The sequence below is a fragment of the Mytilus edulis genome, chromosome 8 (genome assembly GCF_963676685.1).
Source record: "Mytilus edulis chromosome 8, xbMytEdul2.2, whole genome shotgun sequence".
Classification (NCBI taxonomy): domain Eukaryota; kingdom Metazoa; phylum Mollusca; class Bivalvia; order Mytilida; family Mytilidae; genus Mytilus; species Mytilus edulis.
Window position 1 is genome coordinate 79,053,277 of NC_092351.1, and position 122,439 is coordinate 79,175,715.

The 122,439-nt window shown below is 32.6% G+C and overlaps 4 protein-coding genes, 1 long non-coding RNA gene and 1 pseudogene across 5 annotated transcripts; 3 read left to right on the forward strand and 3 right to left on the reverse strand.

The window, feature by feature from the left end:
* Positions 1-19,044: 19,044 nt before the first annotated feature.
* Positions 19,045-22,131, reverse strand: LOC139484393 (sporozoite surface protein 2-like). Its single transcript, XM_071268129.1, has 3 exons — positions 21,469-22,131; positions 19,985-20,430; positions 19,045-19,486 (listed from the first exon to the last, which is right to left on the reverse strand). Exons 1-3 carry the CDS (start codon positions 22,129-22,131, stop codon positions 19,045-19,047), a joined length of 1,551 nt encoding a protein of 516 aa, XP_071124230.1.
* Positions 22,132-28,500: 6,369 nt separating this feature from the next.
* LOC139486347 (uncharacterized) lies at positions 28,501-83,667 on the reverse strand. Its single transcript, XM_071271218.1, has 11 exons — positions 82,998-83,667; positions 67,768-68,112; positions 66,159-66,286; positions 65,722-65,930; positions 36,568-36,667; positions 35,969-36,184; positions 35,307-35,422; positions 34,441-34,528; positions 32,327-32,434; positions 31,442-31,560; positions 28,501-30,291 (listed from the first exon to the last, which is right to left on the reverse strand). The coding sequence occupies exons 6-11, from the start codon at positions 36,036-36,038 to the stop codon at positions 30,277-30,279; spliced, it is 516 nt and encodes a 171-aa protein (XP_071127319.1). The 5' UTR covers positions 36,039-36,184; positions 36,568-36,667; positions 65,722-65,930; positions 66,159-66,286; positions 67,768-68,112; positions 82,998-83,667; the 3' UTR covers positions 28,501-30,276.
* On the forward strand, positions 51,752-56,285 carry LOC139486355 (uncharacterized). The gene is made up of 2 exons (XR_011655560.1): positions 51,752-51,925; positions 55,398-56,285. It is a non-coding gene; the product is annotated as an uncharacterized lncRNA (long non-coding RNA).
* LOC139486350 (putative nuclease HARBI1) lies at positions 70,865-77,004 on the reverse strand (annotated as a pseudogene).
* Positions 75,085-81,900, forward strand: LOC139484395 (zinc finger protein 862-like). Its single transcript, XM_071268130.1, has 3 exons — positions 75,085-75,144; positions 79,228-79,331; positions 79,875-81,900. Exons 1-3 carry the CDS (start codon positions 75,085-75,087, stop codon positions 81,898-81,900), a joined length of 2,190 nt encoding a protein of 729 aa, XP_071124231.1.
* A 29,951-nt stretch (positions 83,668-113,618) lies between the features above and the next one.
* On the forward strand, positions 113,619-114,257 carry LOC139484396 (uncharacterized). The gene has a single exon (XM_071268131.1). The coding sequence runs from the start codon at positions 113,619-113,621 to the stop codon at positions 114,255-114,257; it is 639 nt and encodes a 212-aa protein (XP_071124232.1).
* The last annotated feature ends 8,182 nt before the right edge of the window (positions 114,258-122,439 follow it).

Below are 122,439 nucleotides of genomic sequence, written 5' to 3' on the forward strand. Positions count from 1 at the left end.
TTTGTTTTATTAGAAGGCGGATAGAAAGGTTATCCAACGCATTGGAACAATATTCTTATATCACGGGATATCGGCAACATTGTCTACGTTACTTCATTCCCCGTTGTTTACCTGTCCCTTCCTAAATTTTACTTTATGCATAAATTTATACTTGCATGGATATTTCATTGATATTCAACTTGTTTGCATTGGATTTACTATTCTATTTCCCGCAAAATATTCTAACAGAAATTGTACAGTGTCCGTAAGCATACGGTGTGGTAAAACTATCAACAATCTCGTCAAATTTGTCAGATTTATCGAGAGATTTGTCATTGCCGATATTTATATGGGACATCCTAAAATTATACTCAATGCGCACTCTAATGAAATAGTTGCCACTTGACGTTTAACTATAAACAAAATCAATCAACCGACATAATAGATTCCAAGAAGAGAACCTCGTATACTTTTTTTTATTAAATCATTGTAAATAGTAAAAATGAATTCAGAGATGTCAGTGTTGGTACTTTGATGATGTGGCATAATAGTTTTGTTTTTCACGTACACCATCATGAACTCCTATATATGATCTGACTGTTATAATGAATAAATAGATGAAATTCTGACATTCTCAATTTAATCAGAATATTTTTTGCATTAATAGTTTTCCAATATTATTGATTACGTGTACATTTACGGTCCTACTAAAATGTGAACAGGAGCGCCAGAAGACATGAAGGCGCTCGGTACAATGGTATGCGGGTATATAGATTTGTAAATAAAAGTGCACATATGATCAGTTTTGGTCAACTAGTTTTGTTTTCCAAGTCAGCATGAGGTATTAAAACTACTGAAATTTTGTTACGTATCAATATTTTGAATAAAAGGAGGACACGCTGGTATCCTAAATTTATGCGAACAAAAATTTGTTGTTATTAAATTGCAATATTGCTGTCCATTGTCATGATTATATTATACATTGATTCCTGACATAAAAAATATGGCTGATTAATACTATGGGCGTACGTCATGGTGTATATAGATTTACAAATTAAATACACATATGGTCAGTTTTGGTAATGCGGTCAAATAATTTTGTTGTACAAGTCAGCTGGAGGTATCAAAACTACTGAAATTTTGTTACGTATCAATATTTTGAATAAAATGAGGACATGCTGGTATCCTAAATTTATGCAAACAAAAATTTGTTGTTATTATATTGCAATATTGCTGTCCATTGTCATGATTGTATTATACATTGAATCCTGACATAAAAAATAAGGCTGATTTACTATGCGGGTATATAGATTTACAATTTAAAGAGCACATATGGTCAGTTTTGGTGGATGCGGTCAAATAATTTTGTTGTGCAAGTCAGCTGGAGGTACCCGTACGAAATTATAAGGCGTATTACGCCTGGAAATAAGGCGTAAACCAGGCGTAAGTGGTAGTTACGTGTCTAGATCCAAGCGTAAGGGAGCAGGAAACGTAAATTTGTAGTCCTTACGGGCGTAGAAAAAAGCAGTAAACCTGGCGTAAATTGAAATAAGCAAGGCGTAAATTTTCTTACAGGAGTAAATTGAAATAAGCAAGGCGTAAATTTTCTTACGGGCGTAAAACTGTTGGTATGGCGTAAATAGAAATACCCATAATGCTTTGTTTAAAGGATCATGGGATTTTTTTTCAAAATTTGGCTCTTTGGTTTTAGTTTGCAAGAGTTGGACACATGGCAGCTTAATATATTCAGGGATAATTTGCTTGTTTTGTGCTTTTTGGAAGAATCTGAAATTGGAAATACTGAATCAAATAAATAAAATTGTGAAATAAAAGGAAAGTAGTAATACATGGTAAATAATAATAATGTGAGTATAACTAAGTTATTTATTTAGTATATAATGTTCTATCAGAATTTTTGAAATCCCAAAACCATTATCCTTGGATAATAACATTAAAATATTTTACTTTAAGTTAAATTGCAGTATTATCATTTATATTTTAGTTCAAAAGACAACAATTTTCAAAAACAACTTAGTTTAAATGCTACTTTTATTTCAAGAAAAAATAATTGTCATAACTCATATTTAAACTTAAACTGATTTGAGCCATTGTGTGCATAAAATGTATTTATTTCTATATTAGCTTCTTCAATGGTTAATATTTCAAGTTTTTTGTCAAACAATAAGAAAGAAAAGCAACATTACAGAAGTTTGTATCAAATACACAAAAGTACACAGCTAGGTTAATACACTGAACTAAAATAAGTGTAGTATTATGTAAGGATATTACGCCTGGTTTATTTATTGACCAGGCGTACTCATTTGCATATTACGCCTATTTTTTTGTGAACCAGGCGTACTCATTTAAATATTACGCCTAATTTTACGCCTGGTTTACGCCTTAATTACGCCTAATTTACGCCTGGTTGACGCCTGGTTGACGCCTGGACATGCATTTTGTAAACACTGCCTTGCCGCCAGGATAAAGTATGATTTTTACGCCTGGTTTCTGTGTCATATACGGGCGTCACAGTTCGTACAGGTATCAAAGCTACTGAAATTTTGTTACATATCAATATTTTGAATAAAATGAGGACATGCTGGTATTCTAAATTGATGCGAACCAAAATTTTTTGTTATTATATTGCAATATTGCTGTCCCTTGTCATGATTGTATTATACATTAAATCCTGACATAAAAAAAATGGCTGATTTACTATGCAGGTATATAGATTTTCAAATTAAAGTGAACATATGGTCATTTTTGGTGGATGCAGTCAAATAATTATGTTGTACAAGTCAGCAGGAGGTATCAAAACTTCTGAAATTTTGTTACGTATCAATATTTTGAATAAAATGAGGACATGCTGGAATTCTAAATTGATGTGAACAAAAATTTGTTGTTATTATATTGCAATATTGCTGTCCATTGTCATGATTGTATTATACATTGAATCCTGACATAAAAAATAAGGCTGATTTACTATGCGGGTATATAGATTTACAATTTAAAGAGCACATATGGTCAGTTTTGGTGGATGCGGTCAAATAATTTTGTTGTGCAAGTCAGCTGGAGGTATCAAAGCTACTGAAATTTTGTTACATATCAATATTTTGAATAAAATGAGGACATGCTGGTATTCTAAATTGATGCGAACCAAAATTTTTTGTTATTATATTGCAATATTGCTGTCCCTTGTCATGATTGTATTATACATTAAATCCTGACATAAAAAAAATGGCTGATTTACTATGCAGGTATATAGATTTTCAAATTAAAGTGAACATATGGTCATTTTTGGTGGATGCAGTCAAATAATTATGTTGTACAAGTCAGCAGGAGGTATCAAAACTTCTGAAATTTTGTTACGTATCAATATTTTGAATAAAATGAGGACATGCTGGAATTCTAAATTGATGTGAACAAAAATTTGTTGTTATTATATTGCAATATTGCTGTCCATTGTCATGATTGTATTAAACATTGATTCTGGCATTAAAAAATATGGCTGATTAACTATGTGGGTATATAGATTTACAAATTAAAGTGCATATATGGTCAGTTTTGGTGGATGCGGTCAAATAATTTTGTTGTACAAGTCAACTGGAGGTATCAAAACTACTGAAATTTTGTTACGTATCAATATTTTGAATAAAATGAGGACATGCTGGTATCTTAAATTTATGCGAACCAAAATTTTTTGTTATTATATTGCAATTTTGCTGTCCATTGTCATGATTGTATTATACATTGAATCCTGACATAAAAAATATGGCTGATTTACTATGCGGGTATATAGATTTACAAATTAAAGTGCATATATGGTCAGTTTTGGTAATGCGGTCAAATAGTTTTGTTGTACAAGTCAGCTGGAGGTATCAAAACTACTGAAATTTTGATACGTATCAATATTTTGAATAAAATGAGGACATGCTGGTATCTTAAATTTATGCGAACCAAAATTTTTTGTTATTATATTGCAATTTTGCTGTCCATTGTCATGATTGTATTATACATTGAATCCTGACATAAAAAATATGGCTGATTTACTATGCGGGTATATAGATTTACAAATTAAAGTGCATATATGGTCAGTTTTGGTAATGCGGTCAAATAATTTTGTTGTACAAGTCAGCTGGAGGTATCAAAACTACTGAAATTTTGTTACGTATCAATATTTTGAATAAAATGAGGACATGCTGGTATCTTAAATTTATGCGAACCAAAATTTTTTGTTATTATATTGCAATTTTGCTGTCTATTGTCATGATTGTATTATACATTGAATCCTGACATAAAAAATATGGCTGATTTACTATGCGGGTACATGTATATAGATTTACAAATTAAAGTGCATATATGGTCAGTTTTGGTAATGCGGTCAAATGATTTTGTTGTACAAGTCAGCTGGAGGTATCAAAACTATTGAAATTTTGTTACGTATCAATATTTTGAATAAAATGAGGACATGCTGGTATCTTAAATTTATGCGAACCAAAATTTTTTGTTATTATATTGCAATTTTGCTGTCCATTGTCATGATTGTATTATACATTGAATCCTGACATAAAAAATATGGCTGATTTACTATGCGGGTATATAGATTTACAAATTAAAGTGCATATATGGTCAGTTTTGGTAATGCGGTCAAATAATTTTGTTGTACAAGTCAGCTGGAGGTATCAAAATTACTGAAATTTTGTTACGTATCAATATTTTGAATAAAATGAGGACATGCTGGTATCCTAAATTTATGCAAACAAAAATTTGTTGTTATTATATTGCAATATTGCTGTCCATTGTCATGATTGTATTATACATTGAATCCTGACATAAAAAATAAGGCTGATTTACTATGCGGGTATATAGATTTACAATTTAAAGAGCACATATGGTCAGTTTTGGTGGATGCGGTCAAATAATTTTGTTGTGCAAGTCAGCTGGAGGTATCAAAGCTACTGAAATTTTGTTACATATCAATATTTTGAATAAAATGAGGACATGCTGGTATTCTAAATTGATGCGAACCAAAATTTTTTGTTATTATATTGCAATATTGCTGTCCCTTGTCATGATTGTATTATACATTAAATCCTGACATAAAAAAAATGGCTGATTTACTATGCAGGTATATAGATTTTCAAATTAAAGTGAACATATGGTCATTTTTGGTAGATGCAGTCAAATAATTATGTTGAACAAGTCAGCAGGAGGTATCAAAACTTCTGAAATTTTGTTACGTATCAATATTTTGAATAAAATGAGGACATGCTGGAATTCTAAATTGATGTGAACAAAAATTTGTTGTTATTATATTGCAATATTGCTGTCCATTGTCATGATTGTATTATACATTGAATCCTGACATAAAAAATAAGGCTGATTTACTATGCGGGTATATAGATTTACAATTTAAAGAGCACATATGGTCAGTTTTGGTGGATGCGGTCAAATAATTTTGTTGTGCAAGTCAGCTGGAGGTATCAAAGCTACTGAAATTTTGTTACATATCAATATTTTGAATAAAATGAGGACATGCTGGTATTCTAAATTGATGCGAACCAAAATTTTTTGTTATTATATTGCAATATTGCTGTCCCTTGTCATGATTGTATTATACATTGAATCCTGACATAAAAAAAATGGCTGATTTACTATGCAGGTATATAGATTTTCAAATTAAAGTGAACATATGGTCATTTTTGGTAGATGCAGTCAAATAATTATGTTGTACAAGTCAGCAGGAGGTATCAAAACTTCTGAAATTTTGTTACGTATCAATATTTTGAATAAAATGAGGACATGCTGGAATTCTAAATTGATGTGAACAAAAATTTGTTGTTATTATATTGCAATATTGCTGTCCATTGTCATGATTGTATTATACATTGAATCCTGACATAAAAAATAAGGCTGATTTACTATGCGGGTATATAGATTTACAATTTAAAGAGCACATATGGTCAGTTTTGGTGGATGCGGTCAAATAATTTTGTTGTGCAAGTCAGCTGGAGGTATCAAAGCTACTGAAATTTTGTTACATATCAATATTTTGAATAAAATGAGGACATGCTGGTATTCTAAATTGATGCGAACCAAAATTTTTTGTTATTATATTGCAATATTGCTGTCCCTTGTCATGATTGTATTATACATTAAATCCTGACATAAAAAAAATGGCTGATTTACTATGCAGGTATATAGATTTTCAAATTAAATTGAACATATGGTCATTTTTGGTGGATGCAGTCAAATAATTATGTTGTACAAGTCAGCAGGAGGTATCAAAACTTCTGAAATTTTGTTACGTATCAATATTTTGAATAAAATGAGGACATGCTGGAATTCTAAATTGATGTGAACAAAAATTTGTTGTTATTATATTGCAATATTGCTGTCCATTGTCATGATTGTATTATACATTGATTCTGGCATAAAAAAATATGGCTGATTAACTATGTGGGTATATAGATTTACAAATTAAAGTGCATATATGGTCAGTTTTGGTGGATGCGGTCAAATAATTTTGTTGTACAAGTCAACTGGAGGTATCAAAACTACTGAAATTTTGTTACGTATCAATATTTTGAATAAAATGAGGACATGCTGGTATCTTAAATTTATGCGAACCAAAATTTTTTGTTATTATATTGCAATTTTGCTGTCCATTGTCATGATTGTATTATACATTGAATCCTGACATAAAAAATATGGCTGATTTACTATGCGGGTATATAGATTTACAAATTAAAGTGCATATATGGTCAGTTTTGGTAATGCGGTCAAATAGTTTTGTTGTACAAGTCAGCTGGATGTATCAAAACTACTGAAATTTTGATACGTATCAATATTTTGAATAAAATGAGGACATGCTGGTATCTAAAATTTATGCGAACCAAAATTTTTTGTTATTATATTGCAATTTTGCTGTCCATTGTCATGATTGTATTATACATTGAATCCTGACATAAAAAATATGGCTGATTTACTATGCGGGTATATAGATTTACAAATTAAAGTGCATATATGGTCAGTTTTGGTAATGCGGTCAAATAATTTTGTTGTACAAGTCAGCTGGAGGTATCAAAACTACTGAAATTTTGTTACGTATCAATATTTTGAATAAAATGAGGACATGCTGGTATCTTAAATTTATGCGAACCAAAATTTTTTGTTATTATATTGCAATTTTGCTGTCTATTGTCATGATTGTATTATACATTGAATCCTGACATAAAAAATATGGCTGATTTACTATGCGGGTATATAGATTTACAAATTAAAGTGCATATATGGTCAGTTTTGGTAATGCGGTCAAATAATTTTGTTGTACAAGTCAGCTGGAGGTATCAAAACTATTGAAATTTTGTTACGTATCAATATTTTGAATAAAATGAGGACATGCTGGTATCTTAAATTTATGCGAACCAAAATTTTTTGTTATTATATTGCAATTTTGCTGTCCATTGTCATGATTGTATTATACATTGAATCCTGACATAAAAAATATGGCTGATTTACTATGCGGGTATATAGATTTACAAATTAAAGTGCATATATGGTCAGTTTTGGTAATGCGGTCAAATAATTTTGTTGTACAAGTCAGCTGGAGGTATCAAAATTACTGAAATTTTGTTACGTATCAATATTTTGAATAAAATGAGGACATGCTGGTATCCTAAATTTATGCAAACAAAAATTTGTTGTTATTATATTGCAATATTGCTGTCCATTGTCATGATTGTATTATACATTGAATCCTGACATAAAAAATAAGGCTGATTTACTATGCGGGTATATAGATTTACAATTTAAAGAGCACATATGGTCAGTTTTGGTGGATGCGGTCAAATAATTTTGTTGTGCAAGTCAGCTGGAGGTATCAAAGCTACTGAAATTTTGTTACATATCAATATTTTGAATAAAATGAGGACATGCTGGTATTCTAAATTGATGCGAACCAAAATTTTTTGTTATTATATTGCAATATTGCTGTCCCTTGTCATGATTGTATTATACATTAAATCCTGACATAAAAAAAATGGCTGATTTACTATGCAGGTATATAGATTTTCAAATTAAAGTGAACATATGGTCATTTTTGGTAGATGCAGTCAAATAATTATGTTGAACAAGTCAGCAGGAGGTATCAAAACTTCTGAAATTTTGTTACGTATCAATATTTTGAATAAAATGAGGACATGCTGGAATTCTAAATTGATGTGAACAAAAATTTGTTGTTATTATATTGCAATATTGCTGTCCATTGTCATGATTGTATTATACATTGAATCCTGACATAAAAAATAAGGCTGATTTACTATGCGGGTATATAGATTTACAATTTAAAGAGCACATATGGTCAGTTTTGGTGGATGCGGTCAAATAATTTTGTTGTGCAAGTCAGCTGGAGGTATCAAAGCTACTGAAATTTTGTTACATATCAATATTTTGAATAAAATGAGGACATGCTGGTATTCTAAATTGATGCGAACCAAAATTTTTTGTTATTATATTGCAATATTGCTGTCCCTTGTCATGATTGTATTATACATTAAATCCTGACATAAAAAAAATGGCTGATTTACTATGCAGGTATATAGATTTTCAAATTAAAGTGAACATATGGTCATTTTTGGTAGATGCAGTCAAATAATTATGTTGAACAAGTCAGCAGGAGGTATCAAAACTTCTGAAATTTTGTTACGTATCAATATTTTGAATAAAATGAGGACATGCTGGAATTCTAAATTGATGTGAACAAAAATTTGTTGTTATTATATTGCAATATTGCTGTCCATTGTCATGATTGTATTATACATTGAATCCTGACATAAAAAATAAGGCTGATTTACTATGCGGGTATATAGATTTACAATTTAAAGAGCACATATGGTCAGTTTTGGTGGATGCGGTCAAATAATTTTGTTGTGCAAGTCAGCTGGAGGTATCAAAGCTACTGAAATTTTGTTACATATCAATATTTTGAATAAAATGAGGACATGCTGGTATTCTAAATTGATGCGAACCAAAATTTTTTGTTATTATATTGCAATATTGCTGTCCCTTGTCATGATTGTATTATACATTGAATCCTGACATAAAAAAAATGGCTGATTTACTATGCAGGTATATAGATTTTCAAATTAAAGTGAACATATGGTCATTTTTGGTAGATGCAGTCAAATAATTATGTTGTACAAGTCAGCAGGAGGTATCAAAACTTCTGAAATTTTGTTACGTATCAATATTTTGAATAAAATGAGGACATGCTGGAATTCTAAATTGATGTGAACAAAAATTTGTTGTTATTATATTGCAATATTGCTGTCCATTGTCATGATTGTATTATACATTGAATCCTGACATAAAAAATAAGGCTGATTTACTATGCGGGTATATAGATTTACAATTTAAAGAGCACATATGGTCAGTTTTGGTGGATGCGGTCAAATAATTTTGTTGTGCAAGTCAGCTGGAGGTATCAAAGCTACTGAAATTTTGTTACATATCAATATTTTGAATAAAATGAGGACATGCTGGTATTCTAAATTGATGCGAACCAAAATTTTTTGTTATTATATTGCAATATTGCTGTCCCTTGTCATGATTGTATTATACATTAAATCCTGACATAAAAAAAATGGCTGATTTACTATGCAGGTATATAGATTTTCAAATTAAATTGAACATATGGTCATTTTTGGTGGATGCAGTCAAATAATTATGTTGTACAAGTCAGCAGGAGGTATCAAAACTTCTGAAATTTTGTTACGTATCAATATTTTGAATAAAATGAGGACATGCTGGAATTCTAAATTGATGTGAACAAAAATTTGTTGTTATTATATTGCAATATTGCTGTCCATTGTCATGATTGTATTATACATTGATTCTGGCATAAAAAAATATGGCTGATTAACTATGTGGGTATATAGATTTACAAATTAAAGTGCATATATGGTCAGTTTTGGTGGATGCGGTCAAATAATTTTGTTGTACAAGTCAACTGGAGGTATCAAAACTACTGAAATTTTGTTACGTATCAATATTTTGAATAAAATGAGGACATGCTGGTATCTTAAATTTATGCGAACCAAAATTTTTTGTTATTATATTGCAATTTTGCTGTCCATTGTCATGATTGTATTATACATTGAATCCTGACATAAAAAATATGGCTGATTTACTATGCGGGTATATAGATTTACAAATTAAAGTGCATATATGGTCAGTTTTGGTAATGCGGTCAAATAGTTTTGTTGTACAAGTCAGCTGGATGTATCAAAACTACTGAAATTTTGATACGTATCAATATTTTGAATAAAATGAGGACATGCTGGTATCTAAAATTTATGCGAACCAAAATTTTTTGTTATTATATTGCAATTTTGCTGTCCATTGTCATGATTGTATTATACATTGAATCCTGACATAAAAAATATGGCTGATTTACTATGCGGGTATATAGATTTACAAATTAAAGTGCATATATGGTCAGTTTTGGTAATGCGGTCAAATAATTTTGTTGTACAAGTCAGCTGGAGGTATCAAAACTACTGAAATTTTGTTACGTATCAATATTTTGAATAAAATGAGGACATGCTGGTATCTTAAATTTATGCGAACCAAAATTTTTTGTTATTATATTGCAATTTTGCTGTCTATTGTCATGATTGTATTATACATTGAATCCTGACATAAAAAATATGGCTGATTTACTATGCGGGTATATAGATTTACAAATTAAAGTGCATATATGGTCAGTTTTGGTAATGCGGTCAAATAATTTTGTTGTACAAGTCAGCTGGAGGTATCAAAACTATTGAAATTTTGTTACGTATCAATATTTTGAATAAAATGAGGACATGCTGGTATCTTAAATTTATGCGAACCAAAATTTTTTGTTATTATATTGCAATTTTGCTGTCCATTGTCATGATTGTATTATACATTGAATCCTGACATAAAAAATATGGCTGATTTACTATGCGGGTATATAGATTTACAAATTAAAGTGCATATATGGTCAGTTTTGGTAATGCGGTCAAATAATTTTGTTGTACAAGTCAGCTGGAGGTATCAAAATTACTGAAATTTTGTTACGTATCAATATTTTGAATAAAATGAGGACATGCTGGTATCCTAAATTTATGCAAACAAAAATTTGTTGTTATTATATTGCAATATTGCTGTCCATTGTCATGATTGTATTATACATTGAATCCTGACATAAAAAATAAGGCTGATTTACTATGCGGGTATATAGATTTACAATTTAAAGAGCACATATGGTCAGTTTTGGTGGATGCGGTCAAATAATTTTGTTGTGCAAGTCAGCTGGAGGTATCAAAGCTACTGAAATTTTGTTACATATCAATATTTTGAATAAAATGAGGACATGCTGGTATTCTAAATTGATGCGAACCAAAATTTTTTGTTATTATATTGCAATATTGCTGTCCCTTGTCATGATTGTATTATACATTAAATCCTGACATAAAAAAAATGGCTGATTTACTATGCAGGTATATAGATTTTCAAATTAAAGTGAACATATGGTCATTTTTGGTAGATGCAGTCAAATAATTATGTTGAACAAGTCAGCAGGAGGTATCAAAACTTCTGAAATTTTGTTACGTATCAATATTTTGAATAAAATGAGGACATGCTGGAATTCTAAATTGATGTGAACAAAAATTTGTTGTTATTATATTGCAATATTGCTGTCCATTGTCATGATTGTATTATACATTGAATCCTGACATAAAAAATAAGGCTGATTTACTATGCGGGTATATAGATTTACAATTTAAAGAGCACATATGGTCAGTTTTGGTGGATGCGGTCAAATAATTTTGTTGTGCAAGTCAGCTGGAGGTATCAAAGCTACTGAAATTTTGTTACATATCAATATTTTGAATAAAATGAGGACATGCTGGTATTCTAAATTGATGCGAACCAAAATTTTTTGTTATTATATTGCAATATTGCTGTCCCTTGTCATGATTGTATTATACATTGAATCCTGACATAAAAAAAATGGCTGATTTACTATGCAGGTATATAGATTTTCAAATTAAAGTGAACATATGGTCATTTTTGGTAGATGCAGTCAAATAATTATGTTGTACAAGTCAGCAGGAGGTATCAAAACTTCTGAAATTTTGTTACGTATCAATATTTTGAATAAAATGAGGACATGCTGGAATTCTAAATTGATGTGAACAAAAATTTGTTGTTATTATATTGCAATATTGCTGTCCATTGTCATGATTGTATTATACATTGAATCCTGACATAAAAAATAAGGCTGATTTACTATGCGGGTATATAGATTTACAATTTAAAGAGCACATATGGTCAGTTTTGGTGGATGCGGTCAAATAATTTTGTTGTGCAAGTCAGCTGGAGGTATCAAAGCTACTGAAATTTTGTTACATATCAATATTTTGAATAAAATGAGGACATGCTGGTATTCTAAATTGATGCGAACCAAAATTTTTTGTTATTATATTGCAATATTGCTGTCCCTTGTCATGATTGTATTATACATTAAATCCTGACATAAAAAAAATGGCTGATTTACTATGCAGGTATATAAATTTTCAAATTAAATTGAACATATGGTCATTTTTGGTGGATGCAGTCAAATAATTATGTTGTACAAGTCAGCAGGAGGTATCAAAACTTCTGAAATTTTGTTACGTATCAATATTTTGAATAAAATGAGGACATGCTGGAATTCTAAATTGATGTGAACAAAAATTTGTTGTTATTATATTGCAATATTGCTGTCCATTGTCATGATTGTATTATACATTGATTCTGGCATAAAAAAATATGGCTGATTAACTATGTGGGTATATAGATTTACAAATTAAAGTGCATATATGGTCAGTTTTGGTGGATGCGGTCAAATAATTTTGTTGTACAAGTCAACTGGAGGTATCAAAACTACTGAAATTTTGTTACGTATCAATATTTTGAATAAAATGAGGACATGCTGGTATCTTAAATTTATGCGAACCAAAATTTTTTGTTATTATATTGCAATTTTGCTGTCCATTGTCATGATTGTATTATACATTGAATCCTGACATAAAAAATATGGCTGATTTACTATGCGGGTATATAGATTTACAAATTAAAGTGCATATATGGTCAGTTTTGGTAATGCGGTCAAATAGTTTTGTTGTACAAGTCAGCTGGATGTATCAAAACTACTGAAATTTTGATACGTATCAATATTTTGAATAAAATGAGGACATGCTGGTATCTAAAATTTATGCGAACCAAAATTTTTTGTTATTATATTGCAATTTTGCTGTCCATTGTCATGATTGTATTATACATTGAATCCTGACATAAAAAATATGGCTGATTTACTATGCGGGTATATAGATTTACAAATTAAAGTGCATATATGGTCAGTTTTGGTAATGCGGTCAAATAATTTTGTTGTACAAGTCAGCTGGAGGTATCAAAACTACTGAAATTTTGTTACGTATCAATATTTTGAATAAAATGAGGACATGCTGGTATCTTAAATTTATGCGAACCAAAATTTTTTGTTATTATATTGCAATTTTGCTGTCTATTGTCATGATTGTATTATACATTGAATCCTGACATAAAAAATATGGCTGATTTACTATGCGGGTATATAGATTTACAAATTAAAGTGCATATATGGTCAGTTTTGGTAATGCGGTCAAATAATTTTGTTGTACAAGTCAGCTGGAGGTATCAAAACTATTGAAATTTTGTTACGTATCAATATTTTGAATAAAATGAGGACATGCTGGTATCTTAAATTTATGCGAACCAAAATTTTTTGTTATTATATTGCAATTTTGCTGTCCATTGTCATGATTGTATTATACATTGAATCCTGACATAAAAAATATGGCTGATTTACTATGCAGGTATATAGATTTACAAATTAAAGTGCATATATGGTCAGTTTTGGTAATGCGGTCAAATAATTTTGTTGTACAAGTCAGCTGGAGGTATCAAAATTACTGAAATTTTGTTACGTATCAATATTTTGAATAAAATGAGGACATGCTGGTATCTTAAATTTATGCGAACCAAAATTTTTTGTTATTATATTGCAATTTTGCTGTCCATTGTCATGATTGTATTATACATTGAATCCTGACATAAAAAATATGGCTGATTTACTATGCGGGTATATAGATTTACAAATTAAAGTGCATATATGGTCAGTTTTGGTAATGCGGTCAAATAATTTTGTTGTACAAGTCAGCTGGAGGTATCAAAATTACTGAAATTTTGTTACGTATCAATATTTTGAATAAAATGAGGACATGCTGGTATCTTAAATTTATGCGAACCAAAATTTTTTGTTATTATATTGCAATTTTGCTGTCCATTGTCATGATTGTATTATACATTGAATCCTGACATAAAAGATATGGCTGATTTACTATGCGGGTATATAGATTTACAAATTAAAGTGCATATATGGTCAGTTTTGGTAATGCTGTCAAATAATTTTGTTGTACAAGTCAGCTGGAGGTATCAAAACTACTGAAATTTTGTTACGTATCAATATTTTGAATAAAATGAGGACATGCTGGTATCTTAAATTTATGCGAACCAAAATTTTTTGTTATTATTTTGCAATTTTGCTGTCCATTGTCATGATTGTATTATACATTGAATCCTGACATAAAAAATATGGCTGATTTACTATGCGGGTATATAGATTTACAAATTAAAGTGCATATATGGTCAGTTTTGGTAATGCGGTCAAATAATTTTGTTGTACAAGTCAGCTGGAGGTATCAAAACTACTGAAATTTTGTTACGTATCAATATTTTGAATAAAATGAGGACATGCTGGTATCTTAAATTTATGCGAACCAAAATTTTTTGTTATTATATTGCAATTTTGCTGTCCATTGTCATGATTGTATTATACATTGAATCCTGACATAAAAAATATGGCTGATTTACTATGCGGGTATATAGATTTACAAATTAAAGTGCATATATGGTCAGTTTTGGTAATGCGGTCAAATAATTTTGTTGTACAAGTCAGCTGGAGGTATCAAAATTACTGAAATTTTGTTACGTATCAATATTTTGAATAAAATGAGGACATGCTGGTATCTTAAATTTATGCGAACCAAAATTTTTTGTTATTATATTGCAATTTTGCTGTCCATTGTCATGATTGTATTATACATTGAATCCTGACATAAAAAATATGGCTGATTTACTATGCGGGTATATAGATTTACAAATTAAAGTGCATATATGGTCAGTTTTGGTAATGCGGTCAAATAGTTTTGTTGTACAAGTCAGCTGGAGGTATCAAAACTACTGAAATTTTGATACGTATCAATATTTTGAATAAAATGAGGACATGCTGGTATCTTAAATTTATGCGAACCAAAATTTTTTGTTATTATATTGCAATTTTGCTGTCCATTGTCATGATTGTATTATACATTGAATCCTGACATAAAAAATATGGCTGATTTACTATGCGGGTATATAGATTTACAAATTAAAGTGCATATATGGTCAGTTTTGGTAATGTGGTCAAATAATTTTGTTGTACAAGTCAGCTGGAGGTATCAAAACTACTGAAATTTTGTTACGTATCAATATTTTGAATAAAATGAGGACATGCTGGTATCTTAAATTTATGCGAACCAAATTTTTTTGTTATTATATTGCAATTTTGCTGTCTATTGTCATTATTGTATTATACATTGAATCCTGACATAAAAAAATATGGCTGATTTACTATGCGGGTATATAGATTTACAAATTAAAGTGCATATATGGTCAGTTTTGGTAATGCGGTCAAATAATTTTGTTGTACAAGTCAGCTGGAGGTATCAAAACTATTGAAATTTTGTTACGTATCAATATTTTGAATAAAATGAGGACATGCTGGTATCTTAAATTTATGCGAACCAAAATTTTTTGTTATTATATTGCAATTTTGCTGTCCATTGTCATGATTGTATTATACATTGAATCCTGACATAAAAAATATGGCTGATTTACTATGCGGGTATATAGATTTACAAATTAAAGTGCATATATGGTCAGTTTTGGTAATGCGGTCAAATAGTTTTGTTGTACAAGTCAGCTGGAGGTATCAAAACTACTGAAATTTTGATACGTATCAATATTTTGAATAAAATGAGGACATGCTGGTATCTTAAATTTATGCGAACCAAAATTTTTTGTTATTATATTGCAATTTTGCTGTCCATTGTCATGATTGTATTATACATTGAATCCTGACATAAAAAATATGGCTGATTTACTATGCGGGTATATAGATTTACAAATTAAAGTGCATATATGGTCAGTTTTGGTAATGCGGTCAAATAGTTTTGTTGTACAAGTCAGCTGGAGGTATCAAAACTACTGAAATTTTGATACGTATCAATATTTTGAATAAAATGAGGACATGCTGGTATCTTAAATTTATGCGAACCAAAATTTTTTGTTATTATATTGCAATTTTGCTGTCCATTGTCATGATTGTATTATACATTGAATCCTGACATAAAAAATATGGCTGATTTACTATGCGGGTATATAGATTTACAAATTAAAGTGCATATATGGTCAGTTTTGGTAATGTGGTCAAATAATTTTGTTGTACAAGTCAGCTGGAGGTATCAAAACTACTGAAATTTTGTTACGTATCAATATTTTGAATAAAATGAGGACATGCTGGTATCTTAAATTTATGCGAACCAAAATTTTTTGTTATTATATTGCAATTTTGCTGTCTATTGTCATGATTGTATTATACATTGAATCCTGACATAAAAAAATATGGCTGATTTACTATGCGGGTATATAGATTTACAAATTAAAGTGCATATATGGTCAGTTTTGGTAATGCGGTCAAATAATTTTGTTGTACAAGTCAGCTGGAGGTATCAAAACTACTGAAATTTTGTTACGTATCAATATTTTGAATAAAATGAGGACATGCTGGTATCTTAAATTTATGCGAACCAAAATTTTTTGTTATTATATTGCAATTTTGCTGTCCATTGTCATGATTGTATTATACATTGAATCCTGACATAAAAAATATGGCTGATTTACTATGCGGGTATATAGATTTACAAATTAAAGTGTATATATGGTCAGTTTTGGTAATGCGGTCAAATAATTTTGTTGTACAAGTCAGCTGGAGGTATCAAAATTACTGAAATTTTGTTACGTATCAATATTTTGAATAAAATGAGGACATGCTGGTATCTTAAATTTATGCGAACCAAAATTTTTTGTTATTATATTGCAATTTTGCTGTCCATTGTCATGATTGTATTATACATTGAATCCTGACATAAAAAATATGGCTGATTTACTATGCGGGTATATAGATTTACAAATTAAAGTGCATATATGGTCAGTTTTGGTGGATGCGGTCAAATAATTTTGTTATACAAGTCAACTGGAGGCATCAAAACTACTGAAATTTTGTAACCTATCAGTATTTTGAGTAAAAAGAAGACATGCTTGCACCCTTAATTTAGGCGAACAAAAATTTGTAGTCATTATTTAAATGAATTAAACTATTGCTGATTGTGGCTGCATAGTTCAAGGATGTATAACTAACAAGGACGTATACACCTAACATCAAATATACTTCTTTTCAAAAATATACATAATATGATTGAATTTGATCTCGGAATATATATATATATTCAGTGCCTGTTATCATTGTAACCGAGATCGTTTTTATAATAGATAGATTGTCAGATCACAGATAAATTTGTGTTACGTTCTGTGCGTACTTATTTTCAAAAAAATGTATTTAATCCTGTTCATAAAACGGAAGTATTAATTTTCAAATTACTTTATTTTCGATGTTTATACTACGAAACAAAGATATTAAAAATATTTTTTGTTAAATCAACGAAGAGCGGTCCTGGTTACAAGTTAACTTAGTGTTGAGCAGACCAGTCAAAAGTTAACTTGGGAACAGGTCTGGTTTTGATCGGATTTGTCCAAGCAGAAGTTAACTTTGTGGCAGGACCGGTTTACAAGTTAACTTATGTTAACTTTATGACAGGACTGGTTCCGAAGTTAACTTATGTTAACTTTATGACAGGACTGGTTCGAAGTTAACTTATATCAATAGCGGACCTGTTTCCAAGTTAACTTTTTGGCAGACAAAAAAACAGTCCTAGGACCAAGTCCACTTTTCAAGTTAACTAGATTTTGGTCCTAGGACTGGTCAGAGCAGTCCTATATTCGGTCACAGGTTAACTTTGACCAGTCCAAATGACTGGTTATCAAGTTAACTTGCTGTACAGGTTAGGAGTGCACCCATCTGTACATCATTAGGGTTAGGGATACAGACATCATTAGGGTTTGGGTTACAGACATCACTAGGGTTAGGGTTACAGACATCATTAGGGTTAGGGTTACAGACATCATTAGGGTTGGGTTACATACATCATTAGGGTTAGGGTTACAGACATCATTAGGGTTTGGGTTACATACATCACTAGGGCTAGGGTTACAGACATCATTAGGATTAGGGTTACAGACATCATTAGGGTTGGGTTACAAACATCATTAGGGTTAGAATTACAGACATCATTAGGGTTAGGGTTACAGACATCATTAGGGTTTGGTTACATACATCATTAGGGTTAGGGTTACAGAAATCACTAGGGTTCGGGTTATAGACATAATTAGGGTAAGGCTTACAGACATCATAAGGGTTAGGGTTACATACATCATTAGGGTTAGTGAGACAGACATCATTAGAGTTAGGATTACAGACATCATTAGGGTTAGGGTAACATACATCATTAGGGTTAGTATTACAGACATCATTAGGTTTAGGGTTATAGACATCATAATGGTTAGGGTTACATACATTTTTAGGGTTAGGGTTACAGACATCATTAGGGATAGGGTTACAGACATCATTAGGGTTAGGGTTACAGAAATCATAAGGGTTCGGATTGCATTCATCATTAGGTTAGCGTAACAGACATTATTAGGGTTCGTGTTACAGATATCATTAGAGTTAGGGTTTCATACATCATTAGGGTTAGGATTACGGACATCACTTAGGTTAGGGTTAAATACATCATTATGGTTAGTATTACAGACATCATTAGGGTAAGGATTACAGACATCATTAGGGTTAGGGCTACATACATCATTAGGGTTAGGGTTATATACATCAGTAGGGTGCGGGCAACAGCCTTCATTTGGATTAGGATTGCTGAGATCATTAGGGTTCAGGTTATATACATCAGTAGGGTTAAGGTGATATACCTCATTCGGGTTAGAGTTACAGACATCATTAGGATAAGAGTTACATCCACCATACGGGTTAGGGTTACAGACATCATTACGGTTATGGTGACAGACATTATTAGGGTTTGGGTAACAGAGATTATTACGATTAGGGTGACATATCTCAAAAGGGTTAGTGTGACAGACATCATTAGGGCTAGGATTACTGGCATCACTAAGGGTAGGGTTACTTACATCATTAGGGTTAGTTTTACAGACATTATTATGGTTAGATTACAGACATCATTAAGGTGAGGGTTACATACATCAGTAGGGTTAGGGTTATACACATCATAAGGGTAAGGGTTACATACATCATTAGGGTTAGGGTTACAGACATCATTAGGGTTCTGGTTCCAGACATCATAAGGGTTAGGGTTACATACATCATTAAGGTTAGGGTTACAGACATCATTAGGGTTCGGGTTACAGACATCAGTAGGGTTAAGGTTTTATACTTCATTAGGGTTAGGATTACAGACATCACTAGGGTTAGAGTTAAATACATCTTTGGGTTAGTATTACAGACATCATTAATGTTAGGATTACAGACATCATTAGGGTTAGGGTTACAAACATCATTAGGGTTAGGATTACTGACCTCAATGGGGTTAGAGTTACATACATCATTAGGGTTAGTATTACAGACATCATTAAGGTTAGGGCTACATACAGCATTAGGGTATTGTTACATACATCAGTAGGGTCAGTGCGACATGCTTCGTTAGGGTTAGGATTACAAAAATCATTAGGGTTAAGGTTATATACATCAGTGGGGTTAGGGTAACATACATCATTAGGGTTAGGATTACTGACATCATTAGGGTTAGGGTTACATACATTAGCAGGGTTAAGGTGACAGACATCATAAGAGTTAGTATTACAGCCATTATTAGGGTAAGGATTACAGACATCAGTAGGGTTAGTATTACAGCCATCATCAAGGTCAGGATTACAGACATCATTAGGGTTAGTATTACATACATCATTAGAGCTAGTATTACAGACATCATAAGGGTTGGTATTACATCCATCATTAGGGTTAGGATTACTGACATCATTAAAGTTAGTATTACAGCCATCATTATGGTTAGGGTTACAGACATTATTAGGGTTAGGCTTACAGACATCATTAGGGTTAGGATTACATACATCGTTAGGGTTAGGGTTACAGACATCATTAGGGTAAGGGTTACATACATCATTAGGGTTAGGGTTACAGACAACATTAGGGTTATAGTTACAGACATCATTAGGGTTAGGGTTACAGAGATCATTAGGGTTCCGGTTACAAACATCATTAGGGTTAGGGTTTTATACATCATTAGGGCTAGTATTATAGACGTCATTAGGGTAAGGACTCCATACATCATTACGGTCAGGGTAACAGACATCATTAGGGTATGGGTTTCATACATCATTAGGGCTAGGTTTACATGCATCATTAGGCTAAGGGTTACAGACAACATTAGGGTTAGAGTTACATTTATTATTCACCTTTTTCATTTACTAATTATTCCCACAATGTTAAATGGACTTTAGTCTTTATACACTAAAAAAATCTAATCTGCCCTTCAACGAAATTTTGAATTATAATTTTTTTAAATGTTTATCAATTTTCGAAAAAAACACCTGACAACCGATCAGACAATAGTTTTAAGTTGAATCAATGCAGACAAGATCATTAACTGATGCTCATTAGCAAGATGATACATTTGTCTTTTAAAATCAGTGGCGTAGCTAGAAAGAAACGATGTGGAAGCAACTACCGCCGATCGTAGCGAGGCGAAAACAATTTGGGACCCTATTATGCAGATTTTTTTTTTTCGGTTTTCGGTCATAGGACGGTTAAAAGAGGAGCTATAGGTATGTAGATAAAAATTTATGAATGTAAAACTATTAATAAATCTTCTGAATATAGTAATACCAGAGACATATAATACAATGTCTCTGGGGATACAAACATCATTAGGGTTAGGGTTACAGACATCATAAGGGTTATGGTTACAGACATCATTAGGGTTAGGGTTACATACATCATTAGGGGTTATGGTTAAATACATCATAAGGGTTAGGGTGACAGACTTTATTAGGGTTAGTGTGACAGACGTCATTAGGGTTAGGGTTACAGACATCATTAGGGTTTGGGTTACATACATCATTAGTGTTAGTGTGACAGACATCATTAGAGTTAGCATTACAGACATCATTAGGGTTAGGATTACATAGATCATAAGGGTAAGGTTTACATACATCAGAAGGTTTAGTATTATAGACATAATAAGTGTTAGGGTTACATACATCATTAGGGTTACATACATCATTAGGGTAAGGGTTACAGACATCTCTAGGGTTCGGGTTACAGACATACTTAGGGTTAGGGTTACAGACATCATAAGGGTCAGCATTACATACATCATTAGGGTTAGGGTTACATACATCATTAGGGTTCGGGTTACAGACTTCATTAGGGTTTGGGTTTTGTACATCATTAGGGTTATGATTACAGACATCACTAGGGTTAGGGTTAGATATATCATTAGGGTTAGTATTACAGACATCATTAGCGTTAGGGTTATATACATTATTAGGGTTAGGATTACATACATATTTAGGGCTAGGATTACTGACATCATTAGGGTAAGGGTTACATAGATCATAAGGGTTAGTATTACATACATCATTGGGGTTATGGTTATAGACATCATAAGGGTTAGTATTATAGACATCAGTACGCTTAGGGTTACAAACATCATTAGGATTAGTATTACATACATCATTAGGGTTAGTATTACAGACATCATTAGGGTTGGGATACATACATCATTAAGGTTAGGGTTACAGACAACATTAGGGTTAGAGTTAGTTACAGATATCATTAAGGTTAGGGTTACAGACATCATAAGGGTTAGGGTTACAGATATCATTAGGGTTAGGGTTACAGACATCATTAGGGTTAAGATTACAGACATCATTAGGGTTAGGGTTACATTCATCATTAGGGTTAGGATAACTGACTTCATTGGGGTTAGATTTACTTACATCATTAGGGTTAGGATTACTGACATCATTATGGTTAGGGTTATATACATCAGTTGGGTAAGGGTAACAGACATCATTAGGGTTAGGATTACTGACATCATTAGGGTTAAGGTTACATACATTAGTAGGGTTAGGGTGACAGACATCATAAGAGTTAGTACTACAGACTAATCATTAGGATTAGGGTTACAAACATCATTAGCGTAAGGGTTTCATACATCATTAGGGTAAGGGTTACATACATCATTAAGGTTAGGGTTACAGACAACATTAGGGTTCGGGTTACAGACATCATTAGGGTTCGGGTTACAGACATCATTAGGGTTAGGGTTTCATACATCATTAGGGTTAGTATTATAGACGCAATTAGGGTTAAGATTGCAGACATCATTAGGGTTAGGGTAACAGACATAATTAGGGTAAGGGATTCATACATCATTAGGGTTAGGGATACATGCATCATTAAGGTTAGGGTTACAGACAACATTAGGTTAGAGTTACAGACATCATTAGGGTTAGGGTTACAGACATCATTAGGGTTAGGGTTACAGACATCATTAGGGTTAGGGTTACAGACATCATTAGGGTTAGGGTTAAATACATCATAAGGGTTAGGGCTACATATATCATTAGGGTTAGGGTGACAGACGTCATTAGGGTTAGGGTTACATACATCGTTAGGGTTTGGGTAACAGAGATCATAAGCATTAGGGCTTCATACATCATTAGGGTTAGTGTGACAGATATCATTAGAGTTAGGATTACAGACATCATTAGGGTTAGGGTAACATACATCACTATAGCGGCGCCGAGAGCGATGAGTATAAACAATAGTGTGATTTCCCTATAATGTGGAAAATCGGATCTCCCGTAGACTGCCTTGTGTGCATGTGGTGGTGATCGTGAATAAACATGTATTTTTGGCCGAATAGTAGTAGTAGTTTTTAAAATGTTTTAGTGCTTTAGTGATTGTATCTAATTTAATCAATCTATCCATAACTCTACATCCAAGATATTGATTGAGGACTCATCTTTGAAAATTACGCCAAATTGTTTTTTTTTTACCGGAAGTGTTAACTTTGTATTTAAACATTTACAACAGAATAGAATAAGTGGTTTAACTTAAAGCCAAAAATGTAATGACCAGCACAAAAAACAACATTTTCTTTACATTTTGAAAAAAGTTGAATATATAAATAAGAAATTGATATTTCTATGTCCGCCAGTTTGGATATTACCGGAAGTAAGGGTTTTTAAAGAAATATGTCTTATCCATGAGAAGCACCAAAGAAAGGTTCCTGCACAATGTAATGAAAGTCGCAATATGTTTAAAAATATCTCAATTACCCTCCCTAAAAAATAAGCTTATTTTAGTACAATGTCCGCCATATTAAATTTTACCTCAAGTAGGGTTTTTGAAGACATCTTATCTATATAACAAGAAGTAATTGTAACAGGATGCTGTTACGAAGTCTACCAAACAAAGCTCCCATAACTTGCCATTCATTTGGTCCAATGTTCATTTGATTTGATTTTTTGTCCCATACAAGAATATATATGGCTTACGAGTGGGGATCTCAACCATTTACAAGTATTCAAACAGGAGGGGGTGGTGATGACCCCAGGGACTTTACCTACATTTCATTTGATTTGTTTTATTGTCCCATACAAGAATATATATGGTTTAGGGGTGGGGATGTTGACCGTTTACAAGTTTTCAAACAAGAGGGGATGGGTGACCCCCTCGGGACTTCCCTTTTATATCATTTCATTTGTTTTATTGTCCCCTACAAGAATATATATGGTTTAGGGGTGGGGATCATGACCGTTTACAAGATAATAGCACATTCTCAAATTGAACCGGGTGGGGGCGACCCCCAGGAACTTCCCTTTAATTTCATTTGATTAGCCTTGTTGTCCCATACAAGAATATATATGGTTTAGGGGTGGGGATGTTGACCGTTTACAAGTTTTCAAACAAGAGGGGGTAGGGTGACCCCCTCGGGACTTCCCTTTTATATCATTTCATTTGTTTTATTGTCCCCTACAAGAATATATATGGTTTAGGGGTGGGGATCTGGACCATATACAAGATAATAGTACATTCTCAAATTGAACGGGGTGGGGATGACCCCAAGGAATTTCCATTTAATTTCATTTAATTAGTTTTATTGTCCCATTCAAGAATATGAGGTTTAGGGGTGGGGATCTGGACCGTTTACAAAATAAAAGCATATTCTCAAATTGAAGGGGGTGGGGATGACCCCCCAAGGACTTCTCTTTTATTTCATTTTATTTGTTTTATTGTCTCCTACAAGAATACATATGGTTTAGGGGTGGGGATCTGGACCATTTACAAGATAATAGCACATTTTCAAATTGAACAGGGTGGGGAGGACCCCCGGGGACTTCCCTTTAATTTCATTTGATTTGTTTTATCGTCCCATTCAAGAATATATGAGGTTTAGGGGTGGGGATCTGGACCGTTTACAAGATAAAAGCATATTCTCAAATTGAAGAGGGTGGGGATGACCCCCCAGGGACTCCCCCTATATTTCATGTGATTTGTTTTATTGTCCTTTAATCATTTCTGAAGACTACATGTATCTATCACTTACAGTTTTCAAGTTATATTCATTTGAAAATTTTAGAAAATAAAATCCCTTAGGGTTCTATAGTAAACCCCTCCCTTCTTTCTGCCCCCCAAAATACCCCTTAATAGACCCCAATGCACAAACGAAAGATCGATGGCTCACCTAGACATATTAGTCTAACGTTCTATGAAATCCTAAGTTAATCTGACCAGGGGTTTTGGAGAAACGCTGCGGACAAGTTCATTTTTAATGTGGCGGAAGAAAAAGAAAAAGAAAAAGAAGAAGAACTAGATTTGTAATTGCTAGCAATAACGGATGGCACCCTCGTCCCCCCATTGCCAGGCGAGCGGCAGCCATTTTTAAAATTTCAAAGTGAAAGAGTGCATCTACACATGCAAGTAATCATTTTTGTAAGATTTCATTAAGTTTGGAGCATTTTGAAATTTTTGACAATTTTGCTGTTTCCATGGTTACGGCGGCCATTTTGGAAATTCCAACTTCAAAATGCAACTCCGCACATGTCAGCCACTATTTCTGTAAAGTTTCATCCAGTTAGCAGCACTTCATTTTTTTTGGAAATTTTGAACATTTGTTCTGCAACCATGGTTACAGTAGATAATTCCAAAATTCTAAAAGCAGACAACTCATTGCCACATGTCATGTTATATATCAATACAGTTTCATTTACTTTGCTGCACAAGTCTCTGAGAAAATGCTGATTTTATGCATTTTTCCATAGGGTCAATGCAAAACTTGGCCCCAGTTTCCATGACAACGGCGGCCATTTTGAACTATCCAAATATTGTCTTGACATCTTGGCATACTGGAGAACATTTTCATAAAGTTTCATCCAGTTGGATCTTATAACGAAAGAGTTAGAATTTTTGATATATTAACTGTTTCCATGGTAACGGCAGTCATTTTGAAAATTCCAAAGTCAAACTGGAAATCAGCACATGCCAGTCAACATTCCTGTGGAGTTTCTTCCAGTTTGGAACACTTTGATTTTTTCGCATTTGTGCTGTTTCCATGGAAACGGCGGCCATCTTTTACCATTCCATAGCAAGGTGCACAACTTCAAGTGGGGTTCCTCATTATAGTTGAGTTCCATAAACATTGGTCCATTCAATTCTGAGAACTCGCGCGGACAAAATGTGTGGAAGAAAAATAAGAAAAAAAAGAAACGTAGAATAACAATATGTCACCCCAACTCCGTTGAGGGTGCCATAATAATAAAAATAATAAGAACTGAGCAAAAACAATAAGTCTCCAAACTTTGTTTGGGAGACTTAAATATCCAAAAGTAGTAAAAAACAAAGGTGTGTACCAAATATAATGATAGTAGCATGATTATAACATCCTTTCACATAGTAGCCTTCGATATTGGGCTGATTTAAGTACGAAGTCCGTCATTTTAGATTTTACCGGAAGTGCGACATTTTTTTCAAATGTCTCCCTATCTGAAATAAAAGAGTAATACTTGAGGAAGGTCTATGACAAATTTCATGCTTGTAGCAGGATGCGCGCACAATTTTTCACAAAGCCGCCGTACTAATAGTTTTAAGTTGAATCAATGCAGACAAGATCATTAACTGATGCTCATTAGCTAGTAGATACATTTGTCTTTTAAAATACAACTGACATATAAGGATCGTAATGGTGCTATGTGGATAAATTTATCGGTTTTCAAGAGCAAAATTGGCAGCGCGTCATCCCTACAATGGCTTCCATTCTTACGATTGTGAAAATGAACTGGCGTAATGGGGAGAAAATTTGACGAAGTATAATCCTGACTGTAACTAACCGTTCTACGACTTTTAATTGTTTATGATATTGCCACTTCATTTGGATTTTCAATAATTTGCCAAAATGCATCTGCCAGTTATTCCATACGGACCATTTGTCCCAATCTGATATCTTATTCTTTCAATAAAAAGTCGATACTGTGTGTCATAACCGGTGAATTTTGTTTACTTCATATTAAAATAAACTTATTGTAGACTTCTGAGTTCAACTAGTTACAAACCCTTTCCACAATTGTTCTATCTGCAGTCTGTTGAAACAAGACACAGGCGATACAACATCTGTATCAAGTGTTCTGATCAATATTTTGTTGTGATTTTGTCTGTGGAGTATCTTAGGCAAATACAACACTCTGGTATCTGCCCTCTCATGTGAACATAAGATCAATAATGCATATATTGTAGCTATGCATTGCAGTATTTGCAATGGGGTTGTTCTTTTCAGTTACTACACCAGCTTGTATTATTTTGTCAGGGAAAAAACTAACTTATTTTCTAGACGCAAAAATCTCGCCAGTTCCCAGAAACATTTGATTCATCTTGAACTCGGGGTTAAGCTATTATCGATGTTCAACAAATTGTTATTATATGTCCATAGTGTCCAATATTCAGAATGTGCAGAGTCACCAAAATAAAAGAATACCCTACAGATTGAGCATATGTTCGAGACGACAAATTATCTAGACAGTTTGATAGAATTTTCTAAGACAGATTGTACCAAATTCACTTAGCGATATTTCCATCTCTTGAATGACTCGCAAAATATAGTGATTTTTAGTATTTTTTTCTTTGGTTGTTTCTCCTTATTCAGTCATAGACTGACGTTGTTTGATCGACGAGGCGTTAGTCTCACTTATATAACTTACACATATCAATACTGTCAATTAAAATAGCAGGATAACAAAACAAGGAGATTGTTTGGCCTTTCTAAGCAGCACATTTTAAATTCTAGATTTTCCTCTTTATTATAAAATAATAGGGTTTGACAATAAATTGTTAAGTTTACATGCTGTAAATAAAATAACTTTATGTGCTCTGGTTGTATTTGTAAAATGAGACGCCTTATCTGCTGTACTATGTAATTTAACCTGATCATTTACTTAAACACTGGCAATCAACTATCGTCTTTAAACTACAAAGGGCTTTGAACGTAGCCATTTCTATGCATAGGCCGCCGAACATCATGACAAAGTTTTTCTCACACTTATAGATCCGGTTCTAGTTTTATACTGTGGGAAAGGGTTGCTTAAAACCATCATCAAGAGTTTGACCAGGATTTAGCTTTCTAACAGCTCCACGAAACTCCGTTATATGAGTGTTATACTTCAAGGAACTTGTGTCCTATGTACATATGGACGTTATTGAAATTACTATAAACAATAAAGTGAAAGGAGAGGCGATGATACCAAAGGGACAGTCAAACTCATTGATTGAAAATAAACTGACAACGCCATTTCTAAAAAACAAAAGACTAACAGACACATTATATTGTACAAGACACAATATAGAAAACTAAAGACTAGGCAACACGAACCTCATAAAAAATGGGTGTGATACTAGGTGCTCCGAAGGGTAAGCAGATCCTGCTCAAAATGTGGCACCCGTCGTGTTGCCTATGTTTTTAAAAATCCGGTAAATAGTCTTATTCGGCAGTTCATATTCGTGACAAGGGAAGGGGATTTTCTATAGAATTATATTTTATACATAATTTACGGTAGTTAAATAAGTTGGTGTGGGGCATTTGAATTTTAGAATTCAATAAATATCGTAGCATTGATAGTTTAACCTCTTCGTAAAATAGAGGGTGGAGTGCAGATTGCTGAAAGTTTATTCACATCTAGCGGCAACGATGAAGCATGATAGTAGGTCCAGGTTTGTTCCAACTTCAGCCTTTCCACTGGAATTTTCGGTAACATCTTTAAGCTATTTGACTTCCACTTTTAATGCAAAGTCAAATGCAGAGTTATTTGTGGTGAGATCGCCTTCCACTTATGATATATCCGGTTCGATTATTCACATTTCTGCTGACGGGTGATTTGCTCAACTCTCCGGTTTAAAAGTATTACAAATTAGTTTCAGATTGTTCAAATGTTTGACAAGAAAACCCTCGAACATCCTATGAAAAATGTTGGATAAACAATATGCAGGTTCCATAAAATGAATCTTTTGATCTACTGAATTATCTACAGCAGACAAAGTGTCTACAGCAGACACAGTGAAAACATTATGCGATAGATTGGTAGTGCACACAATGCCTTCTTGGATATAACGACAACAGGCACTATTGGCCATCGAAGTAGACATGAATAACACTCTGTCATAGAAAACAAGTACTAGTAGTCAATGTTTGGAGAAAGTGTCTACTACATCTTGTTTTATAGTCTTACAGTGGATCATCATTTCCAAATAAGAACAAACTATGGGTTTCTGGTCTTCTTCTTTGTACAACTACACATCAGCAGCTGTTCTATTGTTAATTTCGACTGAAAATATGAACAATCCCGAATGTTGGATCCAGACTGAATCAAGCTGACAAAAGACAACAATGAATGGGGTACAGATGCTTTTTATGGATTAAATAAGATGCCTTTATTTTAGAAAATGTTCATTATCAATATAACTAACACTATGCAAAGTTTCATGCTTTTACTATAGAGTGGTCAATCGACAAATATATTGAACTTAGCCTCTTGACTATTGGTGGCCATTTTGAATTTGGTGACCATATTGGAATTGTTCTTGTTCAAAAGTGTTTAAAAAACTCATTACTAACACTGTATAATGTTTCTGGTTGTTACATTAAAGAGATTAATTACACCAACATTGGGTTTACCTTCTTTTAAAATTATTTGTGGCCATTTTGAATTTGGTGGCCTCACGGAATTTTTTTTGTAATGGCTCCATAACCATACCCCTTTGTTAGCGTCATAACTATCACTTTGCAAAATTCATGCTGTTACTATAAAAATATTAAGTTCACCATTATATTGGACCTGACATATTGCCTATTGGGGGCTATTTTCAATTTGGCGGCAAGTTTGGGACTATTTTCGAGAAAAGAGGGGCAAAAGAAACCAGATAGTCAAATGCATAGATAAAAAAAAACCTGACAACTCCATGGCTTACAAAGACAAACAAACACTAGTACACATTACAATGAAAGCTCTATATCCAAAAATGTGTGTTAGCGTCGTCACAATTAGCACTGTGACAAGTTTGTTTTTATGTTGGCCTTTTTGAGTGGTTAGGGTTCGGAAAGGTCGGGTTTTCTCGTTGCTCGAACTTTTCTGCGTCTAAAAGTGTATGATAACACCTTTATAAATATTTTGATATACGCGTCACTGGTGAGTCTTATGTAGACGAAACGCGCGTCTGGCGTACTAAATTATAATCCTGGTTACTTTGATAACTTGATATATTCTTTCTGGTTTTATTTAAAAAAAAAACTAAAATCCGCTTCAATGTTTGTATTACTCCAGGCAGCAACAATAAAGTTTCCAGGACGTACTACGATTACAGCAAACTCTCTATGGACAAACTCTCTGAAAAATACAACACTATAAAGTAAGAGACACATACAAATAACTAAAATTTAAGTCAAAAATTAAGATCACAAGGTATATATAAAAAAGAAGATGTGGTATGATTGCCAATGAGACAACTCTCCACAAGAGACCAAAATGACACAGCAATTAACAACTATATGTCACCGTACGGTCTTCAACAATGAGCAAAGCCCATACCCCGAAATGACAACGCAAAACAATTCAAACGAAAAAACTAACGGCCTCATTTATGTAAATATGTATAGATTAGAAAATATTTGTTAACTATGAAGAACATATACTAGTTTTTTTCTCTGGCACCCTTGTCGGCTGAATTTGTGACCACATAAAACTGGTATTTTTCTTACTTTCTGCTCATTAAGTTTTCGTTTTTAAATTTGCCCAAGGTAAAGTGTTAAATTGAACAGTTTTACTGCTTCACAATTCTCTCAAATTAGAAAAGACAATTGCTGGTCCATTGTTAGTTTAAGAGAGTCCACACTGACGAGTTGCCTAAATTGCATAATTTTATAATTCATATTTATCAAAATGTTAATTTGTTAAAATGTTATGATACTAATTATTCTATTTCATCTAATGCACATTGTGGATAAAATAATCAGTTATATTATCATATATCTGTAAATCTAACCTTACCACGAACTTTTGTGACTTGACGTTAACAATTTACATTATATTGGAGAGAAGTCCAGAGCTTAGATTTAAATACAAATACTTCTTTATCAATAATCTTTTTTATGAAAATGATATCCTAGAGCAACACAAGATAAGATAGACATTCTTCAAATTGACACACAATCCACAATGAGTGACCTAAAGGAGCAATGACATTTTCGTAGACAGCTGTAAATAATCTACAAAACTCGACATTGACTATTTTAAATGTAATCGGATTATTTAAAACAGAGTTATCACAATAAGTGTTAAAATACTATTCCCCATAAGAACACAGTGTTATTGTTTAGACATGTATCTTTCATTGCATGTTTTGTCTTGTGATTGTCCTACCGTAGACTTGTACTAAAATCTTCATAATGTGTTAATTGTAGTTATACATGTATATTAATGTTTTTTTTACGGAAATAGATTATTTCCACACATGAGCTAAATGAAGGATCATACTTACTCGTGGATACTCGCCTATGTAGCGATAGGTTCTGGTACATAACTGGTCAGACCATACCCATGACGTGCGGCCGAAAAATAATGTCACACAGTCACTACCTGCTGCACTATTAATTGTATCTGAAATCATTTACCGTCTATTTAATTCGCATTATGTCTTTTAAATTACCATAAAAGGAACCAAACCAATATAAAAATTAGTCTTGTTCAACCATCCTACTAAAGTAATGAACCAACTTCAAAGTAAACGTTGCCTCGTATTGTTGAAGATATCACAAATAACTTGTTCTTAACTATTATCCCAGAGGCGCTGTTGTATTCGATTATTTTTCAAAATAGATGGAATAATATTCCTCTAGGCTAGTAAATATACTAAAAGTTTACAATATATATATATATTTGGAAAATAAAATTAAACAAAATGCTCTGCCGCTATCCAATTAAGCATCTTGATCCAGGCAGAAAAATACTTATACTATATATAGCTAGTCAAACAAAATAATGCTATGGATATCCTAAACTGAAATTGCAATGTTTCCATAAAAGAAAACCCCACTCCTGTTCACAGTTTCAGTGCTGTTTTAACGTTTATGTATAATAGATAACGGTTCTGTCCCCAATAGTCATCGATATGTGTTCAAGTGTCATAAACCCTAAATGAATGACACTTGCGTGTGTTTGTCGTTTGTTTGTTGTTTCATGCCAGTCATATCTATTTATGTCAATTTTCCCGATAGTAAGATTTTGCTCCTCTTGAAGAATAAATTGTGTCAAAATAAAATCGAAGGTTTATAACACCAACAAAAATTGACGTAAAAACTAAATTGCTTATCTGTATGATGTGTATATATGCTTTCCCTGAATTATCATCAAAAGTAAAATTTACTTATTCCAAATGGGGGACCAAAAAAATTTAATTGACTATTTTCTATGGCAAATGTGAAGGTCATATCCTTGTCTACATCATTTGCACCGGTCCATATATTTGCAAGTGCTGAAAAAACAAAGGAAATTTGAATGAGTTTCATCGAAAATCAGAAGATTTATTATGCATGTTATAAATATGTTCCGGAAATCGTCTTCGTAGTTCATAAATAATAGACAACACTAGATTCACTCGTGAAATAAAGATTAAAGTAACAAGATTTCTGACTAAATGTCAATATAATCAGAGATTATCTTTACATTATGGAATTAATTGGAACTTATTTCTTTCTTGAGTGAGAATTTATCAGAGCTACATGTAGAAAGTGGAAAATGCTGTTTTGTTCGCTACTGTCTATTTGTCAATATTTCTTTACTGAATGGCTCTGTGCAATATTGGTATTGATTTTCTTTATATATCAATGTGTCATTCAAAACGGGAAATATCCTTTATTCTGACCCGTTGTAAGTGTTACAAATGTTTAATATTTAATGTATACTGTTCCATTCAACAAGATATATCAATTAATTGGTAGATAATGTAGAGATAATTTCATTTGAGGATGTTCGCTACTCTGTTTCAAAATAACAAGCTTTTATAACAATTGTTATAAATAAAGGAACTAAAAAAGCAGAAAAAAAATCAGTGTCCGTGTGCTTGATTTTTGAGACACCTTTTTTTCTTTCAATAACAATGAAAAAATAACAAGGATTTTATAAAAAAAAAATCAAATATGACCTTTAAAACTATAAGTGATAAAATTATGAAAAAAAAGTAGGTGTAAATGGACATTTTTTTTAAATGCACTACATGGATAAAACTAGAGGATTCTGAATATCTGGCAAAAATTCAAAAACGCATCATAGCGTTAGCAAAATTTCTAAAGATCTGTGATAAATTGAACGTGTATAGTTGTTAACAGCTGTTTTGTAGTGAAATACAAAAAAAATTAATATTATTCCAAGAAAAAAGCAATGAATGAAAAATGTGTGCAAAGGAATATGCATTTTATGTAACCAATTAAAGAACTTACTAAGGTTGTTTTTTTCAATATGAGAAATTTTGTACGAAATAACACACATATAAATCTTCCGTCAGGTGCGACAGGACATACATATAAATAATCCATGAGGAACGATATGTTCATCGTCGGAAATGTTTAGGGCAAGATGTGGTTTGTGTAAGCGTGCAAACCGGGAAACACTATGATTCGGGTACTTTAATTCCAAGACTTACACTGATACACAGATACATACATTTAACAATATTAAACTCAATTTAAATTAATTTAGTTGGCTTATCTTTTGCAAGTTCTATTATAATGTCAGTTCTTGTTGAAAAGAAGACTGTTTGTACTGTACACCACGTTTTGAGGAACATGTGATACAATGATTTGAAATACTATATTACTGCAAAAATAATAAAAACTGTTGAAATGATGTTAAAATAGATGTTCCTGTATTATATGGTTGCGACAATAACAATCTACTGCCTTATGAAATGACTGCCTAATGGTTGAGAAATGTAAGTCAGCTGTAGTGGAACTATCCCCCTTATTTGTCTATGTAATTAGATGACACAAATTCAGCATTAAGAAAATGATCACTTTAGACAAATGCTTTGAACGCATTACATGACCTTATACAATGATTGCGTTAGGGTTTAGATAAGGGACAGTTAAGGTAGATCGAGTCGCTGTCGAGGGACTATGTTCACCTTTTTGTGTTACACAATTTGCATTGCGCTAATTGAACAATTAAATACAGAACTAATTTTGATCTTAAATTGTCTGTCTTACACATTTGTTCTTTTATTTAGAATTTTTCTTTAATGCATCCATCTTCCCCCAGCAGCTACATAACCTGTGAACTGTCTTTAGAGTTCGAACGTATTTGGGAAAAGTTAATTGTATCGTAATACAGATTAATGTATTAGTTCAAACATCTTGCTAACGGATTAGATTTGCTATCGCATGTTTTGTTATCTTTGTTATCACATTTATTTCGTAATTCGAGATGACTGAATACATGAATAACTTTATTTTAATAGAAAATACAATAACATTCTCAACTTACGAATGTTATATTTATTTCTAACAGCAGCGGCTTCTTGTTCAGTGTTTGGTCTCCACAGGTAGGCACCCGGTGTCCTGGTACAATCCACCTGAAATTTAATAAGATGATATTCGCACATTGATGTCACAAAATATGTATGTGAATACATAGATAGTTGTTATTTGATAAAAAAAAGTGTTCTTAAATTGTCAAAACTAGTCATCGTTTATCATATTTATTCCCATCCAGTTCTTTTCAAGTTTCAGCAGTTTTTGTTTTTCATTATAAACTCCTTATTTATCTTCATATGTCTCCCATATAATGCATCTCGTGACTCCAATTACGTCCCAGTATTACGTCAAAGACCATTCAGGTATTTGTTTCAACTATCATACTCTATTATCAAACTATAATGGTGTTGAACAGATTAAATTATGTCCAATTGATCTCGACTGCGTTCAACATCACAAAAAGCGACAAATGCTCTTCAAACATAAAACAAATTATCTCTTTCGATTACCGTAATTTAACCAGATTTTCAACAAATGAACTTTATAGGTCAAATATAGGAACAACTTCAGTGACATGATCAAGAACATTGCACATACATTTTACAAAAGGGTTTGAAAGTTGTCATTCGTCGTATATACAAGCAGATAATACAGTCATTCATAACACTTCTTATGTAATGATGACGTAGGAAATTACTTAAGTCAGGTATTAAGAATTTTATAATGTCACTTGTTTAATAAAAACTTCAAATATATCTGTATTGTAATCTTATATTCTGCCTACAGAATAAATAATATATTAAACGGTTTATGGTTCTTGATTGTGTTCAAAGTAACAACCTCGTCTTCCAAATAGTGAATAATTATCACACTCACCAGAGCTGCATCCCACGTTTGAGTAGTTGCACCACTATCAGAATAACAGCTTGTACTACTTGCTTGGTTTGGTAAGACCATGCATCCAGCTGGGCAAGTTTCCGGAACACATTGCGCTATTTAAATGGAAAAAAAACCATATGAGTTAAAAAAATTTCAACAAATATAATTTATAAAAAAAAAATATAAAGCAATACCGTAATTTCAGAAACGTTACAAATTGATGACAATGATTAAATGAATCGGAAATACAGAAGCTACATGCATTGTTTTTGACAACGAAATGTAGTTTGATTGTCATTGATACAAGTTTCCACAACAGACCAAATTGGTGTGAAATAAACGCATTGACATTTTTATTATACACATCAGTTGATGTTTCTACATTTAAATGTATTTGTTGACCAGCTATTGATTAAATCTTATATTTTGTGCAGTTGATCGGATGGATGGAACTTTAAAGGTAAATAAAACCATAAGCTTACAGATGATTTTATAAAACTTTATCCTTATCAGCAAACAAAAAATACTGTGAACTCATGTCATGGCTTCTATTAGAAAAATGCTGTATTTTTCAGATTTGGATTACGAGCTGTTTTTCCATTGAACATATTTGTTATGCTGTTGGCCGATGTATAATAGGATTGTCAAACTATACTTACTAGTCGCAGCAGGGACTAAAACTGTTATGGTTTGTGGTGTTGCTGGCGCTACAGGTACAGGTGCAACCATAACCGGTACTTGCACAGCCTGAGCTGCTGTAGCAGTGGGTGTTGTTGCCGCCAATAGTAAGGGTCCAAGAAGTAACAGTGGTAAAAGAGCCGAAGCTAGGGAAAAATCAGTCCCTGTACCACCTAGTATATCCTTCCAAGCACCAGCTCCAAAAATATATTTAGTAAAAATCAATTAAAATCGTCATTTGGTGTTTTATCATGAGTGAGAGTAATATTTTAAATAAACTTAACAACAATAAATCCAATCAGAAATAGCTAATGTAGATGAATGAAGTCATGTGTGTTTGTTTGAAGAAAAATACACACATAACCAATGTATTAGATTACAATTAAAATCTTCTTATCACAAACAATATATTTATTCCGACAATAAAACAGGTGAGGAAGTCTTTGATCGGACGTCCATCTGTTATCATCATCAAAGGTGTGTATAAAACATCATACTATTACAACTTTGATATGTAATGGATATGCAAATCTGTAATATTCGATGTTCATAACCATGTAAACATTTATCATTTAATTACCTCCATCCTCGAAAAATGCTTGTGTGTCGCCCTCTAATATGAACTGTGCATAGCACGTATTACTTGATAGAAATATGACAATCAACAAAACAAAATATATCTGTAAATAATAAAATTACGTTAAACATATTATGTGAATTCAATTATTTTCCAGTCGTTCGCATAATTATTACTGACATATCTATTGTTATGATAAGCAAGAATCAGATGATCATGTCAACTCAACACTTAACTTTTGATATTTTGTCTGTTTATTTTATTCACATATAGTTGTCAATGTAATCGAATTTTATGTTACTGTCAAACATTTGAGAGGTTTATCTAGCTTGAACCAGATTCATTCAACTATTTCCTACAGAAGAAAAATGTCTGTACCAAGTCAGGAATATGACAATCGATGTCCATTCGTTTGCCGTGTTTTAGCTTTTGATTTTGCCATTTGATTAGGGACTTTCCGCTTTGAATTTTCCATAGAATTCTGTATGATTGTAATTTTATGTAACACTTTATGTTAAAACAGGTTTGTGTCGTAGAATTAAATTAATGTTCAAAAATTGTAAAAATATACTGTTATCAATTCCAATGCATTATACTTTTCATACAATTATTTGAATTATCATCATACCACTTTCATTTGATTTTTATTTCAAAACACAACCTTCACGAATTTGTTATTAATTTGCTATTATTGTTAAGCCAAACATTAATATGTTTGTGAATAAGCATGCGCTTGAAATCATTATAGATTTACGTTTTTTAATTAAATTTGGATCTATTGTTGTTCCAATAGTGTCAATCTCATATTTTTTTTCTTGTACAATGATTGAATCTACATTTACACCCGTTATATGGAAAGGAAAACTAAATGCATATTCAAACTAATTTAAACATGTTAAATTTTCTCAAACACTTAATGTATAATCAAACATCCACATATTATTTCGTATATATTTAGATGGGAGGACTGTTTTCGAAACCATATAACATGGAGATTTTAAACATTTTCAAATGATTTAAGATTTCAAGTTTTCAGACTGTATGCACAAGCATATGATTAGTTACTAGTAAGTTATTGTGGTGTAGATGTATGATTCTATCAAAATTCGTTTTAAGTATCACTATTGGACGAAAAAACAACTGTCCATACCAGTACCAGTCGTTGTACGACTGTCTTATTGTACGACTGTCTTAGTCTATAAAAGACAAGTAATGACTGTCAAAATCTGTCATATTTCGTTGCAACAGTTCATTTATGTCTGTCCCAACTTTTATACGGGTTGTGAAAGTCAAGAAATGCTACCATCAGTCATTTCAGAACTGTTGCAGTGGTTTACGGTGTTGTCACAGTCAAAATCTATTAATTACAGTCTTTCTAATAGTTGTGGCAGTTGCATAATGTCCGTCCCAACCTTTTAATAGTTGGGACAGTTAAAATTTGTTTGTGTCAACTTTTCAGACGTTGATGCAGTCAAAAAATGTTTGTCACAACATTTTTAGAGTTGGGACAGTCGTTAAATGTTTGTTACAACTTTCTAAAGGTTGGCACAGTCATTAAATGTTTATTACAACTTATAAAAGGTTGACACAGTCGTTAAATGTTTAAAACAAACACTTCATAAGTTGATACAGTCGGTAAATGTTTTAATACAAATATTTTAGCGTAACGGTAGTCCATCAGTGTAAAAAAAAAATCACGTCTCACCCGGCTCTCAAGATTTGATTTTGTTGTAAAATAGTCCATTACTTATACTATTATCGTTTATCGTGCGATTGTAAACTTGTTGTGCTGTTTATTCATTTATTTTGCGATCGTCGTTTGTCTTTTGTCGTTTTCCATTTATTGCCGTAGCATTGTCCGTTCATTTTTGACAGTCATGTGCGTTTGACTTTAAATAATCCTTTTGATATCCTTACTTTTTATTTTAAAATATCTGTTTTATAACATTTTCGTTCATAACTGGTTTTAAAAACCAGAAGCTTTCGTTTTAAATAGAGTTTTAATATTATTGCAGAAGAATGAGAAGATGATAATGGATTCATTCAAATTCATATTTGATAAATTCTGCGCAATAGAAAAATGTATAAGGGTGTACCATGTGTACCTGAAATAAATTTAAAGATTATGACTAAGTTACCAATATTGTACAGCATAATAAAACAGTTTTAATTCGAATTACACCAAGAGGGACATTTCCGATGATTAAAAAATTAATTAGTAAAATTCTGTATTCTGTATCAGTAAAATCTGTCAAGTTTCATTAAAAACGGAAAACAATTCTTCACCGTAAACGATTTATCCTCTTTAATTTTTTGTCGGCAAAAAAACAAAAAAACCTGGACCTCAGGTCGGCAAGCTATATTTTTACACAGGTAACTACAGATGTTAGACCACATGTTCAATAATCTGAGCTGGAAAATACAATCGGTGAGTAGAAATTATCAATATTTTAAAGCATGTCTATCGAATAATCATGGATTCATAATTTTGAAGGGAAAATGTGCACATTTGTCGGCTTACAGACCTTACAATGTGTTCTCATTGGCGGATCCAAAAGGGAAGGGTTCCGAGGGTTCGAACCTCCTTTGTTTTGGCCGCTCAATGCATTTAAATGGGGACATATAGTTGGACCCCCCTTTTTAGAATGGCTGGATCCGCCACTGATCCTACGGAATCTATATTAAGATACTCCGATAGGCTATATATAGCTATGAATCGACGTTCTATATTACCACACTCATGCATAGTTGCATGTTCCAGGGAAAATATAAGCTTTGAGCCACCTCATAGCTTCAATATTAAAGTTGTGCATCATAATAAATCATTGAAAGTCATAAAGGACACCGTTCCCCTCCCCCTATTATCATGTGTATGTCATTTATTCCCTTAATTATTTTGCATACATCACCCTGAGTGGAATACATAAAAGGTTACTCTATATCTTCCCCCATTTTTTGTGGGAATAATTTGGTCGATTATATAGGGAATCACTCAAACATGACTGGCTCCGTGCCCCTAAGGGCAGTCCCCTGTCCCTTATGAAAAGTTCTGGATCTGCCACTGACCTATACATCATGTAGTGTACATATTATATGTTAATATATTGCTAACTCGGGTCATAAATTTGCATGAAATACTTGTCACTGGACATTTTATAACCAACAACCAACCGATCTTTACATGTACGTATCCATATAAATGTGTTTCTTATCGTGCTTATGCTGGATTACTAGTATTTCCCTGGTTTTGCTTTATCAGCTGATAGTTTTTGTTCTATTAAAAATGCATTGTGACGTCACGATTTCCATAAAAAAACATGCATAGTACAAACACATATGATTTGATCATAAAATGTTAAGTAAATTATAAACTTTAAGATTAAATAGTGACTTATTTATCAAGTGTCCACTTTCATTTAGATTTTAAATAATTCTCAAATCATGGACAACAAAACATTAATATATTTGATAATAGCAGGCATTGGAAGTGAATAGATATTTTAAAAATGGTTAAAAAAGCATTAATCATCAAAATAAAACAATATTATTAAATTAATGTTCCTGAAACAAGGCACAGAGTCATAAACAGTTGCCATTTAAACACAGTTGATTAAACAAATTGTGCTTATTCAATTAGTAATTGTTTTATCATGTACTACACTGTTTAAAAAACACATATTAAAAGAGCAAAGCTAGCATCATAGTTTTATTCTTTTTAGATTTAACATAGAATTTATATTAAATCACTATAAATTGTTAATACTTTGAACCCAAACTATATATATTTTCATGTGAAATTTTAATATAAATTGTGCCCTGTTAGCATAGTTTTTCAAAATTCATTTGTGTCATACATACATGTTATCTAACTTACAAGTAGTAACATTCAATGGTCATTATATTTATTCCGCAATGATTAAGGACCTTCTAATCATAAGTCATATATATTTTTCGACACGCATTCAATTGTGTTTTAGTTACTTTATTGTTGCCTAACTGTTGGGTTGATGCATCATTGATATATCCCACATCTCATTTGATCATGTGCATTCACATACGACTGCAGATTTTTTGCATTTTTTACATAATCATGATAATTATTTTATGTTAACATTCAATATGTCAGGAAAACATAACAAAAAAATCTATCTGTATGCATATTTTATTATGTTAACATGGTATAAACTTTTTTAAAGTATTTTATGAAGCTCAAAATATTTTTTATAGATATAGTATTATCCAGTAAGTTCTCATAAAATTTACTGTGTTAACTGCATTGTATGTGTTTTATCTACTAATTTAGTCTAAAACAAATGTTTATGCCCCACCTACGATAGTAGAGGGGCATTATGTTTTCTGGTCTGTGGCTCCGTTCGTTCGTTCGTTCGTCCGTTCGTTCGTTCGTTCGTCCCGCTTCAGGTTAAAGTTTTTGGTCAAGGTAGTTTTTAATGAAATTGAAGTCCAATCAACTTGAAACTTAGTACACATGTTCCCTATAGTATAATCTTTCTAATGTTAATGCCAAATTAGATATTTACCCAATTTCAAAGTCCATATAACATGGAAAACGATAGTGCGAGTGGGGCATCCATGTACTTTGGACACATTCTTGTTTTAATTCAAATCAAAATGAACAATTAAAATATTTGTATTTACTGAATATGACCATGCAAATGTGACATTAAAATAGATAATAATCAGGATGTTAACACTGGATATGCGATAGGTAATAATCAGAAATTCTTATATATATGATGTAGCTTATATACAAATTAAAACACAATAGTTTATTGCCCTGGGGGATGATATTTAATCTGTCATTGGTATAATGATACGATTTTATAATAATGTTCACAAATTATCATGATAAAAATTGTCCTCCTCAAAATTTTGATAACTTTTTCAAAACAAATTATAATTTAAGAAAAATATGAAACAGCAGGATATACTATTATTTTGGATATTAAAATGCAAATTTTAAAAGTAATCTGAATATTGATTTATTAAAATAAAATTGGGTAAATAACTAAATTAAATAAAACAAGAGGCTGTCACAACGACAGCAAACCGGATTTATTTACATTTATTTGTGTCCTGGCAATATCACAAGAACCATTACTGATGAATGGTGAAAGTGAAAATCATCAATATCAAATTTGACCTCTATTTTGTCATCAGTATCAACATTTTGAAATAATAATATTTGAAAAGCTTAGATTGAATGGTTCATGAGTAAATGCAACAACGTGAATGGAAACGCCATTTTACGATCTTTTAAGAACCATAACTCCTGAACAGTAAAAGTCAAAATCATCATTATGGAACTTGACCTCTATTTTGTCATCAGTAACAACATATTAAAATTTCAAAAGCTTTGGTTGAATGGTTCATGAGAAAATGCAAGGACACGACGGGAAACACCATTTTTCAATCTTTCAAGAACCATAACTCCTGAACGGTAAAAGTCAAAATCGTCATTATTGAACTTGACCTCCATTTTGTCATCAGTAACAGCATATTAAAATTTCGCAAGCTTTGGTAGAACAGTTCATGCATAAATGCACGGACACGACTGGAAACTCCATTTTTCAATCTTTCAAGAACCATAACTCCTGAACGGTAAAAGTCAAAATCGTCATTATTGAACTTGACCTCCATTCTGTCATCAGTAACAACATATTAAAATTTGGGAAGCTTTGGTAGAACAGTTCATGAGTAAATGCACGGACACGACTGAAAACTCCATTTTTCAATCTTTCAAGAACCATAACTCCTGAACGGTAAAAGTCAAAATCGCCATTATTGAACTTGACCTCTGTATAGTTGTCAGTAATAACATATTAAAATTTTAAAAGCTTTGGTTGAACAGTTCATGAGTTAATGCACGGACAACATTTGATTGCTGCCTTTCAAGAACCATAACTCCTGAACGGTAAAAGTCAAAATCGCCATTATTGAACTTGACCTTCGTATAGTTGTCAGTAATAACATATTAAAATTTTAAAAGCTTTGGTTGAACGGTTCATGAGTTAATGCACGGACAACATTTGATTGCCGCCCACCCGCCCGCCCGCCCGCCCGACCGCCCGGCCGCCCGCCGTACATCCCCAAATCAATAACCGACATTTTTGTCACAAAAATCCGGTTAAAAAGTGAGCTGTTATAACAAATGAATAAGTAAAAAGTATTCAGGGTAACACAAAAGATGTAACAATTATTAAACTCAAGGATTTAAAACATGAACTGGGATGGTTAAGTCTTGGAACAATATTTTTACATCACAAAGGTTTATTCATTATATGCACTGGACAAAGGTAAAGTCAATATCATCTACATGTATATAGTAACAGTGCATTTATTTATTTTATTTTTTCATTCCTTAAACTTTTCTTTGTCATGTTTGTAGTATCAATATATTTCATATTAAATGATAAACATAAATAAAATGAACAAAAGAAATAACCTGTTGTGTTTTAGAGAGGAATAACTATGTCCATGATGTCTGACTTTAAAGAATTGATGAAATAAAGTATGGTGTGAGCCTCAATAAGACAGTAACCCTTCAATGAAACTTAAAAAATCATTAATGCAGGAAAAACGACAACACTTTATAAAATTTAGACCCCCTTAAAAGATTTATTTTTCTTGTTAATAGGGACTTGAAAATAGACTTGTATTAGTGCTAGAATTTTTTGGTCAATCAAATGAGAAGTGCTAGTTTTATCTAGGTAAATACAGTTATTGTAATTAACTTTCTTATTATTGCACAATGTATATACATGTAGTATTATATATTTATTATTAGTTAAACATTTACTGTACTTGAGTCTAAATGTATATTTTATTTTGTAGAATCATACTGAATATGTATTGGTTTGACCATGATTCCTACTTAGAATATGACACCTGATAGTACATGTGCACTTTGATGCATAGGAAATATAGATGTCACTGAGTCGCTGGTATAGCTGCAAATTGTGAAACAATGGATTAATTCATTATTTAATGCTAGTTATCTATTGTTTTTGGAAATTATGAATATGGCGTGCAGCATTATTCCATGATGATCATGTGATGTTCTGATTAAATTGGACAAGAAGAAAATTGTGCCTTGTACAAATAGGAAAATTACAAATTGTATTAAAGGAGGACCACATTACTGGAGGACTAATTACCTTGGATTATCATGATCAATTGTGAATTTGGAATAACAAAATTTCGTAGTTGGAGTGAATATTAATAGTGCAATCATACATGTACATTATTTCTGAATTCCATGAATACCCAGGATAATTATTCATTTGAAATAGCAATTTGGAATAATGAAAATGCATAGTTTCAGTGAATACTACTAATAATAGTGCATCATATATGAATTCATGAATACTTAATTAGTGGATACTCAGTCATTTTAATATAATAACAATATGGATAATGTGAATTTCTAGTTCAGTGAAATTTACGAAACAGTACATGTATATCACATCTGAAGTTTATGTTGGCATTGCAATTGTTAACTACCGCCAGCATGTCCAGGGTGTGTAAAAAGATCTTAACTAACTATGAGGGTCTCGTGCAGTCCGTGTCAATTGTTTAGAGTCAAATGACTGCTTGCTGTACTTAAATTATTAAAGTCTGAATTAGAATTAAATAAAAATCTTAATTAGCATGATTAGTCATGTTAGTGGCCAAGTATTCATGGTATTTGAAACAAATAAACCATGCATGTACATTAAAGTATAATTTTATTATCCCTCCTGCAACTAAAGTTGAAGTACATGCATGCAAGCCAAGAAATATGTATTACAATCTGGCAGTGGCTACAGCGTACCGTTTTGTATTTAAGCTTCACCAGATACATTTTAGAAGCTGAAATGACTGGATACTTCCTTATGTTATGAAGTTTCTGTTTGTCCATTGCACTTCACCTAGTTTTCATGATACACTACATGTATATGTAAATGTTTACAAAAAATTACTGTTTGAACAGTCACAGTGAAATACACTCGAAGTCTTAAATGTATAACATATGTATATTAACTGAGTTACTGGATTAATTGTTATGGTATCTTGAAAGGTGTACATGTCTCAGTGTCTGTCAGGCAGGGTTGGGTGATCCTGACTTCATTTCATGGATCAGTGATTAAGATTACTTCAGTTACAGTAATTTGTCAAGTTTGTTTCTCACACATGTTTAAAAATACTACAAGCAGTAGGAAAAGTAGGTCAACTATATTTGGTTTATGAAATGAGTGTGAGGTGAATATGTCTAATTGCATGACTTACATCAGACTTTGACCCCAATGAAAATGTCATGGTTCATTGAACAATACTTAGTTTTTGTGGTTTGATCTATTTCCAAATTTTTCTCAGATGCTACAGTATAAACTACATGTACATGCATGACATGTATAGGATCACTATGTTTGACATATTATTGGATATTCATAAGTTAGTTTTCATGGTTTGGATGTTAAGTCTATTTCACAGACAGTATAAATCAATAAATTTTGGGTATCATGGGTATGGAATGTCAGTTTGTAGGGTGTACATCATCTGTCTGGCATGGTTAATTTGACTGCAACTTCATTTTCAAAGGTTAATGAAAATTGAAAGTTTGTGTGATACTTGTACATGTAGTAAAACCTTCATACATGTAGGCAAAGCAGACATGATATTTCAGCATTTGCACAGTCACTCTTGTTTACATCTGATACCACATGCACCAGTGATCATGTCTACATCTTGATTATACACATGTAGCTGCTTTTTGATAACAAAAGTCTGACAACTATTAACAATTGTTATAATTCATTTGATAATACTAGGTATTTTAGTCTTGTATAACATATAAAAAGGAAGATGTGGTATGATTGCCAATGAGACAACTATCCACAAAAGACCAAAATGACACAAACATTAACAATTATAGGTAACCGTACGGCCTTCAACAATGAGCAAAGCTCATACAACATTGTCAGCTATAAAAGGCCCTGATAAGACAATGTAAAACAATTCAAACGAGAAAACTAACGGCCTTATTTATGTAAAAAAATGAACGAAAAACAAATATGTAACACATAAACAAACGACAACCACTGAATTACAGGCTCCTGACTTGGGACAGGCACATACATAAATAATGTGGCGGGGTTAAACATGTTAGCGAGATCCCCTAACCTGGGACATTGGTATAACATGTATACTGTATGATAACCAGAATAAGGAGATGTGGTATGAATTTCAATAAGACAACCATCAACCGTAAACCAAGTGATGTAATTGTTAGTAACTGTACATCCTTCAACAATGAGCAAAATCATTTCCCCCATAAGTGTGATAATGAAAAACCTATAACAGGCCTAGCTATATTGGATAATGTAACACGATGTAAACAAGTTCAGATGAAAAACCCAAGTTGGATTTTTATACCATGTGACAAATATATTGTGGTTAATCCAAGACTTGTACTATAATAGTTGATCATCTGCCCTTATTCATGTTTTTTTACAAATCAATTCTATGTGCTATTGAATAAATGCCTTCTAAATATATATCCCAAGATGTTAAGCAACATTTTCCCATTGTTTTCCATAAACACAATAAGCATTACAAAGTCATACATGTATAACGCACTAAACCATTATAGGTCAATGTATGGCCTCAGGCGCGGATACAGGGGGGGGGGGGGGGGGGTTCCGGGGGTTTGAACCCCCCTTTTTTGGACGATCAAGGCATTTGAATGGGTACATGTAATTGGAACCCCCCTTTGTCCTGGGTAAGTAACAACCCCTTTTTAAAATGGCTGGATCCACTCCTTGGCCTTCAACATAGAGCCTCGGCTCACACCGAACAAAAAAATATAAAAGGACCCAAAATATTGTCTGTACATCTAGTAACATTGTTAGTTTTCTTTACTGATTGAATAATATGTCATTATTGTACAAGCATTCATGGGATTAAATAATTTGAATTTGAACAATTGAAATGGGAAAATATTTTGGATAAACGTTAGTAAATCTGATCAACTGAAACCACATAGGAGAATCAGATGTCAGTCTTTAGAATTTAATAAGACCGGAGTCTAAAGTATACATCAAGTTCGAAAAAGTGATGTGAAAAAAATAAAAGAATTAAGATTTGATTTCCCTGTCTGAAACAATGCGAGTTTTCATGTTTTGAACATTTGAACTTTCACTGGCGGTAGTTATTTTGTCGGGTCTTGAACAGTACGTCCATCTACTAGTATTTACATATGTATGGTAAATTCTTTGCGAAAAATCCGGTGAAAATATGAATTGTTCTCGCGAGTGATAATATTTGTTTACCTCAATCATGAATGCTGACGTGCTATTTACCTGTATCATGTGTATCAATTACAATTGAACTTCAAACAGACCATTCCGTACAATGTACAATACAAAGTCGAGTTAATATTGAACTATTCAAAAATAAAATAAGGTAAAATAAAATAAATTAAATTCAGATAGATTTAAGATTTGTTTTCCATAGCTGCAAAAGATGTGTTAAATGTCTGATTTTTTTTTACATGTATAGAAATCAAAATGATTATACGGCAATATTTATAGTTTACATTATTTTTTTAATGTAGCCCCCAAAATTTTTTTTAATGTAGCCCCCAAAAAATTAGTGTGTGAAATAAGCCCTCAAGAAAATATAAAGCAGTTTTATATGGGGATAAGTTTGACAAATGTGTGTATTTGGAGTTCCCCGCTAGGTTTAGAGTATAGCATGTATATTCAGCGTTATTATGAAGTGATGTGATTCGTAAAACTACGGGTATTGAAAACAACCGTGTATGCATGAATGATTTTACACCTACATGAACTAATTTAATAAAAAAATAATTAAATTGTTATTTAGATGATATAAAAATTGTCAACTTTTAATTCAGTTATAAAGATACATTTGGTAACATCTATATTGGGTAACGTTTTTCGATTTTTCTGTTAGTAGTTATCTTTTATCTAGTGAAATTGCAGGTATCTAGTGCTGGTTCCGATTCTATTGGTTCGAAGAGATAAGGGCGAGGAAGTGTTAAAAAAATATAAATTCAGCACATTCACTAAATAACCGAGGAATACAAAAATGTTTTCAAAATACTTTTTTTTTAAATCAATATCTATCTAAAATTAATTACATTGGAGTGATAGTTGTTTCTCTTTGTCACAACCTTATATTTCATACAGTAAATTTTATTTTACAAATAATTGAACCTATATCCCTGACTGTTAGACATTTTGTATCCGTGACTTTTAAGTGTACATGAAGATCAATGTTTGGAAGTTGCTACGCTTATAAATTAGCTATACCTATACAATGGTTGTAGCTATCATATTTTAACTGTTACAACTTTTTCTGCGTTTAAACAGTTTATTTATGACTGTTTCAACGTTTTCCGTGTTGGTACAGTAATTAAATGACTGTTACAACTTTCAAATGGTTGCATCAGTTTTATTACGACTGTGACAACCCTTTAGGCGTTTAATCAGTTTATTTATGACTGTTGCAACGTTTTTCGACTTTGAAATAGTTGTATCAGTCCTTTAATGACTGTGACAGTTATTTTTTGCGTTGTTACAGTCGATTTATGTTGTAGACAAACACTTTTAAAGTTGGGACAGTTACAAAAAAACTGCAGCAGTGAAATTTAACAACTGTTACAACTTTAACAAACATTATCAGTCTTAGAACGACTGTTACTGGTATGGACAGACGTTTTTTCGTCCAGTAGTGTATGCAATATTTATTCCATTCAAAGTTTCTAACATTATAAGTTTGGAAATAATTACAATAATCAAATCAATAATGTATTCAAGAAATCAAAATCATTTGAAAATGTAGGGTTTGCATTAATATACGTATTTTAGCAAGCCATATTTTGTTTTCTTAAAATCGAATTAGTTTAACATGTAAATAAATTTGCATAAGGATTAAAGCTAAAATGGTTTGAATAAATTAAAAGGACATATTAAACAGAAGTTCCTAACAATGGTTAGGTACTATCATCATTATTCAAAGACATGTAAAACATGCACAAAGGAAAAAACTACATACTACTGAATACTTTGAAATCTTACCTGGTAATGCTGAGTCATCATGCAGACTATGCCACGGTCTTAGAGAACTTTGATATTTTTAAGTAGTATTTGAATGGTTGCACGAATATTCAAATAAGCGCCATAGGCTGTATTAACCAATCGCATGTTGTTACAAGTCTACACAAATACATCCTGTTATTGATTGATGCATTTCATTTTTTGGCAGAAATGTATCAAGGCCATTTTGGTTAGGCAAAGCGCGTGTATTAGCTATTCCGGTTTTAAGGCGAAACTTGTACATGTTGTAAATGCTATGCATGCTCGTATTTTAAGAAATTCTGCTGGATTTCTATTACTGTCACATAAAATCATTATGTTTGATTAAGTTGCTCATGTCAATATATCAGAATTGTTTACAACTGTCAATCAAGAAGGCGGTTAAGCTAGCTGTGAAACAGGGTTAATTTATCATTTATTGGGTGATACTTGCACCGAATAAAAAAAATTATACAGTTGTATTAGTTCTGTTGATTGATGAAATGTAATCTGGGAACTTACTTAGACGTACCGTATTTTTTGTAATACTTTTTTTTTCAAATTTCGTGTCTGTAATTGAAAACTTATCTATCTGGTTTTGAAACTTTTGTAAAATCTATTCTTACAACACAGTATAGGGTCCGCAGGTGGCCTGTTGCAAGGCAAAATTTCTGTCCATATCCATTATACCCTCATTTTCTATTGCAAATTTCCCCGACCCCAGATGGCCTCTCTTGTGACAAGACCTACCTATTGTATTTATTGTGAACTTGTTCTAGTCCTGAATATGCATGAAATATTAACACTGGACGTTAAGCAACCAACAATCAATCAATCAATACAACACAGCATATACGAAAAAGGACAAAAAGGATACTCTCACGGCTCGGGGCTCTATTTATAAATGTTTGCATATATACTTTTTTTTTATAGCAAGAATGGAACTAATAGGAATGCTCGTCAAAAACTAATTTTGAAATTTCATGAACTAAAAAAGCAATGCCCAATTTTTTGTTTAATACAAATAAAACGGTAGTTATAATTTGGAGAGGAGTAGAGGTTATTTCAGTTGAACAAGACATTTTAAGAGACTTAAACGTTTTTGGAAAGGACTGATCAACTGCTTAACCACAATGTCTATTTTATAAATAAAAAGATTCATCAATACCAATTAATATGTTATACTGCTTTCTTCATGTAATAATAATAAATCGAAATTGTTAATCAAAGTTTACCGAAAGTTTAAGTCGAATGACATATGTAAGCTGTACAGAATTATAAAAGTATGTTTAGTAACAAAAACAAAAAATACTCAAAATATCAAAAAGATAATAACTAAAAATATATAAGAATATGAGAAAAAAATATGAATAACCAAACAAAACAACAATAAAGATATCATTTTAACAAAATTCGTTATTGCAAATAAACGAAATTATATTATGATATATATTCTTATATACTATATCTGAGAGTTGATTATAATTTGCCAAAAGTAAATGATCACTGTCACATTGTGTCATATTTGATGACTGTATCTTTACTTAGAGGACAGAACTGTTCAAACTTCCTTGAGTTCAATGTTTTAACAAATCGTGATCAGACGAAGGCTGACGATATCTCGCGGGTAGACATAGAAAGAAAATAGATTATAAATATTACAAGTGTTTACCAGACGAACTGTCTGAGATTTAATATAGGTTAGTTCATAAGCAAGACAAATTAATACTCCACGATATTTATAAAATAGGGGCGAACGATACCAGAGGAAGATTCAAACTCATTTTGTTAAATGTTAAGTTACAGTAACAGATTTTTACTTCAGTGAACATTTGCTGTCGAATTAAAAATGTAAAATTGTGTGTAAATTTCTGTGGTTTATTTAGCTACCAGGAGCTTTAGAATTATTCAAAAAATACCAGAGGGACATTCAAACTCATGCATCAAAAATAAACTGAAAACGCTGTGGTTAAATAAGAAAAAAAACACAACCAGACAGATAACAGTACATAAAACACAACATAGAACACTGAAGACTAACACTACTGTACGAAAAAACAACTGTCCATACCAGTAACAGTCATTGTACGCCTATTTTAGTCTGTGGAAGACTGAAGAAGACTGTCAAATCAACCTTATTTCGTTGTTACAGTTAAATTATGTATGTCTCAACACTTTTATGGGTTGTGAAAAACATTAAATGCTATCAACAGTAATTTTAGGACTGTTGCAGTGGCTTACGGCGTTGTCACAGCCAAATACTATTTATAACAGTCTTTCTAAAAGTTGTGGCAGTTGTATAATGTTTGTCCCAACCTTTTTATAGTTGGGACAGTTGAAATTTGTTTGTGTCAACTTTTCAGACGTTTAAGCAGTCAAAAAATGTTTGTTACAATGTTTTTAGAGTTGTAACAGTCGTAAAATGTTTGTTACAACTTTTTTAAGGTTGTTACAGTCATTAAATGTTCATTACAACTTTTAAAAGGTTGCCACAGTCGTAAAATGTTTAAAACAAACATTTCATGGGTTGTTACAGTCGGTAAATATGTAATACAAATATTTTAGTGTGACGGTTGCGAATGTTAAAACAATGTGTACACGTCTAAGGTACACCTTCTCAAAGTTTGATACAGGATAAATGGATAAATGTATTTTATTTAAGTGTCACGTATTGGTGATACAGTTGTGAAATTACCCATAAATTATATGATCCCTCATCTTATGTTGTTGTTGGTTTTTTTTTTTTTTAAATTGCGATCGTTTTATGTCTTTTGTCGTATTCCGTTTATGGCATTATAATTATGTCTGTTCATTTGTGGCGGACTTGTGCGTTTGACGGTTTATCTTTATTTTTTATTCAGTCTATTCAAGAGTCTTTTATAACGCCTTCGTTTAAAAATAAAATTAAAATATTATTGCAGAAGATTGATTTAATTGTCTTAATTTCAAATTGCTACGTCGGGGTACCTGAAGTAAATTTAAAAGAATATGACTTAGTTACATATATCATACAGAATAATAAAGCTGATTAATTTTAATTACTATCCATTAGGGACATTTCCCGACGACAATAAATCAAATCTGTCAAGTTTTATTAAAAACGGAAATCATATTCTTCACCCGTAAACGATTTGACGTTGTTGTACCCTTGTCGGCAGAAATAGCGGGTCTGCAAACTTTACAAAAAATCGTAGACATGCCATTGTAGATATGTAGAAGGGAAACTACATACAATATAACGGATGACCTGGAAATTTCAATCGGTGAGTATAAATGAACAATATTTTAAAGCATGTCTATAAGAATAATCATGGATCCACGATTTTGAAGCGAAAATGTGCACATTTCGTGCCTACCCTCATGCTTTAGGTATGAATCGACGTTCTATATCGGTTTCTCTATATCACCTCACTCGTGCATATTACACATCTTTCTATATATATATATATATATAGTAGCATGTTCAAAAGCAAAGTAAGAATTTGGGCTTGTAAAAATTGTTCCCGGGATTGTAACCCCCCTTTTTTTTGGAAGATCAATAGTCCAAATAATTATGACGTCTTGAAAGGCTATTATATTTTTTTTTCTTTGACGCCTTACTTCGACACAAGACATCATAATTATTTGGACTAGAAGATCAATTGCATTTGAAAGGGTACATTTAGTTTGACCCCCACCCCTATTTATCCTGGGTTGGGACCCCCTTTTTTTAAATGGCTGGATCCACCCGTGTTCATCGTCTTACTGTGTTAAACCCTACATGATGATGTGAGGCATTCACAATGGTTTTAATTTTGCCGGATGGCCTTATACTACAAAACCTATATTTATATTGTATATAAAAAAGAAGATGTGGCATGATTGCCAATGAGACAACTGTCCACAAGAGACCAAGATGACACAGCCATTAACAACTATAGGTCACCATATGGCCTTCAACAATGAGCAAAGTCCATACCGCATAGTCAGCTATAAAAGGCCCCGATAACACAATGAAAAACAATTCAAACGAGAAAACTAACAGCCTTATTTATATAAAAAAAATGAAGGAAAAACAAATATGTAACACATTAACGAACGACAACCACTGAATTACAGGCTCCTGTCCTGACTTGTATGTTAATGTATTGAAAACTGCATGACTCATCCTAAATTTGCTTGAAATATTTCTAACTGGATTTTTTTTAAATTGAGAAAATTCAAGTTGAATATTATGACAAAGTAAATATTTATGTGTAAAATGTGAAACTAGCATGTATGAGTATATTTTTTAAATAATTTCTGAGTCATGATTAACAAAACATGGATATATTTAATAATTCTAAAGCATGTCTGATATTATCAATCAAAAGAACTATTAATCAAATCAGTGTGGCCTTAACTTTTTATTTTCATGTGAACTCTGTCAGTTTAACTTTTTATATAACATTTGCCCGGTTAGCATGGTTACTCAAAATTCAATTATACCTTTTAACTTGTTTTGGTCTTGGGGCTGCTGTCTCTTTTGCATATATATATATATATATATATATATATATATATATATATATATATATATACCAATCATCTCCTTTTAAACATATTTCAAGTGTCTTTTAATTTATTCCACTGTTAAAGGACTTTCCATTCAACAGTCATATTTTTCTACATGTGTTAAATTGTGCTTTGAGTTTGATTAATAAAGTTTGTGTTTGTTTGACTACTTCATTGTTTGGTTGCTGTATCATTGATATATACATGTATATTCCACATCTCCTTTCATCATGTATAATCACATCTGATTTCAGATACATGTATTTTGCCTTTTCCAAATTACTAAAATATTTTATTTATATTTAATTTCATATGTTGAAACATTCAGTACATCATGTATGTGGAAGGATACAAAAAATCTATCTGTAAGCATATTATGTTATGTAAACATGACCTAAACTTAAGCATTTTATGAATTTTATAGATATTGAATTACAAAAATTAACTTAATTAACTACATGGTATGTCTCACATGGAAGTAATATTTAAATATTACTTCCATGCTCAGATCAATTTGGTTTAAAACATACTAAACATGTTTTACATGTTTAATTTAACTTCAAAATGAATAATTTTAAAAATATATTTACTGAGCCTGAATTCATGACCATGTAAATGTGATATTAGAAAAGGTAATAATCAGGATGTTAACACTGAAAAGTTAATTATCAGGACTTCTTATATACATGTATGTTATATGTAATAAACAGTAATTAAGACAACAGTTTCATGAGTTTATTGGCCCAAGACCACAATTAATGACCCTACTTTTCGTTGTTTACGAATATAGTTCCCTTTAATTAAGGTGTATTTTTTTTTATTTTTTTTTTTGCCTTTTTCATTGATTATTTAGTTTTTATGGGTTGGAAATGAAAGAAGATAGGTGAAATAAACTTTTGGATGTTGTATTTTAACTTATTTTGATATGGAAAGAGTGATTAGGCTAAGTGCAAAAAGGTGATATTTACAGTTTTCTCTTGACTTGTCAATAGGGGTAGGGATGTGTATTGGCTAATTTTGTAAAAGTGATTGCTTCAATCTTTCTGAATTTTGGATATACTTTTGGACAGGTACTATACATTACACACACAAAAGATTGGACAAAAGTGCATGGTGCAAATTTTTTAATGTGATAAAAAGTTATAAAGAACTAATAGAGGAATTAATTGTGGTCTGTGGCCTATTATGCCTTGAGGGATGAAAATTAAAATGTCATAGGTATTGAAGATGATTTTATATAATGATATTAATAAATTTTAAATGTTCTTTTCAAATTGTGGATAAATTTATAATTGAAAGTAATTTAAAATTATGAAAAATATGAAACAACAGGATATAATCTTTTATTTTGGATATTATGTTAAAAATTTTAAAAGTGTATCTAACATGTCTAAGTCATGCAGCCAAGTATTGATTTATCAACATGAAAATGGGTAAATAACTAATATAAAATAAAGAAAATATGTTGTATGGTTAAATAAACTACAAAGCATTATTTAATACAAGCTGTAATTAGTAAAAAGTATACTGGGTAACATTTAAGATGTCAAATTAAACTCAAAGTTTACTGCTAATCATAAGAAGGAAATACTACATGTAGTTTTTTAGGTTGCTAAAAATGTTTAAATTAAAGAAAGGGTTAACCTTTGAACAAAGATTCTACATTTCATGATTTACATAAAAAAAAAAGGTTTATTCAAATACAAAATGACAGTCAACAGTGCATTTTTTTTTTTGGTCATCTTTGTAATATTTATTTCTTATTAAAATGATCCAAAGAAATCACCTGTTATGTTTTACAGTGAAATAACTTTGTCTGGCTTTAAATAATTGATTAAAAAAATCTTGTATAGTGCTAACCTCAATTAAACAGTAACCCTTCAATGAAGTGACACACTTAAGAAAACATTAATGTAGAAAGAGAGAAAATATTTTTTTGAAATGGAACCCCCAAAAAAGGGTTTTATTCTTCTTCTCATACAGGACATATAAATTCAATTGTATAAGTCTCATAAATTCATTTGTGTACATCATAGAACTTTGTTGTCAAGAAAATTATGATCTCTAGTATTTATACATAGAGTATTATCTTCTATATAAATTTAAAGAATTATTACGTAATAATAATCATGATACATGTAATTATACAATATTAGATAAGTTTCAATACTTTATTCTTAATTTATGTTTTTTCGTTTGTAGAATTCACATTGGTTTGAGCATGATTCCCAGCCAGATTATGAAGCCAGCAAAAAAAGGAAATACATATAGCATGTATAGGTGACACTAAGTATCTCGCATACCTGTAGCTGTAAATTGTGAAACAGTGGACTAATGGACTTATTGTTGTTGGAAATAACAAATAGGGCTTACAGCAATATGCCATGATGTTGTTTATTAGGATTTCATATCAAATTGGACAAGAAGAAAATTGTGCATTGTACAAATAGCAAACTTACAATTTGAAAGAAAGACTACATTATTTGATGACAGTGAATACCTTCGATAATTAATTTAGTTGAAATTGAAATAATAATTTGGAATTAAGAGAATTCAAAGTTTTCTGGGAATATTAATATCATAGTGCATCATATTTGAATTCTATGAAATACCTTGGATAGTTATTCAAAAATAGCAAATTGGATTAATAAAAAAATCAGTTTCAGTGAATATCAATAGTGCATCATATCTGAATTCATGAATACCTTGGATAATAAATTTATATGAATTTGGATATTGAGAATATCTGGTTTGTGTGAAATTTATAGAAGTTAATGCTTGCATTCCTATTGTTAGCTATATGTACCACCAGGGGGTGTTACACAACCTTGATTACCCATGAGGGTCTGTCGTGGTCGGTCACTATTGGTAAGTGTCATGATGACGGAAGTTTTTAATGACCTTGACTGCATTTACAGCCCTTGCATGGACGTTGGTTGATGTCAAATGACTGCTTGCTGTACTTATATAAGAGTCGCGATCTGAATGTACATACAGTATATAAATATAATCTATCATCTAAATTAATGTTCATTCTGAAACTGGCATTTTATACTAGTCAAAAATATTAAACAATACATGAACTTCAAAGTATCATTTTATTGTCTTGCCTTCCACAAAAGTCATTTAAAGTTGATTGTATGCAGGACATAGGTATTACAATCTTGGGCTGATGACGTAAACTTTTTTTATAAAGCTTTACATTTTAAAAGCTAAAAGAGCTAGATGCTTCTTATCTTGTCGGTATTCAGATAGCTAATATGTTATGAAGTTTCAGCCTGTCATTATATGTCCATTGCACCTGACCTCATTTCATTGTTTAGTGACTACTTGTAAAAAAATACTGTTTTTATAACAGTGAGATGCTCTCTTATACAAGTACATGTACATTTTGTAATTGGATAAATTTTTTGTACATGTATATACATTTATGATATAGAAAAAGAAGATGTGGTTACACTGGTATGATTGCCAATAAGCAAGATGAGACGACTCTCCACAAGAGACCAAAATGACACACAAATTAACAACTATACATGTAGGTCACTGTACTGTGTACAGCCTTTAACAATGAACAAAGCCCATGCTGCATAGTCGGCAATAAAAGGCCCCGAAATGACAATGTAAAACAATTCATACGAGAATTATGAGTATCTTGCAAGGTCTACTGGTCTATCAGGTTGAGCTGACCTGACCCTGACATTTCATGGATAAGTGATTAAGGATAATTTCAGTTTAGGCCAAAATAAATAATTGTGTGTCTCCTATTTTACTCTCCAAAAAATTAAGAACATTTTATTCTATTAAAAAATTTTGTTTTTAAAGTTCTAAACTTTTTTCTGTTAATGTACATGTGTACTGTGATAACATTTCCCACATTTGACAGATAATACACTGTGCAGTCTTAGTCGTTTCAAAGTTTGGTTTCTGATATGTTTTACTGATGAGTATTATTTGTAATTATCATTCACACAAGTTATCTGATGTGGAAAGACATCAAATGATGAATATGACATGTACATGTATGATGAATACATTGTTTCGGGTAGGCTCGAAACGGAGCTACATGTATGGTCGAGAAACCAGAAACATGCAATAAATTTATTTTGGCCTATATATTATACAGTACTCCAGTAGATCAACTTCATGTATATTTAATGTACATGTATAGACAGAATGGAACAATTGAGTCTATGTCATGTATGTCTGACTGGCAGGGTTCATCAGACATTGAGCTAAATGTTATGGGTTCATTGGTCAATGTTGAATTTTTGTGGTTTTGTCTATTTTTTAATGTTTCTCAGATGTGATATAAAAAACAAGATGTGGTATGATTGCCAATGAGACAACTATCTACAAAAGACCAAAATGACACAGACATTAACAACTATAGGTCACCGTACGGCCTTCAACAATGAGCAAAGCCCATACCGCATAGTCAGCTATAAAAGGCCCCGATAAGACAATGTAAAACAATTCAAACGAGAAAACTAACGGCCTTATTAATGGGGAAAAAAATGAACGAAAAACAAATATGTGACACATAAACAAACGACAACCACTGAATATACAGGTTCCTGACTTGGGACAGGCACATACATAAATAATGTGGCAGGGTTAAACATGTTAGCGGGATCCCAACCCTTCTCCTAACCTGGGACAGTGGTGTAACAGTATAACATAAGAACGAACTATAAAAAAGTGATAAGCTACATCATGTACATTGTACATGTATAGGATCACTATTTTTTTTGGCATATGACATGAATGTTAGGTGTACATGTTTGATTGGCCGGCTTTATTTAACAATGAGCACATTTTCATGGTTTTCATTAATTTGAATAAGGAGATGTGGTATGAATTTTGATGAGACAACCATCAACCATAGACCATGTAGACCAAGTGATGTGCTTGTTAGCTATATAATAGGTTATTCCACACCCTTCAACAATGATCAAAACTAATACTTCATAATGAGCACCCTATATAAAGGGTTCTGCCTTGCACGCAACACCGTCAATGTAAAAAAAAACAGACGAGAAGCCCTACAGTGATGATAGTTTGATTTATATACAAAAGCTACATACAAACAAATATGATAAACAGCAAGCAACAAAACACACTACATACATTGAAAAATAAACCTGTGTCAGGGTGGTGCAACTTTCATGTACAATTCTAGCATAAAAGAAAAAATATTAAAAAAAAAACTGATATACACATGATACAGTGTATCCAAAAAAAAAAATCATATGGAACCAAAATACCATAGATGTATATATGACTACCAACATAATAATCAATATTTAATAGATCAGTGTTAAAATATGTTAACACATGCAGAAGAATATCTCAAGAATGTTTTGAAGAACTTTACGAATGCCTACTTGAATCCAATCTATTAGAAAAATCAGTTATTACAGAAGAGTGTCTACCATGCACTTGCACTGCACTTTATACTAGAATTTCTTTTGACAACCCTGCATACATCCTTATCCATTTAAGGATTCTCTACCTTCACGAAACTTTAGAGGCGTTGGTTCAGCAGTCCTTCATTTATATTAGAATAGTATGATAGCAGAATATATCGACATGAACATATCATATGTATATATATCATGTATATACATTTGTAGAATGATATATTCAAATGGATGAAAATCATATACATTTAGCATGCATGTAACTGTATAAACAAATATACAAATATGTATATAACAACAAACCAGAGTATATACTGATTTGTATCACTACAATGTAAAATAGTTATTACGGTGACGTAATTCCCTGTCATCTAATTTATTCATCGTCCATCGACGAACTTGTCTCAGAAAAAAATATATCTCTGTCATGTCTGTCCACATGGTACATTTACCTAACTTATACATGTAGGTTTATATATGTGATAAAACCCGGAGAAATATGAACTCGATGGTTAATATTTTTACGTCCATGTGGAGAGTTATTAATAAAGACATTTGAACCTCAAATAACAGTGGCGTAGCTAGGTGTTTGTTACGTGTACGCCCGAACCTTGGCGAGGGGTCTGAGGGCCTAAGTCATAGCACCTGTTGGTAGTTGGTTCAACGTGACGAAGCCCCTGTAAGCTAACAGGTTATCAAGAACGAGATACCGTTCCCGTTGTTGAAAATTCTCATCAATAGCAACATACTTAAAGAATTTAAATGGTTTATTTTTAATGTTTAGTTTATTCATCGTATTGATATGGAATCTATATCTAATGGTCATTAGATATAGAGAAAAGTCTAAAACAGTTTCTTTAAAATATGTTCAAAAGGAGCCATATGGGGTAATTGTCGTTAATGAACATGAAATAATTAATGTTCGGAAGGTTTCTGTTGAATCCTAGTTCTCGGCTGGTATAAAGTGAATGCATTTATCCATCTTTTACAGGATTTAAAAAAAAAAATTCTTTTCAGTTTTAGATATTTTTACTTTTCTTGGAATATCCGACTCGACCCAATTTTAACGAAAATCTATTAAGGTTTATAAAATCTTTTGAAAAAGTCCCATATCGTTAAATTGAATAAAGAGAAGTCCTTCTGTCAAATTAATACTGCCACAATGGAAGAAAAAAAAAGCTTTCAAAATTTTGATTCGGACATTAATTCGAAAAAAGCTTCTTCCATCATAAAATTCAAAAAAAGTTTGACAAAGTAATTGATCTATAACAAACTTTTATCCCAGACTGTATCTACTTGCGCAACAAGGTTTTTTTTAAATTCTAAATATGGCAAAATTAAACAGATAATTTCATCATTATGCTCTTGAAACTCTTTTTGTCATGCACAGTTTCTGTCCAACTTCCATACAAAGGTTTGCTTGAGGTATTTATATTTAAAATAAACACCTTCTAACCCCACACTTATCCTAAAGAGGGGGGTCAAGAGTGACACCACCGACGAAATTTAGAATCGCATATGTCTTGCTATTGGGACATACAGAAATGTCACAGGCTCGACAAAAATGGAAACCACATATCGAATCACAGAATATAATGAATTCATTTAAATAGCAGGAAAGTTGGTAGAATTCTCTGAAGATTCACAACTAGTAGATTCAGACTTTGAGAAACAAATCTATATAATATGATACCTTTTGTTTGAAAAGTCAAATTCGTCACTTTAATTCGAAATTGAAAAAAAAATTTACAGGGCTGATGTACTATTTATAAGTTATTTGTATTTTATTGAGATTAAAATTCAAGTGTACGCCCGGGCGTTTTGACGTAAACGTAGCTACGCGCATGAATAAGACACCACTCGGTACAATAACAGTACAAAGTTGAGTAAATCTGACTAGACTATTAAAAAAACCCGGTAAATAATATAAATTGAATTTAGATACAAGACATTAACGAATATTTCAGTGTTTTCCCTAGCTACAAAAGATGCGTTGAAAGTTCAGCATTACTGAGATTTTATTTGTATTTATAAATCAAAATTGTTAGAACGGAGTACGGTAACTAGTATTCTTTTCAAATAGTCACAAGAACTTAAAAACAAACAAATTAATTCTAAAAGTGTCCATGTCGTATGAACTAAGCCCTCGGCAGTTTTCTACGGGGATAAGTTTGACAAGTGTGTATATTCCCGCTGGGTTTGTAGTATATTGACCGTTATTATGAAGTTATGTGATTCGTAAATCTACGGGTATTGGAGGTAAAACCTTACATGCATGAATGATTTCACAACAAGGTTATAAAAATTTCGAAAAGTGTCTTATATGATATTATAAGATACATTTTTTTACAAATAAATTGAGACACCTTGTTCAATTTATCTAACAGGTGCATGTAACTGTGTTTAAGCATTAAATGCGCATAAATCAGTCCCATGTGAAATTGGAGGTATCTCTTACGGTGGTCTGATTTTTTTTCGAAGAGATGCGAGACAAGGGAGTGTCAATTGAGTTATTAATTTACAACATTTACCAGATAAGCGGGGAATCCCAAAATTTTCAGCGGCAGATATTTCAATATGTTTTTGTTTTTACAATCAGTTTCTATTTATACTAATGTATTAAATGGGTATGGCAGTTGTGTCTTTTTTTTTATAACAACTTTTTTTAAAAATTGCACACGATGTAATTGTATTTAAAATAATTTAACCTATCCCGGACTGTCGGATAGAAATTTGGTATCCGTAACTTTTAAGTCTATAAAATGACTACCAATATTTGAAAGTTGCGACACTTATGGATTATTAAACTGTTGCTGTATAATGGTTGTAGCAATCATATTTTAACTGTAACAACCTTTTCGACGTTTAAACAGTTTATTTACGACTGTTTCAACGTTTTGCGTGTTTGAACAGTTATTAAATAACTGTAACAACTTTCAAAAGGTTGCAACAGTCGTATTATAACCGTGACAACATTTTCGGCGTTTTAACAGTGTATTTATGACTGTTACAACGTTTTTCGTGTTGGGACAGTTGTAAACCAACTGTTACAACTTGAAATTAGTTGTATCAGTCCTTTAATGTTTGTGACAGCTATTTCTAGCGTTGTTGCAGTCGATTTATGTTGGAGACAAACACTTTAAAAGTTGGGACAGTCATAAAATAACTGAAACAGTAAAATTTTACAACTGTTACAACTTTAACAAACAATTACAGTCTTAGAACGACTGTTACTGGTATGGACAGTTGTTATTTCGTCCAGTAGTGTAAGCAACACAAACCCCACCAAATTTGTAGGGTGATAGCAAGTGCTCGGAAAAATTCTATGAACTATATCCACCAGTATCTGGTTAATCGGGTTTAAAGTCTTTCTCATATTTCCATAACTGGATCTTATTAGGAATATAACGGTTCAATTTAAAAAAAAAATAAAGATCAAAGACCGGCAGACAAAACTATTAAGAAAAGGGAGGGAGGTCAGCCAAACTACAAAGTATAGAAACAGTGCATTAATTTCCATCATTATAAAAGAGGACACAATTGAAACTTGTTAGTTTTGTAATTGATCAAGCGGACAAAAGAAATAATCATTTATATTTCCGAAACAATGCAAGATTTGGCCGTTTTTTTATGAAAAAAACGATGGCCGACTTTCATTAACAAGATTCCGTTGGATATAGGTCCATGATAGTTATGAGAAAATTAATCAATCATATGGTTTCATGTTAATTTTTCTATATACATGATGCAGTTACCATAATTACATCTATGACAGTGTATTTGTCCGTTTTTATGAGAAAGACTATGTGCGGTTATCTAAGTGGCCTCTGATCTTGTTTTCTTCCTACATAGTTTTTACATGTCTTCCCGGACGATGTCGACAACCTTCTTCAGATCACGATTTGAAAATACATTACACTCCGGGAAGTTTGAACAGTGTCGTCTTGTACTATATAGTGTACTCCCCTACATATGTACCAAATACAACATAATTGTGAGTGTTTATTTCCGTCTGGTAATTTTCAATCTACTTTCAAACATAACGTCTGATAAATAAATATCATAATATAATTTCCTGATGTTAATGCTTACCCTAACCCTAACCCTAACCCATATATATATATATCAACCCAACAATGTTAGATCTGTAAATTTACTTTCGCAAAACATAAAACAAAACGATATACATATACAGTGTGTGCTGAAAATTGAAAAAAAATATTGCCTTGGCATAAATGATGACTACTTTTGACACTTTATGAAAACTTGTTTTATCAAATAACAAATTGTCTGTGAATCAATGTACAAATGTCATTCTACTAAATTTCACTTGAATTTTTTTAATTTTTATTCAACAACAAATTGCACTTTCTGCTGTTAACAATATACCTCACTAGTCCAGCATACAAGTGAAGAGTCCCTGTTTGTTAATACCAGAAATCCAGGGTTGTTTTCAGGTAAGCATCAATATATTAAATCAACATTAGTCTTATAATCTAACAGCTAAGTTGTAAAATTATCAGCAATGAAATAATAAACAAGTAAATATCAGCGAGACTTGTTTGATTACCTATATATATTAATAGAAAAGAATACTATATATATATCATCTAGCAATACATGACTTTTGAGTATAGTTTCCGGATATTTTCCATATTTTCTCCGTTAATGTGTGCATTGTTTTCCTATCAAATAACTTCCTGGTTTGAAACAACATTGTCACACCGGTTTATATGACTTTAAAAATAGAACAAACAGAAGTGATGTAGCATTAACAGGTATGTCTAAATCAAAATCTTATTTTCCCGTCTCCATGTAAATTGTATATTGTTTCTATGTATATCTGTCCAAATATCTATCAATTTATGTGTTTTGATTAACCCTTTTAAAATGTTGACTGGTTTTTGTTTTCTTTCATTATTTCTGTTGTTTTTTTTTTTGCTGTCAATATTAGATAATGTATCATTCATATCTCCCCCAACTATGACCATACCTTAACTGTTTTTCTGTATCATGTCATTTACTTTTTTTAAAAGATTTGGTGCATAAATATTAACTAAAGTATATATACTGAAATTTCTATGTTAATCAAAACTATTCGCCCCTCCTCATCCTGGAATTTATCAATGAGTGTGATCACTAATAAAAATTGATACCCCTCGTGATTGTGAATTTCCATAACTGTGATATGTATCACATTTGAATTCATTTTTAAAATGTTTCTCTAATGTAGAAGTAAAATGACTCTCTTGTAGAAATAAATATATATTTATTCATGGTTGTGACAATGTGAAAAATAAGGAGTCGCTGGCGGTCACCCACCCCTCCTGTTTTAGAATTTGAAAACGGTTGAGATCCGCACCACCAAACCATATCTATTCACGTATGGGACAATATAACAAATCAGATGAAATATAGGGGGAGTCCCTTGGGTCACCCGACCCCCTCCTGTTTGAGAATTTGAAAACTGTCGAGACCCCAACCCCTTAACCAGATATATTCATGTATGGGTCAATTTAACAATAAAGATGAAATATAGGGGAGTCACTTGAGTCACCCCACCACCTCCTGTTTGAGAATTTAAAAAACCGTTGAGATCCCCACCACTAAACAATGAATGTGCATGTATGGGCAATATAACTAATAAATGAAATATAGGGGGAGTCAAACTACCCCATCCTTTTTGAGAACTTGGAAACAGATGAGATCCCCATCTCGAAAACATATATATTCATGTATGGGATAATATAAAAATCAAATGAAATATAGGGGAAGTCCCTAGGGTCACCTTACCCCATCCTGGTTGAGAACTTGAAAACCGTCGAGATCCCCACCCCTAAACTATATATATTCATGTATGGGACAAATTAACAAATCATTTACATTTACCATTGGCAGGTCAGTCAGACCTCACCTTTGATCCCTGTACTAGGGAACATTTGTCTGATTCGTGTCTCATAACTTTTGTACTCTAGAACACACACTCAGTTTTCTTTCCAGGTAAACCAGTCCATTCATACTATTACATGTTCGTACTAAGCTAACTTGTACTACTAACAGTCAACTTAAACCAACGTTAACTACCAATTAGAACAACTGCAATCATTGCGAACTTGTACCACTACAGACTCACCATAAAAATATACATTGATATATGCATTGCTTTTGAAATCTTGATAACATATAGATTATTTGCCTATATAATTTATTCATTAAATTAACAGAAATGTACTATATATGAATGTTTAATGTTGAAGTAACATTGCCACAGTTTTCATAATTACGTTTGCCTTGGTTTTTTGTTAACTGCCTTCAGCGTTATAGCGCTTTGATTTTAAAATAAAATATAATATAAATAAAAAATGTGTTGATGTCCACACAATGTTCGAGCACAATATGCTAGCAAATTTAAAGCTCACACATTCGATTATATTCCATTATGTCATATATTACAACAAAACAACAACTTTTAAATAACATTTGAGGGATCAGAAACTAAAATAGTGTTTTCATTGTAAATGTTAATATAATATTCAACTATCTTAACTTTAACTCACTGTTTTAGTTAATATTATTTTTAAGAAAAATTCCTCAATAATACATAATAGTTTAATGCTAATGGAAGGAATAGAAGTGGGTGATCAAGCTAATACAGTAATTAATTGGTTCAACAACAGTTTTTTAAAACAATTGATAAGAGTACTATCTTATTCTGAAAAAGCAAAAGAAAATATATACACTAGGCTAAACTAAATGTTTGTAAATATTTAAATTTAAGATTATTGCAGTTCAAATTTTGAAAAGGTAATGTATGAGCGATTTGAGGTATACTATAATAACTTTAAAATAAACTGCTAAACTAAATGCTATGTTTCAATTTTACATAATTTAATTTGAATTTTGGATCCTCAATGCTCTTCAACTTTGTACTTGTTTGGCTTTATAACTTTTGATATGAGCGTCAGTGATGAGTCTTATGTAGACGAAACGCGCGTCTGGCGTACTAAATTATAATCCTGGTACCTTTGATAACTATTTACATCATTTAATCTGAAAATATTTCATTTATCAAGAAACACATACTTTCATAAATCTGTACTTACCACAGCATTAGTTGCAGAGGTTGTTGTGAATTTCTTTTCTGCTTGAGAGAGTTTCACCCTGTACTTGGACCGTTCAACAAAATGTCCTTTGTCAAAGTCCCCACCATCTTATCCCACACAGCTACTTTAATTTTGCCAGATGTGTCCTTTAACATCACATCCCAGTAGGGAATGCGGTCTTCTACATTCTTGTTGGTTGGTAAATACACCTGAAATTCAAATAAAAAGAAATAAGATTACCAAAACAATAAACTTGGTAAGCAACTTGCTATAAACATTGGATATAAAAGAGTAAAATGAAGATTATTATAAATTTTAAACCCATGGATACATTTAATTTAACTTTAACGGTTTTTTTTAAAATCTTTTACAACCAAAAATGAATATTTCTAATGTTATGAAATATGACTATTTTTTAAATGCATTTTTTTTTATACCTTTTGGTATGACAAGTAAGGGTCAATGTCAAAGATTGCTTCAATGGTCCCTGATGGGACTGGTGGGGTTCATCTTCATGTGTCTCATCATCAGACACATCACATTGAGGATTCTCACTTGTGAACAACTGACAAATTTTAAAATAAATATGTAAAACACAATATGCTAGCAAATGTAAAGCTCACAAGTTCGATTATAGTCCATTATATAATATATTACAACAAAACAAAACTATTTTTTTTAAATGCATTCTTGAAACCATATCATGCATTAGTAAATAGCAATAAAGTTTGAGTTGACAGTTAATACATAATATTACAATAATATTATTTAGAAGTATGAGCATAACAAGTCTACTCAGTAGAAATAATAAATGCTGGTTAGATTGTCTTAAGTTTTACATCTACTGGGAGATAACTCAGCTAAACGTTTTAATCACATTCTATTGTAAAGTAAAATTAAACTTCTCATTGATGCGAAAAATTTTCCACCGGACAGAACGGACGTCGACGGACAAAACGTACGCTCAACGGTTATGAAGGGACGTCTAACGGATAAGAACGGACGTCTATAAACAGACATGAACTGATTGGAAAAAAAAGTTATCTGTTCGAGCTATCCGTTAAAGTGTAACCGAGGCTTAAGACTTTCTTCGATTGCGACGAATTACACATAATATGCTTCCATTGGTCTACACGCGTATGAATTTGTCATGCATTATAATCATTTGGATTTAAAAGAATAAATTGTCAGTCGACGGAACCTGACCTTGTATCAATGATGCACTAAATGGTTTTTCTGCGATATCGGGCTAAACACCGAAAAACTTAACGATGAGAATTCAATAATAAGTTCTGGAGTGGAGGGATAAGACAATTCCTAGCCATATGACAAGGTTTATTACAACGATATCATATCAATGGGGTGCGGGGTCTAGCCATACGTTGAGGTGAAGGTCCTTGTGGATAACGAAAACTTATGTATCCGTATTTGAAAAACATTGGCTGAAACATGCCATATCTTTGTGTATTGGTTGAAACATGCCATATCTTTGTGTATTAACATCATCATTGTTTTTTGTCATTCCGAAATTTTTCATTGGCTTTTGTTCCTGGTTTACAATGCTCTTTTCTTCTCTGTTGTAGATTACTTTCAATACAAGTGCTGCAGCAAAAGATTGGTTTGGCTTAGGAGAATCAAGTCGGTTCAAAATTAAGTTTATCTAGTCTTTAACATCACTGTTTTGCTTTCTAGCTAAACTTTCATATTTATAAATAAGCAGTGAAATAAAATTTAGTTTACAATTCTATGCCCATATACATATAGTTATCAACTCATATCTTTTATAGCCTGTCATTATAGCAATGAATGCTATCCAGGAATAACAGTAAAACATTTGTTTATGGAAAACTGCATGCGATGCGATATCTTATTAACAAAACCACAAAAATGTAAAATATATATATATAATTGATGTGAACTGAATTTGTTAAAAAAAATGTATTCTATCAAATAAACTTGATTAAAGAACTGAAATAAAGGCAAAAATACATGAAATATGAAGCACAAATCATATGTTTATTGTTATCTTTCACTTATAAAATATACCTCATTTCTTTTCTTTAAAACAAAGACACTCGCTCTCACAGTATTATATTTGAGAAGAAAAAAATCTCTGCTCCTCTTTATTTTCTTCTTCTTCAATAACAAGAAATACAAACTTTTTGAAAGCTTTGGTAAATTGAACGACATCTTAAGCGCTTTATCCGCATCCTCCTGTACAGTGGTTAATTTTGTGTTATAAGAACTTGCCTTTTGGTATGACAAGTAAGGGTCAATGTCAAAGATTGCTTCAATGGTCCCTGATGGCATGTCAACCATGGACTGGTGGGGTTCATCTACATTTATGTCATCATCAAACACATCACATTGAGGATCCTCACTTGTGAACAACTGCAAAATTTTAAAATAAATATGTAGAACACAATATACTAGCAAATTTAAAGCTCACTGCTCCTCTCTATCAAGAGTATGTGTCTGAAAAACAAAGAATTTATTTGCTATAGTCTTTGAAAATACTCTTTGTATCTTGTACATAAAAGCCTTGCCTAATCAAGTTGCATCTCAATGCAACATTTAAAAAATGTTCATAATACTAAGTCAACACAAAAAGATGCAACCTAACATTATACAAAAACAAGAATGTTTCCAAAGTATCCAGAGATGCCTCATCATCACTATCCAGTTCATAAATGGGCATACACAAATATAACAAATGGTATTTACAACTTATAAAATATAAATTCAATATCAAATAAACCGTTTGCAGTCTAAAATGAGGTCATTTTGTTATATAAAATTGGGTCCTGTTAAAAATAAGCACAAATACAGATGCAAAAAGTACATGGTATTATTAACTATTACTTTTGCCCAATACTTTTTTAAAATCTTGATATTATTCTTCGCGAGTTATAAATAAAAATAATTATTTGGGTCAAGTCTATTTACATGAATGCAACACCTCATTTATAGTTATTATAACAAATATATTTACATGCTTTAAGCAGAAAAGAAAATTAGCAATTTAAAAAAAATGTACTTATTTGGATAAACAACATTTACAGAGCTGCTTATTTAAGAATTATATCGTCAAGATCACAAATGCAACAGATTATTTGGAGATTTTAATTTTACTAACACAAAAGACACTGTATTGCTTAATATTATATTGATTGATTGATTGTTGGTTGCTTAACGTCCAGTGGCAAATATTTCATGCATATTCAGGACGAGAACAAGTTCACAATAAATACAATAGGTAGGTTGTTGTAATAGAGGCCATCTAGGATGATGGTCGGGGAAATTTGGACTGCCACTGGAAAATGAGGGTATATTGGATAGGGACATAAATTTTGCCTTACAACAGGCCACCTACGGACCCCTCAAAGAGTTGTTGCAAGGGTTCTTAACGTGCAAAGAGCGTGGCATTCTCTTTACACGAGGCATCGGATTTAACGTCCCCTTCTGACGGACGTGACTGCGAACTTGATACATCCCGCACAGCCAAACGGACGCCTCACTTCAGCAAGCGTTTTACTGCCGGTCGGGAGAAGACCAAGTGACCATATTTCTATACCCCAGTCACCCTTGGGGTGGCTTAATATTATAAACTAATAAATAAATCTGTTATCCCAAAATATGAAAAATTGTATCGTACACCCACAAATAAAACTAGTCAGTCTAAAGATCGATATCAATTTCCTGCAAATAAATCAACTTCTTTCAAAACGAAGTTTTCGAAAATTTCCTTTGCCTAGTTAAATTCACTTTGGTCTTTGCTGTGAACTTCATCCTGAAGGACCCAAAGGGTGACTGGGGAATAGAAATATGGTCACTTGGTCTTCTCCCGACCGGCAGTAAAACGCTTGCCGTAGTGGGGCGTCCGTTTGGCTGTGTGGGATGTATAAGTTCGCAGTCACGTCCGGTCACGTAATGGGGACGTTAAATCCGATGTCTCCTGTAAAGAGAGTGCCACGCTCTTTGCACGTTAAGAACCCTTGCAACAACTCTTTGAGGGCACGTAGGTGGCCTGTTGCAAGGCAAAATTTCTGTTCTTATCCAATATACCCTCATTTCCAGTGGCAGTCCAAATTTCCCCGACCGTCATCACAGATTGCATCTATTGTGACAAGACCTACCTATTGTATTTATTGTGAACTAGTTCTCGTCCTGAATATGCATGACATATTTGCCACTGGACGTTAAGCAACCAACAATCAATCAATCCCAATACTGTTCATCAAACTTATATTATAGTCATAATGTTTACTACTGCTTCTCTATTGACCATTTTAACTGTCTCTTAAGATTCATTGCAATTTGTTGCTGCAGTCATTTTAACAACCGGTTTTGCGGTGCTTTTAATCTTTACTTACACAACTGTTTTTCTAACTGATTATAGCAATAGTCATACTTTTACTAACCATCAAAACTGCTCCCTTGTTGTCTGTATGGGCCCTTAACATGGATTGCTGTTACATTTCTGATAGCTCCAGGCCTTTGTGCGTTTGCCTGTAACTGAACAGAAGGTAATTTCTCACGTGATAGAAGTCAGTTTGTTGTATTGTCTCGGGTATCTCTTCTTTTACCTTCGCCTCCGCCTCACTCCTTACATCACTTTGCCTAAACTCAGAAAAATATGGTGTAATTTCCAAAGAGACAACTCTTCACAAGAGTCCAAATGACACAGAAATTAATAACTATCGGTCAACATACAGCCTTTAACAATGAGAAAGGCCATACAGCATAGTCAGCTATAAAAGGTCCAGAGATGACAAATGTAAAATAATTCAAACAAGAAAAGTAATGGCCTAATTAATTTACAAATTATGGGAAGCATTTCCTGTGTCATTTATGAGACAAGGCTCCGTGTTGAAGGCCGTACTTTAACCTATAATGGTTTACTTTTTAAATTGTTATTTGGATGGAGAGTTGTCTCATTGGCACACACACCACATCTTCCTATATCTATAAACTGATACTGAAAACAACAATAAAACTTGAGTTGTATACACGCACTCATAGACCTTCAAAATTTTGATGACATTAGCCCAATTGTACAAGCAAATACAAATCATTGTCTACTGGTCTGTCTGTGTGTCAGTTTAATAAACCAGACTTTTCATAAACCACTGCATTGATTTTAATGAAACTTTACACAGATAAAAGTACATCAAGATATGCATGCTGATCAATACAGTGAAAGGAATAATATTGGACTCAAATTTTCTATTAATAAATTGTATTTTCATAACCTCTCAAACAATTGGACTGATTTCCATGAAACTATACACAAAACATCACTGTATGAAAAAAGCTATACAAAGCCATCACAAAGTAATGTACATCTAGTAAAAATCAGTTGGGGAAATACAAAAAATACTGGAAAATGTGTGTATTTTTGTTGCAAAATTTGCTTAAGGAAGATTGTTCATCAGCTGTTGGCGGCGTACTAGTCCGGTTTGAGCAATATTGAAGATATTTGCATAACGGTTTGGGTCATCATCTGGTTCTTCCATAAAGCGTTCGATGTTGTCATTTTTAGCAACACACAGATTATGCAGAATGCATGCAGAAATAATATTCTGAATAATGTCTAACAGTAAGTGTAAGGAGATTTCCCGAAGTCTCCGAAATCTTCCCTTCAGGAGACCAATACATCTTTCAACAATCTGTCTAGCAGACGAAAGCGCTCTGTTAAATCTTCGCTGACCTTGATTTAAGCGTCCATTGTCTCGAAATGGTGTAATGATCCATTCACGTAATGGATATGCACTGTCTGCTAATAAATACATATCTTGGGCTATCTTATTACTGTTTTCTCCGAGATTATACAAGGAAGAATTTCTCAGAACCCGAGCATCATGTGTTGATCCTGGTCAACCTGTGAAGGCATGTCGAATCATCATTCTGTTGTCTGAAACTATCTGAAAAATGTAGAGAAAAAATGTTTTATTGTAAGATTGTATAAAAATAACTCTTGATGATAAAAAAAGGATTGAATATAAATAGGGAGATGTGATAGCTGTGCCAATGACACAACTTTACATCCTAAGACACAGAGTGGAGTAAAAGTAATCATGATATAAAAGACCCACAAAAATACCAGTGTAAAACATTTCAAACGGGAAAACTAACGGTAATACGAGAAGCGAAAATCACCTATGAACTACACCAACAAACGACCACAACATGCTATCTTTATATTACCAAGTGGTATGGTCTGATCAAGTATTCAAGAGGTATTACGTGCACATGATGCAGTCAAGATATGTATCATAATATGAACAGAAACATACTTCGTTCAAATGACAAACATGCATATATAGTATAAGTTTTTCTCATTATAGAAGGCTTCATAGTAAATGTGGAACAGAGAATATCAATCAAAGTTTAAGATATGCTTCAATACAGTAATGTATAAATATGTGGCGGGTTTTGTCCGTTTGCATTAAGTCCATTCGATTTTTATGTACATTTTGTGTTTACTAACTTGTAACTGTACTGAAGGAAACCCTTTTCTGTTAATGTAGTCTACATCACCACCTATCGCACCAGAAATCCTGATGTGAGTGCCGCCAAGAGCACCTATAACACCTGGTAATTGTGATTGTAGCTGGAACTGGACAGCTATGTCTTGCTGTTCTTGGTGATCTGGCCATGATATCAGCTGAAATAAAGATATATGCTATTGTATTAGCCATTAATTTTGGTTGACTTTCAGCTTGGATGATATCATATTGTAACATTTGTTTAAGTGTCAAAAGTTTTTTAAAGGCTACACCTGAGCAACTGTTCTATATTAGACTGTTTTTACTGATAATACATGTTAAACATCATTTATTTAGTACACCAAGTAAACAGTTCCCACTTTTGTTTCTTGATATCCCTTTTCGTCGTGGTGCGATTATCGATCCATTCCGTCGGTTTCGCTAAAATGTTTTAAAAATTTTAAGAAACTATACTGATTTTTTTACAAAAATTAGACAGGAGCTAGTTTATGTTCAATAGATAGTATCCAGAAAAAAAATGCCCCCCCCCCCCCCCCCCCCCGTTTTTCATATTTTACTTGTAATGAACTTTCTATCTTTTTTTTATGATCCATTGATAACATGAATAGAAGAATTTTTGAAAGTAATTATATAATAAAACTTCTGTATTTCACTCCGTTTTTTTTTTTTTTAATTTGCATTCAGTCAATAAGCTGAAATTATCAGAAAAATATGCAATTTATGTGTATTCTAATAGTTACGCTGAAAACAAAGACAACAGTGAAAATAGAAGAAAAATTGAGTTGCGGGGAACCATGCATTACGACGCTTTTAAGATATGACCAATGTTAAAATTACGAACGTGAATTTTAAAGGGCTTTATAGCCAGGCAAGGTCGTTAAAAAAACGCAGTAGCATTAACATTGTGCATTTTTTTAACTGACAAATATTTTTAAAGCTAAGTGGATTCGATTTATTCGTCATATTTCATTTAAAAGAAAAACATCTGTGAATAAACTGTCGCATTTTTTGTATGTTTTACATGGTTGCATTCAAAGTCCGTCCTATTTCTTTTCAATTTAATAACGTAAAAATATTAAAGCATGACAGCTCGACTCGAGCAAGGAGGGGGCTTCGGTGAAGAAGAAAAATCATATTCATACATGTCATATGCGGGGAAAAGTTTTTGACGGTGGAAATAAACACCAGAAAAAGACAATAAAATATGATGTTGGTTTTCATTTCGAAAAACTATTTCTGACCCAAAAAAAGTCCTCACGCCCGGTTTAAACACCCCCCCCCCCCCAAAAAAAAAAGAAGCTTTGCTTTATGCAGTTATGTGAAAAAAAAATACTAACATGCCCCATAACATTATTTATTGTTGCTGATACTCTTCGCAAAATCAAATGAACACTTGATTTTGCTAAACCAAAGTAATGCCCAACTTCTCTCATTGACTCCTGGTTCGCCAAATAGCACAAAAAAACTAATAGCTGCTTAGTTGGCGCTGTTTGCTCAACACCGCCACCATGAGTTCTCATCAGATCAGGGGTAATGCGTATTAAAATTTCATTAAATACTTCGCAACCAATGCGGTAATGAGTGGCGAAATCTTCCTCTAAAAATTGTGGAATAATGTTTTCGACATATCCTTGTATTTTGGGCAGTGTTCTCCGTTCTGTGTTGTAAAGAGACATAATAAACATTTGCAATGAATTTTTATTGTGCGCTACAACAATATTATTTTCAGAATCATCAACAATAAAATCATTCATAAAAGTAAACAAAACAAGTGTATTGTCGGCCATGTTAAAGAGTTACTCGAGATCGAAAAATGCGTTCATATGGAAAGTTGCGCGCGCATCACAATTTAGAGAAGTATGATGGCATGGACCCGACCCGAGAGTTCCAAAAGAGTCCCATCCGAACTCGGCCCAAAGTGTAGCATTCCAACAATGACGTCACTATAAAATACAATGTAGGTTGGATATATTTAGAATATCTCGTCATACCGATTTTCCGGATTGTAAAAGAAACGTAAATAGTGTAAAGGAGAGCTCAAAATACGATAATTTCGCGAGAAACAAAAGGGAAATGTGTAAAAAAAAGTGTTTAAAGTCAAATTATTCATTTGTGTGTCTCCCTATCATCCATTTCAGTAGGATTTGTTGGGGGGTTTTCCACACTATGAAAAACAAAATGAATGATGTGAGGGAATGTCACTCTGGTCAACCCCATAGGGGATTGACGGCTTGAAGCCGTCTTTCCCCAAAAATTATAGCACAAAACAATTTAACCACTTCCATTTGGTTACCATACAATAATTTAGACAACAATCAGATGTTCATGATATACCTTGTTGTAGAAAAAAGTGGAAAGGAATCGTGCAAGGTTTTGTCATCGTTTCAAAATTGTGTATCAAAACAATTTTAAACTGTTCACATGGTACGGTTAAATTGAATGAAATCAGCTGAAATTACTTTTTCACCGCCTTTTTTAAAACATGAAAAATACTATATTTAATACTACTTGTTGTAGGGTCGCACCTACAAGTAGTTCTGTTGCTAACGAGGAAGGTTGTATTATTAATTTTTTTGGAAGTAGTTTAAATGGGGAACATGGGGTTACTTCAATTGTAGGCAGAGATTCTAAAGATCTATATGAAAGTGGTAGCATTGGTGCACCCCAGGAAACACCTGATACAATAAACGGAGAACACACCTTTAGAAACAAAGCTGCCAGGGAAGAAGAAACTTCTGGAACTTCTTATAATTCTGAGCAAAGCTCTAATTATCCTGTTTCCAGTGATGAAGGGACGGGATGTTAGGAAAATACTGTCAGTAGGAGTGAGTTATTTACCTCGTTTAGCTTCAAAATGGTAGCCTTCAAAGTTTTAAATGTATTCAAATTACATCCACCACCTCCTCCATACAGAGTAAGAGAAGATGATCTAAATTTTGTTAAAGTTCTGACCACAAATTCGATAGAAAAGAATTAAAAACACCAAAAGGTTTTTAAAACATGTTTGCATGTATGCCGAACTTGAAAGAGGTAAAATAATTAAAGATTGATATTAATCAAAGTTATTTGTTTGTTAAGATGAAAAAAATATACATGTGGGGTTTATTTTCATTTTCATTTTCCAGGGGTAGTCAAAGTTCCACCGACCAACACCCGGTTGGCCTCCATCATTACAAGATCTGCCTATTGTATTTATTGTTTAAGTTTTATCATCCTGAACATGCATGAAATATTTGCCACTGGACGTTAAGCAACCAACAATCAATTATACTGTAGGTGATCAGAAGATTTTTAGATTTGTGCTTCGACCATAAAAGTAAATACATGATATTGACTGTGTGTTATATAAGTTCAATTCAAATATTTATTGTTATGTAAACTTTAAACAATAAGTTTGAAACAAATAATATAAACAAAAATAAAATCAAACATACACAAAAGAGGGACGGAAAATACCAGAGGGACAGTCAAACTTAAGCGTATCTTAATATGTATATAATAATACTGAATAATTACTTTAAGGGTAATGACTTAAAGAATTTTTGTTATAATTAATATTAATATTAAAGAATGAGTGATGCAACAGTACCACCATCTCGCGATCCGCCCACATTTCTGTCGTTGGTTCAATACTGTCCAGTGAGAAGATGTTGGAATTGTACTATGTATTGTCAATTTATAGGCAATGTTATAAATTGAGGTATACTAGCGACGCCATGTATATAATATTGAAACTATTTAACCTGATATCGTTATCGTTAAAATTATGACAGGGTAACTTTGATAGGCTACGTGTATATTGGACGATATATGTAGTCTTTCGGAACACCGGATGTTATTCGGAATACATCTGTCCTTTCTATCGCCACCTTTCATATACATGCGCAATAGCTTATCAATTGACCTGTTGAATAAGCATTAGCATCATGAGTTGCTATAGAGATGCAAAATTTATCATGACACAAGCTATGTTAATGAGCATTTGAATACTTCTTTTGCACGCAATTGCAAGCTGCTAATATTTACCTTACATATATCCGTAATAATTATTTTAATTAGAGTCAAACGTTGAAACCTGGTTACCAGCTGTCTTAATTCATGAGATAAGATTTCATGTAAACAAGCAATGTCATAACAAATTAAATGTGCCGCTTTAATAACGATTGATAACCTTAAGATAAATCATGCATGCAATTTTAGCAGACTTAATAGGATCGACGTTAAGATATCAAATGTTTTTATAGACACCGAGTGATGATAGATGTAGACAGAGATAACCAATAATAATTTCTATCATATATGGTCAGGGAACAGATTATCTAACTATATGTTCCTATTGTAATTTTAAAGGCTCTTCAAAATGTTCGTAAAAATAAAAATAAATAATTATTATTTCTTGAAGACGATCAGATGATGAATTTTCGGTTTTAATATATATTAAGTACGACAATGTAAAATAGTGCAAGGGGATTTTGAGCCATCTCACTGATCAGTGTAGGCTACACAGTACCCCCAAATGAACAGTATAAAACTATCCAGCAAGAGAGAAAAAGATGGGTCAATATAGAAAAATTAACAAGGCAACTTCAGTTCAATTTCAATATATACATGTATTATTATATAGATTATTCTAATGAATAAGTCAAATGTCAGAAGGAATATCTTTTTAAATATGGCAGGAAAAACCATTAGACAACTCTCCATGAAGTGTTAGACACAGTGTAGTCAAAGTTAGCAGTTACATGTATACTATACATGTAACTGCTAACCTCAAACCAGAAACAAAAAGCAAATATGAACTGCACCAAAAAAAGACAACCACCAAACAACATGCTTCTTACTTGGAACATTCAGAAAATATCTTCAAAGCGAGTTAAAATTTTTAATAAGTTTTTGTTTTTAACAAAAGCGTTTTGCCATCTTAAACTTTTAAGAGCAGAAAGCACACAACTTAAAATTGCCAATGCTTACTACCCTAAGCATCACAAAAATCTTGCAGAGCAAGTGTAAAAATATTAATAATGATCAATATCAAGCCATTGTTCAAATAACCATGAACATATCAAATTTTATAAAAAAAAAACAACACCACAGCTATTTACAGGTTCACGTACTGCATTTCTTGAACACAAGTAATCATCAATTAATTACATTTCTTCACATTTGTAATTGAACTTTAGCCTAAAAAAATAACTCTTATAAAAAACCAGCACCTTAAAATGGAACATCCAGTGGTTGACTCAGCATATTGTCTTTCGGGAGAGAGAAGAAACAAATATTCCTTGGTCGTGGGCAATGATTCCTTAATGCGGGGATCACACATTGCCGATTATTGCTCCCGTTTGAGATCAGACAGCAATAAGACACGAAAAGTGAAAAAGTCGGATTACTATCCTCAATTATCTGGAATGTCCTATCATTGTCTGAACGCAGTCGTTTAAATTCGTAACAGATAGGCTACGGGTCGGGAATGGTCTTGATAGTTCGGCGAAGCACTCCGACATTTAGGTACGTCCCGTAACATTCGGGGAAACTCAGCCGACTTTGTCTAGCCGGATGACAAGCGTGACTATGTCGTGGCAGATTCTGCTGTATCGGATAAAAATTCTAACATTGTTCTGTGTTTTCTGGACGGTGTCCTGTGGAACGGGAATGATCTGGAGAAATTTTTCATTGATGTTTTGCTGCCGATTGAGTCCAGATTGCATCCAGATCTAGTCGATTTCAAACAGTCTTTGCCGAAATCGTTCCGGAACAGTCCTGTTATTAATACGAAATTCGCCAATGATACCCACCTCAAAGTCCCGACAATTACAGAATACAATGCGACTGAGACCAGACAAAGACGTTTGCAATGAGATAGAGAGGATCGTGATAGAATTCCGTTCCGACAGTACCTGATCATCCCGAGTATGTCGACAGTTTTCGAACGGAGAACTTCTGTCAGCGTCGGTTCACTGTCTGGTCACTTTCTGATCTCTGTCGGATTACATTCGGTAGAATCGGGATGCAGTTGTGACCAATTCGGACGAATATTACTTTGCGAAAGATACAAATCGGATTAGAAGCGGATTGAGAACGGGATTATCGTGAAAAAATTCTCTTGGGAACGGTTGAATATCGACGCTTCCTGAACAATATCTGATTGTTGTCGTGATTAATTAATTAAAGTTTGAATTTCCTTCCACGATTCACAGGATCTTGATCAGACTTTTGACAAATTTTAATTGGGAATGGTCCTGTCAAGGACGGCAGTAAAAATAGTGAATGTGTGATCACAGCTTTGACGAAAATAAATCAACCCACATTGAATTGTAATTTCATTAAGTAAACAATCAATGTCAGTTTTTAATTCTTATACCACAATAATTATATAAAACAATACATCTTAAGTAAGCAAGTATCTAATATTTAATACCAAACAAGCATTTGGGTTTACGATTGCATTTCTTTTTTAAAGAAAGCAACTTGTCTTTATATTGACCATGTGGATTACAGTGTTCCCGCCTGCCCTAAATGGAAGGGCGGCCCGCCCTTGATGCCCTTACCGCCGCCCTTCTGCCCTGCCAATGTTCAAATGCGCCCTTCTGCCCAAATTGTTACAAAAAATAATTAAAAATGCATATTTTTACGATATCGACATTTCCGTTCGAAATAAATTATCTCCTTTTAACCAGTAAATCAATTTACAATACCCCTGACATGTAGCCGTCGGCAATTTTACCACTGTCGATGAAATGATGTAACATAAAGGTAATTACAGGTAATCATATCATTATGAGACACAGGACAGTTGATTGTAAATCATTGAATATTTATTGATTTTCACCGGATTAAATAAAAGGTTAGCTTGGCCACGCTTGTCGTGATTAGCATTTTCTTCAAAGAAATCTGTGCCGACTACTCATACTCAAGATAAGTGTCACAGCCGATATGTTAACTTTAAAATGTACAGTTTGGGAACTTGTGATCATATTATTAAAATTACGCATTAAAGATGCCTTCGCAGAAAAGACGATTGGCACAACAGCAGAATGTAAATCAGAAAGTTGCTAAACAGAATTGTTCCATCACTTCTTTCTTCAATAAAGATTCTACTCGGTACATATTTTAAATAAAATTGTTATTCCCTGACCATCACGATACGTTTTATGTTTATCGCGGGTAAATAAATGTCCGGTTTGCGATGTTCAAAATAAATTTAAAAAAGTTTCCGGATATCGAGATCAATTAAAATGTTCGAAAATAAATTGAATGAAGAAATGTTACAAGAAAATTTTAATATGAATACGAAGAGTGCGAACTATAACTTGTTAATGTTTTCAAGCATGCTATTTAGTATACGATTTAATCGGTATGTGAGCCGAAAATAGTAATAAAAGAATAATGATCAGCGTTACGAATTTATCAGTATTTGATCGAAAAATAAAAAGTTTTGGATAATGTATGATATTCTATTCCTTCTAAATGAAATGAAAGATTTAAATTAATTAAATGATTCATTAATTTTTAGTTATGAAAGTACGTTTTGGTTAAAGGAATAAGAACCGTAAATGGAAGTTTATTTTATTTTCCCAAGTATGTTTCTATAAAATTAGACATATTTTTTTTCCAATTAATAAATTTCTCTTTTTAATTTTTCAGTACTGACGAGACTACTGTTGTGGAAACTCCTACTCCAACTTCAAATCAGGATGAAGTTACCCAACCAATTACACCCTCAAAACCAAACAACAGCAAACACAAGACTGGCTTTGACACAGCTTGGCTTACTGCATTTACTTGGTTGCTAGTAGTTAAAGAACCAAACTCTAGTGGTGACATGACAGATGTCATGTACTGCAAACTTTGCAAGAAGCATCGCACCTATGGGTACAACGGTAGCAAGACCTTGGTAGATAATGGATACCGCTGCTTACGTAGAGACAAAATTAAAGAACACCAAGATAGCGATCAACACAAAGATTCACTTAAACAAGAGGTCAACCACACCGTCTCTGACATGACAGCAAAGATTTCAACAACTGCACAGAAGTCCATCCGAGATGCACTGAAGGTTTTGTACTTTTTGATATCTCATAACTTGCCACTGGACATGTTTTCATCATTTATAGACCTTTGTATAGAGCTTGGTGCAACCAACTTAGGCAATCTCAGACTTGCAAAGTGTGCATCCTACACTAGTTGGGACATAGTTCAGGAGCTACTCGACATCCTAAGTAAGGAAGTAACATCAACAGTAATATCTGATATGCAGAAAAGTCCATCCTACTCTGTTATGGTAGACGAAGTGTCAGACAACAGGACCATTAAGCATCTCGCAATCTGTGCAAGGTACATCAACCCAGCTGGTGAAATTCAGAATTCATTTGTAACAGACGTAGAGCTACAAAATGCAACAGCTGAGACCCTGACAAGAACAATTACTTCAGAATTGACCAATCATCAACTCAATCTCCAAGATATGACTGGTTTTGCCTCAGATGGCGCAGCTGTATTTCTTGGCAAGAAGACCGGTGTAGCTACAAGATTAAAAGACATCAATCCATCTTTTATCACTATACATTGCCGAGACCACAGACTTGCCCTAGCCACCAGAGATAGCTTCAATTCCGTACCTGTGATGAAAAAGGTAGATGACACAGTTGAGAAACTCTACAAGTACTACAAATACAGTTGTAACCACTCAGCCAGCCTTAAAGCCGTCCAGATTGCATTCAACCAGGCACCATTGACCATAAAGCAGGCCAAGCATCACAGGTGGCTCTCACACAACCAAGCAGTTGCATCTATTGTACGATCTTACCAAGCTATTGTTGTAGACTTAGAAACTTCTAACATCAGTTCAGATCCAGTTGGTAACGGTATACTCAAAAGCCTGAAAGACCCTACTACTCTTCGTTGCCTTTTACTTCTGGCTGACACACTGCCTCACCTATGTACAGTATCACTACTATTCCAGCGTAGAGATGTCAATCCTGGTATGATCAAATCAACAATGGACAAGACTCTCAAAACACTGCAGATAAGGAAAACCCAAGATGGTCCCTGGCTACTCAAAGAACAACAGATAGCTGCAAGCATCAACATTACAACAGAACCAAAAGCCGACTTCAACACAAAAGTACGCACTCCTTTCTTGGACCAACTCATCGACAATGTCACTGCTAGATTTACAGATAGTGACATCATAGATCAGTTATCTATCATCGACTTGAATGGTACAGACACTCTTCCCTCTCTCTATGGGTTTACTGAGTTGTACACACTGGCAGACCACTTCTCCATGCAACCAGAAGATCTTCAAACACAGTGGCAAGACTTTCTGCAACTAGTTGACAGCATGTCCACCCAAGAACGTTCTGTTACTCAGCTACTGAAACTACTGCACACCTCAGACTGTGGTCTTCAAGAAATGTACCCACTAGTTCATCAACTGTATGCCATAACAGCCACACTTCCATTGAGTACTGCTGAAGTAGAGAGGGTGTTTTCCCAGGTGAAAATCATCAAGACTAGTCACCGCAGCAACCTTAAGACAACAACACTCAACCGCCTACTGAACATCAAGCTCAACTGCAACAGCATCTTGTTTGATACACTACTTGACAAAGTCACAAACCAGTTCTTTCAGAAAAAAGACAGAAGACTGCTTCAGTTTACACAGTGACTCTAGACTCTAGTGCAATTCATTGACTTTATTGTGTAATTTATTGACTCTATACAATGTTTAGTAGTCTCATGTAATTTGTTTGATGTTAGTACATTGCTTTGAATTAATTTATTAATAATTTGATTGTGCTCTATGCTTTAAAACTCAATATTTGAAACCTCTTGTCTTGTGTCAATAGTGTTTTTTAAGATACTGCTTTGCTTGTATGTTTTTAGTGCTTTTTAAAGATACTTCTTTGTTTGTATGATTTTTAGTGCTTTCATTTACCACTGTTTCTTATATTATTCATCTCTGACTCAGTATTGCATTTTAAGACCTTAGTGCCAGTTTTCTGTGATTTTTTTTAATGAAATTGTTAAGTTTTTTTTACTTGATCATATGTATTCTTGATAATAAAATATTGTAAAACATTATGTTTTTAAAATTTTATTGAGAATGAAATAAATAACAACAAAGAAAAAAGGTACATCTTCTATGTTTATTACTAAAAAAGATCTACATGCTGATGTCTTGCTTGGAAGTGATTTCAAAACCAGTATTGAAATGAAAACAGTTGTCAATAAGAAACCATGCCATACAAAAAAAGAAGTAAAAATACACTGAAAATACTTTCATGGTACCCTAAAAAAAATACTAGTACTAAAATGAAAACAGTTGTCAATAAGAAACCATGCCATACAAAAAAAGAAGTAAAAATACACTGAAAATACTTTCATGGTACCCTAAAAAATACCAGTACACAAAAAAAAGGAAAAAAAACACTCAATAATCATACAATCTTTTTTACAAAAAAAAAATAAAAAACCGCACTAAAGTGCCCTTTTTTTTACTAGCACCCTTCTGCCCTCAAATTCAAGCTGGAACACTGTGGAATGATGTGTATTTACTAGCAACGACTAATTTGTTTTAACTGTTTATGTAAAAAGTTAGTCGTTGCTAGTCTGTTGACTATATTGTAATATATATCCATAGAATCCCGTATGGGACATAATCAAGACATAGCCATTGAACTAGACATACTTGACAAAGCTTGAAAGATTTTTCGAGCCAATTGAATCATATATAAATCCATAACATTTTTAAGATATCTTTACCTTTACCTATCCTGTATTTGCCAACTCTGTCAGATGAACCACTGTCATTGTTGTCCTTTGTCAGTGTGAATTAAACTATTTAAAATCCATGAATTGTCACTTCATATTGTATATACATACACGGTCACAATAACAACGGTGCACTGATAAAATCGGTTAGTTAAAAATATATTGAACCAATACTTTGTACACTGTACATATCCCACCAACAATTTATCTACACAGTTACAGTTCTCGTTTCTAATTATCATTTATATTCCCATGTCACAGGCATTTTGTTCACTATTCTAACATTGATGAACGCTTTTGATGTAGGCTAAAGCATAGTCCAGCACTGATTTTCTCAATGTGAACGTGTTGTTGATTTGTTAAGAAATGAAACTTCGAACAGTCAATAATTAATTGTAGCAAGTTGTTATTACTCTGAAATAATTCATCAAATAGAATTCCACTAGCAATGTCTTTAATATAACATCTGAGTTTGTCGATGAACGGAGACCCAACCTCCTCCAATACTTTGCACTATCTGGATTCTGCCAGCTCGATAAATCACTTACTTACAAGCAACGACAAATTTATTTACACTCGCATGTAAAATAAAATATAGTCGTTGCTAGTACATGCACATCACTCAATTAATACAAATTGCTCTTCAAAGTAAGCCGGCTGTAAATTACAACAGCACCGATATTATATCATAAACATTGTGTCAAAATCTCCTTTACCCACAGAAGCATTAATGATTTAGAATAACAAATATGAATCGATGAACATCATAGATTTCATCTAGTTAGATCACACAGGTAAACAATGTTGACGTTGCTCGTACATGGGGTAAACAAACAAAAGTCGCAAGAAAAAAAATCACACAGGACAAATCTCAGAATTAGTTTGTTGACATATAAGAGAAAGTTCTTGAAATACATGTCTCTTAAACTTTTTGGTGTTTTAGGAGGCTCCTCATTTTGACTAGTCCTTGTCATGGAATACAGTTTTTTCTGATCAGATCAACCTTCTGATAGTCGCTACATTTTACAAATGAGCTGGAGGCATCATTTTGGCTAACACCAAGAAATGTGTTTAAGGTAAAAGTTACAATTGACTATTTTATTTAAACCAGTTAAACATCGTTTTTCAATAATTTTGCCTTCTTTAAGCATTTTAGAGCGATATGTCGGTATAACGCAATTCTTTACTTTTTGATGACGTCATATCTCGAAAACAACATTGGTGACCCAAAATTTTTTTCCGCCTAAAATGATCTGTCTACAAACAAAATTTCAATTTCAATGAGTTATTTTTAGTAGTATAAATAGTGTGATTTCCTTTTAACTTCGTTGTTGTGATTTTAGGGAAATCTCCTTTACCCACATAAGTTGCATATTGCTTTTAGTTTTTCTGAAAAATCTACCCGGAACCTCATTTTGTGTCGGCCATGTTATAAAAATACTTTCACTTCTTTTTCTCTGTAATTTGGTACAAAATAACATAGTTGAACGTACTTGACAATTAAATTATGTAGATCAAATTTTATTCCAATACTTGCAGGTGCAAATTCTCCGGTTTATGTTCTTTCCCCTATAAGTAAAAAAGCCAAACATGTCTGAACAAAGTCTAATCAGCATTTTTTTTTTTTTTTTTTTTTTTGAGTCAAACAAAACTATGATTTGAAATCAAATGTTTCAAATTAGGACTTTATGAGCAGTAACAGGCTTGTTCTTTGTGCATATCCCAATCTTAGAACGTAAGGCAGTTGTGTGAAAATATATAACAAATGGTCCTCATTTATTGTTTTAAAATCAGACATTTCGACTCCATTGTTGAACTGTTTCACATATATTGTGTAAAACCGAATCTATAACAATTTCCAAATTACTGTGTCAGTGTCGTCTGGTTAACCTTTTCATCGGTCTTGGCACCATAATCTTCTATATCAAATCGGTAACCACCATTTTATGTAGGCGAGCACTAAATTATATATTATACTCTTCCATCACAATATGGGTAAAATTTCAGTGAATTTTTTATCAGTTTAAAAGCTTTTTCAAAATCAACATATTTTCCATTAATATTAAATTCTTTAAAATATGCTTGACAAAAGTATACCAACTTCAGACATAGAATTAGTTACTGCACAAGCTTCGTTAACAAGAGGGTTTGTGTCATGGCAGTTAATTCTACAAAAATATAATAAAACTTTACAGTAGGGTGCCCAAACAACAAATTTAATCGATTTGCCTTAACGGATTAACACACGGCTATATTTTATATCATTGGAAAGAGGAGAACAAGCCTCATCGAAATACCGTTGTCTGCCGTGGTCACGTTTTGTTAAAATTTTATATTTCTGACGCCAAAAATGACTTTAGATTGACTTTTTTGCATACAGGGAGCGACAAAAAAATCAAGAACAGCCAGTAAATAAATAAACGTTTGGAACTCCCCATCTTCTTTAAGTTTTGTTTAAAGATCATGCATCATGGTAGCTGTGCTGATCTTTTCTGAAAGAACTTCTTCCAGAGACTCCCCAACTTCTTCCTCTTGTTTTAAATTGACAGCTGCCACTTAATCAAGTGTCAGCTTCATTGTTTCCATTTAATTTTCCATAGTCTTCATTTGATTATTCCCTGTTAAATAAGTATAACAAAATATAAACAATATTTTGGTTTAATAGACATACATGGATTTAAAAAAAAATATATTGGTTCATATTTTAAAACTTATTCTACATTAGTATTGATAACTGCTTGGAAATGCTTCCTGAGCTAACTGGGACTGGTTCTGGATCCGGCTCTGGGGAGGTAACTGAGATAAGCTCTTGGTCCGGCTCTGGCTTCACCCCGTAGTGCTTCTAGGCGTGGGACCACATAGCGGCATGGCATACCAACTCGTCGGAGACTTTTGCTCATCTGGATGTCCGTTTATATCCTCACACTGAAATATAAGTTGAAGACATATTCTGCTTTCACAATTATTTTTTCAAAGTACATGTATACACATGTTAAACAATACATAAATACATTTACCTCAAATAATTTTAAACAATGGGGCAACCGCCCTTGCACGGAATTCCAACCGTTGCCCCCTTGATAGGCGGTTTAAGAACCATAACGGAATTAAATCTTACACGAGATACCACAGCTTCGAAATGCTCAAGATAATTATTGATTGGTTGTTCAGGGGAGATAACTGGGATTTGCCCTGGCTCTTGCTTCAACCCGTAGTGCATCTATGCGTGGGACCACATAGCGAAATATGAAAAACTTTAAGTAATTATAATACTGTATATCATCGCAAAATATTTACTGACACGAAAACATGTCTTCTTGCATTTTTTTGATGTGGTAGTTGTTATAACTCCAGAAGTATACATTGATCCCACGGATCCGGTTCTTGCTGACGAATGATTCATTACACAAAGTGCTTGGCGCTCTGGCGCAATATGTACCACCTTTAACTATGGCGTACAGATTAGTTTCCCTTCCATGCTTGTTCGGAGACTTTCATATAATATGTGGAATTCCGCCGAATGGAACTTGTCCGAAATCAATTCCCTTTGCTAGCCAGTCGATCAAATCCATTCGTTTTTCGCAACGGGAAATAGCTAAAATACCAGGGGTCTCAATATTTACAAACAATGATTTCCTTATTCCGCTACAGAAGTTTTTTTTCCTGATTTCCATTTGATACCATTACATCTCCTGCCAAAGCAGGGGTTGGGGGTTATGTCCAAGGCAAACATAGATTGGTTGTTATTTAATAGAATGATACATGTAGGGAAGCATAAGGCTTTAAACAATTGCAAAAAAAAAACCCCACATATTGTACATAAGGTCAACTTGAAAAAATATGTAATATTTTAACTGATGAATTATATCTCTCCAGTGGTGGTCAAGGACCTCAGTGTCACTAAAAATGTCATTTGAAATAATGCCTTTTTTCCAATTAGTGCCCCCAAAGTGAAAGAACTAAGTCATAGAAATATTGCAATGACTAATTGATTGAATGATTGATTGTTGGTTGCTTAATGTCCAGTGGCAAATATTTTATGCATATTCAGGACGAGAACAAGTTCACAATAAATACAACAGGTAGGTCTTGTCACAATAGAGGCCATCTGGGATGATGGTTGGGGAAATTTGGACTGCCACTGGAAAATGACGGTATATTGGAAAGGAACAGAAATTTTGCCTTGCAACAGGCCACCTACTGACCCCTCAAAGAGTTGTTGCAAGGGTTCTTAACGTGAAAAGAGCGTGGCATCGGATTTAACGTCCCCTATCTGACCGGACGTTACTGAGAACTTGATACATCCCGCACAGCCAAACGGACGCCCCACTTCGGCAAGCGTTTTACTGCCGGTCGGGGAAAAAGACCAAGTTACCATATTTCTATTCCCCAGTCACCCTTGGGGGTTCAATGACTAATTGAAAAGCAACATTTATTTCCCAAGCCTCCCTTATTGCCAATAGTGGACTAATTGCAGGAAATAAAGAACAGTGTTTTTTAAAAAGCACTACATTGTAGTAGCAACAGGTACAAACTTGAGCCCCATATTTGTGTATCTTATTATTGTAAACTTACCATTAAAGGTAACAGTAGTATACCAATGTTCATATATTAGTGCTTTTCTGTGCTACTTTAAGCGGCAATGCAATGGTTGCTTCTGGCAAGTTGGTACATGTAGGTTGCAGGGGTCTAACACCACCTAGACTCTGACTGTGAGTCTGATTTAAAGTTGCAAGTTACAAGTTCGGTATTTTCACAAATTTTCTGGCTTTAAACTAGGGAAATAGTTGGTTTTTTTTTAACTTGGATCTGGTGTTGCTGGGGATCTTAAAAGCCTTTTGTTTGACAAAGAAATGTTGGAAACGTAAGACGAACACTGCGAATACGTTTATATATTATCAGCCTCATGCCGTGTTGCCTCTTCACCTTTTCAATACGGCGAAAGCATTTCTTGCAGACCCCATTGTTTGTAATATTAACATCAGTTTGAAAATGGGGGATTACTTTACGAATTGCAAATTCTCTCTCGGATGTCAATTTATATTTTTCATGTAAGAGGTTCTTTTCTATTTCTTCACCATTTTGGTCAATTTCTGACACAATAAATAAAAAATTACACACAAAGAACAGATGTTTGATCGACTATAATAGTGGAAAATATTAGCAAGCAAAATCGAGGGAATTGTGCAAATGATGATACAAGCATGAAAATTACCACAAAGCATCATTATTAAATACTTTTTAAAAAATAACTGCTGGCCATTGGAAAAAACAAAAATTCAAGATGGCCACGGCCATTTTCTTAAATGGCTGTTAAGAAAATGGCTGTTTTCTTCAGTTTGAAATTACTGATTTTTCTGGAAAACTTTTGTTTTAACTTCTTTTTTTTAGTGTCACTGTGAACCTGACATATACCAAATTATCGTGATGGCTGTAACTAGACAGTGACTTTGATACCACTTTTATTAACTGTAAAGATACATTTATTTCAACATATACAAATATTTCAACAAATTCGGAAACAATTACATCCATTCATAATCTAAATATAAAACCACAAACTACAATGAGACAAGAACTGACGGACTAATGAATTCGACAAATCACTTTAAAATTACGCCATAAATTAATATCGCCAATAACACAATTTCTAGCTGTAATTCAGTAATTTTGATCTTTACTATAAAACTATGTAAAAAGTACGGAAAAGCCGTATTGCAGATTATGATAAAACTATCATAATATTTCACTATAACTTTTAATGAATGAAACTCTATCGAGAAACTAAATAATATTTTTCCAAATAACAAAATTAACTAACCTGTAAATATTGCTTAAGCATTTAAGCGTCAGCAATGAAAGGCGGCTATTCAGTTAATGAAATACTAAATCTCTATATATAAATAAGGCGTACATATATTTTCCCGCGCTCATGCAATAATATTTTATTCTATTTAAATCGTTCAGGCGTGTAGTGACGTGTATACGAAATTGTGCAGTGACGTATATTAGAAATGTCGTAAGTCTCAGTCAATCGTCATAATGAGTATGATGAAACAGAATATGAATGAATGAATGAATGAATGAAATAAATGAACTGATGAATAACCAATCAAACATTTAATATACACATAAATACAACGGTGACATATTCCCCCACCAAAAAAAAAAAAAATCATCCCTGAATTATCGTAGCGTGTATATGTCGGCAAATTCAACATACAAAATATTCATAAATTCCGCTCATTTTTATCAATCGTGACTCCCATATGACGTGCCCATTAGGCACTCAGTGCCTGAGTAGGATGTACTCCATCAACTAACATAGAATAAATATAACGAATTTTACTTTTACACCTTTTATGAACAAAAGCGTGTAAGAAAGGAGTTACAACACCATTTCCTAAATTCCTCTGTACAATATATGTATTCACTGCATATAAAATTGAATTTAATCTCTCCTGCATTCTCTCGTAATCAGACTCATATTTCAGGCCAACAGTTTTTCCAATTAATTTCCTGAATATTCCATTTCTGGAAACTCGTTGTTGCTATCGTTGCGAAAACAACTTTACATCCTATATTTTTCATACGTTTCTCAACATCTGACATAGCTTCTTTTATAAGTGCAATCCCCAAGGGTGACTGGGGTATAGAAATATGGTCACTTGGTCTTCTCCCGACCGGCAGTAAAACGCTTGCTGAAGTGGGGCGTCCGTTTGGCTGTGCGGGATGTATCAAGTTCGCAATCACGTCCGTCAGAAGGGGACGTTAAATCCGATGCCTCGTGTAAAGAAAGTGCCACGCTCTTTGCACGCTAAGAACCCTTGCAACAACTCTTTGAGGGGTCCGTAGGTGGCCTGTTGCAAGGCAAAATTTCTGTCCCTATCCAATATACCCTCATTTTCCAGTGGCAGTCCAAATTTCCCAGACCATCATCCTAGATGGCCTCTATTACAACATCCTACCTATTGTATTTATTGTGAACTTGTTCTCGTCCTGAATATGCATGAAATATTTGCCACTGGACGTTAAGCAACCAACAATCAATCATTTATAAGTGCAACATGATCCTTCTCTAAATAAAGATATGATTCTTCATATTTTTCGTTCTTGATACGCACCAAAGAACATATATCTGGAATCCCGGCAACAAAATATACTATTTTAGGATAAATGACATTATGAAGTCGCTTTTCAGCCAAACTACACAACCTATCATAAGTACCACCAGGAATAATGTTAACCTGCTTACAATCTACCGGACTCATGGTACTACCCCGACTTGACGCAAACATGTAAGAATTACTATACATACCTGTAATGTAAAACAATACATCTATATACTAACACTGTTAAAATATTAAACTTTCCGCTCGACCTCTCAATATGTTCAGGTGGCCAACGCCTCTATGTGCAAATCAAGATTATCGAGTCAGATGTCTAGATAAAAGACAGTCTAGATGTGCGACGTAAAACCAGTTCATTGAACTGTTCCACAGATACATGTGTTCTTTCTGGAACGCTTCTTACCACGTTGGAAATATCTGAATTCTGAGTAGTTAACGAGGATTGCTCCTGCGATTTTCAACACTTATCATCGAAACTGAAATGGAAACCGAAAGTGTTCCGCCACCCGAAAGATCACGATCTCAGGGTGAGCGAAATAAGAATGCTGGTAAACTCGACAGCATTCGCCCTTCTTTTATTAAATAATGACAAATATAATCCAATGGAATTGCCGAGGTCTTAAAATAAATCTTCTCGAGTTAACACTTCTAGTTCAGTCTTTTCTTACCTATTGCATTTTGTCTTCAAGAAACTCATCTAAAAGAAAGTGACAACGTATCTTTAAAAGGATACAACATGTATAGTACATTTTCTAAGGTAGATGAACGTGCTGCAGGCGGATCATCCATTTTTGTGAAGGACAACGTCATTCATAGCACAGTCCAACTCACAACGGATCTGCAAGCAGTTGCAATTCGTTTATCATTAGACAAAACAATTACATTATGTTCGATATATATTCCACCTAATTCAATTATCGATAAAGCAAAACTCAAAAACCTCACTGATCAATTACCCTCACCATTTATACTTATGGGCGACTTCAATGCCCACAATCCATTATGGGGTAGCAAGTCTCATAATGCCAAAGGTAAGATCATTGAGGACTTGTCTCTCAAGAAGGATTATGCATTTTTAATGATGGATCTAATACGTATCTTCATCCTGGAAACGGGTCTTATTCTTCTATTGATATCACTATATGCGATCCCTCTCTGCTTCTGGATTATTCATGGCGTGTTCATGATGATCTATGTGGAAGTGATCATTTTCCAATAGTACTTGAACATCTTTTTAATTCTGCCCAACAGAGAGTACCACGTTGGAAACTTGACAAGGCGGACTGGTCCTTGTTTGAGAATCTCTGTCGAGCGGAACTTCAGTCAAAGATGTTTGAGACTGTGCAAGATCCAATTTTAACTTTTAATACAGTTCTAACGTCAATTGCTGACAGAACTATTCCTAAGACCTGGGCAAATCCAAAACATCCCAGTAAACCATGGTTTGATGACGCATGTGATCAAGCCATAGGTGACCGTAAAAAATCTGAAAGACTGTTCAATCAACAACCAACGACGGAAAACTTGAGTAATTTTCGCGCTAAGGCACGGCGGACTTGTAGGCAAGCCCGACGAACATCCTGGAAAAAATTTGTCTCGGGGATTACATCTCGCACTCCGATGACAAAAGTTTGGAATATGGTAAATAAAATAAAAGGTAAAAATTCTAAAGCCACTGTAAAACATTTGAAAGACGGCAATGATTTATTAACATCTGAAAAGGATATTGCTAACAAGCTTGGTGAAACTTTTGCGAAATCTTCTTCTTGTAACAACTACAGAGAAGACTTTAAAAAAGTTAAAAAACAAAAAGAAAAATTAAATTAAACTTTAAATCAAAAAATGGTGAAAATTATAATAAACTATTATCTCTTGAAAAACTTAAAACATCTCTGTCAAAAGCCCATGATACAGCTTGTGGGCCTGATAATATTCACTACCAACTCTTAAAACACTTGCCAGATTCCTCACTAGACGCTCTCTTGCAGCTCATGAATAACATCTGGGAATCTGGTGATTAACCATCAATCTGGAAGCTTGCAACCGTCGTGCCTATTCCAAAACCAAGTAAAGATCATACGGATCCTATTAATTATCGACCAATTGCTCTTACCAGTTGTGTCTGTAAAACACTCGAACGGATGGTCAATGATCGCCTTGTCTGGTTCCTTGAATCCAATGGGCTATTAGCCAATATCCAGTGTGGATTCCGACAGGGTCGCAGTACTCTTGATCATCTTGTTCGATTCGAATCATTTGTCCGTAATGGTTTTGCGAAAAATGAACATGTAGTGTCGGTCTTTTTCGACCTTGAGAAGGCCTATGATACTGCATGGAAATATGGTATTTTAAAAGATCTATTTGATATGGGGTTGAAAGGCAATATGCCTAATTTTATTTCTAATTTTCTCTCTAACAGACAATTTAATGTTAGAGTTAATTCGACCATGTCTGATCTGTATGATCAAGAGATGGGTGTCCCTCAGGGCAGTATTTTATCTGTTACATTATTTAGTCTTAAAATCAACAGCCTTGTTGAAGTTTTAAAAAGTATTGAAGGTTCATTGTACGTTGATGATTTTTTAATATGTTACAGAGGCAAAAATATGAATAACATTGAAAGACAATTACAATTATGTCTTGGAAGAATTGAAAAATGGGCCTCGGAAAATGGTTTTAAATTTTTCACGTCAAAAACGGTCGGGATGCATTTTTGTAACAAAAGAAAATTGCATCATGATCCAGAAGTAACTTTGTACGGCAACCCAATTAAAATGGTTGATGAAACCAAATTTCTTGGTTTACTTTTCGATAAAAAAGTAACCTTTCTACCCCATATCAAAATGTTAAAAGCGAGATGTTTAAAAGCTTTAGATATTTTAAAAGTTGTCGGCAGCACCGACTGGGGTGCTGATCGCAACATTTTACTCAATTTATATAGATCTCTAGTTAGATCTAAACTAGATTATGGCTCTATAGTGTATGGCTCTGCAAGGAAGTCCTACATACAGATTCTCGATGCTGTGCATCACCAAGGTTTGCGTCTCTGTCTTGGCGCATTTAAAACCTCACCAGTTGAGAGTCTGTATGTAGAGGCTGATGAGCACTCACTCTCTGACAGACGTTTGAAGCTTGGACTTCAATATGCTGTCAAACTAAAAGCCCATTCAGATAATCCTGCCTACAGCTGTGTTTTTAATCCGATTTATGCAGATATTTTTGCAAAACATGAAAATAAAATTCCTCCGTTAGGTATACGTTTAAAACCACATTTAGCTTCTTTTGATTTAAAATCTGTTGCTCAAGTTAAAACTTGCAAATGTCCTCCATGGGAACTTCCCAAACCAAAAATGATATTTGATCTTCGTGAACACAATAAAAATAAAACAAATCCTCTTTTAATTCAGCAACACTATGCTGAAATTAAAGCCGATTATCTAGATTTTTCAACTGTCTATACTGATGGATCAAAAGATGGTGATAGAGTTGCATCTGCTGCTGTCTTCAGGGACAGAGCTGCAACTCTCCGTTTGCCATCTGATGCATCCATCTTTACTGCTGAAGCAGAAGCAATAATTTTGGCTTTGAAATTTATTGCTTCTTCAGATAAATCCAAATTTATTATATGTTCCGATTCACTTTCATGCTTACAAGCTATACGAAATACTAAAATTAAAAACCCAACAATCCTGAAAATTTTATATGTAATGAGGAATTTAAAAATTCTTCTGAAAGAAATAATATTTCTATGAGTCATGTTGGAATCCTTGGAAACACAGCTGTAGACCTTGAGGCAAAGAATGCCCTGGGTGACCCTCTATCTAACTGTGATATACCATATACTGATTTTAAATCTAATATTAGAGAATATGTTTTTAATATATTGAAAAATAAATGGAGTAAAAAAGATGATAATAAATTGCATGAAATTAAACCTAGTTTAGGCAAACCTTTTGATAATATTATGTGCAGAAAAGATCAGTGTGTTATTACTAGATGTCGTATTGGTCATATTAGAATAACACACGAGTATCTTTTAAAAAATGAAGATGAACCACAATGTGTTCCTTGCAACTGCAAGTATACTATTAAACATGTTTTAATTAATTGTATTGACTTTGCTGATATTCGTAAGAAGCATTTCAATGTCAATAATATGTATGATTTATTTAATAATGTTCCATTTACAAATATTGTTGCTTTTTTAAAATAAATTGGAATTTATTATAGAATATAAAAATGTTATTATATTTAAATCGATTTTAATTTTTATCACGTTATTTTACTGTTGATTTTTATTTGTATATACTCAATTTGCTTTAGTCAAGAATTTTAGTATATTGAAGGACTTTTTGTCTTATTTTAAAAATATGCTTTAAATTGTAAAAATATTCGAATTAGCTCTCGCCGCGATATAGCCTTTTTGTGCTGATGCGGCGTAAAGCAACCAACAATCAATCTTATGAACCAATTTGTTTATGTTGTATATCTCTGCTAGATTTTTTTCCATGTGGACACCGTCATTTTTTGCTCTCTGAACCTGCAGTTTTGTGTATATAAAAGTTAATATTCTATTCCATGTGTAATGTGAAATTCTGGTTTTTTTTAGGCAAAAAATAAACTTACTGCATTACTTCCATGGAACCAACATGACAATGGGTGCCACCTAAAAGTCAAAAACAACAAAAAACGTTTTTCCATCTTTAAAATTTATTTGATAATCATGATAGATGCAATTTATTTATTTATCGTGTACATTCACCACGCTATGTTTGTCATATGTAAACTTAATATCGTTTTTCGCTAAAAATTAGGACAGGATAAATTTGAAGAGCCACCAGTCTTTAGATACACCTTCTGCAGTGGTGTTAATGTACTACCGACGTTTATTTGTTTACCTGTATGTGTAAATAGTTTTGCCGTTTCTAGTGAATAAGTAACTTTATTCAGTTGACAGATACCAGTTAATACTCCTTTAATCTTTTAGAAAGTTATCAAATCAAAACCAACCATTTTATGTACTTTGGTTAACATAATTTTAATTTACTGTACATAATGGATGAAAATTATATTGTAATAATTTTCGTCCTGAACATGTATGAATTATTTGCCACTGGAGGATAAGCAACTAACTATCAGTCAAACATTTTACAATATTGACATTGATTGATTGTCGGTTGCTTTACGCCGCATCAGCACAAAAAGGCTATATCGCGGCGAGAGCTAATTAGAATATTTTTACAATTTAAAGCATATTTTTAAAATAAGACATTCTATAATAAATTCCAATGTCTTTTAAAAATGCAACAATATTTGTAAATGGAACATTATTGAATAAATCATACACATTATTGACTTTGAAATGCTTCTGACGAATATCAGCAAAGTCAATACAATTAATTAAAACATTTTTAATAGTGTACTTGCAGTTGCAAGGTACACATTGTGGTTCATCTTCATTTTTTAAGATACTCTTGTGTTATTCTAGTATGACCAATACGACATCTTGAAATAACACACTGATCTTTTCTGCACATACAATTATTGAATGGTTTACCTAAATTAGATTTGATTTCATGTAATTTATTATCATCTTTTTACCCCATTAATTTTTTCAATATATTAGAAACATATTCTCTAATATTAGATTTAAAATCAGTATATGGTATATCACAGTTAGATAAAGGGTCAGCCAGGGCATTCTTTGCCTCAAGGTCTACAGCTGTGTTTCCAAGGATTCCAACATGACTCGGAACCCATAGAAATATTAATTCATTCAGAAGAATTTTTAAATTCCTCATTACATATAAAATTTTGAGAATTGTTGGGTTTTTTAATTTTAGTATTTTGTATAGCTTGTTAGCATGAAAGTGAATCAGAGCATATAATAAATTTGGATTTAGCTGAAGAAGCAATAAATTTCAAATCCAACATTATTGCTTCTGCTTCAGCAATTAAGATGGATGCAACTCTGTCACCATCTTTTGATCCATCAGTATAGACAGTTGAAAAATCTAAATAATTGGCTTTATTTTCAGCATAGTGTTGCTGAATTAAAAGAGGATTTGTTTTATTGTGTTTATGGAGATCAAATATCATTTTTGGTTTGGGAAGTTCCCATGGAGGACATTTGCAAGTTTTAACTTGAGCAACATATTTTTTATCAAGAGAAATTGGTCGATAATTAATAAGATCCGTGTGATCTTTACTTGGTTTGTGAATAGGCACAACGGTTGCAAGCTTCCAGATTGATGGTAAATCACCAGATTCCCAGAGGTTATTCATGAGCTGCATGAGAGCTTCCAGCGAGGAATCTGGACAGTGTTTTAAGAGTTGGTAGTGAATATTATCAGGCCCACAAGCTGTATTATGGCCTTTTGACAGAGATTTGTAAGTTCTTCAAGAGAAAATAGTTTATTATAATTTTCACCATTTTTTTTATTTAAAAATTTATTTATTTTTTTCTTTTTGTTTTTTTACTTCTTTAAAATCTTCCCTGTAGTTGTTAGAAGAGGAAGATTTCGCAAAAGTTTCACCAAGCTTGTTGGCAATATCCTTTTCAGATGTTAATAAATCATTGCCGTCTTTCAAATGTTTTACAGTGCCTACAAGTCCGCCGTGCCTTAGCGCGAAAAATACGGAAATTATTCAAGTTTTCCGTCGTTGGTTGTTGAATGAACCGTCTTTCAGATTTGTTACGGTCACCTATGGCTTGATCACAAGCGTCATCAAACCATGGTTTGCTGGGATGTTTCGGATTTGCCGAGGTCTTAGGAATAGTTCTGTCAGCAATTGACGTTAAAACTGTATTAAAAGTTAAAATTGGATCTTGTACAGTCTCAAACATCTTTGACTGAAGTTCCGCTTAACACAGATTCTCAAACAAGGACCAGTCCGCCTTGCCAAGTTTCCAACGTGGTACTCTCTGTTGGGCAGAAGTAAAAAGATGTTCAAGTACTATTGGAAAGTGATCACTTCCACATAGATGATCATGAACACGCCATAAATAATCCAGAAGAGGGTTTGCAAATAATGATACCAATAAAAGAATAAAACCCGTTTCCAGGATGCAGATAAGTATTAGATCCATCATTAAAAATGCATAATCCTTCTTGAGAGACAAAGTCCTCAATGATCTTACCTTTGGCATTGAAGTCTCCCATAAGTATAAATGGTAAGGGTAGTTGATAAGTGAGGTTTTTGAGTTTGCTTTATCTATAATTGATTTGGGTGGAATATATATCGAACAAAATGTAATTGTTTTATCTGGGTCAATATCTTTAATTGTTTTCACATAGGCGGTAATGGTAACGAATTTTCCTGTAGCTCAGTCCATATCGTAAACTTGGATATGTATGATAGCTCGTTTCGAAGCACTGACATTTTCACATATGTGGTTAAAATTTCGGGGTACGAAGTAATATTACTTTTTCCGAAGTGATATTACTTTTTTCCGTAAATAAGCATACCCCGAACATCCTTTCGTGATGCGGCTCCTTGTGATAAAATATCCCCTTTTTAACACATTAAGTTCTTTGAAAATTTAATACTTTGAACACATTTAATAGCTCCATAGTTTATACACATTCATTCTTTCTTAATCACAAATGGTTAAGCTCAGTCAATTGTAAAAAATAGAAACATGTCCAATATCACTACACAGAGATTTTTTCTTTACACGGGACTTTTGAGTTCCTCATTTCGAGGCGCATTAGGGATGTTGTCCCATATTGAAGTCCATAGTTTTTAATTTGGGATTAGAAAAGTACCGTGACACCTCTTATAGTAATGTGAATATTGAAATATGAAATATTTTCCACTGGACGTTAAGCAACCAACAAAAATCATAAGGTCCTATGTATAAAGAGCACTAGTGTCCAAGTGACTGATGATAAAATACTTTACTTTAGCGCAATTAACTTTCTCAATGATTGTGTTGTGTCACATTCTAAAACCTCAAATACATAAACGCATTGAACGTACATGATAAGATGCAGTACCATGTGTTGATTAAAAATTAAAGCACAAAACAATTTAACCACTTCCATTTGGTTACCATACAATAATTTTAGTATTTAGACAACAATCAGATGTTCATGATATACCTTGTTGTAGAAAAATCGTGCAAGTTTTGGTCATCTTTTGAAAATTGTTTATCAAAAGATTTTTTAAGCTGTTCACATGGTACGGTTAAATTGAATGAAATCAGCTGGAATTACTTCATTTCGTTATTCATCATTTTTTAAAGCATGAAAATTACTATATATTATACTACTTGTTGTAGGGTCGCACCTAATAGTAGTTCTGATGCTATTTAGGAAGGTTGTATTATTAAATTTGTTGAAAGTAGTTTAAATGGGGAACATGGGGTTACTTCAATTGTAGGCAGAGATTCTAAAGATCTATATGAAAGTGGTAGCATTGGTGCACCCCAGGAAACACCTGATACAATAAACAGAGAACACACCTTTGGAAACAAAGCTGCCAGGGAAGAAGAAACTTCTGGAACTTCTTATAATTCTGATGAAAGCTCTAATTATCCCGTTTCCAGTGATGAAGGGACAGGATGTTAGGAAAATACTGTCAGTAGGAATGAGTTATTTACCTCGTTGAGCTTCAAAATGGTAGCCTTCAAAGTTTTAGATGTATTCAAATTACATCCACCACCTCCTCCATACAGAGTAAGAGAAGATGATCTAAATTTTGTTAAAGTTCTGACCGCAAATAAGATAGAAAAGATGTGTGTTGCTCTTGAAAACGTAAAGAAAGACCAAAGATCCAACAGTAAAATTTAAGGCTATATCAGTACAATTTCTTGTTGAAAGAAAAATAATAATAACACTGAATTGTGACCTTTTTCATAATTTTTGTCCGGTTAGTTTTAGTCCTGTGACTTTCTGTCCTACATTAGAACACTAACAACGACTAACATATTTTACCTGTATGGTAAATAATTTTGGCGTTGTCGCTATGAACAGCCAAATATACAGGTGTTATAATAAAAATAAGATCCAATTTTAACCCGAATAATCTAGAACGCATAAATGCATACCCAATCAGAACGCGCCAACCGGAAGTTCAAATTAACGAATTGCATTGTGGTTTATTGTCTATAGAAATTGGTGCAAAAAGTAGTAGGAGTTGAAGTAAATGTTTGTAAACATGAGCGATGGTCCGAAACACCTATCTTCACTGTTCACACGTGTTCAGTACATCTAAAGATGTGAGGAGAAATATTGATTAACTTCAGGGAGATGTTGATATTGTTAAAACTCTGTCGTTTACATACAGGATTGGAAAAAAAAACACTTCTTAATTACGTTGACAGTGCAGAAAGTGCTTTGCTACATTACAGGGGATATGTAGGAGTCAGAAAAGTTACAACTCACAGAGAATCTGAAGAATGCTGCTTCCCTGAATTTTGTGAACTTCAAAACAGAATGTACATCACTGCTAGATAATGCTTATGCATGAAATATTTGCCACTGGACGTTAAGCAACCAACAATCAATCAATATAACTATTCACATGGTTGACAGCATCATCTTATCCAAAGATATAGATAAATATATTGAAATTTGGTTTGTTTTCAAAAACATCTGCCTGAAATATTGCAGTCATATCAATTAATGATTTTTTTTAAAATTCTAATCATAAATAGTATTTCATTTACAGTGATAGCCTACCTCGTGAAAAAAATGGCTGATACAAGATATGTTTTTTTATCAACATTCAAATTATTTCAAGATAGATTGATAAATGAAAGTTATCTTTCACCTTTTTGTTTTTGTTGCAAACATGCAAGATTTCACTTTCATATTTAATTGCTGTTGGAACATATTTAAATTTAACAAAAAAAATACTACTGCGCATATTTACGCTAGCTTTCCATAGTATACTTTATATCATAGTATATTGCCTGTAAATAATTATAGTAATTCTGAAAGTGGAAGCTGTTATACTTCTTTGAAATTGTCCCCTCTGTCTGTTTGCTGATCTTCTTTGGTTTGAGATTGAAAATAATTATTTTTTTACAGGAGTAGGCAAAGAAAATTTATCAAGTTTAACTCTGTCCGTGTCATGGAACTTTTTCGCCATATTTTTCTCAAGAACTACATTACTAAGATTGCTGAAACTTAGTTTCAAGGTTAATATGAGTGAGCTATACCGTGTAATGCGTTTTCAGATTCATCATTAGGCAAATTCCTATTTACCAAATACCTATATATTTGAACACTTAATAGCTTCTAATTAAAGATTTTCGTCTAAATGTAATTAGTATCTCAATTGGAAATTCTATGATTTATATGAGTGAGTTAAACTATATGATAAATTTTCAGTTGCATCACTTAACATCTTCCTGTTAAAGGTATACTTTTGACATCGGTATCGTTGTAGTCAGCAGTTACTCACAGATTTAACTGACTCATTCAGGTTCCTGTTAGCTTATACATACTCAATGGTTAAATTTTAATTGAATTTGCAGAGGAAAGATGCAGCAAACATATGTTAATATGAAAAAGATGTCCGAAGATCTTAAAAGCTAGAGCGTACCAATTTAATGGATGCTATAACAAATTCTCAACTAGAGTTCCTGCAGAAAATATTCATCACTTTCAACGAGCTACACGAAGGACTAAATAGAATTAAGAAATCTAGTGATACAAAACTTTTAGTATTCTATAATAACTTCAATTGAATTCTCTGATTCAATTGGTTCAAACAATTTTAATGTATTTTAAAAGGTCTAATTAACAAGTTGATGTTCGACGGCTTTTTTTTTTCAGCCAAAAAAGGTACAAAGAAAAACTGGCACTGACTCGGCTGATACCCACCTTTGAAAAGACTTGAAAGGTTAGTTTTATTACTTCTTTGAAGGTATTTGATGTAAATTAATCAACATTACTGTTACAAAAAAGTTATTAAATATGCTGTCTCCATTAAACACTGTTAAATTATGAATGCACTACCCGATTTGTTTTCCCAAAATATAATAGGGTGATTCTTAAAGACACATTAGTTGTCAAATTCATGTTGACCAATTGGACATAACTTTGCATATTAAAACATAAAAATTAATCATAAGGACTTACCTTATTTCTGTTTCTGATGTTGGTTTGTATGACTTATCACTCAGCTGTTGAGACACAATTGCAAAATTTCACTCTACAGTAGCTGAAACGTGGTAAATTCCATTTCTACTGGCAGTCATAGCTGTTAATAAGATGTTACGAACTTGTGCAACATATGCAATCATGAAGTTGTGTACTTAAAAATGTTTGCCGGGTGCAAATGCAAAATATATTTTATGCTCCATTCATGGGCATTATGTTTTCTGGTCTTTGCATCCGTTCGTTCGCCTGTCTGTTCCGCTTTAGGTTAAAGATTTTGATTAAGTTGAAGTCAAATCAACTTGAAACTTAGTACACATGTTCCCTATGATATGCTCTATCAGATGTTTATGCCAAATTAGAGTTTAGGGCCATATTGCACGGTCCATTTAACATATAAAACATGTAATACATACACCACTGTCCTTGTCTACTTCGACATGAACTTTAAATCCAGTAACAACACTAGAAATTATTGCGATTCTCTCTGAGTGAGTGCAGCCGAAGTTTCAGTTTAAACAGTTTTTTTCAACACGTTCTCCGGTTTGGGAGATTTATATCTGGATGAAAGAAAACCCGCATAACACACAACTGTTTGTTCTCACTGATATTCTCCTTGGGTTACATACTTCCCTTGATGCCATTTTAATCTCTCCGAAGGCAATTATACAAACTATTATCACTGAACGAGTATACATATTTGTTAAGGGGCCATCTGAAGAACGCCACCCATTGGTGGCCTTCGGTCTGCTCTATGGTCGGGTTGTTGTCGCTGTGACACATTCCCCATCTCCATTCTAAATTTAATTATTCATGTAAGAAACGGTTTTCGCATGGGGCTGCCACTTTTGTTTATATACATTAGAAGACCTCTAGACGCTAGGAAGACTCCTTTTCCAGCCCAATAACAGTTTGTAGCAACTTCGCTGATTGGCTACAGCAAATATGACCCTCAAGCGGCAGTTGTTAGATCTACCACGCGCGACATATAAACTACGAGGAGCAAGTGCGGAGATTTGATTTTAATTCGATTGGTAAATATACTCATGGTATGAAAGAGTGAAAGTTTCTTTTCATCTTTGATAAGGGATAAGATAAATACGCAGATGTTTAAAAGAAAGAGACGACAGGAAAGAAAGTTATTGGAGAAATGCTGTGCAACAAGGATACCTTGAAAGAATTATAAACATAATGAAGCTACAAAATATGTATAACCTGTATGAGGAACTCCCTCATCATCGCAAATGCTCGGACAAATATACAATTGCAATGATTAGCAGTTAAAAGAGTCCAAACATTCTGGTGTTTTTTTTCATTTTGAAATAAATATAAAAAAAAAATGTATAAATTGATCACGTTATCTAAGTGTTTGAATTTTATTTGTAAATAAATAGTTTGCTCTTGTCTGATTTTAAAACTATACTGTAAATTGTAAAAATATTTGAATAAGGTCTTGACACGATACAGCATTTTAGTGGTCATGCGGTGTAAAGCAAACATCAATTAATCCATTGAGGTAAGCAAATGATTGAACAGTGCACAGGGCCCAATGCTAAAGTGTCCAGGACCAAGAAGTAGACTGCTATACATTTTTGCACCCGGTACATGGGAGTAGTCATAGGGCATTTCATATCAACAGATGGTTTACGTATTATGATCTACAATCCAATGGCTGCTAGGTGAAGACGTTGTGTATGATTTGTTTATGATTTAAGACAGTACACCACCAGTATACAAAATTTCATCTCATATTATGTATGCAAGGATTGAAAAGGTTTGTAAAACTGATAAATACCTAAACGATTTTGGATTTCACAGTTACAGAAGATGTGGGACAAGGAACCGATATAATGTTACACATGGGAATGCTTGCAAATCTTTTCTTTTCACTAAAAGCCAAGGCAGTTGAAATTGGCATATAAGTGCAACATTTGACATGTTTCAGTAGATAGTTTTACCACTTTTAAGGCTGCTATACACAATTAAACTGTAAAGATCGATATTGGAATTCAATATGGATCAAGTAAAACGTAATTAGACACTTGAAAGGGCAGCATGTATTACGGGGTAAGAAAGATGAGATGGTAAGAGTTAAGGAGTTTAAAACATTAATTGATTATTACAGAAAGGTGATATTCGATGGAGCAGAGTACAATTGTATTAAAATTAGACAAGAAAACCCGAGGCGGTCACACTATTAAACTATTGGTGATGATGTTAGAAGATAGCAAAATTACATTCTTACTAGAATTACTCAGATGGATGAAAAGCCCAATTGATCTACCAAACAGAAATGACACAAATTGCGGTTACGAGGAAAACTAGAGATCAAAGAACTAGTAAGAGGACCAAAAAGGGAGAACGGTACAACAGAGAACGGAAGGACACTTCTATGAAAAGAGTGAAAGTGTCAGGTTTCATATTAACAAAATGTGTAAAAATTCTAGAAAAATTGGTTACCAAAGTCACTGTCAGCGTTACAAAGTGCCTAAACAGAGTACTGTGTACAGAAGAAACGATTAACATGCAACAAGTAAAATCACAAAAATACTGAACTTAGAGGAAAATCAATTCGGAAAGTCCATAATCACATGCCAAAATCAAAACAACATCTAAAACGAATGGATAAGAACTGACTTGGTACAGGCATTTTCAAATGTAGAAATGGTAGAAAAAACCTGGTTTTATAGCGCTAACCCTCTCACTTTGATGACAGTCTCATCAAATTCCATTATAATTAAAAATGATGCGTTAACTAAACAGACACTATAAATAAAATAGTCAACACGATTATATAGACCTTTTATCACGTTCAAGAACCAGAAGCCCAAACTGAACAAAATCATACTGGGATACAATGATCGGTTTAAAAAACAAATATATAGTCTTCTAATGAACAAAATTCAGTTTGAAAAAGAATCTGTTGAAACAAAATCTATTAAGGGGTAATACCACCATTGATTTTTCCCTATTAGTCTTTGTTAAATTGGCACTTTTAAAAAAATTGAATAGTATTTACCTTTATTTCAACCAACGAAATACTTTGCATGTATAAAGTTTAATCCTTTCCAGTGATACAGTGAAAATTTCACACTACATTTCATTGCATATAAGAAACTAACCAGCACCGGGAGTAAACAACCCAATTTTTACACTGTTATTTACTGGTTACCTATAGTTTTATAAATTGACCATAAACCCACTTATTCATGGTATGGTATCAATATTTCTGACCTGACACTACGTACTTTTTATTGCTTAATTCATTAGAATTTAATATGCAATGTTTCGGGTTCTTTCGGGAATAATCCCAGGTAAACCCTCATCAGAGGTCGACCTTTATATATTTATTTCGTATCTAGTATCATAGATAGATGTGTGTCTGTTTCATAACAGTTTTTTTCAAATTTACTACACGTGCATATAGGTCTACGTTGTAGCTAGTCTTTTTACAGACTAAAGAAACTGACCAAGTAGATCAGCACCTTTGGTTAATTATTCATATATATATAATGAAAAGACTTATTGTCTTTATTCGCGTGATCTAATCTATCATAAATCTACACGAGATCTAATAGAGATAGTAGTTATCAGTGTTATACTGTGGAATTCAACAGCAGACTGTCGTGTATGTTTTAACACCTATTTGATAATATACAAATGTCTCCATGTTTTACAATTGAAGTGGTTTGTGTAGATACCATGTCGGGTCTATACATGAATATAACAGGAACCATTCGGTTTTCCTTGTATGTGATCGCTTGAAGATAAACGGCATCACGTCTTTTTACATCTGTTTCACAGATTGTATACTGAAGCCTCCCGTGGTGGGGTATTGTGAATCAATGTCTTTGGCTTAATGATTAATTATCATGTTGCCAATATTCTTATTGTTTTTTAAACCACTATCTGGTTTGGATTTAGATAGTTTTTTTTTTGTTATCTATCTTTTGGCAATCGGATCTTTCCGGTTTATATACCAACATTTTTGTTAATACCGTGTTAAGATATTCAAAAATATTTCAGTCATTTGTTTTCTAATCTTTGGTTTCTTTGAGAGTTTCTATATGCATCTATGCTAACTTAGTCTAACTGTTTCGTTTGGGTGAAATGTGCAAGACATGTATACTTTAGAACGTATATATACGCTTTCTTATTAGTACATGTTGCTATTGTTTCTAAGAATTCTCGTACCTTCCGAAGGAATGAAAACAGTGTACTATTTCAAATAGTTGTTCACTTTGTTCACTTTCTTCATTAAATTTATTAAATCCATCAATTCTCATTCTTAAGTGGAATTTAATATTATTCTTATAGCATATTTCTCTGTTTTATGTCTATAATTATGGTCAAATATAGCAGTATCAGATATTTCCAGGGAGGCAACTCTGCCCATTGAAACGCCAACGATCTGTTGCTAGTATAATAGTATAACTTTCGTTGTTCATTGACAATCATATTTATTTGTTATTAGTTTCTATGTAACCTTAAACGGCTTGACATACTAATTAGTATCGATATTAGTTGCTTAACGTCTTGTTGCCAATATTTCATGTATGTTTAGGACTATGATATAGTAATGACAAGGTTGTTTGCTAGTATAATAGTATAACTTCCATAGTTCATTGACAATCATATTTGTTTTAGTCAGTTTCCATGCTACCTTCTATGGTTTGACATGATACAGCGATGAATAATTATTGTTGACTGCTTAACATCCAGTGGCAAATATTTTATGTATGTTTAGGACTATACTAGAACACACCCGTGATATCACGGGTCCGTGACTGAATTAAAGTATATAACTATGCGCAAGCCTTATTTTAGTATTAGTATTGTCATCTGATAAAGTCATGCCGATTATAAGATACACAGTTTTTCTCTGCTTTCAAGTCTTTCTTTTTGAACCCGTCGAACTGAAACAATAATATTAATTATTTGGAAAACAAAAGGTCCTGGAATGGAGTATTTTTTAATCAACAGCATTGTCCTATATTAGTTATAAATAAAGTTGAATTCTTTGCTTCACTGTTTTACGTCATGCCCACTAACAAATTGAAAACTGTACCTATACGCCTTATCTTTTATCCAGATTTTTTGTATTCGTATTGTTATCTTAGAAAGTCTTACTGATTAAAATACTACAATAGGTAACAATTTGACAATTTAGTAGTGTCACCCTGTGGTTATGACCCGTGTATATAGCATATTAATCCTGAATACAACGTTTGGTGGTGCGCATGTCAGATGCGGAACGTACAGATAAGGTAATAGGTAACAGGTGAGTATAATATTGGTATCGGTAGCGGACTCGACCCGTAACTTCTAAATTATTGGCAAACTTAATTACGTGGAAAACAAAAGGGCCTGGAGTGGTGTAATTTTTAATCTATACCTTTGTACTATATTAGTTATATATAAAGTTAAATTCTGTGATTCGTCGTTTTTACGTGATGACGGCTGACAAATTGGACCTCGTAATTTTAGTATTATAGATAAGATATAGTACAATGACATAAGGTTGTTTGCTAGTATAATAGTATAACTTCCATAGTTCATTGACAATCATATTTGTTTTAGTTAGTTTCCATGCTACCTTGTCAGGTTTGACATGATACAGCGATGAATTATTGGCTGTTTGTTGATTAACATCCAGTGGCACGTATTTCATGTATGTTTTGGACTATGATATAGTAATGACATAGGGTTGTTTGCTAGTATAATAGTATAACTTCTATAGTTCATTTGCAATCATATTTGTTTTAGTCAGTTTCCATGCTACCTTGTAAGGTTTGACATGATACAGCGATGAATTAATGATTGTTTGTTGCTTACATCCAGTGGCAAATATTTCATGTATGTTTAGGACTATGATATAGTAGTGCTATAAGGTTGTTTGCTAGTATAATAGTATAACTTCCATAGTTCATTGACAATCATATTTGTTTTAGTCAGTTTCCATGCTTCCTTGTAAGGTTTGACATGATACAGCGATGAACTATTGATTGTTGGTTGCTAAATATCCAGTGGCAAATATTTCATATATGTTTAGGACTATGATATAGTAATAACATAAAGTTGTTTGCTAGTATACTATAGTATAACTTCAATAGTTCATTGACAATCATATTTGTTTTAGTCAGTTTCCATGCTACCTTGTAAGGTTTGACATGATACAGTGATGAATTATTGGTTGTTTGTTGCTTAACATCCAGTTGCAAGTATTTCATGTATGTTTTGGACTATGATATAGTAAAGACATAAGGTTGTTTGCTAGTATAATAGTATAACTTCCATAGTTCATTGACAATCGTATTTGTTTAGTCAGTTTCCATGCTACCTTGTAAGGTTTGACATGATACAGCGATACATTATTGATTGTTGGTTGCTTAACATCTAGTAGCAAATAGTTCATGTATGTTTAGGACTATAATATAGTAATGACATAAGGTTGTTTGCTAGTATAATAGTATAACTTCCATAGTTCATTGACAATCATATTTGTTTTAGTCAGTTTCAATGCTACCTTGTAAGGTTTGACATGATACAATGATGAATTATTGATTGTGTGTTGCTTTATATCCAGTTGCAAGTATTTCATGTATGTTTTGGACTATGATATAGTAGTGCCATAAGGTTGTTTGCTAGTATAATAGTTTAACTTCCATAGTTCATTGACAATCATAATTGTTTTAGTTTCCATGCTACCTTGTAAGGTTTGACATGATACAGCGATAAATTATTAATTGTTGGTTGCTAAACATCCAGTGGCAGATATTTCATGTATGTTTAGGACTCTGATATAGTAATGACATAAGGTTGTTTGCTAGTATAATAGTATAACTTCCATAGTTCATTGACAATCATATTTGTTTTAGTCAGTTTCCATGCTACCTTGGTCAGGTTTGACATGATACAGCGATGAATTATCTTCATTAGTGGTGACAGGATCATAAATTAAATATCACATTAGTCATTGGTGCATTATATTGTCCTATATTGTGTGACAATATTATTTTCACCTCCCGTTTCAATGAAACGGGATTATTATCATTTAAATAATTATTAAATAATAAATATGATTCAACATTGTTTATATGTTCTATATATAAATTTTATTTTTGTATTATATAATTTTATTTTATTTTTGTATTCTATTATTTTTATTTTTATTCCAGTTCATTCTGTATACATCGATATATTAAGTTATTCACTTTACTTATATATTAGATTTCTATTATTTGTATCTTATGGTATATGTAGATTGTTTACGATGTACAATATTATAAACATATACAAAGATGCATACTATTGCATTGTGCATATAGTATAGTGTCGTACGTAGTTTCTCGATCAGAAATACGTCGTACCATAGCATAAATAAGGATCAAAAATTCTATAATGAAATAGAACCTGATTCAACGGGTGAGATCACAACAAGTGCAAAATTCACCGTTTCAAATAGTTTTATAAATTGACCATAAACCCACTTATTCATGGTATGGTATCAATATTTCTGACCTGACACTACGTACTTTTTATTGCTTAATTCATTAGAATTTAATATGCAATGTTTCGGGTTCTTTCGGGAATAATCCCAGGTAAACCCTCATCAGAGGTCGACCTTTATATATTTATTTCGTATCTAGTATCATAGATAGATGTGTGTTTGTTTCATAACAGTTTTTTTTTCAAATTTACTACACGTGCATATAGGTCTACGTTGTAGCTAGTCTTTTTACAGACTAAAGAAACTGACCAAGTAGATCAGCACCTTTGGTTAATTATTCATATATATAATGAAAAGACTTATTGTCTTTATTCGCGTGATCTAATCTATCATAAATCTACACGAGATCTAATAGAGATAGTAGTTATCAATGCTATACTGTGGAATTCAACAGCAGACTGTCGTGTATGTTTTAACACCTATTTGATAATATACAAATGTCTCCATGTTTAACAATTGAAGTGGTTTGTGTAGATACCATGTCGGGTCTATACATGAATATAACAGGAACCATTCGGTTTTCCTTGTATGTGATCGCTTGAAGATAAACGGCATCACGTCTTTTTACATCTGTTTCACAGATTGTATACTGAAGCCTCCCGTGGTGGGGTATTGTGAATCAATGTCTTTGGCTTAATGATTAATTATCATGTTGCCAATATTCTTATTGTTTTTTAAACCACTATCTGGTTTGGATTTAGATAGTTTTTTTTTTTATCTATCTTTTGGCAATCGGATCTTTCCGGTTTATATACCAACATTTTTGTTAATACCGTGTTAAGATATTCAAAAATATTTCAGTCATTTGTTTTCTAATCTTTGGTTTCTTTGAGAGTTTCTATATGCATCTATGCTAACTTAGTCTAACTGTTTCGTTTGTGTGAAATGTGCAAGACATGTATACTTTAGAACGTATATATACGCTTTTCTCATTAGTACATGTTGCTATTGTTTCCAAGAATTCTCGTACCTTCCGAAGGAATGAAAACAGTGTACTATTTCAAATAGTTGTTCACTTTGTTCACTTTCTTCATTAAATTTATTAAATCCATCAATTCTCATTCTTAAGTGGAATTTAGTATTATTCTTATAGCATATTTCTCTGTTTTATGTCTATAATTATGGTCAAATATAGCAGTATCAGATATTTCCAGGGAGGCAACTCTGCCCATTGAAACGCCAACGATCTGTTGCTAGTATAATAGTATAACTTTCGTTGTTCATTGACAATCATATTTATTTGTTATTAGTTTCTATGTAACCTTAAACGGCTTGACATACTAATTAGTATCGATATTAGTTGCTTAACGTCTTGTTGCCAATATTTCATGTATGTTTAGGACTATGATATAGAAATGACAAGGTTGTTTGCTAGTATAATAGTATAACTTCCATAATTCATTGACAATCATATTTGTTTTAGTCAGTTTCCATGCTACCTTCTATGGTTTGACATGATACAGCGATGAATAATTATTGTTGACTGCTTAACATCCAGTGGCAAATATTTCATGTATGTTTAGGACTATATAAGATATAGTACAATGACATAAGGTTGTTTGCTAGTATATAGTATAACTTCCATAGTTCATTGACAATCATATTTGTTTTAGTTAGTTTCCATGCTACCTTGTCAGGTTTGACATGATACAGCGATGAATTATTGGCTGTTTGTTGATTAACATCCAGTGGCATGTATTTCATGTATGTTTTGGACTATGATATAGTAATGACATAGGGTTGTTTGCTAGTATAATAGTATAACTTCTATAGTACATTTGCAATCATATTTGTTTTAGTCAGTTTCCATGCTACCTTGTAAGGCTTGACATGATACAGCGATGAATTAATGATTATTTGTTGCTTACATCCAGTGGCAAATATTTCATGTATGTTTAGGACTATGATATAGTAGTGCTATAAGGTTGTTTGCTAGTATAATAGTATAACTTCCATAGTTCATTGACAATCATATTTGTTTTAGTCAGTTTCCATGCTACCTTGTAAGGTTTGACATGATACAGCGATGAACTATTGATTGTTGGTTGCTAAACATCCAGTGGCAAATATTTCATATATGTTTAGGACTATGATATAGTAATAACATAAAGTTGTTTGCTAGTATACTATAGTATAACTTCAATAGTTCATTGACAATCATATTTGTTTTAGTCAGTTTCCATGCTACCTTGTAAGGTTTGACATGATACAGTGATGAATTATTGGTTGTTTGTTGCTTAACATCCAGTTGCAAGTATTTCATGTATGTTTTGGACTATGATATAGTAAAGACATAAGGTTGTTTGCTAGTATAATAGTATAACTTCCATAGTTCATTGACAATCGTATTTGTTTAGTCAGTTTCCATGCTACCTTGTAAGGTTTGACATGATACAGCGATACATTATTGATTGTTGGTTGCTTAACATCTAGTAGCAAATAGTTCATGTATGTTTAGGACTATAATATAGTAATGACATAAGGTTGTTTGCTAGTATAATAGTATAACTTCCATAGTTCATTGACAATCATATTTGTTTTAGTCAGTTTCAATGCTACCTTGTAAGGTTTGACATGATACATTGATGAATTATTGATTGTTTGTTGCTTTATATCCAGTTGCAAGTATTTCATGTATGTTTTGGACTATGATATAGTAGTGCCATAAGGTTTTTTGCTAGTATAATAGTTTAACTTCCATAGTTCATTGACAATCATAATTGTTTTAGTTTCCATGCTACCTTGTAAGGTTTGACATGATACAGCGATAAATTATTAATTGTTGGTTGCTAAACATCCAGTGGCAGATATTTCATGTATGTTTAGGACTCTGATATAGTAATGACATAAGGTTGTTTGCTAGTATAATAGTATAACTTCCATAGTTCATTGACAATCATATTTGTTTTAGTCAGTTTCCATGCTACCTTGGTCAGGTTTGACATGATACAGCGATGAATTATTGGCTGTTTGTTGATTAACATCTAGTGGCAAGTATTTCATGTAGGTTTTGGACTATGATATAGTAATGACATAGGGTTGTTTGTTAGTATTATAGTATAACTTCCATAGTTCATTGACAATCATATTTGTTTTAGTCAGTTTTCATGCTACCTTGTAAGGTTTGACATGATACAGCGATGAATTATCTTATTTAGTGGTGACAGGATCATAAATTAAATATCACATTAGTCATTGGTGCATTATATTGTCCTATATTGTGTGACAATATTATTTTCACCTCCCGTTTCAATGAAACGGGATTATTATCATTTAAATAATTATTAAATAATAAATATGATTCAACATTGTTTATATGTTCTATATATAAATTTTATTTTTGTATTATATAATTTTATTTTATTTTTGTATTCTATTATTTTTATTTTTATTCCAGTTCATTCTGTATACATCGATATATTAAGTTATTCACTTTACTTATATATTAGATTTCTATTATTTGTATCTTATGGTATATGTAGATTGTTTACGATGTACAATATTATAAACATATACAAAGATGCATACTATTGCATTGTGCATATAGTATAGTGTCGTACGTAGTTTCTCGATCAGAAATACGTCGTACCATAGCATAAATAAGGATCAAAAATTCTATAATGAAATAGAACCTGATTCAACGGGTGAGATCACAACAAGTGCAAAATTCACCGTTTCAAATAGTTTTATAAATTGACCATAAACCCACTTATTCATGGTATGGTATCAATATTTCTGACCTGACACTACGTACTTTTTATTGCTTAATTCATTAGAATTTAATATGCAATGTTTCGGGTTCTTTCGGGAATAATCCCAGGTAAACCCTCATCAGAGGTCGACCTTTATATATTTATTTCGTATCTAGTATCATAGATAGATGTGTGTCTGTTTCATAACAGTTTTTTTCAAATTTACTACACGTGCATATAGGTCTACGTTGTAGCTAGTCTTTTTACAGACTAAAGAAACTGACCAAGTAGATCAGCACCTTTGGTTAATTATTCATATATATAATGAAAAGACTTATTGTCTTTATTCGCGTGATCTAATCTATCATAAATCTACACGAGATCTAAGAGAGATAGTAGTTATCAGTGCTATACTGTGGAATTCAACAGCAGACTGTCGTGTATGTTTTAACACCTATTTGATAATATACAAATGTCTCCATGTTTAACAATTGAAGTGGTTTGTGTAGATACCATGTCGGGTCTATACATGAATATAACAGGAACCATTCGGTTTTCCTTGTATGTGATCGCTTGAAGATAAACGGCATCACGTCTTTTTACATCTGTTTCACAGATTGTATACTGAAGCCTCCCGTGGTGGGGTATTGTGAATCAATGTCTTTGGCTTAATGATTAATTATCATGTTGCCAATATTCTTATTGTTTTTTTAAACCACTATCTGGTTTGGATTTAGATAGTTTTTTTTTTATCTATCTTTTGGCAATCGGATCTTTCCGGTTTATATACCAACATTTTTGTTAATACCGTGTTAAGATATTCAAAAATATTTCAGTCATTTGTTTTCTAATCTTTGGTTTCTTTGAGAGTTTCTATATGCATCTATGCTAACTTAGTCTAACTGTTTCGTTTATGGTCAATTTATAAAACTAAATCGGAACGTGAATGCATAAAGAAATTAAAAAACGACAATACTATATGTATTCATAAAGCCAATAAAAATAACACGACTGTAATACAAAATAAACGTGATTATCTTACTGAAGGCGAATTTCAATTAAATGACGGTATTCACTATACTAAAATAATAAATATTAACATAGAAAATACCAGAAAAATAGTCAATAAATTGGTATACCGTATGAAAGAAAATTATGAAATAGACGAAATGTCTTTCAAATTCTTACGAGAAGAAGGTAAAACATTTAAAACTCCAAAAGCCTACTTCCTTCCTAAGATTCACAAACTTAGTACGGAAACATTAGAAATGTACCAAAATGAATGTATGAATAAAGAAAAAGTACATGTACCAGGTCGACCGATTATTAGCCAATGCTCGGGACCATTACTAAATATTGGAAAATACCTAGATTATTTTCTTCTTCCATTGGTAAAGACACAAGCTACATATCTATCAGATACTAGCGATTTTATCAGATACATAGAAAGCACTCACACGAAACAGAGTGATTTACTTGTTTCCTATGATATAACATCGCTATATACTAATCTTAATTTCAATGAAATTAATACGGCTATAGAAAATACGCTGAAAGACCATGTAAATCAAGAATATGAAATTAAAAGACCATCTACAGAAAGTCTTCTTGATATTCTGAGTATTTTACTGACAAAAAATGAATTTACTTTTAATGAAAACGCATATAAACAAATCGTTGGCGTTTCAATGGGCGGAGTTGCTTCCCCGGAAATATCTGATATTGCTATATTTGACCATATAAATAATATTATAGAACAATATCCATACAAAGACAATATCAAATTTCATAAAACGAATGAGAGATGATGGTTTCATTATATTTAATGGAAGCAGCGAGCAAATTAAACAACTATTTGAAATAGCAAATAAGAAACATAACTTGCTGAAATTTACTTTTGAAATAAATACTCATACTATGAAATTCTTAGATGTGGTATTGTACAAAGGTAAACGGTTTAGTACGTCTGGAATACTAGATGTAAACTGTTACACCAAACCTACTGAGAAATATCAGTATTTACATAGAAGCTCAAATCATGCTTCTACCTGTTTCTCTTCTTTTATCAAAGGAGAAGGGACTAGAATTTTAAGAAACTCTAGCAATAAGGACGAATTTAATAAATGTATCAAACTGTTTATAGATAAATTATCTAGACGAGGATATACGACAGAAATCGTCAGTCAAATATTGCACAAAATTCACCACGAAGACAGACAGTTAAAACTTCGGAAGAAACAAAATAAGAATAAAATAACAGGCAGAAATATGTTCATTACAACATATCATTATAATGCTGAATATCTTAAAAAGATTATAACAAAATTCTGGTATATAATTCGGAAAGATCCGATTGCCAAACAAATATTTAAATCTAAACCAGACATGGGTTTCAAAAACAATAAGAATATTAGCGACATGATAATTAATCATTAGTCGAACAACCCCTCCACGGGAAGCGTATACTGTGAAACAGATGTAATAATGACACGACACCGATTTATTTCAATAGATCACGTATCTGAGATAACCGACGGTTTCTTATATGTCCATGTTTCCACCCGGCAGGGTACCTACACATGTTTCTTCAAATGCTAAACATGAAGACTTGTAAAATATCATATAAATTATAAAACAAACACGCCAGTATACCGTGAATTCAACAATATGATACTGATAAATACTATCTCTACTATATCCCGTGTAGACTTATGCTGAAGTAATTAGTGATAAAAATAAAGACAATAAGTCTTTTCATTAATTAAACAATAGTGCTGACCAACTTGGTCAGTTCTCTCAGTCTGTAAAAAGACTAACTACAACGTAGACCCATATGCACGTGTAGTAAATTTGAAAAAAAACTGTTATGAAACAGACCCACATCTATCTATGATACTAGATACGAAATAAATATATAAAGGTCGACCTCTGATGAGGGTTTACCTGGGATTATTCCCGAAAGAACCCGAAACATTGCATATTAAATTCTAAAGAATTAAGCAATAAAAAGTACGTAGTGTCAGGACAGAAATATTGATACCATACCATGAATAAGTGGGTTTATGGTCAATTTATAAAACTATTTGATACGGTGAATTTTTCACTTGTTGTGATCTCACCCGTTGAATCAGGTTCTATTTCATTATAGAATTTTTGATCCTTATTTATGTTATGGTACGACGTATTTCTGATCGGGAAACTACGTACGACACTATACTATATGCACAATGCAATAGTATGCATCTCTATATATGTCTATTATATTGTACATCGTATACAATCTACATATACCATGAGATACAAAAAATAGATATCGAATATATAAGTAAAATGAATAACTTATATCGATGTATACAGAATGAACTGAAATAAAATAAAAATAATAATATAATACAATACAATTATAAAATGAAATTAAATGAAATTATATAATACAAAAATAAAACGTATATATAGATCATATTAACAATTTTGAATAATATTTATTATTTAATATTTATCTGAATGATAATAGTCTTGTTTCATCGAAATGGGAGGTGACAATAATATTGTCACACAATATAGGACAATATAATGCACCAATGAATAGTGTGACATTTAATTTATGATCCTGTCACCACTAATCTGGTAACATGCCCCCATAAATAGGGATACATGCTATCTATCAGCTACATATGCAATAATCATGGATATTAAAGTAGACATCGATATTGATTCTGATAATTTAGACCTAATGGATGATGATATGCCTCCATGTGGCCAGACGGCCAGAAGTGACATGGAAATTGTTCAAGACACTATTGCAGAAGTCAGGAAATTGAATGACACCAGATTTCCGCTACTGACTTTGCTCCATAGGATGAAATTTGACAGAGAAAGTAACAAGTTGTCATGTTTAAACATTTCATTCAGGCCAAACTATGACAACCAAGAGAACAGTGAAGCTCTGAAAGAGCCAGTGGACAAATGTATGATAGAGGCCAACGAACAGGCATATCAGTCGGTATTAAGTATATTAGATACCCGTGTGTTAGAACTGAATTCCACTATCAGCACTGTGCTAAATACAGGAATTTCGTACTTTGACATAAACAGCCCACCTAGTGGAGAGGCTAGAACTAAGCTAGCCAAAGAGGCCAACAATATGAATGAAGAATATACTCTTAAACTAAGAAAATTCGTTACGGATATGAGAAACAAATCTCGCTCCAACAATGACAGCCCTAGTGGGCCGACCAGAGAAAGGGACGAAAGGAGAACCCCATATTCCAGAAACGAGAGACGGGATAAGACTCCCAAAAACAGATCAAAACAGAGAGACAATGATTATAAAAACAATGACCTGTTGAAAATCTTCAAAGACTTCATAAAAAGGCGCTAACGCTTGTGAATAGACTTACTTTGTTGTGTATCTTAAACCTATGTATATGCATGTATCAATACTATACAGTTCATAATTATACATGTTCACAACTCTATTTTGGTTATCTTTGATTAATGAAAGTCATCTGATCCAATACCTAAATATTGATTATCTTTGAAATATAGAAGTTATACTATTAGATTAGCAAACAACCATGTATTCATCGTTATATCATGTAAAATCCCAGAAGGAACATGAAAACACATATAAATCATATGATTGTCAATGAGATATGGAAGTTATACTATTATATTAGCAAACAACCATTCTTCATCGATATATCATCTAAAACCTTAGAAGGTAACATCAAAACTGATAACAGGTTAACATGACCGACAAAAACACGGAAAGGTTATACTATTATACTAGTAAACACAATCCAGTCATCGCAATATCAGTGTCCAAACAAACCTGTAATATGTGCCATTGGACATTAAACTAATAACAATCAAACATGCATCGTTATATCAACGGATGTAATGCTATTATACCAGTAGATGAACATAGGTCATCACACTATATCGTCTTAAACATACATGAAATATGTGCCACTGGACGTAAAACAAACACAAATCAATCATACATCGTGATAACAAAGGTAGTTATGCTATTATACTAGCAGACGAAATTACTTTACCCCATTAATACTGTCTGAAAGATACATGAAATATGTGCCACTGGACATCAAAAAACAAACAAGAAATCATGAATCAGAGTATCTCAATTAGAAAGCCTACAAAAAGTGTTTTTATAAATACAAATGAAATACATGGCAGTGATAATTAACAGAAGTCACTAGCTAATATTCCTATTGGAATATAAATATTAACACCAATACAGAATTAAAAAACGGATCCCTATCTATCACTGGTTACGCCTTTATTCCTAAATCGAAGAATTCGATTGGTTGCCGTAATAACTAGCATGTATCATTCAATTTACATAAGGCTCTAGTTGTGACCTCCACTTCAAAAAAGCGCAATTTAGCCATTAATCAATGACACCATCGATAATCATGGGTCATACTAGAAGATATTATAAAAACAAGAAAAGAAATAAAACAAAGAATAAGCATATAAGATTTAAACACAATCTTGCTATTGAAAATAAGAAACAGGACCTAAACTTTCATAAAGAGTTCGTCCTAAACCTATCTAAAAGAGATATAACTGAAACTGAATGTAAAGTTATAGCAAAAGGCTTAAAATTTGTTCCTACAAACAAATGTAACCACAGACAATTGATAAAAGATTTTCAATCATTTGAGAGGTCGTTGCGACTGAAATATTATTTCGGTGCTAATGTACGCACAGCAACCAAAAACCACCCTTTCAAAATTAAATCTAATTTCCAAGTTCCAATCATTGGCGATAATTCAATAGAAAAATACATCTTCTACACAAAATACGAATTATCAAAATATATGCCGACGATTAAATACAATATGTCTAAATCGGAACGTGAATGCATAAAGAAATTAAAAAACGACAATACTATATGTATTCATAAAGCCGATAAAAATAACACGACTGTAATACAAAATAAACGTGATTATCTTACTGAAGGCGAATTTCAATTAAATGACGGTATTCACTATACTAAAATAATAAATATTAACATAGAAAATACCAGAAAAATAGTCAATAAATTGGTATACCGTATGAAAGAAAATGATGAAATAGACGAAATGTCTTTCAAATTCTTACGAGAAGAAGGTAAAACATTTAAAACTCCAAAAGCCTACTTCCTTCCTAAGATTCACAAACTTAGTACGGAAACATTAGAAATGTACCAAAATGAATGTATGAATAAAGAAAAAGTACATGTACCAGGTCGACCGATTATTAGCCAATGCTCGGGACCATTACTAAATATTGGAAAATACCTAGATTATTTTCTTCTTCCATTGGTAAAGACACAAGCTACATATCTATCAGATACTAGCGATTTTATCAGATACATATAAAGCACTCACACGAAACAGAGTGATTTACTTGTTTCCTATGATATAACATCGCTATATACTAATCTTAATTTCAATGAAATTAATACGGCTATAGAAAATACGCTGAAAGACCATGTAAATCAAGAATATGAAATTAAAAGACCATCTACAGAAAGTCTTCTTGATATTCTGAGTATTTTACTGACAAAAAATGAATTTACTTTTAATGAAAACGCATATAAACAAATCGTTGGCGTTTCAATGGGCGGAGTTGCTTCCCCGGAAATATCTGATATTGCTATATTTGACCATATAAATAATATTATAGAACAATATCCATACAAAGACAATATCAAATTTCATAAACGAATGAGAGATGATGGTTTCATTATATTTAATGGAAGCAGCGAGCAAATAAACAACTATTTGAAATAGCAAATTAGAAACATAACTTGCTGAAATTTACTTTTGAAATAAATACTCATACTATGAAATTCTTAGATGTGGTATTGTACAAAGGTAAACGGTTTAGTACATCTGGAATACTAGATGTAAACTGTTACACCAAACCTACTGAGAAATATCAGTACTTACATAGAAGCTCAAATCATGCTTCTACCTATCTCTTCTTTTATCAAAGGAGAAGGGACTAGAATTTTAAGAAACTCTAGCAATAAGGACGAATTTAATAAACGTATCAAACTGTTTATAGATAAATTATCTAGACGAGGATATACGAAAGAAATCGTCAGTCAAAAATTGCACAAAATTCGCCACGAAGACAGACAGTTAAAACTTCGGAAGAAACAAAATAAGAATAAAATAACAGGCAGAAATATGTTCATTACAACATATCATTATAATGCTGAATATCTTAAAAAGATTATAACAAAATTCTGGTATATAATTCGGAAAGATCCGATTGCCAAAAAAATATTTAAATCTAAACCAGACATGGGTTTCAAAAACAATAAGAATATTAGCGACATGACAATGTGTTCCTTGCAACTGCAAGTATACTATTAAACATGTTTTAATTAATTGTATTGACTTTGCTGATATTCGTAAGAAGCATTTCAATGTCAATAATATGTATGATTTATTTAATAATGTTCCATTTACAAATATTGTTGCATTTTTTAAAGAAATTGGAATTTATTATAGAATATAAAAATGTTATTATATTTAAGTCGTTTTTAATTTTTATCACGTTATTTTACTCATATTGATTTTTATTTGTAAATAATCAATTTGCTTTAGTCAAGAATTTTAGTGTATTGAATGACCTTTTGTCTTATTTTAAAAATATGCTTTAAATTGTAAAAATATTCGAATTAGCTCTCGCCGCGATATAGCCTTTTTGTGCTAATGCGGCGTAAAGCAACCAACAATCAATCAATCAATCAATTAATCATTAGTCGAACAACCCCTCCACGGGAAGCGTATACTGTGAAACAGATGTAATAATGACACGACACCGATTTATTTCAATAGATCACGTATCTGAGATAACCGACGGTTTCTTATATGTCCATGTTTCCACCCGGCAGGGTACCTACACATGTTTCTTCAAATGCTAAACATGAAGACTTGTAAAATATCATATAAATTATAAAACAAACACGCCAGTATACCGTGAATTCAACAATATGATACTGATAAATACTATCTCTACTATATCCCGTGTAGACTTATGCTGAAGTAATTAGTGATAAAAATAAAGACAATAAGTCTTTTCATTAATTAAACAATAGTGCTGACCAACTTGGTCAGTTCTCTCAGTCTGTAAAAAGACTAACTACAACGTAGACCCATATGCACGTGTAGTAAATTTGAAAAAAAAAACTGTTATGAAACAGACCCACATCTATCTATGATACTAGATACGAAATAAATATATAAAGGTCGACCTCTGATGAGGGTTTACCTGGGATTATTCCCGAAAGAACCCGAAACATTGCATATTAAATTCTAAAGAATTAAGCAATAAAAAGTACGTAGTGTCAGGTCAGAAATATTGATACCATACCATGAATAAGTGGGTTTATGGTCAATTTATAAAACTGAACGAGTATACATATTTGTTAAGGGGCCATCTGAAGAACGCCTCCGGGTGCGCGAGTTTCTCGCTACATTGAAGACCCATTGGTGGCCTTCGGTCTGCTCTATGGTCGGGTTGTTGTCGCTGTGACACGACACATTCCCCATCTCCATTCTAAATTTAATTATTCATGTAAGAAACGGTTTTCGCATGGGGCTGCCACTTTTGTTTATATACATTAGAAGACCTCTAGACGCTAGGAAGACTCCTTTTCCAGCCCAATAACAGTTTGTAGCAACTTCGCTGATTGGCTACAGCAAATATGACCCTCAAGCGGCAGTTGTTAGATCTACCACGCGCGACATATAAACTACGAGGAGCAAGTGCGGAGATTTGATTTTAATTCGATTGGTAAATATACTCATGGTATGAAAGAGTGAAAGTTTCTTTTCATCTTTGATAAGGGATAAGATAAATACGCAGATGTTTAAAAGAAAGAGACGACAGGAAAGAAAGTTATTGGAGAAATACTGTGCAACAAGAATACCTTGAAAGAATTATAAACATAATGAAGCTACAAAATATGTATAACCTGTATGAGGAACTCCCTCATCATCGCAAATGCTCGGACAAATATACAATTGCAATGATTAGCAGTTAAAAGAGTCCAAACATTCTGTTTTTTTTTTCATTTTGAAATAAATATACAAAAAAAAAAATGTATAAATTGATCACGTTATCTAAGTGTTTGAATTTTATTTGTAAATAAATAGTTTGCTCTTGTCTGATTTTAAAACTATACTGTAAATTGTAAAAATATTTGAATAAGGTCTTGACACGATACAGCATTTTAGTGGTCATGCGGTGTAAAGCAAACATCAATTAATCCATTGAGGTAAGCAAATGATTGAACAGTGCACAGGGCCCAATGCTAAAGTGTCCAGGACCAAGAAGTAGACTGCTATACATTTTTGCACCCGGTACATGGGAGTAGTCATAGGGCATTTCATATCAACAGATGGTTTACGTATTATGATCTACAATCCAATGGCTGCTAGGTGAAGACTCGCAACGTTGTGTATGATTTGTTTATGATTTAAGACAGTACACCACCAGTATACAAAATGTCATCTCATATTATGTATGCAAGGATTGAAAAGGTTTGTAAAACTGATAAATACCTAAACGATTTTGGATTTCACAGTTACAGAAGATGTGGGACAAGGAACCGATATAATGTTACACATGGGAATGCTTGCAAATCTTTTCTTTTCACTAAAAGCCAAGGCAGTTGAAATTGGCATATAAGTGCAACATTTGACATGTTTCAGTAGATAGTTTTACCACTTTTAAGGCTGCTATACACAATTAAACTGTAAAGATCGATATTGGAATTCAATATGGATCAAGTAAAACGTAATTAGACACTTAAAAGGGCAGCATGTATTACGGGGTAAGAAAGATGAGATGGTAAGAATTAAGGAGTTTAAAACATTAATTGATTATTACAGAAAGGTGATATTCGATGGAGCAGAGTACAATTGTATTAAAATTAGACAAGAAAACCCGAGGCGGTCACAC

Bases quoted from the DNA above. Each gene is read 5' to 3' on its own strand.
- LOC139484393 (XM_071268129.1), bottom strand. From the start codon at position 22,131: ATGTATCCCAACCCTAATGATGTCTGTAATACTAACCCTAATGATGTA. The intron at 20,431-21,468 runs GTATGTAACCCA...GATGTCTGTAAG, and splicing joins GTCACACTAACACTAATGAT to CCTAACCCTAATAATGTCTG. The intron at 19,487-19,984 runs GTATGTAGCCCT...CCCTACCCTTAG, and splicing joins TGTAACAATACCCTAATGCT to TGATGCCAGTAATCCTAGCC.
- LOC139486347 (XM_071271218.1), bottom strand. From the start codon at position 36,038: ATGGTTGCACCTGTACCTGTAGCGCCAGCAACACCACAAACCATAACA. The intron at 35,423-35,968 runs GTAAGTATAGTT...CCATTTAAATAG, and splicing joins TTTAGTCCCTGCTGCGACTA to CGCAATGTGTTCCGGAAACT. The intron at 31,561-32,326 runs GTAAATTTTACT...AAATGATTTCAG, and splicing joins TGGTCCCCCATTTGGAATAA to ATACAATTAATAGTGCAGCA.
- LOC139484395 (XM_071268130.1), top strand. From the start codon at position 75,085: ATGGTAGCCTTCAAAGTTTTAAATGTATTCAAATTACATCCACCACCT. The intron at 75,145-79,227 runs GTAAGAGAAGAT...TACGCATTAAAG, and splicing joins CACCACCTCCTCCATACAGA to ATGCCTTCGCAGAAAAGACG. The intron at 79,332-79,874 runs GTACATATTTTA...TTAATTTTTCAG, and splicing joins TTCAATAAAGATTCTACTCG to TACTGACGAGACTACTGTTG.
- LOC139484396 (XM_071268131.1), top strand. From the start codon at position 113,619: ATGTCTTTCAAATTCTTACGAGAAGAAGGTAAAACATTTAAAACTCCA.